Raw genomic sequence first — 121,896 nt, forward strand, 5'->3', positions numbered from 1 at the left:
CACCTCTGCTCCCTGGGCTTATACATGCCCTGCTCAGTTCTGTTAACACTGCTGAAGCATCGTTTGCTTCATGACACACCTGAACCACTTTGCTGCTTCTGGATTGACTGCAAGAACACAACATGGCATCCTAATAGCACCTGGCTTCAATTCCTGCTGCTGCTTGTCCATGTCTGGAGATACCTGCACCTCATCCCCCAGAAACCTGTCACTATGAAGTTCCAAGAGTTAAAGCCTTCTGGCAGCTCCCGACACTCACCCTCATCACTGTCACTGTCAGCTTTGGGTGTGTGTGGTTCCTATTCACGTGACGTGTTTCCCATCTGGAGACTGAGCAAAATAAAAAACAGGCTCCCACTCCCTTGCAGAGGAAGGGCAGATAGGTAAAGAAAGGAAGGAGCTGAGGGAAGTGAGATAAGGCCAGTGCAGCTAGAGCAAAATACACAATCCTGTGAGTGGTAGAACAAGTTAAAACTGAGCTCACTGAGGATTTACATGTTGAGGAAAGTATTCCTGTGTGAATGTTCTCGTTTCTAATCAGAGCTGAAGTAACCAACCTGTCCTCCTCTTTCTGAAATATCTAAAAGTACTTCTTCACTTGGCTCCCTATTATCATAAGATACAGGGAGAATTAATATTCTTAGGAACTCCTCTTTCCCATGCGGCTGAAATTAGCCAATTCCTACAAAACATTACCAGGAAAACGCAGAAATACATTTGCAACACCATTATGTACACCATTTTGCATGGAAATTGGGTTAAATAAATGGATCTTTGCTTTTGGATATTTTTCTGTAAGAAATCTGGCCCGTGATATTTGGGAGCTCTCCTCTTGCCCAAAGACAAGGTTGTGCAAAGGAACATGTAAGTTTTTCAAAGGCTTAACATAACAGCTTTGGAGGGTTTGGTGTGGGGAGGGTCCTACAGAGTCAGTGCTCATGGAGGGACCACACCACCCATCCAAGCTCCTTTTGCACCTCACAGATCTGTGCCACTACTCACACCTACTCTCTTTGTATTGCCCATGGAGAACACACTCTTACTCTATCCTGTAGTTATGAAACCTGAACACTGACCTTCCTCCCACATAACTGTAGTTAGTAAAACTCATCTGGTATTTACCTGTGTAATTATGCTCCCATGTAACTTATAAATGGCACATCTCACTGGGATAGTGATGCAGAAATGGAAGAACTGACATGCTTCCTTCACAGAAACACAGAATTGATTAGGGTTGAAAAAGACCTCTGAGATCATCTAGTCCAACCTGTGACCAAACACCACCATGTCAGCCAGATCAGGGCACTGAGTGCCATGTCCCATCTTTCTTTAAGCTTCAGGGACATTGTCTCCACCACCTCCCTGGGCAGCTTGTTCCAATGTTTAATCATTCTTTCTGAGAAGAAATTCCTCCCAATGTCCAACTTAAACCTCCTGTAGCACAGACTGGGGCTTTGTCCTCTTGTCCTGTCACTAGTTGCCTAGAACAGACCAACCTTGACCTGGCTCCACCCTACTTTCAGGAAGTTGCAGAGAGCAAGAAGGTCACTCTAGAATCCTCTCTTTGCCAGGCTAAACACCCCCAGCTCCCTCAGCTGCTCCCCACAGGACTGTGCTCCAGACCCTTCCCCAGCTCTGTTGCCCTTTTCCGGACACGCTCCAGCATCTCAGTGTCCCTGAAGTGAGGGGCCCAGAACTGGACACAGAACTTGAGATGTGGCCTCACCAGTGCCAAGCACAGGGGGCAATCACTGCCCTGATCCTGCTGGCCACCATTTCTCTGATACTTTTGAGCAATGGTAGTGGAGCACTGGTAGAGATTCTTTCTGTGTGGAACACTTCTCATAGTAAAAAGCCCTACAGCATGCTGGAGCATACTTAATTTCATGAATCTTGGGGACCAGAATTATGTTTGGGGTATTTTGAGAAATTCTTTCTTTTAAAAACTGATAGAAAACTTATTCCAAGAATAAAGACCAGTAAGATTTTATTATAGGAATAAACTTCTTAGTCATATCCAGTAACAGGAAGCGGAGTTCTCATAGAAACTATCATTACACTATTGGTCAGAGAAAGCCGGTAAGGCTCTTGGGTCCACCCTAAAGTCCTTTCAGGGGTTAAGCAACAGTACTTTGGTTTCTGAGAAGTTGCATCTTTTGGGACTTCTCCTTTGTCTTTTTACTCACAAATTAGAGTTTCCAAAAAAACTCCAAGGAATATTTGGAGCAAAGTGGAAATCTGATTTATTATGTTTGAGTGAGGATGCCATTCCCTACTAGTAATGTGAATCATACTGTGTGTGCAGTAGTATGCAGAGCCTGGACTGTGATCTTGCTGGTATGTGCCAACCTCAGAGTTACTGGCAAGAAACAAAATTATTGGGAAAGGGAGAAAATGTGGGCAGCGAGTGGCGGGAAAAGGGAGTGAGAAAGATCTTTGAAAGTGTTTCCCTTCATTTTTCATGTGGGAAATATGCCATTTCCACATCCCATCTGCTTTTGCCAGGAATACGTAAACCGTGTTTGATTGCAACAAGTACAGAGTAGTTGTGTTTTTCTTTCAGTACATCAATAATAGGCATTTCTAAGCATTTCACTGTACAGAGCTGGCATTGCAGAAAATGGTTTCTAACGTCAGTCAAGCATGTCTACACTCATTCTCATGTCACAGGAAATCACAGTGGATATGTTTGCACTGCAGGCAACTGCTCTGGAACATGGAGGTACTTCAGCTCAAGTCAAGTCCAGTTGAGACGCAGTCCAGCACAACTGCAAAGAGCCCAGCAAGAAGTCATTAATAACACGGCTTCTCACTCTGAAGGGTGAATTGAGTTCAAAGTAGTGGAGTAAAACCACTGTGGTCTCTCACAAGGCATTGCAGAGGAATCAATATGGGTTCTTGGCAGATAAAAACCACAGGGCTTGAAACGTTGGCCACCCCCAAGATGGAGTCAGGGGAATTTCAGGGTTGGCTTTGCCTTATTTAACCTTAAATCATTAACAGTGCAGTGTTTAGACTCAGGTAATCATTTATGGCATGATTCACTTGCCTACATATAATTATAAATGCTATGTTAAAAATCTTAAGGCATCCTCCTGCAGCCACTTTTAGGGAGTGTGAATCATCTGTGCAGATACAGTGCATCCCTCCAGTCAGTGAAGGCAGAAAGACATCTCTGATGTGGGAGTAATCCCCTGGTCTGGGTTTCTGTCTGAGGCACAAGTCAGGGATGTGAACACAGACATCCAGTGCTACCTGAGATGCCCCAGAGTAAACCTGCATTCTCATAAACTCAGGTGCTCTAGGAAATCTCCAGTTTCCTAGAGAACTGAATTGTGTCCAGAGAGGAACGGGATGAGTTTCTGCCCAAAGGTGCCTATTCTCTCACCAACTGGAAAGGGAGACTAAACAAATGCTTTAGATGGTGTTGGCTGTTGGAAGTTGGATGAGATGAATCCCCATGCCTATGCAGAATTCAAGGGCAAAGTAGTGTCAGTGCCAGAAACTGTACACATTGTGTGGGCCACCATGGCAAACCACATCCTCAGCTCCATAGCTGCTTTTAACTTTTGAACCCTTAGTTTAGAACAAGATACTGACCAAAGAAGGTTCCTCACCCAGTGAGTTCAATATAAGGGACAGTGCTCTTGCCTTAAGTTACACACATGAACACGGGGACAACTCACCAAGATTAAAGAAAGGGAGAACTGAGTTGGAAAAGATCCAGACATTTCACTAACGAGGCTATTCCTTCACTAATTGCATTAAGTGCTGTCAGGATTCAGCTGTCAGGAGCACAATTGGAGCTGAGGAACAGTGTGGGACACAGAAGCTGCCAGCAAACGAAATTACAGCTGGACCCATCTGGGCTCTGAAACTCTTCCCCATCAAACCATGCCACCAGCTGACCTACGGGGGACAACTTCACACCCAAATGGGAAATAGTAATGAGTTCCTCTGCTACAGTTTTCAGGAGTATATGCATGATAATTACTCACTTTTTACAATCATTCTGTTTATTTTATCGCCACCATACTAACACCTACCAGTTTGCCTGATATCTACAATATGCTCCTTCCTCCTGAAATACAGATATTAGTGCAGACCTGAGTGAAATTTAAGGGTGAGATCCCAGGACTGTGCAACACAAAACTCCTTTTTTGTTGCCCTGTCCATAAATTTTGGAGAGATTTCATGGTGGAGGGACCAGTATCTGGCCTGACGGAAGAAAATGCCCATGACTCATATTTCCCATGTTACCAGCAGAGTCAAGAGAAAAGAAAATAAACGAGAGGCAAGGAAGCTTGGCAATAACAAAATGCATATTTCTCTATGAACACAGATTGGACTGACTGCATATTGGACATCAGGAAAACACTAATGGTAGTGTCAAAATGTAATGCTAATGGTAGTTTTGTTCAAGTGAAGCAGCAAGCTCCCATCCTGAGTGTTTCATGTCATCTCCATTCTGGAGGCTGTCTGCCAAATGTAAAACTCCAGCACTCTAAGGTAATTTTTTTATCACAGCAAATATATTTTGACCAGTGTCAAGCAGATGCAGTAGTTGCATTAATTCCTAGCCTGAGCATCTTTCTTGTATTTCAGTGTGCCACTCACCACCATAGCATTCCTCATTCAGAAATAGGGAAGACTCCTGACTTTGTCTCTCCACGCCTAGAGCACATTAAAGTTCCTTTGGGATAAAGATCCTGCTGAAAGCCACTATGTTTTCATTATTTCATTATATATTCATCATGCCTAGTTATCCACAGTGCTTTGATGTATGTCAGGAGCTGCATGGTATGTCCCTGTGATGATACTTGTCAGAAACATCCAGTTCACAGCTGTCATATGGTATATGCCATCTGCTTAGGCAGCTGGGCACTGAGCTGAACAAGAGCAAAGAAAAGGACAAAAAGAAGTCAGCAAGATTTGGAGGAGAGACTGAGCTTAAAAGAATTTTCCCTTCTATACATATGCATGATACAGGAATACAAAAATATTTTAGTCTCTCCACCAAAACTGCAGGTTATTCTTTCCTGCCTTAATGTGTGTTTGTATCCACATCTCTTCAGAACCTTGACATTTACTGTGAGAAGTTCATTTACTCTTTATAAGTAGATCCAATCAAGGGACTACTTCAATTTTCCTTTCAGTGATAGGACTAAAGCAGTGGCACAAAAAAACACCTTAGAAAAAAAATATTGGTTGAAAGCAAGTAAATTCTGCGAAGAGTTAAGCATAAAATGCAGATTTCCTATGGTTTAGGTTACAAAATGACCCTTGGAAGGAGCTCAGCAAGTGTCAGGTGTGTACAGAAGAGAAAGGTCAGAGCACTCAGGCTGCTTTCCATGACAGCCAGCAACAGCAGACTCCACTGGGATCAGCAGCAAGGCAGCAAGAGGCAGTGCAAGATCCACACAGAGTGTTGCATGTTGCTCATCCAAAGTGCTTCTCACTCATTGTGCAAACTTATGGGGAGGGAACTTGAGGAGGTTTTAAAATAAATTTATTTTTTTCTGTTTAGAAGCAGGATTGGGTTGGAAATGTTTTCTCCCTTCTGCTAGAAATCAATTTAAATGAAATCAACATAAAGAAAAAGTGCCCTGACAAAAACTTGAGAATTCATTACATTTAGTTTCATGTTAAAATTGCCTTAATTATTATTACTAATACCATTAGTGCAATTTGTTGAACTTCTGACAAAAATAGGTTTTTGTGACTTTTTTTTTAATGCTAGAAATATATGACATTGGAACTACATAAAATCTTCCTGAAAAATGAGGTTTTTGCCAAATCAGAATTTTCTGGGAAGACAAAGGGATAATTTTCTAACTAGCTTTACATGGAACTTTTAAAGAAATAGCAACTCTGTATAGAAAAGAGGCTTCCAGTTTAACCAGATCATAAACAACATCTGGCACAGAGAACTCTCAAAACGTAGTTCACCTTAGGGGAAAACTGTCCAGATGCAGAGATATGTTTGACTGTATAATGACATCTGTTGTGCAAACCAGAATTACAAACTTAGATCTGTATCTGTTAATGGGTAAGACAAAAATTAAGCTGAACTAAAAGATAAGGAACAATTTAAGATTACAGGTTTAATTAAACAGGAGATAAATGGTTTTCCTCCTGAACAGTTGATTGAAAATTGGGATCTTATCAGAACAAAAAAGAAATGTAAACACATCAACATAAAGGATTTAGGAAAAATGAGCACTTGCAGCCCAAAAGCCAGCTGTATCCTGGGCTGCATCAAATGCAGTGTGGCCAGCAGGAAGAGAGAGGAGATTCTGCCTCTCTCCTCTGCTCTGTGAGACCCCACCTGCAGTGCTGTGTCCAGCTCTGGGGTCCCAGCACAGGAAGGACATGGACCTGTTGGAGTGAGGATGGTCACAAATATGGTCAGGAGAGCAGCTCACCCACAAAGACAGGCTGAGACAGCTGGTGGTGTTCAGTCTGGAGAAGAGAAGGCTCCAGGGAGACCTTAGAGCACAAGAGTTCAAGTACCTAGAGGGGACTACAGGGGAGCCTTAAATTAAAGAGGCTAGATTTCTGTTAGATATTAGTATGAAATTCTTCACCGTGGGAGTGGTGAGGAGCTGGAAAAGATTGCCCAGAGAAGTTGTGGATGCCCCATCCCTGGAAGCATTCAAGGCCAGATCAGATGAAGCTTTGAGTAACCTGGCCCAGTAGAACGTGGGGGTTTGGAACCAGATGATTAAGGTCCTTTCCAGCCAAAACCATTCTATAATCCTATGATCCTATGATTCTATGAAACATTAAGTAACTCCAGTGAAAGGCATTACTGGTGTATTGCAGGTGGATCAGTATGGATGTACTCTGATAGAGCTCAATGGCACTGTGATATTTGCCTAAAGCTTTGTGGACTAGCTCATACAAATGAAGGCCATAAGCACTACACGAAATTTTTGCTAGAGGCTAAGACAAATACCTACATTTTTATGACTATAAGTTAAAAATCATAGCAATAAAAATCTTCTGCTAGACCAGTCTACGGAAAAAGGAAAACACTAAACCTGTGAGAATCCACACAGAGAGTGCAAACTTGAGATAGAAGACAACTAGGCTTATTTACCCTTGTCTTTTATAATGGAGCAGATGAGAGGATGCTTAATAGGAATGAATAGTCAAAAAGGAAAATTCCAGCAGACAGGGATGAAAAAAATCATTGAAGTTCAGTGTGCTGAAACTTTTGGAGCAGGTTAATCTTCAGCCGTGAAGTACTACATTGTGAAATTGCAAGTCCTGCAGCAAAGCTTTTCAAAATGATCCTATTCATCTCTGGCTAGTGTATTAGCATTCAAAATTGGCAGACACTTGTATTTTGAAAAGAGAAGAAGGACCCATGAAGTTACAGAAATATTAGCCATGTTTCCAGTGCAAGGTATTGGAACAAATTTCAAAAGAAAGACCACTTAACAAATTGGACATAAGCAGAAAATGTGATACAATACAACCTGAATTGACAGCAATAGATTTTGGCAGATGAACTTGGTATCATTCTGTGATATTTTGGACTATGTTCAAAGGAAGGAATGTGATAAATACAACCCAATCGACCTTCTGCTAAGGTTCACATACATTCCAAGGACAAATTATGAGTGCTTAAGGCAAAGACATGGGAAATTATTACATTTAGTTTTAGAGAAAGATTTGGCTCCAGAGTAGGTAACAACAATTAACTCTGAAGGAAGATGAAACCAGCAAAAGGCTGGTTGTCAGTGCAGTGTGATCAAAATCAGCCATCATGTTAATTGTTCACAATAACAGAGCACAAAAATAAATAATAATAATAATAATAATAATAATAATAATAATAATAATAATAATAATAATAATAGCAAATGACAGAAATCTGGGAGATGATGTTAACAGAGGAAGGTTAGAATGCCATATAGGCGACAGCTGATAATCTTGAGCAATGAAGCAATAAAAATCAGATTAAATTTAACATCCTGAGGTGCTAGGTCAGGCACATAGGCACTAATAAAAGGATTTGCTGTAAGCTGAAGGCTGAACTGTGCTAATGTGAGGAAAGGAGAAAGCCCAGACTGGAAATAATCATTCACAGTATGGCCATGAGTCATCATGATTCAGCCACACAAAGGTTGATACAATTGTGTGACATATCAGGAATGATGTTTCCAGTACAGAGACAGATGAGAACAGTAAATCAATAAGGATTATAGCTGGAGCATGACACAAACCCAGCCACTTACACTCTCTATGGTCAGCCACCATAAATATCAATGGGGTAAGAGCATCTAAACACACCTTGATAGCCAAAGCAGAAAGAGGCAAAAAGAGGACCTGGAAATTCAGGCCAGAAATGAGAAATGCTCAAAGATGGTAAGATACTGAAGACACTTGCAAAAATCTGTCTGCTGCTCTTGGCAAAAAAAGGCTGTAAGGCAACTGCCTGCAAGGGAAACTCCTAGAGGCTGAGTGACAGGTAACAAGGAGAGGCAGAGTAAGATGTGCTGATTTTTGCTTAAAAATGGATAGGATCTAGATTTTGAAGCTCTAATTCTCATCTCAGACACTCTTCTGTGAAATTCCTTAGGGAGGGAGTATTAGCCAGCCATTTGGTCTTCTTAACTCCACTAGAAGTGAGTGGTTCAAGAACCATAGCTCAAGGTGGCTTTATGACATGTGAGGGCGTTTTAAATGTTTAACTCTTACTCCAGGAAAGCCAAGGATCTCCCTTCTTGCTTATGCTTTGAGCATTAAACACTTCTCTTGTATGACCTGGCTCAATCTAACCAACTCTTGCATCAGCCAGAGGCAGGGACAAATTGGGCTTTGGAGCTTACTGAGCAGTTTTGTCTGGTTTGAGGAAGGTTTTTGCTCACAAATTTTCCCACAGATGCCATGCCCCTCCTCCCAGCTTCTCAGCAGAGAGTTTGACACGAAGCTGCCACTAAATTGCCAATAATTAATTTTATGTTGTGTTCCCTGCACTCATTTTTTTACTGATTTTGCCTTGCAAGGAGTTCATTTTGGGGCTCTTGAGTGACAATTCTTGTCACAAGGAGCAGATTTCTGATTAATTCTTTCTGCTCTAGATTAATTTGCGTGACAATCATTTGTGACAAAGATTAATCTTTCAAACGATTACTCTGACAATTTTCCCCACAGAGACAAACCATCACACTGGTGCTGCTTTACTCTGACCTTGTTTTGTGACTTTGGGAAAGTTATTGTTCTCTTAAGGTTCATTTTACCTATCTAGAAATCTATAAAAGTCATCTGCAGAGTTTACTACATATCTCAGGACATGGGAACTTAATAAACTGTGAAATGATCAAAGGGAAAAAGATTATTGGAAAACAGTCTGGAATCTTCAGTAAAAAAAAGGTAATAGCTGTAACTTTACAAATATTAATATGAAAAACAAAACAAAACATAAAAGAAAAAAAATTGCCTGTATTTTTCTGGAAGATTTTTACTGGTGTGCTTCTAAGAACTTAATTAGCAATTTAAAAAATTTCATGAAATCCATATTTAAAATGTCATTAAAAGAGTTGGTGAAGTGATCAAAGCTCTGCTCTAGCAAATAAACAATATTAATTATGCTAAGCAAAGTTAATCTGGTTTTCTTTTGGCAGAACTGCAATGTTGACTATTCAAATAATATTTGGAAAAAATATTTAGTTTCAAAAAAATTTTTAATTTAACTTTTTTAACATCTCATAAACACTGGTCCTCATTGTAATTTTTGAATCCTGCAGAATCTCTTCTTTACATTAAAAAATACCCATTATGTAGGGAGACAGGGTTATTCTTAGAAAAACACAGAGAGGGCGTGAGCAGCAAGAAGGAGAAGGCAATGTTTTCTGTTAACAGGCTCTGGCTCTCTCCTCCGTTGTTCATATTTGAATAAAAACATGCTGTGCAGTTACTTTTCCTGTTCAAATGTTGGTGTCTAGAGGGTATCCAATAGCCTGCAACAGGTGTTGGCTCCAGAATACACTTCACAGAGCAGCAAAGTGTATGGGATTCTTCTCTAAAATTACATCCACAGAGTCAAGGACCCTCCAGTGAGGACTGTCTCTTGCAGGCGAGGAACTTCCCACAGATTTTCTGCATTTGAGTTTCCAAAGAATTTTCTGTTTTATAAGAGGTAGATTTCATTAAACTGCAGGATAGAGGCAGCAAGACCTAAGCTCAGATCAAAACTGAGAAGGTCCTGAAGGAATCTTGCCCAACTCTGAGCACATTATGTTTGCCACTCTCACCGAAAAGTCATATCCAAGGTGAGGGCAGGAGGGGGTGATGCCCTGCCCTGGCCTTCAGGAGGTGTTGTGCACCCCGAGTGTGCAGGGCAAAGCCACATTTCTGGGGGAATAAACTCCCATACAAGAGCCTCATGGTCAAGGTTGTCTTTAACCCAAGGGAGGACCTAGATCCAGACTTCCCGCAAGACACACGCTCCAGGCAGGGCTGATGACACCTCCAGTGCAGACCACTGCTGGAAGGCTACAGCTGCAGGTGGCTGCAAGTCCAGTCACAAATAGCTCAGGGCTCCTAGTCCTGGATAAGGAGAAAAGGGTCCTAAATCAAACCAGTATCCATCCCACTGGCAGAGAGGCACCTGAATGCAGATGCTGCCTCTCTGTGAATCTCAGCAGCTTCAGAATTTATCTGGAACCTTTAATGGAGATAAGAGTATTTTCTGGGAACCTGGAGTTAGGAATAAGTGCTCCATCCCTACAGGCATTTGTTAGCACTGCTTTCCTGCAGGCTTTTACTGGAATGAGGTTATTACTCCCAGTAGTACAGTGTCACAAAACTGGACAGGTACATCAGTGGACCCTATTCTGAACAGCTCCAAAATGTGTGCTCAGTTTTGTGTTAGTTGGTTGCACAGTCTCTTCCTGGGTTAAATAGCCTCTTGCAGTTAATAGGACTGTGATGAAGTCAGAAAAATCATGCCGGGTTACAAACCATGCAAATGGTATAATAATAACAGAAAATATTGTGATTTGTGTGATAGATCTAACACACACACAAAAAAATTCCCATGTTTTCAACAAATCAGAGGCTACAATCTGAAGGAAGCTATTTCTGTATCTCAGTTGAAAGTTAATGAGCTTGATGCAAAGTGTGAGAGAAGAAACATGGTGGGAAATTAAAATCTTTGAAGAATCATTAAGAGCAGACATCTGGGTTTTCCAAAGTTCATTTACATTAAAACTAATTTTCTGGTGTAAAACCTTGGCAACCACTTTAAGCAGTGAAACAATTGATGTTGCTGATGTAACCAAGGCACCCTAATGAAAACTTTTCCTGTGAAATATTGTCTTAGCCCTTAATTCAGTTTAAAAAAACAAGCACTATATCTGAAGCATTTGAAATTCTGTAAAGCATTGTAAACTGCAGTTAAACAGGAGATTGCAGATTAAATAATGGTTTGACAGGAAGCAGCTATGTGGGACATGATGGGAAGGAAGAAGGAATTTCCTTCAGGAGGAAATTTTGATGGTATGGGGTTACTGATGGAGCACAAGGACCAGACAACAATAGCAGTGATCAGAGCACTGTTTGCAGGTCCAGGGTGACTTTCAGGCTCTTTGTGAGGCAGTCACTGAAAGACAACTTCAAAGTAAGCTGGATTGAAGTGAGATAATTCCAGAAGACTACAGGGGATTATCTAAACTTCCACACTTTTAGCCAACAGTGCCACACCTCTTGAATCTTGTATATGATCAGAACTTCCATGCTTAAGACAACCAAAGCAGAACAGATGCTGGAAATTCTCCACTTAAAAGCTTTTCAGGAAAGGTGCCAAAGGTACAATTAAAACTTCAGTATGGTCATGTCCTCACCCAGGCAGTGTTTATATGAGCTGTAGTTCATGCAGGATGAGTGCTGAATTTAGACTTTGATTGCACTGCACTGCTTAACAAAGACTTGGTGCCCTCACCTGCAGAAGAGACTGGTCAGACATGCCATGGCTGACATCAGTGCTTGGGTCCATGGGTTCCTTCCCAGAAGGTGCTGATCCCAATTGCCAAGGAGTATTGGAGTTTGTATATGAAGCTGAACAACATACACTCTGTATTGCCACAGTGAGTGTGCAAAGCCCGGGGCAAGGAACACGCTTTGCCTTAGCTGTACTTCAAACACTGTTTCTAAATCTGGCATGTTTCGTTTTTCAAAACAAAGGCTATTTGCCTTTGTAAAGGAGAATACTTAAAATGTAAAGAGAAAGGTGAGACTGGCCAGACCTTTTAGCCTACTAATAAATCTTAAGAGATCTTCAGTGACCAGAAAAGAGAAATTTGACTTAGTTGTCATCTAGAAGATTGGCAGAGCAAAAGCCACGCCTCCGTCATGTCATGCAGTCTTTCTTGCAGCCTGTCTGCTTTCACTTTGCAGCAGTTAAAGTGTCCTCGAGTAGTTGTCAGTGATTGTACAGAGAAATAATTCCAGTCCCCTTACAGTCCCTCCACACCAGACTATCACTTAGAAAATCAATTACTTCAAGGAAAAAGATGTGGTTGTCATAAGACACAAAACAAAGACCATGCTGTGTCAGCCAGGCAGAATTTGCACAGCCCTGGTTTGCCTTGCCCATCTGCTGGATGTGCAGTTTCTTAGGCTGCCCTTTGATTCCTTGACATTCTGAGGCTTTGCAAAGATATATGCCAAATTCAGAAGGAATATAATATTTACTACCTTTTCATCAAAGTTTATGAGAGTAAGTCAAGATCAAAGGTAGTAAGGGAAATCAGGATAGTCCTTTGTGACCTTAAAAAACACCATCATTCCTTCTCACACTTCTCTTTCCTGCCTCCTCCATTGTCCACACTGATTCTCTGAGGACCTGAATGCTCTAAATGAAGCCAAGGCAATATTCTGGCAAATAGAAAGATTAAAATAAAAGAAGTCTGGTGGTTTTATTGTTGGTAGTGGTTTTTGGGCTATTTGCTATTTGACTCATTTTGCTGATCTCGTCTACAGCACAGTTCTCCTGCAATGCTGCTGTGAAGAGGTTGAGGTCTACCTACATAAAATAAATTTGTCAGCAGGCAAATATTCATGCAACTGTACCTTGAAGTTGTCTAAGCAATTAACATAATTAAGATAAACTCAGAGCAGTAGGTCCTTATCTGCAAAAAGTTAAACTTCTTTTTCCTTTTCAAATCCTAGAAAGGAAGCACACTGAAGAAAAGCTTCTAGGTTTTTTTCTCAGTTACATTATTAAGTCTAATAAAAAAATAAAAAATATGAAATAACTACAAAGCCATCTCAGGAATCCTAATGTTCAGAAAATCTTAAATCTCATTTTAGACCCTTGTACTTGTATTACTCTGTGGGCTTTGTAAGAAACCACTGTAACTGAATTCTGCAAGAGATCTTATGAAATGTGATTTTGCAGTACAAAAATCCCTAACCAAGTCACTTTTATGCATTCCTTCTCAATTTCCCATAGGTTTCATTTATACACTTTCCTCTGTACTCATGAGTACCAAGACACCTGTGCCCAAGCAGTTTTGGACCATTTGTATGCAACAGGGAGGACAAAGGGCATCAGCAGCTGAGGCCTCAACATGTATCTTGGATTTTTGAATTGTCTTTTGTATCTTCTAGGAGTGGATGCTATGTTGGATTGCTTTCCATGTGATTTTGACTCACCCTTTGTAAATGTTTGTCAAAATTCCTGAATTTCACAACTTTTATTTTCCTTGCTGATAAACTGTAGTCCTGTTTTTTATCCACTTGTCAGTTTTAGCTTTAGCTCAGTTTGTTCACATGAAGCAACAGATAATGAGCTCCATGGTGATTAACACGTCCCTAACCTTTTTAACTTTGCTCTACTGTTTTCTCTGGTGCTTTTGCACACACTTTTCCATTCTTATTCCATTCCTTTTCTTATTTTATTACAAATTTCTACAGTGTTGTTGGAGACACTCCTAGCTTGGGACATCAGAATGGACAATTAATTACAGGTCCCCAGGATGACCAAATTCATGTAGTGAGAACTGGGCAGAAGCCCACCGCTTTTTTGTTCAAGAACTACTAAAAATATATTTGACATGGTGAAATAAAAAGATGACTCTCACGCCTCACATAACACTTTTTTTTTTTTAACGTGCATACAACTATTCAGATCATTTGTCCTTGGTTAATGTTGTGAATGCTGTCGTAGACTCATGAAAATGCATCCACACCTTCTGCATGGGATTTTCTTGTTCAGGCACAGTGCAGTCCTGCTCAATTCTAGTGGAGGCAGATCACTGCTGAAGCACTTCTGCACTCTGTGATTCAGCCCTTTTCTGTATGATGGACAAGCAGGAGTCTCAAACAGCTCTTCTTAATCTCTGGCAAAAATGCTTTCTCCTAACAGCAGGCTCATAAGCAAACAACAAAATGTCATTGTCAAAATGATTATAGTGGGATGACAGAATGCATCTCCATAGTAACGAGTGGGGCTAATGCCACCCCTTGCACATCACAGGCAGTCACACAAAAGTTTCTTTTCCTTTCTGAAAGAAAAATTCATGAAGGATCTCAGTGGCTGCTCAGCCCTGGGAGATGGAGAGCCAGTAAATGCCTCTTATGGCTCCTTAGTGCCTGCCTGGAGTGGGTAGTCCAATATTGTCACAGCTATGAGCAGCACCTGATGCTCCTTTAAATTGCTTTAAAGGAAGTAGCAGGATATAACAGCTCCCTCCATGAGCCCTCTTCTGTTCATCCTCAACAGAGCAAACACAGTCACATCCTGCAACGTACACTTTGTATTTGCAGTCAGTTAATTTTAAATAATTCCGTGTTTCATTTTGGAAGTGAAATGTATTGAGTGGCCAGGTGAGGATGTGGACAAGGAGCTTTTCTTATCTCCCTAACTACATGCTTTATAACTATCAACATTTTGACATTTGCAGATGTACTATGCTTCAATAGCATTGAACACTGATAACTATTAGTTCCTTGAAATTCATGCAATGGGAAGAGGCTAAAGTTTCAATCCTTAGTTTAGCTGAGGTTACAGTTTTGGTCTTTTGGTGCAGTTTAAATCTGTTGTTCATCTCCAAGTTAGACTTTCAGCCAGTATAAACAGATTTGTGCCATTTTCTTCCCTCAGTACCTTGTCCTACTGCCTGTCATGATAGCTTTGTCTCAAGGCTCCTACAACTACAAATGCTCCTTGCAGTTCCCATGACAAAGCTGGGAAATACATGCATGCATTTAGGAGGAAACAAATCCCCAGCATGCACAATTCTCCACTCTGAACAGCACTATCAGCCTCCGGGTGGATATTCTGATCCTAACGCATACAAACAATTTCCATAAATGTCACTGCTAGGTACCTGACTCATCCCCCCAGGAACAACGCAGACTTTCCAAAGGAAAGCCAGGGTAATGCTGAAGAGTGGCACAGATTTCCTGCTAAGTACTTTTCTTTGTGCTTTTCTGTTAAAAGAAAGAAAGTTACTGCCTCAAGATTTGATTCTCCCTTACTTTGAGAAATACCTGCTGGGGCTAATTCATGTGCAGCCATGGCATTTTGTACCTTGAAAAGATGTGTGCTCAGGTCTCCTTAGGCTCCCAGCTTTTCTGGAGAGTGTGTGAGATAAAATGATTAATGGAACTCTGTCAGCTCTTAATACAACTCACAGTCACAGTTTATGACTTCTCCCCTGTAATACATTATTTCCTCCATTTCCATGCAGTTTTTCAGGCAGACAAGCCATGTGAAGAAGATTTACTCTTCTTTCAACATGAACTTTGCAGAGGTAAAAGCCAATCATCAGCTCTGCATTTGCAGAAATGTTTTCTGATACACATCAGACATGGCTATAAAAAATAATAGAAGATATCTGAAAAATAAAACTTACAAGCAGCACCATGTAGACATGGAATTTGGTGACTAGACTACTGACAAATGTCTCATATTCCTAATCAGTATTTAAAACAATGATGTTATAAGGAGATAGTAAAATATCTATATAGAGTTTTTTTTTTAATGTGGTCTAAATTGATAACAGGCAGGTTTATTTTCTAGGCAGTGATTTTCACCTTAATAATTGTCTGATTTTACTTTATGGCATTTTATGACTGATAGTTTTGTAACTGCTATTGTAAATGCTTTGGCATTACTTCTGGAAGTTAAACTATCTGATGTTCATTCCTTCACATCATTGAGTGCAGCTCATCATTTTCACTAGGAAAGCAGCGATCTTAAAGATGGACCCTTTTACATTACTTCTACCCCAATTTCCTGACAGTAAAATTATATATGCTTAGCTTGATTCTCCGCTTCTGTTTCTGCCAATTATTGAACCCACTGTCCAATTTCTACCTAATTTGACAGCAAGTTTGACATGTAGCTTTTCAGATCTTCATGGATGTTGATGTTTGGATATGTGAGAGTCACCACTTAGTGACTTAGGGTACAAGATGAAGAATTCACATGTGATCCCTTCTGCCTGGAGCCAACTCACCCACCAGTGCACGTTACCTCCAGCAGCACTACTGCAGTCATTGACTTTGCACTCTCCATACATCCAGGAACAGGCAAACTTGATGAAGTGTATGGGGTAAGTGAAATGGGGACTGGAGGAAATACAGGTGGCTCTGGGAGGGCTGAAACATGGAGGCAAGAGCAGAAAGGACACAAAAGTGGATGGAGGAGTAAGAATATAGAAGCATTGTAGGGGCTGGATGGAAGTTGGAAAGAGGAGAACAATGAGATCTATTGTTCTGGGTTTGATTGAGGATTAGGGGGACACAGGATATTCTTGAGGAAAGGCGCTTATAAAATGAAGCTGGAAACCTTATTGCATCCTTATTCATGTTGCTAATCTGATTCTTCCCTCAAGTCAGCCATTCCAGGAGGCAAAGTTTGAGAATATGTGGAACAGATCTTGAAATCTTCCTTTCACAAAAAACCCATTCTGTCTGAAGCATTGTATTTCCTTTTTAAACCTGTGATTCAACTGCACACTCAGGCTAGCTCCCACGGCTGGTCCAAGAATACTGACTCTCACATAATCTTGTATTGTAGTGCTTTGTTGGATTTTGTGCTTATGAGTCAATCAACCAGTTATTTATCATCTGTTATTGTTAACACCTATTAGTATACAAAGAAGAAAGAAAGGCAACATTTTCAAGAGAAGAGAGAGCATATTGTAAAAGTAAAATAGAAAATTGCATCCAGGCTAGCCTTTGTTTGTGAGGTTCTCCAAGGAAGCCTTTTATGCAAGCATGAAGTGTTCCCAGAGTAACACATCAGAAGCTTTTTAGATGTTCTTAGTGATGGAGTTACAGTGACATTTAAAAAACAGATGCGTAGCAGATATTCTTTATACTGTTGACTTAGGAACTAAAAGGCTTCCCAGAAAAGGTACTGAACCAGAAAGGCTCAGAAAATTACTGGGAAAAATGAGTAGAAATAGATAGGGATATGATAGAAATAGAATCTTCAAAATAGATTTTCATAATCTATTATGAAATAATAGTATTATTTCATAACAGATTATGAAAAACATAACAAGTAAATGTAGAAGACAGAAACAATAATTAAGACCAACTATAATCTGCCACACCAATTATTAGTGCCTATACTCCCATTTTAGTAATATAACCACAATTCCTGAATAAATTTGTTTTTCCTTAACAAACACTTTATGTGGAGCCACATAATTCTGTCATCTAATTATAACTTTAGTTTCTCCAGGATCTCCTATTTGGGAATCTGTTCATTGGTAGTAGTGGGAACCAAGATACAGCTTATTGAAACATACTGAAAGAGGAGAAGTAAAGGAAAGGAACAGAAGGATACCTTGCCTCAGTTGTATAAAAAAATGAAGTGATGGAATCTGCTAGCAGGCAACAACCTAGGCCTGGCTTCCCCTACCTAGACCATTAAATTATTCTCATCTGAAGTTGCTTCAAATAAATAAAATTTGAAGGACATACTCTCAAGAAATGCACCGTTGACTTCTCAGAGATCCCTGTGTGATGTTTATTGGCCAGTGCCCTTGGGGAGTTTTGGAGCAGGGCTGGAATGATACCAGCTCATTCCCGCCAGCCTGGGAAAAACGGCTCAAAAGTTGCCTTCCGAGAACTGTCTCCCCCAATTCTGAAAGAAAGATTTGAATATCTGTGAGATTAACCCAATTTTCTTGACAGGCTGACAAAACAGAGACAGCTTTCAGCCCTGTGTTGCTGCACTTGGGGCCAGACTAAATTCATTCCCACTTTTGGGTTTGGTTCAGACTTTGGCTATTTTCCATGTGCTTTCCCACTCTTTCTCCATCACCATTCCTAGGAGTTCTCTGTACTTCAGAGGCCACAGATCTGGCCCTGTCTGACCTTAGGGGGCCTATGGGCCTAATATCAGCTAAAAATTTAATTTTATGTACCTCATTGAGACTGGCAGTTCTTGTTGCTTATTTTTTTGTTTTTGTTTTTCTTTGTTTTGTTTTTGTTTGGGGGTTTGGGATTTTTTGTTGTTGTTTGTTTGCTTGGTTGGTATTGGTTTTTGTTTGGGTTTTGTTTGGTTTGAGGGTTTTTTGTTTTGTTTTGAGGTCTTTAGGTTTTGTTTGCTTGCTTGCTTGCTTGTTAAAACTTTTGTCTTTATTCTCAATTAAAAAGAGAAGAGATGGATTCACAAGCAGGTACTGAAACACAGAAGGGCGGGGGGGGAAAATACATTAATTGCAGATTGTTCTTGAGCACTCTGTAAATCCTATTTTGCATGTTAATGTGGGACTTCGGTGAAATAAAACTTCGTGCTGCTCCTCAGCATTGGGAAAGTTCACCCGTTTCTCTGTCATTTGTACAAACATCTCAAAGTATCTTGTGAGTAGTCAGAGATATCTTCTGGATGAAAGGAAAAGTAGTTTCATGGCATTAGGAAAATAATCTCTGCATTCTACAGCGTCTGTTTTGTACATAAGTGTACATGAAATGACCCTGTGCTGTGACAAACGTGGAACACAAACTTAAAGACGGTACTGCTGGATCTAATTCCCCTCCAGATTTTGCAAATGCGCAAAGCTGGTCCGTCCTCTGTTCAGCTTGAGGAACATGGACTGCTGAGCTACCTCTTCCACTTCTTTCTCACCTTGTCTGACTTTTCATCAAGAAAAAACTTTCCTTATTACACCAGGGATATTCTGTGTAACAACTTCCAAATATTCACCTTATATATATCCTGCAGTAAGTGCTTAGCAAGCTGTACTTAAACCCCATCAATGACATGCAATATTAAGTCTGTATTTTTTCAAAATTTCAGTGTGCATGTTTTCCCTCTTTACTTCTTCCTAATTTACCTCTCAGTATGATCCAAAAAGGCTCAAAAACAGCTGAGCTGCTTGGCTTCAGAATTTCCTATTTATCATGAGACTCTTTAAACCATGCAAAGAGAGGATTTATCACCAATCTACCTTATAAGTTTTTCAGTGCTCCGAAAATTATTTTTGAGGCATGGCTTACTCACTTAGACAGAAAGAAAAAAATGTGGATGTTCTTTTAAAGTAGAATTCACATTCAATGTGATAGATACACTTTGTACTGGCATTATGCCATTTTGACATGCAGGATGAAAGTACTTTGCTGCTTAGGCAGACCACTGAGAAGAGGCTGATTCCCAGCCAGGGACACAGGGAAGTTGGTCTCAAAGGCTGTGTGCCTACACTTAATGATGGATAGGAAATGAGATTCTCTAATACATCCATATTTGATTTGGGTTACTTTCCATATTTCTAGTCACCTCAGGCATGTTTGAAGAGTGTTCATTATAATGAAATGTTCCACTTGCACTGACAAGTATTACTTTACAATAGAATTACAAGGGTTTGGGGTGCCTGGGTGTCCTCCTTAACAAGTCTCCTCAGCTCATCTGAATTTCTGCAAACTGATCAACTGGTCTGAAGGTCATGTACATCAGTCTGTGACACAGCTTGTAGAGGGGCAGCAGCAGTAGCTGTCAAATATTGAGATTATAGAAGTTTGTGGAGCATTAGGGGATTTTTTTCTTCCCAAAGAGAGAAGGAAAAAAAGTCTCTTAATCTCCTGTTTCTAATGTAGGCTGGTGCTGGTACTCACTATTGAAATTAGTTAGAGACCCTCAGCAAATGCCCCATGTGAGTAAGTGACATAAAGCTTCCTCCTGGCCCCATAGCCTGCCCAAAGACACACTTGCAAAAAGTGACCTACAGAGCTGCTGGAAGAAAAAGACCAGATATCTCTAATAAAATGTCTGTTGAGTTAGTAAACACTACTGGTTAGGATAAAACTGTGAGCCCTTTTTTATTTTTCTCTTGAAGATTCATGAGGAGACCTTCCATATATAATTAATACTATTGCTTTTACTAAAAGTTATTGCAAATATTAAATATATTTGCACAGTAAAATAAATAATGGCAAGCCACCAATACACATAATCTATCAATCTTGATTGCTCATATATCTGAAGTGCTTCCTTTTCCTTATCCCGCCTTTGGTGCTAACATGTCTTTGTGCATGATTTCAGGTGACAGAGAATTACTATAATTCCAAAAATAATTTATTATCTCCCAAGTGCAAAGGTCATTTTAATTTGGAACAAATAAATGTCAAATTGTGGATGATGTACAGGATAATAATTCATGGGCAGTAAGCCAGAGGAGATAGCTGTAATTACATTCAAGTTCAGGATGACACAGAGAGCTGAAAGATGAAAATCTGAATGTTTGTAGGCGAGTTATCAGAGTTCATTTTGCTGAAGGATGTGCTGTTATCTGATCCCCTAATCCTGCCTGTGCCCTGAGCTGATCTCATAAAAGAAGAAAACCTAGAGGAAGGGGGGGGTCTTATAGAAGTTCCTCTTATCTGAGAGCCCAGCAAACATCAGGCTAGCTTTGTGCAAGGCACGTGCTGCTACTGGTGATTCACACCCAGTGGAGATGGAGCAGGTTCCAGCAGAAGAGAAGCTTCTCAGTGTCTGTGGAAGCAAAATCATTAAGGAGAGAAGCATGAAGTGCTCAAGAGGACCAGAGCTCTTCTCAGGACAAAACTTGTTGGATAGTGTGGGACCCATAAACATACCCTTATCTTCCCCTGCTCTGCTTGTTCTTTAATTTGCAGCTTTAATCAGTTCACTAAGTTCATTATGACATCCAACTGTACTTTTGATAGACAGGTATTCAAGGGTCAGTGGAGAGCAATGCTTCCATGCAGCTGAAGGTCTTTGATTAAGCCAAATAATTCTCTTGGATACATTGACTGTGTATGGATTCATTGACTGTGTGCTCAGTACATGAGTCTAAGCCCAGGCATTTTCAGTGCCACTTGGGATAGCCCCAGGTATCTGAGACACCTTGCTGGACTTGCCTCCCTGTGACAGATACAGCAGAAGACCTTCATACCTTTGAATTTACTTTTTAAAGCATGACTAATGTCATGAAGGAAGCTCTCAGTACCCAGGGCATAAAAAGCATCTGAAAAAATATTTTCTCTGATAATTTTCTCTGACGTACTATTCTCCTTTCCCCCTACTTCTGCACAAATATCTAATATTTGTCAGTGCCACAGACAATCTCCAGAATGAGACAGCTGATTTGCCTAATGCAAAAAGACAAATGCTGTGTCATATAGTCTGTTACTATAGCCCTGTCACTACAGCTGTAATAGATGCATGCATCCTATTATTAGAGCTATAGAAGGTGATGAACTGGAAAATGCAGGCTAAGATAGGGCTTACTCAGACATTTGGAGGCTTTTGGATCTGAGAAAAAATGAGCAGTTGTTTACTACATTACCTCACTATACAGAGAAATGCTGTTTGTGAGGCTTATCTGGACATCCAAGATTTCTCACTATTTAAGGATATTCTAAACTAGATTTTCATTCAGTCCCATTTATAACCACAACTTGAGTAACTTTTACTTGAGTAAATTTTAAGGAGTAATTAACCAAAAATAAACAGTAAAAATAAAATCATCTCTACACATGCAATAACAGGAGATAAGTCTTTAGGCACACAAGAAACTTTTCAGTAAACCTGATGACAAACTCACTTCCAAATTGTTGGCAATTGAGGAAAATTAAGAATTTATGGCTTAAGTGAAGCAAAATCCAACTTTCTGAGAGCTTGGTAAACACAGATTTTTTCCTTTTATTAGAAGTCTGTATATTATGTGTTTGAACTATTCCCAGGATGACAAAACTCTGCACATGAATAAGTAGAAAACTGTAAATTGCAAAGCAGATGTTCTGCTGACCTCCTCCCACTGGAATCTGCTAGCTGAGCTGCTTGGCTTATTCTCTTTTTCAGCCATCAATAAATCAGCACATCAAGTAGGTGGCAACAGAGGAAACTTTTAACTAAGTAGGCAGAAATTTATTTGCAAAATACCCAACAAAGCTGGGATAGTTAAATGGAAACACGTGTATTGTAGAAGGATTGCAACTTAATCCCTAGCAAATTTTTATAATGTTCATCATTATTTCCTTGGCATTCAGCACTTGATAATATGGCATTAGAAAAAAAGGATTTGGGATAAACAGGGAACAAGTATCTTAATGGTGAAGTTCATTAGGCTGGAGAATAATGTTCTAGAGAAATAGTAAAAGTTTTATTACTTAGTGATATAGAAATTGCATAAACAGAACACTGGAAAAACACAGATAATTGTGAGTTCCTTACCCTGGCACACCAAAAGAGAAGGAAATTTTTCACAGGTGTGAGTATGATAATCTAGTAAATTATTTTAATCCCTAAATCCTATGATACTCTTGTCCAGTAATGTAGTTGTCAACTAACCATGTGGCTAAAAGTTGTGTTGGAGATGTGCCCATCTGATGCCATGAATGTTCACTGTGTAACCCTAGAAAGTATCACAATCTATCCTGCTTCTCTTCACTAATACTAAATAAACCTTGTAGTATTGAAAATGTGGAGGGGTTTTTACTGCTTTGAGATTCATGCTGATTTGTGCCACACTATTGACTCAGATCATACTAGCAATAAATATTTTAAATGTGCCCTGAGGTAACTAATCTGCTTTTGCATTGTATGTTAGGTCACACAGCCCCTGAAGTGTTAAAACCAGAAAACCACCACAACGAGATTCAGTGCTGCATAAGAAGGAGATTTTGTAGTCTGAAGCAAAGCTGGCCAAGGCTTCTACTCCTGAAGGCAGTGCTGAGGATGTATCACCTTGCACACAGGCAATCCTAAGGGGGTATAATTAGCAGGTATCATATTTGCATACTCGTCAGATGTTGCCCTTCTGCTTTGCTCACTGAGCTTCAGCTGACTCGGCACATCTGCTTTTTTACCTCACTGTGAGCATTTTATCTAACAGGGTGTCAAAGCTTGTGCTGCTGAGGAAGACTCAGTGGGAATATTTTCAAGGTGCTGAGACTTAATAAAATGTTTTTGAGAGTACCATCAATTGGTTCTTAATTTAAGCAGTTTTTATTATGAGTAAACAGATTACAAATTGAAGTTTGCTCTTTCAGTGTTAGACATTCCAGATTGAGACTATGTGCTGGAGAACTGTAAAGGCTATCAGACTACCATATTCAAAAGAGTTTTCTTTCTCAGAGAAAGGATATCTTTATTTGTTTCAAGGGGGCAAACCATGCCTATGACTCATCTGTGTCTCCTTCTATCCAAGGAATTCAGGCACCTCGTTAAGTGGAGAGGAAGAATTCTTATGCTGAGCAGAAGGGGATTTCAGGGCTAGGAAATTTACTCTAAAAGTTGTTTTCTTGTCAATCTTTTATCTTCTTCAACAATTACAGCGTATGAAAATAGCTCAGGACAGCACAAGTGATGGATTTTAAAGCCTGATGTTGCTGTAGCTGTACAGAAGCCATCACTTTATGCAAATGTTCCCTTTCAGTCAATTGAACTGTATAGAGAGACAAGTACATGGAATGTTGGTAAAAATGTCAGAACTTGACCTAGAATTAATTCCTGTATTATTGGCCATGAGATAATATTAAAAGCTCCGGAATTCTCTTGCAATGAATTGCTAGATAACTGTCACAACACAATTAACATATTTCTTTTATTCATGCCAGTTTTTCAAATCTTAATGTTTATATTACTGACTTCAGGCTTGCAAAGCCTATGTCCTGAGGCATAGGGAAATGAACAAACTTTTAATAAAAAAGCAATAAATCCTCCTTGCTGGATGAACACTGTCTTTCTGCATTTCCCCGAGATGCAACAGCAAGTCTCTTTCTCCCCTTTTGTATTGAGCTCAGTATTTAACTAGCAGCTTACAGACCTTTCTATGGTGTGACATGAATTGTGGGTCACTGAGAAGTGGTCAAACCTCTGTCATGTCCTGTCTGCTTGTGCTCCTCTTTCCTTCCATCCTTCCTCTGTACCACCTCTCTGGTGTTTTGCTAAGGGGATGTGTTAACCTCACTGCTAACAGCACAAGAATGAACCTCATCATGGTTTATGGAGGAAATCATACAAGGATTAAGCACAGGGTTGGATTCAGTACTAGAAGATGTACTCCTGAGATTTAGAGTGATGAAGGTAGGAAGAGACCACCTGATACATCCAACATGATCTGTTTCCTGAGCCAGGAGATTTGATACTGCTACCTCCATACTAAGCTTGGATCCCTTGGGCCTGACTAAACACAGTCTTTGAGAAGGGCATCCAAAAAATGGCTGCAAAAAATGAAGCAACAGAGAATTTATCATCTTCTTTGTACTCAGTGGCTTATCACCTTCCCTGTTAGAAGTTTGTATCTAATTTCTGCTTTGAATTTGGCTTCACTTCCAGCCACTTGCTCTTGATGTGCCTTTCTCTGCTACATTAAAGAGCCATTCAGTAACTGGTATTTACTCCCCACGAAGGTTCTTACATGCTATAATCAAGCTGTCTTCTGATCTGTCTGATAAAGATAAACAGATTGAGCTCTCACTGTTCTCTCTTTTATTTCCCCTTCCAGACATCAAAACATATCTGTGGCTTATTTCTATATCCTTTGTAGTATTTCAACATCCCTTTTAAAATGTTGACATCAGGACTGTATACATTATTTCACATCAGTCCCAATAATGTCACACAGAAAGAAAAGTCAATTTCCTCCTCCTACTCACTATTCTGTTGTTTATACTGACAAGAATTGAATTAGCACTTTTTGCCCCTGTATCATACAGGAGCTCTTGCTACTCCATTTTCTCTTAGAAGCCAATGCTATTTTCAGTCAGTGCTTTCCAAGCTACAGAACACCTTTTTACAAGAAGGGTTTGCATTGCTTGCTTTGAAATGAATGATTTGTTTTGTCTAGGGTTTACCCAGCCATACCAGTAGATGAACCTCTTTCTGGTTTGAGCAGTTCTGTTATTCTTGCCAGTATTTAGTACTGCATCACTAGGGAGTTTGTATTAGATTGCTAAGAAGGTGAGACAATTAAACATCATGACATTTCTCACCAAATTCTACAGAAATTCCTAGAAGTAACCCTGTCTGATAAAGACCCCCAATGACAATTTTTTTGAGATCTTTAAGACAGACATGTATTAAGTCACTCATTATTTATTTTGTTGATACCCTAGAGAGCTCCTTTGTTCTTCACTACATTGTGTGATACTAAACTGAACAATTTTTGGAAGTCTGATTAATACCACACCTGTTCAATTGCCACTGCCAGCAGAACTTGTAATCTCATAAAAAATGAGAACAGGGTTGTCTGAAAACAGCTAGATTCCTAAGGTATATTGAGTGTCATTAATTGCTTACATTCACTGTGTACTTATCCTTAGGTCAGCTGGTATGCTACTGTGCCTGTAGCAGATGTACTTAAATGTCTGTGCAACTTTAGGGTCATCTCACTGCACATTTAAATATTGGCACAGGAGAAGCACTTTCAAGGCCTTGCACACCTCAACTGATATTGCAAGATTTAGTGGGAAATTACTCAGCTTACAAGTGGAAAATATATTTATCATCTCTTGATTGCAAGTAGTGCAGGACTGACATTTACAGGAGTATATGTAATCTATATCCATTAATGTCCCGATTTCAGATGGGATAGAGTCAATTTTCCTCCTAATTCCCGTGTTTTGGATTTAGCATGAGAACAATCTCGATAACACACTGATGTTTTAGTTGCCACTGTGTATTGCTTACACTAAGCCAAGGACTTTTTCCGTGTCTCATGCCCTGCCAGCCAGCAGGGGCACAAGGAGCTGTGAGGAAACACGGTCAGGACAGCTGACCTGAACTGGCCAAAGGGATATTCTGTACTAGAGAACATCATGCCCAGTATACAAACTGGGGGCAGTTGGTCCATAGGGGCTGATCACTGCTGTGGGATGGGCTCAGCATTGGTCAGTGGGTGGTGAAAAATTGTATTGTGCATCACTATTTTCTCTTGGGTTTTATTTTTTTCTCTTTTTCCTTTCCATTAGTGGTGGTGGTGGTGGTGTTATTAATAACATTAATATATTTCACTTTATTTCAATTAATAAACTGTTCTTATCTCAATGCACAGGTTTTACCTTTTTCTGATTCTCCTCCCCATCCTATTGGGCAGGGCGGGAGAGTGAGTGAGCAGTTGTGTGACACTTAATTGCTGGCTGGGGTTAAATCACAACAACAAAACAAGGCAATGGGACATTCTGCAGCAACATACACTCCATAATTTTAAGACCTCACTTTGCACTTTCTGAACAGAGCCCATAAAACCATTTTTAGTATCTTTGCATTTTCAGCAGCTTTATTAAAATTCCCATCTAGTACGTAATCTATACCAGTGCCAGGACTTCTTTTGTTCCAGAAATATCAGTTCCTTAATACTGTCCTCTAACTCAGAGATACCAAGACTTTCCCAGTACGTTTTGTGCAAGGAATCACAGCAAATTCTGGATATTTAACTTAGTTTACCATCTTGGGACAGAGGCTTTAACTAACCTGCAACATGCTGCCACACAGAGTTTTTAGCATACAACAGGAGCTTAGACAACTGATGTAGGTGTAGACATCTAACTTAAGGATTTTAGGACATGCCTAGCTAAATCAATGTGTCTTAATTTTGAACTAAATCCCACCCTTCTGATTCCTTCATGACAACCTAGAACTGAGCCTTTTTATTTTCTTCTTTATTTCCTTATATTTTAGAATGTTGTCATCTCGAACTGAGTTAATTGCCGAGAAGGGATAATTCTCTGAGGTAGAAGTGATCTCTGTAGTCCCTTAAAATTTTCAGTCTCATAGTGATGGTGTGGGGTTTTTTTTAACTGTTTTTCTGTTCATTCTCAACATGTTTTGAAGCATTTTAGTTCCTTACTTTTGTCCTCAAGAGTAAAGTAGTGTTAATTTTACCCTTTGTCATATTTACTCAGCCATGCAGTGGCACTGCAGATGTTGAGGCCAAGTCCTATACTTTAAAAATTGAGTTCTGCTTTCTACCACAGCATCAGATGTAGCTCAGAAAAAGACATTTGTCATTGAAAGAGAAGTTTGAGCTTTAGTCCATAAGGCCACCGATTTAGTAAAGCTTTCTTCAAGTCTGACAATTCTTCAATTGTCAAACCATAATTTTCAAATTATCTCGTATAACATGACCGAAGAAGAGTTAAATCTATGTCCATTTGATCTTCTTGATGCTGAAAACATCTTTTCAGTTTCTCATACCTAGCCTTACGTGTGAGAATCTACTAATAACCCATTAGACAATGCACTTTTTCACTCATTAGATCTGCTGAGCTACAAGAGTGGAGATACCTGTTTGAACCTTTTGTGTTTGGGTCCCCTCAGGTCACAGCACTGAGCTCTTGGAAGGTTGGGATGTGAGGTTGAAAATAAAACACGACAAAGAATAAGTTGGGAATATGTTAACATGTGTTGTGAGCAAGACCTGGTTTTTCAGTTAGTGTCACTGTTGAGGGTTGAAGGTTTTGTGATCAGCCAAAATCTGTTGCAATACTGGGATCCCATGCACTACAGCTGTGTGTAAAATGCAAGCTGCTACCACCCAGATGAAAAGTAGCCCCTGTTGTCATTCTGCATTTTCATAAAACAAGGTGTAACACGAAATTTTCATTTACCAGCAGACTGATTGGTCAAGTACATTGAATATGCCTTGTGCACAGGAAAAATATTTCAGCACAAGGCCCTGTAAGATGGCAGCTGTTTTGCGCTCTTTCACCCAAACTCCCTACCTGTGGAAAATACACTTTAGCAATATAACTTCTATTTTGGTCTTGAGCAAAAACTGGGTTCATTTATTATTCCCTGATCCTACATTCCTCAGAATCAATGGGACTATTGATTGGCAGAGTTTAATCCATAATTTTGTGTTTATATTTCAGTTGTGCAGTCCTGAAATTGTATTTTAATTCTATGCCATATCCATCAACTAATTCTGTAGTAAACTGCAGGTAAATCTCTATTGAGGCTATTTCCAATGAACCTCACTAACCCAAATATTTATCCAGCAAGTTTCTCTTGACTCTAATGTAGAAAAGTTTCTGTTTCTCTGTCCTAGGAGACAAAGTACAAGTCAGAAAATGCATTTGAGCAAACAAAATTATTTGATCATAATCATTAAACGATTAGTTAAATAGATATATTTGACCATGTGTTCTTCATTTCTGTTTTACTATCCCTATAGTCATAAAAGAAAATATGTCAATGTAGTCATCTAACCTTCCTTGTTACATTTGACAAAAATGGTGATTCTGAGGTTTCAGTTGGGTCCACACTTGAATTTTGCCAAAATGGCAAATTTACTGTATAATTAGAAGCGCTTTAAAATCCTCTTACCTTTATGATTGCAAAATAGGTTTTACATTCCCTATAGAAATGGATGCTAATTAGAAGAACTTTTAACCTCCCAATTACACAGAATCAAAGTTTACAGGCTTGCTGGAGGAAACATGTCCACGTGAGAACACTGATTAACAAAAACTCTCTGTCAAGCATTTTTAATCTTTTATTCATTATTTGAGGGACTCTGCTAAATCAGACCTGAGAATTTTCACTTTACTTTCCAGGGGAAAAAACCAGACTTATTCTCTGCATTTCTCACTGAGATTGAGAATAGTACTGATTTTTCCTCACTTGAGTCATAACATTCTTTGAGGATTAAAAAATTAATGAAATTCTGATTGCTAGTGTTATACATGCCTACAAGTGAGTCTCATCACAAGTATTTTTTACAGATTTAAGTTAAATAATGAATGATTCAAAGGTAACAATCATGACTTTTTAAACCCCAGCCACAGTGCTTGGGAGAAGGAAGGGACTCATCCTTGTGTTCTGCCCTTTCTTCATCTTTCCTGCTTTTCTTCTGGGCTGGAAAAACTGTTTGCTGTTGTTTCTCTTTAAGTCACCCCCTGCTCATTTTTTGTTACTTGCACTTGTCTCTTTCTACTCTTCATCCAGACCTGCTGCTGTAACGCATCTCAGACAACATGAAATTGTGAAAAATGGATTCACGCTGTTCCACACCTTTCAGCACAGTTTTTAAACAAGAGAAAATCAAAGAAAAAACTCTTTTTCAAGTGAAAAAAACCTGAGTAATCTAATTACATTTCTTTCTTATCTTTTTATTGTTCATGCGGGTTCTTTCTCCTCTCTTAACTCCCTCTCTTGAATTTCCCCTTTCTATCTATAATAACTTATATTTAAAACTTAGGAAGACAAATTGCCCAAACTTTTGGGCTTGTTATGGGAATGACTTTGCCAAAATAAACTATTTTTCAGCCTTTTCAGAATATAAATTATTCAAGCCACATTTCAAGGCCTGGCCAAAATCCAGCAGGATGTTTATAAGAAAGTAGTCAGACAGTTCCTCTAAGTAAACTCCAGTAAAGAGGAAAAGAGAAGTAAAAGAGACATTTGGAAAAAAAGATACCTCCAGCACCATCTCTATCACTCTGCCTGAGACAATTTTCTTATGCCATCCCCTTCCCAGAGACTTATGTACAAAAGACCTTCCCTTTCCAAACCCTTGAAGATGGAAAAACTGAAAAATCCACTCTTACTCCACTATGATGTATATTATGTATGCATACATAAGCTCTTTGTCATAGTCCATTGCTATGTTGTAATATCTTCAATCTATTCTTAGGTTTCCTTGTGCTACTGATGCATTTTATTATAAACTCTTCCTTTTTTAAGATTTACACAGTTCTGGCCTGTATCATGGTGAGTGACACATGGTTCCAGGCTCTAACCTGAGAGAGTTTATAGTCTCTGTAGGAAGAATTTATTCTCCAAGTCAAATATTTCAGTTGTAAATTCTGCCTCAGAATCCTTCAGGCACCACATCAACACACAACTGTGTTCTCACCACCACTGTCCTCTGATTTCTTTGTACTATAACCTTTTGAACAGAGTAGAGGATGTGACAAGACACAGCTTCTTATAAGCAAATAGCTGATCCTCTTGGATGGAATGAAACCTGTGTACTCTGCTGTCCTTTTTGGGGTTTTCTCCCGCAAAATTAAAACCTCTTTTAAATTGCACAAGGTTGGCATCAAGAAAAAAAAAATCTAGAAATTTGGCTTTCCTTGTGCTACCCTGAAGTGCTGAATGATTAGCTTTTCCTGTGGTGGTGAAAATAAAGTGTGGAAACGAGCTAAACTTTCTCAGGATAATCCCTGAGCTGTTGAAAGAATCAAAAGAGCCGTCCACAATCAAGAAAGAAAGCCATGAGCTCTGCAAGCTCTTTCCAAAGGTAAAAGGAAAGCACCCCAGTGCTCACCAGAGAAAGGATATTGCTGTGAGGATGCTCACAGTAACATTGACCAACCTCACTGCAGTCAATGAATGAACCACACAGAAACTTTCTGTTGTGGCTGGCAAAGACAGAAAGGGCTGAGGAATGAGTAACCAGGATCTGCCCTAGCAAAGAGCACTGACATTAGACAGGGTTCCTGTCTCATCTCCCAGCATCTGAGAAGATGAAGCACATTGTCTCTGAGCACCCTTAGCAGGAAGAGTCCCTCCGCTCACAAGCATTGGAAGCTTTCTGCAAACATGTGAGAGATGACACAGACAAAACTAAGGAAAGTGTGAAAGAAGGTGTTGTGTAAACAGCAATTGTATCCTGATCCTTTGAGAAGGCTTAGCAAAAGTCCAGTTCATTCCTTCCACCTCTTTCTTACTGATGTCTACGAGGCAATGGTCCATGGGTTGTTTTGTTTTTTCCCTTCACTCTTAGTTTTGATCAGTTGTAGCAACTACCCACATCCCTCTAAAGAGCTGTCTTGGACTCAAGAATCCTCTTTCCTGCTCCAGCATGAAAGGACCATCTTTAAAACACTTCTGTGATTCACAGCTTTTAATTCAAAATTTAGCTAGTTCTTGTCCAATGATCTGCATCCTCCTCAATACCTCTCAGATCACAGAGGAGGTCTGAAACCACGAATTTTTGCTACAGAATAAAGAACTTTCTCTCAGTCCTTCTGGGCATCTATCATGTGTCTGAAATATAATAGTGACTAGAGAGATTTTGAGTACAGAGCTTAAGCTGGAAAACCTCTTTACAGGAGTTCTCTTCCCTGTCAATCATGTGGGGAAGTGCCACAGTGCTTGTAAAGCAAATATTCAATTTGCATTGCCATCCACAGTGCTAGTAATTAACTCACTGGATAATTTGTTGTTAGCTGCAACTAATGGATTCAAGATGAAACACGTTCTTGTTCTATAATGAGATGGTCTTTAGTATACTTCCTTCTTGCACAGAATTGGAATAATTTTACTCAAATATCCATGTTTATAAATTCCTTAATGGGCAAAAATGAAATGTTGCATGCAGAGATATTCTCACCTTTCTCAAGATCTGACATGTTTCTACTGCAGCTCAGTTTGCAAGTTATACCTATTATTGAATGCTATGGATCCTCTTTTCCTATTCCAGTAGAAAATTCTGCAGGGCTTTGAAACACAGAAAGCACTGAAAGACAATTCAGTTGCCATGAACAACCCGGAATTCATCTCCTCTTATTAAACAGCACAAGTGGGTAGGAATATGAATTTTAGAGGTCAGTAATACTCGTGGTCAGGAAAGGGCAAGACCTTCTGAACTTACAAGGGGAGGTTCTTGATCCCACTTTTCACAGTAGGTCATTTACTGGAGCATTTATTTCCTCCTCTTTCCTATACACCCCTAATATAATTTTACAAATAGATGATACATAATTTGAACTGTATCAGCAACCTCCCTTCTGCCCAAGGTCAGAAGGAATCCAAGGGAGGGCTGAGTGGGTTCAACCAGAATTATTCCCAACAGTGTATGGATCCAATGATTCAGATGTGCTGAGAAAACACAAAGAACAATTACATTTGTGCCAGAGTCTCATATCCCATTGCAAGAGCCGGCCATGAGATGTTTTCTCTTTAAATGCCACTTGTGCCTTACAATTTAATTAACAGAGGAATTTGCTTGCACTTCAGTTGTTCTGTTCTTTACGTAAGTGACCTAGAGGGTTGCATAACCCAGCACTACACTGTGATTCACTGCAATGCTCTACCATATTTAGTCTTATTAGCAGCTATTTGAGAAACGCTGCTGCTCACTCTGGAGAGACATCATTTATAGTGCTATATAAAGGTCTCTATATTTTTCCCTCATGAAAAGGATTACTGCAGCATTCTTATCTGTAATGCAATCCAGAATAGGAAAGACTCATTGATTTTTGAGGAGGTGTTTTCAATATGGTGACCTGTTCCATACTTTCATTTGAAGTGTAATTATAGAACAAAAGACTAGGATGGGAAGTGCATGTCAGAGAGGAAAAAAATCAAATGCACATTTTTTTCTTGACATTTACTGAGAAAGAAACCTTCCCTGTTTTCTAAATGTTAATGAACAGAGCACACAAGAACCAGGGCATTTCTTCACAGAGTTAAATACCTACCATGCTTACACCAATTGCAGTGACAGTATTCTGACAAACAGGGTGAGGGCTGAATTTTTGCTCCTAATGTTAGCTCTTCTGCTGGAGAGGAGCAACCAGAAGACAGATCTTCACTGCACGAGCATTTTAACATCAAAGTCAAGGAATAAATCCCTTGTCACTTTGTCCTCCTGCACTATGGCTGTAATTTTCTGGATTTTGACAAAGCCAGTCCTAGTTTTGTTGGTGCAAGTGGAAGATGAAAAGAAAGCTTGGTGCTAGTGTTAGTCTGTTCACCATAAAACCCCTAATTTTTGCAGCTTTAACCTGTGCATTTTATAATTCCTTCTGTCTCCCAAAATTTGAGACAATTAATCAGATTTGACACTCAGCCAATTTTAACAGGAAATTATTTTCTTGGAAAAAAATAAACCTTTGATTCTGCTTAATCTTGATTTTTTATTTATAGGGAATGCCCATTTCCTGCCCCGTCAGGGCAAACCTCAACCAGGCCCTACAGACTTTATCAGAAACAACATAATTTTCAAGCTGTGAGACATTAGGAAAATTCTGAGAAGTGAAGAACAAATTTCCTATGAGCCGCCTTCTACCAAAAGTAATATTCAAGGGCATCTCCAGGAAGAAGCCAGAATCTTTGAATATTTGGAACTTTGTAACTTTTTCCTTTTTTCCATGGAGAAAATGAAAAAAGGAGGTGCCTATATTGAATATGTATCTATATTGGATTCTTTTAAAAGAAATATTTTTATTCTTTATGATCAAGTTATGCCTTTTCTTCTGCTATATATATGGTGTACATAAAATCTAAAAAGTCACCAGAATTGCTTGGTAGTTTTATGAAACTTTTAAAATGCAATATTTATACTTCACAATTATTAATTTTTTCGTATTATTTCTAGTGTCTGTTTTTCTGAGACTTGTGGAAGAAAGAGAAAGAAGCTAAAAGATACGGGATTATCTTTCAAATATGGGGTGGAGGATAAAAGACGTGGATCACTTCCTAACCATTTAAACTTTGGATTCACGTGCAGTAAAGACTTCAACAGTACTGTCAATATCATGGAGATCAAGGATACTACTCTGTGATATGATAGAGACACGTCAAATACTGCTGGATGACACACATACAAATATATCTTGCCTTTTTTAGCCCCTCCATCTTCAGGGGAAATATTCCTCTCAAAAACAGATATTCTCAAATCAGCAGGGCAACAGGGTTGTCACTGTCCTGATCACAGCTTTGCAGCCACCTCCACTGCAGCTATCACTCAGGAGATGTTGCCACGTGTTTCCACCCATCAGACAACTACCAGATCTCATCTTCAGAGTGTCAGGAGCTTCCTGCAGTCAGAAGATTGCAGTGTGATGGCAGGTCTAGATGAGTCAGCCCGGGGGCTATAGAGATGACAGGATGGAACAGTGCTCAATCACGACCTTTCAGATCAGAGTCCTCTCAAGCAACTTGCATTTGTTGTAACAGCTGCCATCTGTGAGCATGCTGATTCTGCTCAGAGTCCAACAACCCCCTGCATCACAGTTTCCTTGTGCTGCCTGTCTGAAGTGGAGACAGGAACACCAGGGAATCAAGCAAACAGGACTGGACATAAGGAAGTATTTTATTACTCAGAAGGTGTCACAGAGCTGGAAAAGATCCCTGAAACAGTTGTACAAGCTCCACCCTTGAAGGATTTTGGGATTTGTCTTGCTGAAGCCAGAAGTGCTAATTCTGAATTGATGCCAGTCATTTTTTGAGTGGAAGGCAGGACTATATGACCTCCTGAGGTCAATTCCATTTTTAAGCTTTTGTGAAATCACCTTAGGTGTCCTGTAGGTAGCCAACACCTCTTTTCACACTAATTTATAATGGAATTGAAACTACTCCAAGCACTGATCACATGTTGCCCATCCAAACCTCACGACAAATGCTGTCAGGTAAAGAACAGGGATCACAGTTCTGATGACTGCTGTGATTTCCGTGATGAACTCTTCTTTGCCCAGTGCTCTGACTACTTTACTTAGCCAGGATTTACAACTGCTTTCTTCTTACTGCAGATCTGCTGGTTTAGCTAAAACTCCCATTGAATTTCACTGTTAATTCAGTCTCCCATCCCACTGTCGCTTGGACCTGCATATCAGACTGAGCAATCTATAAAGACAATGGAAAAGAAAATGATGTGGGGTAGTCAAGTCAAGTAAAGGAAAGTAAATTTGTAAACATATGCATTTAAGCAGAGATGAAAGAGTAGTTAGTGAATTTTTGTCACACTGAAAAAGATGGAGCACTGCAGAAACCAGCTGTGACCCCACTGATTATGTATTTTTTGTGGACTGTTAATGAACTGAAAGTACATATAAATTTGCAGAAAACATGAAGGAGAAAAGTGTCCTTCAGAAAACTGGAGGAGAGGTTCAAAATTAAAATTAATCTGGGTAAACTGAAAAAAAAAAAAAAAAAAAAAAAAGCTCAAAAGCATGAAATCTGAAGGGTAGAATTCTGCAAAGAGACTAGCAAAGTGGTCCACTAAGGAGACACTGAATGAATGAGTCTAAAATGGGAAATGGTGTAGCAGAGAGGAGTACTACAGAGCATAATGGATAAGTAAGAAAATAAGAATCAACTATGTGAATCTGCAGAGTGGAAAAGACAGCTCTATATCTCTATTAACAGGGGAGTTAGACATAAGACACAGGAAGTAATTATTCTGCTCTATTTGTAACGGAGTATGCCACAGCTGGAATAGTGGGTTCAGTTGTGATCCTTGTACACTGAAGAAATGCAAAATTATTGGAGCCTACAAGAAGGATAAGAAACTTAGCAAATATGATTTAGGAAGAAAGAACTGGGTTTGTTGTAGGAATTTTTGATTATGCAAAGGATTGCTCTAGGGATGGTGATGATTCACTTTACTGTTTGCAATGTCTCCACCAAACAATACTGAAAAAGTTTAAGAACTGATTCCTCCCCAAAACAGACTGATGGACTTCATGATATCTTTGATGTCCTCCTCTACTTTTCCAGGACATGATGAGTTGGACACAACTACATTGTGTTCTAAGAAGTTATCTTGTTAATCCTCTCGAAAATCCCTCAGCCAGTTTTGTGGATAATTGTGTGAGAGCAGTGTGAATGAAGCAATTAAAACTGAGGACCAAAGGGCAAAGAAATACTGCCAGAAACTCCTGCTCAGATCAATTCTACAGGCTATATTTAAATCCTACTTCATCTGACACCTTGCACCAATATCCTGCGTCATCCCCAGGACACATATGTATTTCTGGGAATTGCTTAATTCAGGCTCCTCTCCTCACGCAAGCAGCACATCCTGCCACACACGCTCTGATATCCCCCCTACAGAATTCTTTTGCAGAACCTTAAGTGGCCTCAGAAAAGTGGCATGTTGTAGGCAAAAGGTTTTCACCTTTTTGAGAGAGACTTTATTGCTGTGTAGCCATGGGAACATGGCTTCCTTCAACTCCAAGTCTGTATAAATGTACACCTCATTGTTCTAGTTCATGAGCAATGAGTTATGGCTTGAGAGGTAGCACAGAGGGTGAGAAACCTCAGGAAAAAGCTCTTTACAGAAAAGATGTAAACTTAATACTTACACAAACCTCATTGCTGTGTTTTTTCAGCCACTCAGAGATTTTATTATCTTTTATATTTTCAGTACTTGTCTTAAAATTTCCCCACCTCATGGGGAAGAAAAGCATTATCTCTTTCTGCAGATTGGAATGTGGATTAGAAAACCAAGCAATGTCCATGACTGAGATAATGATAGCAAGTCCCTCCACCTGCAATGCTCTGCCAACATGTCTTACCCTTCCAGGGCCTATTGGTGATGCACATCACTTCCACTGCACTGTGTAATCCTGATCCCATGTTAAATTTATTTCATGATATATTCTGTATAGTCTGCAAAACCAAAAACTGATCTGTGAGAAAGCATCATTGTCTAATGGCTGTTCCAGTGAAAAACAGAGAATAGCATCATCTATTGGCTGCTCCAGGTGTTGGAATCCTACACTCCTTTATATCCATCCCTGTATATAATTCTGACTTGCTATTACACAAAATAGAGCCCCTTTCCTCTCAATATTGCCTCTGCATTCTATGAGATTTCCTGAATAAGTTGGGCCTTCACTGGGGAAATCAGACTGACTCCAAACATTGTGATGTGGATAATTTTTGAACTGTGACTTCGTGGTGTTGATTTTGAGGTTCTGCTCCTGGGAACAGTTTGGTGAGTGTTGCACTGGTAATAGGCATGCATATAGCTAACAATTAATGACTGTTGTTGCAGCTTACAAGCTACAGTTTCACAGTAGCCTGTAATATTTAAAAATATACTAGCTGTTACTATTAATTACCGTTACTATTGGTAGATACATACATATACATATACTTACTTGTCTGGCACAACCGTGGAATAACTTCATGTATACATTTGCCTTATTAGGAGTAAGTATACTTGCAATAATAATAATAATAATAATAATAATAAATGATAATTTGCATCCATCTGTGATAATGATATTTAGAAAATGAATCTTAAGTTTCCTTGTATGTTATGATATCATTACAGTGTCACAAACTCAAACCCAGTGTCACAGTAACCCTTTAAGTCACTACTGTTGCCAAAAAGCAGGTCTACAGAAATTGTTATCAAAACCAACAGGCTTATAATTTTGACATTTCTTACTTTATTTTCTAACATGCATCAGAAAACTACGAATGACAGCAATGGAAAAAGTAAAGCATCATAAGACTACAGCATACAGCCTGATTACTGTCCCTACCAGTGGCTGTAACTCTCCTGATGAGGGTGACCATATGATGCAGTGTAGACATTACAGAACTGGTTCCCAAGGTGGGATTTCAGGAGAAAAAAAATAGAAGAAATGTAAGCTGAGGGGTGGAAAGAATTTTTCTGAAAAGTCTAGCAGTTCTGTTTTGTAGTTTCCAAGCAAGCAGCAGAAGAGGAGAGGAAAATGAGGCAGACATGAGAGATGGGGAAAGCAGAAATTAAATAGCAACCATTCAAAAGCACATGAGCCGGGAGAAAAGGGACCTTCAGACTAAGGTACCAAAAAGGAAGGTAGGCTGTTGTGACCATAGGCAGGAAGATCATTACTGGTAGGGGGACTGGGAAAATGCTGTCCTTCAGCCCTCTTGTTCCCAACCTCATTCTAGCCTGGGAGCACAGCAAAAAAGTCTGAACCTCTAGGCCAGTGAGTCATTTCATTGCACTCAGCAATGCTGGTCATTTACTGGAAAGACCTGTCCTCCTGAATCTCCACATCTATCTGGAGTGGAGATTCACATCAGTATTACAGAACATGACACACAAAAAACTTGTACATCTCTAGAGCTGATGTCAAATAGCTGATTTCATCACTGTTAGACAGACACAGAAACTAGATGTTCCATCAATAGGGAGCAGCTTTTCTTCCTGGACACTTCAACTTCTTTCCCTTCTGTGGTGACATATTTGCACATGCTGGAGCTCATTATACTGCTTGGGGGTTTTGATCTAGTCTGGCAAATAGATAACTGCAATTCAGCATTTGTGTCCATTTGTTCAGAATCACAGTCTCACCAACAATGCAGAATAAGGGCTTGCAAAAATTAAGGAAGTTGGTAAAACAGGCTTTATTTTCCAAGTTCTTCTGTCTGCATGAGAGGAGTCTAAGTGCACCCAACTCCACTCATTCATGTTTTCTGGTTCCAACAGTGCTGTAGCCTTGTCTGCCACAGCATGTCCCAGGCTTTCCTTTTCTTCAGTGGCTAGTCCCAGTGTACCACCAAGGTGAACCAGAGAATTCACAACTCATGTCATGCAGAAGCCCACTCTTCTTACCATCAGAAAGGTAATGATAGACTTTTCAGTCACACAAATCTCCTTTCATTGATAAGAGCTCATTTTAATTCCCACTGATCTGATGCAAAACCTAAGCACTTCCTGCAGCCCAGGCTAGTCCAGACAGAATGATATTTCCCCATGCTTTAAATGAGTTCGCCTGGAAGAGCTCATAATAAGGAAAAATACACTGAGCTACATTCACTGAGAGCCTTCAGCTGCTCTTTCTCCAAATTATTTCATCAAAACTAATGAAAAGTTGATCCAATTTCCCCTAGCTTCACTCATTTCACTTCATCCCTGAATAGTACTAAATCATCAGCAGAAATTGTTTTAAGTATTAATGTTTCTGCAGGAAAAAACTGTTTTGCAGTGTTGTCACATTGTATTTGTGGGGGTAGGCATGAATGATGTGTACGTGCCTGCCACAGGACCACATTCCTGGCTCCTCTTCCAGGTCTATGAGGTCCTATCCCCTCATCCTCACTCACCCACTGCAGGAATTTATAATCACCACATACTCCAGAATGTTAATCCAAGAAAAAAAGCTTCAGAGCTCTTTCTGTCCTCGATCATGTCTTCCTATACACTCAGTGAGGGATGCTTGTTGGGGCCCAAAGCAAGACACAAAACCCCAAAGATTTGACCATAACAACATAATGCCATCTTGTCTTGCACTGTCAAAGTTTCCAGCTCTGCAGCCCTGGGGAAAAAATGGCTTAATAGGTCTCTTGGGCTTAGATTTGGGAGTAGGCAGCTATGTTTGGTATTGTCAATACAGCTGTGGTTGTCAGAGCAGTCACAAAATGGTTGTTTCTAAAAGGCAAGAACCAATGTTCCGAGATAAGCCTTCTGATATGAAATTGTCTGGTTAAATTTTTCTCTATGCACAGGGGAAGCTGATGGGGATCACAAGCAGATAATTGTTTTAAGGATAGCATATTGAAATGCTAGCAGCACATATATTTGCAAAAACCACAAGTGCATAACTTGATTCTGTGGACAAATTATGCAACTGTTTGCATTCTTGCTCAAATGGAGACTTCAATCATATACCTAAGCCCTGCTTTAAATTATTTGCATATGTATTTGCCTTTAGAGGCAGCCATACCACTGTGATAGGGAATATAAATGATGTTTTTAATTTTTATGGATTCCAGTTTCATTCAAATTGGACTTAGCTGCCTGCTCACATCTCAGCAGATATAAATTTTGCTGGCAGGAATAAACGCGGCTTAAAATTGTGTGATGTGAATTTGGCTTCTGCTTCTTTTTGCTCCTTGATTTTTAAAAAACAGCAACTCACAGGGTGATCATTAGACATACATCTACATTAGTTATTAGCTTCAGCTTTGAAGTTATCTACAAGGACTCTCAGGCACATAACAGACCTTTTACCCACATTACAGCTATCTACACAATATTCCTCATTAAAGTGGAGCTGTAATACAGCTTTATCAAGGATGCCTTTTCCCTCTTTCTGGACAGGAGAGGAATTGGGAGAGGCGTGGAAAGGTGAGTGATTGATGCTGGTAGTCTCCTTGTGCTAAATCCTACCATAGGGTGGTAAGTTCAGCAGACCTGGCAGAGGATGGCAGGGGAGACAAGGATGGCCTAGGCTCTGTCCCTCAGTGCATGGACTATGTGAGACTGGTCTGGATGGATGAGGAAAACCATGAATCCACCTGCAGGTCCCTGAGCCTGATCCTATTCTAGCCCTAGAAAGGTAGAGGGGGTATCCTTCCCTAGACAGAATAGGATTGCAGGTTGGGGGAGCAGCAACCTCCCCTGCAGATCTTATCTGACTTTGTGAGCTTGAAAGAGACAGAAGCTTTTGTCCATGTAAGGACTTTTCCTTTCTGCCCTTGCAAAGGTTGAGTGCCCAATAACAGGAGAAAATAAATTATGGCAGGAGAGTAAGGGGAAGATCCAGTCCTTCATGTGATTCCTGTTTTTCCTTCCCTGGAAACCTCAGGAAGCTCCTACAGCTGGGATGTGAGTCATATACTGCACTTCCATTTACACTGTCATGTCTTTTCTAAGGATGCTTTGTATCACTATTGTTCAGTAGTGGAGCCTTAATCTCTCCGTTAAACCCAAGCCCATATGTTTCTGGTTAATAAGCAAGATTTCTAAAAGCTGAAGAACTGACACTCATTAAGACAACTAGTCCCTAAAATAAGGTTGTGAAAACAGGTTTACCACTCAGCTCTGGGTGTATTAGCCCAAGGAACTATTAACATTTATTTACTATTGTTAAATCCCTCTGAGAAAACTAGGTTATCACTTCATACAGATTAATCAATTACTTGCTTCAACCTACACACATCAGATTTCATTACATTATCAAATACTTTACATCAGTAATTATTTAAAGGAGGAAAGTACCAAAGATAACAGAAGTGTATGTTGCTGTGTGCAATGAAATTTTATTCTGCATACCATGATATTATTGTAATGAAACTGAAAGATTAGTATTACATTGCCTTCCTTTTTATACAGACAGAATCTTAAATGTAAATCCACTTAAAATTTAGTCTGAAAGGTGATCACTGGGAAAGAAAAGCAGAATAAAAGAAAGCAAAACTTATACATGATTTTCTAAACGTTGTAAAATCTCTAAATGATATTTGTCTGAATCATGGTCAGTCAATATCACAGCAGATGGTGCCTGACAATTTCAATCCTGTTACAAACAGTATCACCAAAAACATTCAGTCTTCAGTTCTAGCACACAGGGATAGTTGTTCCCAGATGCTTAGTTATCATCTCACTTTTGTCACATAGATGATTTTTGAGACCACAGGGCAGAAATTAACAGCAGAAATTCATGGTCTTTCTGCACCATGAAACAAAGTAATTTTATTGTGTGTTTGCCCACAGTAAAGAACCATAATGATTCTGAAAGCAACACCATAAATAAAAGCGAGGTGGTAAAATAGTATCAAGGGGCTTTCATTTTAGCCAAAAGTAGATCAATTTACTTAGAAGTTTAATATTGATCAAAAGACGAGACATCAGATTTCACTGTTTTTTAGCAGGTCAGAAGAGTAGAGTGTTCAAATTATTAGCTAGATAAAATAGGTACACTTTGTAACACTGCAAACCACAGGAAAATAGATACTGATCTTCACATTAGCACTGAACACAGCTTTCCTGAGCCACTGTGCGAGCAAGCAGCTCACATCTCCAAGGAATGTTGTCTGCTCACATAGCTGGGGAAGACTCAGGCATATTCCCAGTTAGCTTATTGCTAACAAGAGGTCAAAGAAATCCTGCTAACATTGCACATCACTGAGGACCTTAAAACTGGAAATAGATAGTTAGCAGCTGATATAATAGAGATTCCTGAGCAGTGCCTGGAAGTTCTCTAGGAGAGAGGTTCAGCTTACAGGTCATCCTGTCAATCACTTTTACCCTAAAATAAAGGACCAACCAGACTAAATAACCATGTGAGCATAATGACACTGATTTAATAAACTGCAGTATCCCACAAAGAAGCTACTAAATATATCTACAGAAGTCTATGAGATGGGAGATATTATAGCACTCTCTTAATACCAAAAATCCTTTCATACACACTTGTTCAGAAAAGGACATTCAAAGGTAAATGGAGGCTCCCTAAGACAAGCCTCTTCATTGTTGGAAATCTAGTGTCATTAATATATTCTAAGCAAACAAAATGAGAAATTATTAAACCTTCAATTAAGCACTGTCAGATGTATTATAATTATGTGAAAGCAATACCATGCAAGATGAATTGTTAAACAGCTAAGAGAAACAGAGGATAAAGGAAAATTATTTAATACAGAGTATTTTGAAATTACGGATGTTTCAGTCAAGAGTAATATGCCATGTATGAGATGCTCAGATGCTTTCCTGTCACTGGTAAGTGCTGTTTTTACTTTCATATTCCATACCTGAGGTTACACAGTAATGCCAACAGACCACAGAGGACCCTTAGAATGACTACAGACCACTTTGCAGGAGGGTTGGTAGCCCCCATATGACAGTTTGACACATCCCATTCTAGCTAGACTCTTTTTGCTTTTTAAAGCTGCTCTAATTTTTCTCTGCAGTTTGCAGGAAACTGTCAAAATTCAGCAGAGAGAAAGCCCTCAGGCTAAAGAAATACTTTCTCCCAGCAAATTGCATTTGACTTTGTTTGAGTTATAAACTGTTAAAAACCACAAGATCCCCATTAAATCTTGAAAACCTCAAGAAAAATTATTTTTGTCAGTGACAAAATAAGTTTAAAAAGAGGGAGGGCAGAGGATTTATTGGTTTATTGCACTGCCAAGGAGCACCAGTGGGTTCTGGGAGACACCAGGCCACTTGAGCTTATGTCAGGTCTGGTTGCTCTGGTCATACCTCTGCTTGCAGTCTGCTCTGGCCAACAGCTGGCACAGCAGCTGGAGCGCTGCACCACTGTGCCAGCAAGGCCAAGTCCCACACAACAACCTGCTCCTGAGGAGGTAAACGCTAAGGTTACAGAGATTTCTTTCAAGTTTTTCTTAAAAAAAAAAAAAAAAAAAGTTAAATTTATAACCACCTGAATAATCTCAGTTTGCTAATTAATTCTCCACATCCATCATGATACAGTCTACTTTTATTCCTCTGTGCTATTTTTTCCCTTGTTGTGATCCAATTCATCCCACATAGTGTAATGATATTCCTTGCAGAGGGGAAAGAATAGTGATAGCACATGCAGCCATGATATTTTTCCTTCACTTACTGTGCCCTTGTAATACAATGCTGATCAGGTTTCCCCCCCACACTACAACATAAAAGAAATATTGGTGAATCGTTATGCATTTGATGAATTTTCTTTTATAATTTCTAACCATTTTTCCCTTACTTCTTGTTTTTGATGTGTCACAGAGTTGTTTTGTTTAAGTTAGCTTTGTCTATAAACTTCCTTACAGCCAGAAAAACTATCGTGTCATTTAATTAATGCCCCTAGCACCATAAAAATTATTATTACATTTTTCTCAATACTAATATATTTTAAAATATGTGGTGAGCTAACAAAACTTTTACTGTAAGATTACTTCCTCTTTGTGATTTTACCGATGGAAATTTTTGTCTGACAAAAATAGTTTTTTAAATTTTTTTTAAATTCACATTTCTGCCTTATAATTCCATGCCTTTGTTTCTATGTCTTTTTTAAGCACCTTCACCAGGTTCACTGCTTATAATATTCAAAACTTGGCAGGCAGTAAAGTTTTCAGTTAATCAGCATATACACAAGTTAAAGCTTTAATTTAATTTTAAAGCTTTTAATTTAGCTTCTCAAATATTTTCTCCCAAGTACCAGGCATTTTGACAGTGATGTTGCAGGGGCTCAGACACTGCTAAGTTCTAATGAACAATTAATCTGAGCTGCATAATTTAGCTTCAGAACATACAAAAATCAGAATTCAATTATAACTGAGCATGACTGCAACCTGCTACAAAAACAGTTTAAAAAGTAAAGGCAGGTAGAAAATTATTACAGATAATTTTAAGATAGCTAGTGAGCCTTTATTTTAAGATACTTTTTAACCCTTTCCTTTCTTGTATCAGTGAAAGAAGATGAGTCAATCATGAAACCTGGCCAGAACAACAGAGTCGTGGTTTCAGAATAGAATTCAGCATCAAAAAATGTAGCTTTTAAATTAAAATTTTGAAAAAGGTTGTGGAATCCCCCCCACTGGGGTTATTCAAGAACCATTTGTATGCAGTCCTGGATAACATCCTTTAGGATGATCAGGGAGGTTGGACCAGAGGACCCACTGCTGTCCCTTCCCACCTGACCCATTCTATGGACACAGCCACAGGACCTCCAAAAAGGAAATCTATGGTCTAATATGGCTCTGAAATGCACAGTTGAAATTAAGAAATCACAGACAAGGCTTCATGTTTGAACCTTTAGAGAACCTTTAGCCCATTGTATGCACTTATATGCAAAACATCCCTTCACTTACAGCTCAGGCAGATCACACACACTAGTGAGAAACTCCTGAAAAAAGTAATGAAGAGCAACAGCTGCCCTACATGGATTTCAGATATTTTACTGCAAAGGTTTAGTACACAGTGTATTCACAGTTGAGCTTTAAACCTGAGAATAAGCCATTTTACTTGTAGAAGTGAAAGGTCCTTGGCAGATGTCTTACCAGAAACTGGGGATTTCTACACAGTTTCTTCAGCTTATGAGGACAGAAGGACGCCAGCCCCATCGAGCTCAGTACCCTGAGTGTCAGCCTGTCCTTGGTTGATGAGGAGGCCAGAGCCAGGAGAAGTGATGGGCTCCCTTCACATTCAACCTCCAGGAAAGGCATTTTAGAGACTACTGAGGTGGAAGATGACATGAAGAAAAATTTGAAATTTGCCTCACAATTTTTCTGTCAAATCAAGAAACCCATCAAAAAGTTAGGAAGAGCTGAGGAATTATTACTCCACAAGGATGTTGTACAACTGGAGTGGAACTGTCTGTTCCTGAAGATGGCTCTCATTCCTCCAAACCACACAGGTGTCTGAGGGGTAGGCCTGTGGGAGAATCTCAAATCTCAATTTAAATCTATTGAGGACACTTAAAACCAAAAGATGTAACACTGCCTTATAAATAGTTTACAAAATTATTCCACCTTCCATAGTAATGCAAAAAGCAAAGAACTGCAGCTGACTTTATATCACACATGCAACTTTTCACATCTGAAGAAGTCTTTATGCATAATGTTCATCAAAAGCAGAATTAATTTAACCACTGTCTATATTGCAAAAGGAGTTTATAATCCCAACATACTCTGTGGACTGGAGTGACTGATTATATCAAAGCAGGAATCTGTACATTGATTGCACATTGATTTAGAAGTAGTTGATGACACTGCTTTGTCATGTGGCTGTTCACACAGTAGAGATCGTGATAACAGCATTTTATCAATTAAGCAAGATATAGTCCTTAAGCTGAATCAGATGAACAAGGATTCCTAGAATTAGTACAGCAGTGACTTTGCATGGTTCAGTAGAGAAAGCAATAGGTCCCATAAGACTTAATGTGCTTTACAGAGACACATTTTCTTAATTGCTTGTAGGCATGTAAATGATCATAATAAGTTCTTTACATGAGAAAAAGAAAACTTTTGAAACATTAGGCAAAGAAAAGAAAACAGCCATCACAGATCTTTATCATATATTGCATACAATTTTTTTTAAGCAGGTCACTCTAATTTGACAACAAAATGAATAATATTATTGCAAGTTTTCCATAAAATATTTTATCTTCATAAGACAACTATCCCTCACAAAATATTAATTTGCTGTTCAATTGAGAAAGATTTTAAAGCCACTGTAGAAAATGGCAAACCTTTTTCTATGGCCACTGATGATGCAAACCATGGATATACAAAAATGTTGATGATAAACTGTTTGTTACTGCATGATCAATATGTGAATATTCCATGATGTTCAAGGCACTGTTAGAACTGCAAGAAATGCTTGCAAATGTGAAGTGTGTACTGCAGTCAACTAACTTGAATTTGGTCATACATCATCTGTGACAACATTATGACTCTACTGCTAATGATGACTTTGGGATACACCTTTCTGCCCACAGACAAATGGAGAAGGATAGCAGATGGCTTCTTGCCAATTGCCTTCATCTATACAAAATGGCAAAGCATTCAAAAGATAAATCAACAGATAAAACTGTGGGCTGTATAGCAATGATTTTGACTTTTTTTTCCTGGAATTCCAAGTTTCAAAACTACTGAAGATCCTAAATTTGGTCAGTCTGAAGTAGTGAGGTAGGGTAGCCTGCACTGTGGATCTTTCCATGTCTTGTGATTGACAAAATATTAAAATGTTTTTCTTTTGAGAGGAGTTCCTACATAATGGTGGGGACTTCCACCTTGAAACTTTTAAGTTATTTTAAAATAATATATTTTGGGAGGAAGCAGACATATTTTTAGTGGCTTTTATTTTTCTCAAAAACTGAATACTTCTTACAACCCTTTCAAAATTAGAATACTCTATATATGGTGAAATTTATGAACTCATAGAAAAGTAAAATACAATAGAAAAAAAATCAGGTTTGTTGGTCAAGAATGCCATTCCTATTTAAAAGCATGACATGACAAAGCAGGCAAAATAGGAAGTGAAACATTATTTAGAGACATAAAATCCATATAAATTTCTCTTTGAACTGAGGAACAACAGTACAGCATCTTAATCTACTCACTTTCTTAAAAAAATACAATTACTTTTTAAGGAAGACATAAAGATTCCTGAAAGGTTGAAACCTGACAAAAAGCTAGATCATAGAAATACATATGTGTAAAAAAAAATTGTGTACTGAACAATTCAGTAAGAGATTTATACATATTTCAGGAATTTTACATTAGAAAATCAGTAATATTCAACCTTAAAATCTTGTTTCAGTTTATTAAACCATAAAGGTTAAGAGCCATTTTATTATGTCCAGCTTAAGCTATACCTAGACTAGTTCTTCCAGTTTTGAGGCGATTGTTTCAGTGAGCTGGTTTCTTTCTAGTTCTTAGATATCCATTCCATAAAGCTCTCTGTTCTACTCTGTTCTTCATTTTTACTGTCAGTAAATCTTTCACTAAGATATTTTCTCAATCAGAAACATTGTCTGTAGAGTCAACAACTTTTTAAAGAAATCCCACTTATTTACTTCTCTATGTAATGTATCCATGTTAGCTTTTCATTGCACAGGGAGAAAACGAGGAACTTTTGTGTTGACAGATTCTATGCAATGTACTTGGACAGTTAATGGAATGTGAAACATGTGAGCATAAAAGCAAACAAAATAAACACACTTAACGTGTGTTTATTTTGCTAGCATGTGGTTTGAGAAAATGCACATTCATTTCAAATAGCTGTGCAAAAATTCATGCGGTTTTGTGCAACAAGTTTTAATCCTTGTTTACAGGGATGGACTTTACATTTGCCAGTAACACTTACTGGCACAATTACTGGTACAGTTACTGTTGACACTGTAATGGACACACTACAGCAAGCAGAGGATAAAGGAGTGACCTTTCTTGTAGAAAATAGGATAAAACCACCAAATAGGATAATTTTCATTTTCACCACTTTCCCTGCTTATTTTTCCTTTCATACATGTTAGCACACTTCTTGTATATAAATATAAAGACAAATATATATGTTTCTTTGAAATAAAAATAAATAAATGAAAGAATCTGAACTTGGAGTTCAAATTTTCATTCCTCCAAAGGTGTTTGCAAACTCCACTCAAGATGGTGGGCTCCAGTCCTGACTGCTCGGGACAGCCCAGTGCTGTGTGACTGGTGCAAGTCAGGTTGGTGTGGGGAGGCTTTTCTGCCTACCTCTCTGCAGATGCCACAGGACTAGCAAAAGTGGCAAGAACAGGTACTCCCTGCAGTCATCCTTTATAAGAGACTTAACTTGATGGCAGACCCATGGCAACAGATTTTCCATCATGCCTTTTGTACAGCAAAACGGCTCTGGTATTAAACTTCTTCTTACAGCTGGGTTTAACTTTGTGAGAACTCTGACAGGTAGCACAATTATCCTATTTGACAGAGCAAGATCCTCAAGGAGAACTTGAGTACATGCACAGAGGGAAGTGATTAAAACTCTTATTTCAAAGCTCTCTACATAAGGAGTGAGGGATTCTCTATTTGTAGTTGTATGTTGGGTTTTTCCCTCCCCACAGAAAAAGAAAATGTGAAATACATTCCCAAAGCCTGACAGTAACTACATTTTGGTTTACAGAGAGGTAGCAGATCTGTGACTTCACTTCAAGCTAAGGCCAAGTTCTGTCTATTGTTTTCCTGTGCAGCTGTGATTTGGAAAAACAATACCTCACAGTACTTGCAATGCAGGTTGTTGTTCCCCATGCATGTTCACTGAGATTAATTTGAACAGAATTAGTGGTTTCATCTAAAGGCTCTAGCTAGTTGTACACCAAATTTATCCCATTATAATTTAGGAAGTGCTGCTCAGCTGAAGAACAATTGATAGGTAAGACGAAGGGCAACAAACAGGGGAGTGATGGTGTAGGTTAAGACCTTGAAGCAGGCATGAGAAGCCAAGTTAGCATCCAATAACAGAAAAAAACCCTACTCTTGGCCTCAAATTCAAAAGAAAAATGAAGAGTACTTGCAACAGTGTGATTAACCATTCTCTAACCAAGAAACAAGAAGAGAAAAAAAGGAATATAAAAGTGGGCAAAGGAAAAGCAGCTGCTGAGGTAAGCACTCCCAGACTCAAAGGAAAAACTGGAAAAATGAAAAAAGTGGTCAGAACAAAGAACCTGTGACATCAGGACCAGAAAGCTGAATGCACACACAGCCTTTGGCTTGGTACTCACAGACCCCTTGGCATTCCATGTACCCCAAGTACCCATTGCTCCCTGGACAAGAGAGAAGTCAGGTGATATTAGAAAGGAGTACTTATCACTGCTTAGTTTTGTGCAATTTTGTTTGCTCCCACTAAGTTTCTCCATTAGATTTGTACTATCTCTACCTTCACTACCAACTGTTTGATTACTTACTGCCTGGGTTTATCCCTTCAACCACAGCTGTGGCAGTGAAGCACAGATAAAAAGGGTGAGGGATCAGAAGAGGAAAAACTTAGGTGAGGGCAAAGTTTCTTTCTGAAAGGAAAAGTTGCAGGTGAGAAACTAGTAATTGTAGGACAGAGTTCAGTCAGTGGAGTGTAGTTTTAAGTGCAAATTAAAGCTCAGAGGAAAGTGTAACTCTGAAAGTGGGGTTGATGCCAATTAGATAGAAATGCAGACTGAAACTCTCTGCAGAAGAAACAACAGTTCCACAGCTCTTTCACTAAAGTCTGTTTCCTTCACTAGAAGATGCCTTTCCCATTAAAAAAGACACACTGCCTTGTTCTCATCTCAAAATAACTCAAAATTTTCTTCCTTTGGTTATGATAGTTCAGTTCCTTATCATAGCAGGAAACCAAGTCAAACTGAGTTGCTGTTGTAATTTTCTGGAGTCAATTTGAGGTTCACACAAGCTCATTGGGGAGAAATATATAGAGCTCCATGGAGTATTAGCATGGACTCTGTGTATAATATCCCTTCTTCTCCACACCTAACCTAAAATAGTGCCAGAAACAAGCCAAGAACACTACCAGTACTTACTACTATTGAACTTACGACTTCGATTTCTCGAGTAATTTACAGATGACTGAAATGCTGTTAGCAGCTCCAAAATCCAGCCTCCAAAATTATCGCTGCCATTTTTGACCATATGTGTCCTAAATATAACTTGTTTTCTTCTATGAAAACTATGATTAGGAGACTCAGTGAGCCCTATATTTTTAAAATTACTCCACAATTATTTCCCTCAGTTCACTACTTTGCAGCTCTTACTGTTTCCTGTGGCACGAATCTCCATTCCCTGTCAAAGGACTTTGTTATAGCTCTGCCTTTTAAGACCCTGACTGGAGATTGCACCAGGATATACAGCCAGGTAGAACTAGGGAGCAGCTTGTAAACAGACCACTTGTTTGTGTGTTTACCACTCTGTCACTGTCTCTGTTAACAAAGGAAGGACATTACAGAAAAAAATAAAATATTGGGATGTTATAGTAGGTTAGAAAGTGACTATGAGTCAAGAACATGCTGCAAGAAACTTCAATCCAATTGTGTGATGTACAGAGACTTCATAAGTGGCAAAGGATGAATTTTTTCTGTCCTACACAGCACTGTTGAGAACCTGTCTGGAGTACAAATTTGTAAAAAAACAATGATCACGGAAGAAAGTAACTCTGTTTCTGAGAGCTTTAGAAAACAGAATGATGAGAAATTATTTTCAAGAATTTTGTTGCTTCTATCTAGAAGAGAGAGACTTAAAGAAAAAGAAAAACAGAGGTCAAATGTTTTCCATATCTTCCAAAACAAATAGTTTTCATAAAGGACTGAAATGAAAAGTTACATTTTGCACTAGGCATGGAATGGAAGGTTCTTTGCCACAGAAGATAAATAAACAAATATAAGAGGAAAAACACCTTCCAAAGGTAGTGATTTGGTGAAACACGGATACTAGGAAAATATGGCAATTTCAAAGCAGTGCCAAGAACATGCACTTAACCAGAGAAGGGAGGTGGCTAAAAGGACTTCTTCAAGACCCTTACGGGATTGATATTTTCTAGTTTGTGCACAACATAAATTCTACACAGACAGCATTCAGAGTATCCCAACAAGCTGCCCTCACAGCCAATTGAAAAGTGTTACTGTCATCACCAGAAGCTCCGAGAGAGATTTCATTCATCAAATATCTGTTGGTATTAGCTGCCAAGTAGACAGCTGTCCTAGTAGTGAAGTCCTCCCTTTCATGGTTCTTCTTTTGCCAGTAATGTTTTGTGCTAGTCTAGTACATACTGTATATAATCACTTTTTTCTCCTCATTTCTGCTTATAGAAATTTGTTGTCTTCATAGAATTCAAGCACCTTTTATTTTATATGGTATATAATACAAATATATTATCTCTATAAACCATATGTTAAGCTGACCTTTACAATGGAACAGCTGCCTTGGATTTGGTGGGATGGTTCAGAGAGCTCTGAAGAGCACTTCCTCTAAAATCACTGGAGCAGGTTTGTATTCTTCTGACAGAGCCCCCAGTGAAATGTGCAGCAAGCACATACCTACTCATGATGCGATATGAACCAGGTGTTAAGAGGAAAACAGGTTGGACATTTGAATGAGGAGGTGTTGTTTCAGTGGCTGATACTGAAAAGAAATTATTTTTAAGCAGGAAGTGTTGATTGCTGCTTCAGTCCCAGGCTAGATTTTAACAAAATTGTGTCATATGCACAGTATTTTCCTGCCTTAGCCTTCTGACTGAAAAGAAGATTAAATGAAAAAATAGCGTGTAATGTACTCCTAATGATTTATCCTGTAAAATTGTGGTACCAAACTCAGCTGAGATCTATAGTCATCATCTTAAACCCCTTATCACCTACAGTGTTCACACAAAAATGATATTCCCTTCAATCTCATAAATTCTAATTAGCTTTAACTCTGATGCCTTACAGTTTCTGATCAAGGAGATCATAGTATCTCACTATGCTGCAGGATCCCTCAAGAAGGAAAGTAGAGTATTGAAATGGTAGTCTGATATAACGTTAAGAACCTACAAGTACTATGTTCAGATCTGGTATCCTTAATTAAAAAAATTACAGTTGTCCCATTTGGAAGGTCCTAAGAAATAATAGGACAGATAAAACATCCACAAAATGAAAGCAGCCCTTTAAAAATGTAGTTTTGATGACTACCCTTAAGAAAAATTCATATCACAAATGTATTTTGTACTAGTGTAGTTCACCGTGGAGAAATTCAGGAGCTGGTATCTGAATTACACCCTTACAGTTTTAACAGGAAAAGTGAAGGGTTTACTGCATTGCTAGTATGACATGCTGCCTGCAATCTGGGGAATCCACTTTTCCTTGAGTTACTGTTTGGTCTTCCTTTATCTAAAACTTCCTTTAAAGATAAAAAAGCCAGTTGCTTCTCACATTTTACAGTTTGTGACATTAAAAGACAATGATTGGGTATACCCTTTCTTCTCTTCTGTTCTATGTTTGTCCTTTTTATCCCCAGCCTTTTGGCATGGGGATAAAAAGGGCTTTGCATTTCCTGCTGGCAAGGCCTTGTGCTTTTTTTCACCTATGCAGACTCACTCTGTTCCTCAGACAGGTTTTTTGAGTGCTACTTTGGAAATTCAATTTGAATTTCCCTGGGCTAAACTCAGTTTCACTTTGATTATATATTCCCAAATATCTTTTGCAGCATTACAGCACTCTGACTATTTTCTTTAGTCAAAGAGAGACCTGCCCTGTGTCAACAACAATAACATCTATTTCCACTACTGTAACTTAAAGCTAGACTGTTGCACTAAGGCAAACCATCCAGACTGATTTAGTGTTCTTGCAGACATGGAGGGTGCTAGATACACAAATAATGATGTGCAACATGTAAAGCTGGTTTTAAAAGCATCCTTCCTATAGGAAGTGTTGACCAAAAATTTAGGAACCAATATATTTTGCCTTATATAAAGCGAAATATGGATTCTTTGCCATCACCTTTCTCACTTGTTTGTCTTCACTTCCTCTCTTTTCCTTTCTGCTGGAAAAAAAGTGGAAAAAGAGTGAACAGGAAGCAGTGGAGTGAATGGGGCAATTCTTCAAATTTTCCTCCTTCTAAAGAGTCTCATTCTCTGCTTTCTTGCTCTCCCTTCCTCTGTCTATCACAAGCACAGTTTTAAAATTGAAAGGAAGAAAGCACAAGAATCTTTTCTTTTTAATCTTCCCTCTCCCTTACCACTAAGAAGAGGAATAAACCAATGAGATGCACAAAAGAATGAAGGGATCTTCCATATTTTCAAGACAATCTACTCCAAAATCTTCCCAAATTAAATCAGCTTATTCAATTCTGATCATGGATATCTGTAAGGTGACAAGATACAGTAGTTTTCTTTTAATTAAAGTGAGCAACTTGAGACGTTCTGTTTTTATGCCTGAAGTTTGACTTTGATATTCATTAAAGATCTTCCCCTTCCAAAGGTGACAGAGAAACAGCAGCTGTGGACAGTTTAGTTACAGCTGAATCTGCAGTAATGCCTTCCACAGGAATCCCCCTGTATTAAATATTCATGGAGTTTTTACCCTCTGCCTGTCCCTCTTCTCAAATTTAATTTGCCTTCACCTCAGCCCTTTGCAGCACAACACATCTTCCCAAGGAATTCACCTCTGTATTTCAGAGGGATATTTGGCTTCCCTGCATGCACAGAAATTGCATCTCCTCTGCTGAATCAGATAATGCACAGACTTGTGTGTGTCAACTGGATTTGTTCTGCATTCAGTGGTTGCTCTGTGAAAGCTTCCTAAGCTATGGAAGAGCAAGGACCAACAAAGAGTCCATCTTCAGGAGAGCAGGGCAGAAATTCCACCCCATTGCTCTCGGGATGAGTGGCTAACACAGTCACATGCTTGTGGCCACATCACAAAGCAAAGAATATTCTGGCAATGGGGCTCCACATAGCTCCTGCCAGCCTTTTCCCTAAGAAATCTGCATCTATGCCAGACAGCCACAATACCAGACAATGGAGACGTGCAGCTCAAAACCACTGAGCACTAGCTCTGGATATTTATGGTCCCCACTGATGCAGCACCTCCGGTGTTGGGCAGTGCTGGTGTCAGGCACAACACACAGCAGGGTGGGTGAGAGAAGGGAGTTTGTGTGTCAGGCTGAAGGCAAAAACACAGCTTGGGGTCACATCTGTACTTTCCCCCAAGACATGCCACAGAATTGCATCTGCTATCTCCCTGCCAGAACACAGGCATATGTTCTGTTAGCTCGTGTCAGCAATCTGTGTGGTGATGGCCACATTTCTCCTTACACAAGCAGAGGACTTTACCACTAAGTAAGAGACTATAGTACTAAAGCAAATGTAATGAATTGGTTAAACCCCTCTGAAGAATTAGATCTGAGTTTCTACTTGTCCTCCTTTTTGGAGAAAAAAATTGAAAACTAATGCTATTTCTTTAGCTGCAACAGAAAACAGAACTGAGAAAATTATTCTGGAAATTGAGAGGTTTTCCTTTCTTATAATATTATAGCAAACTTTCTCAAACTGAAAATGTTACAGTGAAAATGCAATGTACTTCTGCTTGCTCTGCTATAAGGAACAGTAATTCCTCCCAGGAGAGGAAAACAGCCCTCCAAGAACTTTTGCTGTCCTAGATACAAAGTTCCAGCTATCACCTGGCAGCAGTGATATGTTCAGGAATATATTCAGGAATCTTTGCTAGAAGGGAGAGAAAAGAGCAAACACTTACAACTCCCATGAGATGCTCTTGACACATGTTGCAAGGAATTAATAAGAAATCACTTGATCTCACAGCTTCTATGTTCCAGTTGAGTAGTCTGTGGTTTCCAAGAACTAGTGGGGCTGCATGTCTGGAGGGTCAGTTTTTAATTTATATTTATTTTCAAGTTCATAAGGCTCAAGAATTTTTTCAGCAACCTGCCTTAGACCTCTACCAAGGGGAATATCTTCTGCTCAATAAATATGACCTGGTCCCAGCCACCAGGACACAAGACTAGGGCCTAAGGCTGAGCAGGTCAGACAGAGACAGCCACACACAAACCCTAACACTAGCGCAGCATTTCTTGGGAGTGGAGCAGCACCAGGCAAGTCTGAGGTGTCCTGGGCCTGGTGACAGTCAGAGAAATGGCTGCAATTACCACCAGCTCTTCCAACCTGCCTCTAGCACAGCTTTGAGTGCCACCTGGACCTGTGATCTGACCATTTAGTGAGTGAATTCATTTCTTTATGAGTCAAAATTGAGCAGCTGCTGACAGAAGCAGGTACAGAAGCAGGTATGGGTATCTTCCAGCTGAGCTCTGAAGTGAAAACTTCAATCACAGAAACAGAGATTTCATAGAATCTTCCTAAGTGTCCTGGTATTGATCAGTGTCTGCATACTGCACCTCTGGTAGTTTCCTTTCATATACATGAATTCTTAACTTAGGTATCTCATGGAATGCAAGATTGGGGTCTTATCATTTTATGGTCTCTTATGACAGAAGACTACTTTAGTTCCACAGGCAAAGGAAGGAATCCTTTACAAAGAAAGGGTAGAAAGTCCCCCAAGCCACTAATTCAAAAATCTGGCACTGATAAATACTTTTCATATATATATTTATGGAGTATGTGCAAACGTACTATACACAGGATGTAATAAGAAGTAGGGTACTAATTTGGTATGCAATTAGGAAATATCAAATTAAGTTTTCAAAACTTCATCAAGCTCAATGTTTGAAGAGACTTGACTTATTCATTGATTAAATTCTAGTCCAGCCTGTTTGTTAGACTTCAGTTATCTGTTTTCTTTAAGCAAAATATACTCAGTGATTAGACAAAGAAGTGTTTCTTTTCTTTTCACTGCAATTTCCCAGCTTTACCAAAACTATCTGCTCTCAGATACTTCTCTCAGTCATATTCTACATACCTACACAGGTTATTGTGTAAAACTTATTCAACAAGGAAGTGTTCCCTCTATAAAAATATAAAATAAAATATGTAAACCCCAAGCCATGTCAACTCAGCCTCCCTTTTACCCTTTTCTTTCACCTATAAAGCACCAGTGCCTTGATTATGACCTTTGCTCTGACTCTGTGTATGATTCAGAGTATCCATAACAGCCCAGCTAGTGTGTAAACAACTTCTAAAAGTTAATGTAGCAAAAACTATGGAAGGATTATATGCTGCACAGTAAGTGTGCTCTTAACTTTAAGGGACATTGCAATTGCTCAGCATTATGCAAAGTGTGAATCTGCATAAAGTAGGTAAGAATTATTTTTATTTTCACCAACACTTGCAGCTCTAAATTATGTTGAGTGCAGCTAATTATAGGATAGTTCTTTGCATAGGGAACAACATATTGTTGCAGAGGAGTGCCCATATTTATTATCATCCCTTGACAGAGGTTTAAAAAGCCTGCTTATAAAATGTTTGCTAGTTTTCCGTTAAAAAAATTATCTTTGTTTCTTATCAGTCTATTCCATTTCTCTCTGGCAAAAAATTATATTTATTTTCCCCAAGTTGTGTTTGTTTTACCCATCACAATAATCAGTAAGCTATTTACCTGTCTTTATCCTGATCTATGAGATTTTCCACACAATTTTCTCTCCCAGTCCTTGTCAGGAGGGGGACAAATTGCACAGTTAGACTTGGGGAACTTGACATGTAGCCAAAGGAATGTCTGCTGGAAAGACTCTGTCTCCTCTCAGAAGTAAAGGTGATTATCACCATGCACCTGCTCAGGAGCAATTAATCCCTGCAGGTGATGACCAAGGTGAACATGCAAGTACTTGCAAGTATAGATGAGCCCATCAAGGAACTACATGGAAATAGCCAAGTTTATCATTTATTCTGAGCTGAGCACTCAATTCCCAGCTTACCTCAAAGGCAGAAACTCTGTTTCAGTTCACCCTTTATTCAATAAAAGTTATTTTGCTTTTCTGTCAAGTGCGGCAAATTATTTAAGCCTCAACTTTAGTGGAAGGGCAATTTAATTAATTCACAGAGTTATTCTTTTAATTGGATTTGGGTGAATCAACTTTTCTGAAACTCAGAGAAAAGGGGGTTATTGGCTTGACTTTACAGATGCTATTCGTACTTTTCAGCTAGCACCAGAAGCAAGGTTATTTCTCTCTGAGGATGTCAGTCTGAGACAGTTGCATCCACTGCATTTTTATTATCTTACTAATATAAAAATTCAAGAAAATTGAATGTTAAAATCAATCTCTCCTTCTGGTTGCATTTTTAAATTATGGAATTATTAATTAGACTGACACCAAATTGATCATCAGGCTATATTCTTAACTGTCAAGAAAAAAAGTCAATTAAAGGGGAAAATATTCACATTTTGGTGATGAAATATTCCTGCTAACTTCATCTTGCAACTGTGGTGATTGATCCACCCGAGCTGAGCCTGGTAGATGACACCAGAGTGACGTCTGCAGAACTTTTATCAGTTGCCTTTGCTGTATATTAAGTAAAGCAAATTCAGTAAAACAGTGAAGAACAACCAGACCAGTCTACACTAAAGTAACAGTAGGTTCCTCCTGTATTCTGGCAGGATTCAGTAGTTCAGACCATATTACAAAACTAGGACTGAAGCAAATAAAAAACTCTCAATAATGACCTTCTAACATAAATCTTGATATTCAAGACATGCAAGAGATGCACTTTATCAACAAGATACGCCAAGGGAAGGATTTTTCTTTATCTCTTTTTGTAGCAGTGAATTCTTGAGTCGCTGGGAAGCATAGATCTATTACAGTCTCATTTCCAAATATTAGGAGCTTCTGGATGGTGCTGTAATGTAAAATATGCTCCTGCTTTCACTCCCCTTTCCTTCCCAGTGCACAGACAGGAGTGGGCAGTGTGTTTGTGTTTATGTACCATGTAAAAACCTCATCTGAGTCTGGGACTGAGCACATGGTCCCTGATGGCCCCAGGGATGGTGTGAAACAAGAATAGGACACAGCTCTTTCCTCCAGAAAGATGATAAGAGTCTTATAAGAAAAGTCTGATAAGACAAGAAACACTGTAAAAAGAAACAGAATGCAAAGGAGTGAAATAATGTCACCCTGCCAACCCACTGCCAGAGCTGGAACTCTGCTTCTCTTAAAACCATGCAAGATGTTTTTGCACCTGCTTCTACAGGATCAGCAGTGAACAGTGTCAGGGGAAAGTCCCTCACAAGGGGAACATTCAGTGCTACCAAAGAGACTGTGTATCTGAACTTCTTAAAAAACATAAAAAACCCAACCCCATGATACCACACAGTTCTTGTAACAGCAATGTAAAGACAAAAGTGGAATTCTGGTAGGGCAATGAATTCGCATGCTATGGCTGCAGTTGTAAACGCCAAGGTAGATGTTGACATTTAATTTTCTCACATTTATATTCCTAAGAGGAATTATACATTCAGTTTACACAAATTTATTGCCTTAATTTTTTGCAGGTCTTGGTATAATATTTTAAAGGTCAAAAAAAGGTTTTTAATACATATTGTGAGGTCCTGATTCCCTGTGAATTACAAATATAAAGCCTTCCTTCAGAAACAAAGTGCAGTCTAGATGTGAATGTGCACAAATGAAATGGCTTCAGAGATGGGAAGAAGAGGTAAGTGCTGCTTTAAGACGTGCACAAAAGCACATTTATGGAGGTAAATGCTGTCTTCTCTGGGGGTAGAAATATGGGTGCACAGTTGTATCTGAAATCTTCAGGTGTGAACTTCTCATTGCCTTTCCTAAGCAAAGTCCTCATAAGGAAAGGGAGGTTTTGGTTCTCTTCCTAGGGAAGTCTGATAAGACATCCACTTCCAAACACTGGGACACAATTGCCATTTTCCATTCATACTTTGTAGTAATGAGAAAATTAGAGGGTTTATTAAACAAAACTTTTTTGCAGAAAGCTTTGCTCTCTTTCAAATGCTTTCAGATTCTGAGGGAAAAACCCTTTCTTTTTCTAAGTCAACTAAATATTCCTTTTTTCCCCAATTAAATGTCAGTATATTTGAAAGAATATTTCTTTTCCAAAATGTTCTAGTAGATATTTTATGCCAATGACTAATTATGTGACTGATCATTTAGAGGTTAATATATGATCCTGTCCAGTGCAGGTTAGCTCTGCTGAAGTTCAACAAGCCACGGCCAGGCAGCAAATTTTCCAAGATACGGTGAAGTCTGTAGCACTGCACCACACTGTCCTCTCTCTGTTGATGCCAGCCTCTTAGCCTGCAGTGATTAATGTACTGAGTCTTACACATCTCCTTCCCCATTCACATCAGGGCTGCATGCACCACTGGCCATGTGAGCATGAGCAGGAGTGCATTCCTTCTTCTAAATTCCTTTGCACATTTCCCACTTGCGAAAGGCCTGAGCAGCTTATGAGCTGCCCACTGTGGCTAGAGAGGAAATTGCTTCAATCAAACAATTTCCCACTCTGCAATGATGATATGTACTGTGACTTCCCTGCAGGACTCCTGCTGCTAATTTAGTTGAATATGAGCGTGGAACATCACAAAATCATTTGGCAATGGCAGTGTTAGGATTCCAACCAGAGCTGTTGCCATGACATGAAGGGGAGTTTAATCTTCTAAACCAGGGAATGATGTTTTAGCTGGAAATGCTATTGACTGTGAAGAATTTAATCTGAAAATAAGACTATGGAGCTTTCCAAACTACAGTGTGTGCATTACCAAATCAGTGTATGACATTACACTGACCGTACTGTAGTTTTTACAAATCTTACCTTAATACCATAATCAGTACCTTTATTTTGAATTCAGGTTTTCATCTGATTTTGATGGAAGAAGAAATGTCAGAAATTGGTATTCTCTGTGCTTCCTCAGATCAATATTACTCTGAAAAAAAATCCCTGTGACTGTGTAAGTAGAAAATACAGCAGCATTTAAGGTTTTGTTTTCACCTTCTAGACACATTAGAGTTGGATGCTAGAAATTAGAAAAAACCTCTCCAGACACTGAATCTTATCCAATGCAAAACACTTGTCATCTGCCTGTTTTCTAAAATCCTCATTCACAAAGTTCTCTGAGGTAGATTTCTCCAGAAAGGGAAGGAGGTAAGATGATGAAAGAAAATTGTCTCTTCGCTTCAACCCGTTTTCAGTCTACCCTTTTCCTTGCTTAGACTTTGCTATTTTCATTTATTCTGCAGAGTTCTACAAATACTTCATGTTTCTGTTGTCCCTTTTTGTATACCTTTACTAACAATCCCATAAATTGAATCTTTTCTGTTAAGCCCCTACACTTGTTGGGGTTTGTTTGAGACCTAGTATGTTCTGTTTCTATTGTACAATAATACTAAATAGTGTATGTCTGCAGAGGCAGACCCCATCTTTGATCCACAGAGCTTTACCAGGTAGGAATGAAAACCAAACCGGACACTCCAACCAAATCTGGGTGAAAAAACTCTACCACCCCTCAAATCTATATATAATTCCAAACTGCTTTCATTTTCACTGAGGCAGCTTTAGGGGACCAGCCTTTTACACAGATGAAATTTAAAGTTCTGTCTAGAACTTTAATTCCCAACTACTCTATGCTGGATTCACCCAGGGAAAAAAAAAATCTCACTGTACATTTGCATCAAATATTCAGCAATGATAAAGTAGTCAGCACCTCTCCACCCACAATAGGTCCTCCTCAGATTGCATCCACTCAACCTGTCCTCTTCCAGGACATGTTAATGCTTTAGCACTGCTATCTCTCAGTGCCTTGCATCCTCCACGTTTCTTCAACAGCAGCACTGCCATCTCTATGTGGTTTCCAGGGTGGTCCACTGCTCGGCCAATAACACTGTGAGGAGAGGATGGGGTGATATCTCTATTTCCAACAACACTGTAGCCAAAGCAGGTCACAGCTGACAGCCTTGCCTTTTCCTAATCTCGCTTCTGTCTGCTCTTCTGCCATCCTTCAGATCAGAGTAGCTAGAGCAAAGAGACCGGGAAGTGTAAATCCTTAGCAGACTATCGAAAGTGATAACCTTCACTTAAAGCAAGTGTTCACTTTTACTATGAGAGCTCTGTAGCTTGACCAGTTGCTGCTGCAGACAGAAGATTTATTCATCTGAAGTAAGAAAAGACTTGCTTTTCAAACCAAAAGAGGATTTTTAAAATTTTATTTAAGACAAAGCTTAAACTATTAAACTGTTCCAGTGTGGGTGTAAAATATAGCACCAGATCCAGTATTTCGTAAATAAATCTGAGAAGAAGAGGCATGGGACTCCTTGCAATTTCAGATCAGTTTTTGAAAGCAATTTCTCAAGGCACTTCTGTGGCAGAGAGTACATGTGCTCAGAAAAGCAGCAGAGAGTGAACAAAGGAGTCAAAGCTAGGGTAGCCAAATGTACAGATTTCTGCAATGAAAACACATTCAGTAACCTGTAAAACATACTGATAGGGTTGAAATCAGCAGGTGCAACAAATATAGATAACAACATTCCACAGGCCGGCACCCCATGGGCATAATCTGCCCTGTAAGTCTGCCCAAGCACAGGTTCCTTTTTTTTTTCTTCTTCTTCTCCAGGAGTCAAGAACAATTCAACATTTCTTGAGGTTCTGGGACATAAACAAGCTGTCAGAATTACACTTAGGGGCAGTTCCGACTTTGTTTTATTCATTTATTTTTATGTGTAGAGCAGGGTAATCACCTACAAATATTTTCCTGCCTGGAGCAGGAAGGGGGATGGTTGCTGGTTCAGCAGCTTGAATTGCTTCACACAAAGGAACTGCCCTTGCTCCTGTGCTCAAGCAGTCATGCAGTTAACATTTATGCAAATGCCTGTCCCTATACCATGGAACCTCCAGCTGGATCCTGTGCAAAATAAGATTGCTTGCAGTGTCCAAAACCCTGCCCAGGCACACGCAGCTGGAACAGGAGATGGTGACACCACCATGACTAATGAATGCAGGCTATCAAATAATCAAGGAACTTCCGACTTCAAATGCCTTTGGGAAACCCTACCACTGTGCTATTCACATTTTGTCCTGGATGCTTATGGGTGTGGCAGTGCCAAAGACTTAAAATGGGAAGCATCAAGGTTGCTTAACCCTTAAACAACTTGTTTGCTGGACACTGCTTCCAGCAGGAAAATCTGGATTGCACATTTAAAGAAAAAAACCCCCAGAAATGTAGCTAAATCTTATGAGTAATAGAGCAGCTTAAGAAATGTGTAAAAACTGCTCAGAAACAAAAGACAAAACAAAATAATAATTATTTTTGCACTCTAGTCTGTTCCTAGTAGGTTGTTTGCAAACCCCAGCAGGTTTCTTGATGCTTCTCTGGCTGTTGCCTCCTGGGATTCCTGAGACCATTCAGCACCACCGAGCTAAAACCAAAACCAGCTGGCATATAAGGCTTCCTTATGCTAACTGCAACAGTGAGTATTTTTCAGAATATATGTCATCCTGGAGGAACAGGCAGGATCCATGAAGATGACGTGGTTTGCACAACTTTATCCAAATATTGTAGATCCAACTGTATTCCATACACACTCCTGGGATTCTCCTCCAGAGGCTTGTTTCTGTTACATCACAATGCTCCCCTTCCAGTGCTATAAACTGAAAGAGGAATCCTTCAATAGGGATTCCTCTCAGAGTTTGGAGTCCCCTAGCTCCCCCGAGGGAAGTTTTTTTGAACTCATTAAAGCTCATACCTCTGGCAATCTTTTTTGTAACAGTGCTGTGTCAAGTTATGCCAAGCACAGGATGGTGGAAGACCTTTCCATCTTAATGTCTGTTCACTCTGCTCCATCTTACCATGCCACATCTTACCATCCACATCAAGCCATAGTCTCAGTACAGAAGAATTTCCCAGATTATTAACTGTCTTTCAAGTTACAAATCCAGTTTTCCCATGCTCTCTGCTGCACTAAGATCGCTTTTCTCACCCTTCACACCCAGCAGGTGATCAAGTCAGTTGACAGTGGTACAGAATCATTTTTTCTCCTACTGTTCATTAGCTGCCACTGGTGTATCACTTCTGCCTACCTACAGCCTACTTGGCCTTCCCAGTTCAGCCTTCCAGTGTAATCATGGCTATATCTTCTTCAGCTTCCCTGCTCAAAAGCACCTATTTCCCACTGATGCTCAGTCCTCCAAAACATTTCTCTTGCTTTATCCCCTTCACATGTCACAACCTCCTCGCATACCTTACTTTTCCCAAACATTTTAAACACAGATAGGGTTAATGATGAAATGAAATAGCTGAGAAACAGGAAGGGCAAAAGCTTCTCATTCACTTATTTTTTTTTCTCTCCTGTTTTTAAGGGAAAAAATCCGAACACAATTTAAAGGACTTAATATTACTGAAATTACACTGGAGGGGACAATCTGTTCCAGCTCAGAAGGTGGTGGGAAGAGAGTCCAAGCAAAAGCAAATTGTCTATCTCCTATTGTAAAATGGAAGAACAATAGTATTAATTGTCTTCCATTCTGTATGCAAGGGTTTGGCAAACCTGTCCTCGCTGCTGTATTACCATCAAAGCTGAAATGTTAAGACACATGCCCAGTGAGAAACTGTAAAAGCAGAGCAGCAAAAAGGATGCGGGGGCTGCAGGAGGGAAGACTTGAAAGGCTGGTTATGAATACAACTGGGCTTAAACACATCTGCAAAAGAAAAGGGACAGTGATTTTCTTATCCACATTTGAAGGGTCTGCACACCAAGGGGAGTTACCTTCTCTAGGAGAAGGATGCAATTAGGAACAGTGGATGAAATCATGAGGTGAATTTAAACTGCCCATTGTGAAGGGGAAAAAACAAAACCTCTTTACAAAGGAAGATATTTTAGGAAGTTGGATTGCTTGGAGTGTGGAGTACTGATCCAACAGAAGCACGTTGCTTGCCTCAGTCCCACACTCCCAGGGGTGCACAGTAGCTGACCTAATGGGGTTTTTACATCTGTTCACTCCATGTTCTGGATTAAATGATCACAAACTCAGTATTTGCGTGTATTTATTGAAACAGTTTATGACTGTACTCCCAAGACAGAGCTGGGGCTATTCATCCCGGAGAGGAGATTTTATAGCACCTTCCAGTACCCAAAGGGGGCTACAGGAGAACTATAGAGGGAATTTTTACAAGGATATGTAGCAATAGGACAAAAGGAAAAGGCTTGAAACTGAAAGAGGGTGATTTTAGATTAGATATGAGGAAGAAATTATTTCTTGTGAATGTGATGAGGCACTGGAAGAGGAGATTGTAGATATCCAGGAAATTGTGGATGCCCCATCCCAGGCACTATTAAAGGCCAGGATGGATGAGGCTTTGAGCAACCTAGATTAATGGAAACCTGACAATCCTGCCCATGGTTGTCAGTACCTTTAAGGCCTCTTCCAACCTAAACCATTCTATGGGTCTATGGCTGACTGTCTGCTCCATGTCCCATAGTCTGGCATCACTTCACTTTCCTCTGTTGCTAGCACAAGTGCTGCTTCAATTATTAATGAAGGAGTGGCTTTTTTTAACCTTTTCTTATCTCAATATATTAAATCTTCTTGGAGTTGTGCTACTGTGTAATTAAATTTAATGCATTTGAGTTGGAGGCACAAATAAGGAGGATGCTGCAGTAGCAGTGTAATGATGGGATTTTTCTCCAGCTGATGACACACACCGGCACGTTTCCAGTATTCAAATTGTTCTAATGGTTCATTCCTGTTCTTTAGCAGGGTGCATGTGTGAGACACAGGATGCAAGCACTGAGCTGCTTGTTTTGTAAAAGTCAGTAGCCACACAGTGTATGTGAACCCAGAAACTGGGTAGGGGGACATCCAGAAAGCAGACTTCAGGTGGCAATTTGCTTTTTAGTTTGGACAGCACAGAGCTTTACAGATCTCCCTTGTCAGCACACACAGACGTTATGGGAACTTGGAACAACATATCTAAACATCTAAAGAGCAGCAGGAGGATGGGAAAATTAGGAGTCCTGTCTTAGACAGCTGCAGGCAGGAGGTTCACCATTCTTCAGATTCATGTTTGCATTTTTCTGCAGCTCAGGAAATTTCCATTCTGAAGAGTTAGGTGGATAGCACTGACTTACTTATTTTGGAGAACTACCTACAAGTCCCAGTAAGTAATGTACCCCCATGCCAGGAAGCACTGAAGAGTGCAGCCCATAAAATAGGATCTGGATCACATCTTTTTAGATTCACTGAGATAGTTCATGCATTTTGACACAGGAACATCTGCCTCATATTTTACAGATTACATCTTGTGGGAGCTCAGTTCTCCATTAATTTCACATTAATAAGAATATTAATGAACAATCAGTGAATTCTCTATGAGGAAAAAGAAGTTCTTGCTCTTACAGAGTCTTCCTTTATTTGTCTTGGATCATGCAATTTTCTTTGTTAACATATCACCAGCGCAGGATCAGTCAAGCCGGATGTACCATTTCAGCAGCCTGATATTTAAGCACGTATTTACAGGAAAAAGGTATTCCCTGAGCAGCTCTTGACTCAGGACTCAGGCCCAGGATGGCAGGGCCCACGGGTTTCAGCCATTATACAGAGCCACAATACAAGGCTTAGCTCCTGTCAAGCATTTGGGTGGATGCCCGATTTATTTTCAGAGGCAAATTTTTGGCTTGAATCTTGCATTTTAATGCTATGCATTAAATTAAACACTACACAGAGAACATCAAGGAAGCAATTCAACTGTCTTGTGATGTACTGATTTCACCTACCATGTGCCAGGTATGTCTCATTGCCTTGAAATTTTCCAACACCACAGAACATTGTGATTTCTGTTCCCCTCATGGTGGGCTTCTTGGGCACAAATGGCATAAATGTCCTCCTTACAGGAAAAGTGTCTCTTCAAAGTCAACATGCTTTAGGCACTTCTGTCATTTTCACTCCCAAAATGCCCTTCACACAACTTCTGACTTGAATAAACAGTATGTTGCTAAGAAGTGAGTTGTGCTCATAATAACTCAATGAGGCAACCAGGAAAGGAGATACATTTTTCCCACTGCCTTTTCTCCCTTGGATTGTGCAATCCCAAAACGCCCTATAAATAAAACCAGACACATATAAACATACAGGCTCCAACCTCTGCCAAGAAGCTCATGATAAGACTTCTAGTGGCACCCACACCCAGTCTCTTCAACCCAAAGATCAAAAATCCCTGTTCTCAATTTGCTCCTCGTTATAATCAGTGCAACTAATTATGACTTCTTGCTCACACATAGTTTCTACTGAAAGCACACATGTCCATTCCAAGCCTTCCTTTACAAAGACAGGTTCTTCACTGTTCTTTCTCAGACAGTCATGGGATTTCCATTGTTCCAGGTATTAAAAGTCAGTCTCAGTCAGGAGAGTATACTGGCACAGTGCCTCGGGAAATGGCAGTAAGAAGGTCACTAAGGCCCAGATTCTGGACTGGCAAAGACAAGCTGTTTTCCTCCTGGAAACACGTTAGAGTGAAAACAGGACATTTTCCATTTACATTGATTTACCAGGGGTTTGAAGGACACTATGCTCCCTTGCCAAGCTCTCCTTTTCTTAGTACAAGCAGAGACACAGGTCTAAGTTACTTGGAGCAGCTTTTCTTCTACAGCATGCCTGACAAACACAGGGAAATAAAACAGTCTAAGAAATACTGAAGAATAAATGGGCATTAAAATTAGTACTTGATAGTGTATGAAAGCCAAGAACACATTAAAATTTTAAAGAGAACCATGGACCATGAAGACTCTTCTGGAGTTTTGCTTTTTGCAAGTTTTATTTTTGCACTTGAAGTAACAAACTTCAAACCATGGATGTGGGAAAGGATCATTCATGGGCTTAGAAGGGAGTTTTTGTCAAAGACTCATCTGACTCTGCTTGCCTGATACCTGACTCATGACTCCACACATCATTGTGATAGATCCTCCTTCCCTCCCCTTTCTTTCCTTCATCCATCAAACAACAAGCCCTTCTCTAGCTTTCTATAGACCCTTCACTTTCTGTTCTGCAGGTCCTGCCATTTTGCAGCTGTCCTTGCTCCTGGTATCTCTTCCCTTTATCAAACTGAATGTCACATATGCTTCTGAAGTGCCTTCCTTTTTGCCCATGACTCTGTCACCATGTGAGAGCTATGGCACAGGTCCCAGTTAGTCACTGCCCTCATGTTCCAGGAATTGGAATTGCTGTCTGGGCTTTCCAGGCTGCCTCCCACCCTTCCTGTGGGCAGCCCAAGGGTGCTCTTGCATCCTCCCTGCCCTTGCAGCCATGGAATTGGCAACCTTGATGAAATCTCTCCTTGGTGGTATCTCACAAGGGATAGCTGCCAGGGCTGCACGATGTGCTAGCAGCCATCCTCATGAGGAATATGCATGCTTTGGGAAGTATTCTGACCCACATTAGTCCTAGTGCTGTGCCCAGACACACATATCTTTCTTGCACTGGGTTGTGCCAGCACATTTCTTAGGACTTTCTCACAGATCACCAGGGCAGAGCAGCAGCTAACTGGGATTTATTGGTGTGCATTAGCTCAGCGACCCTGCATGTACCACAGAAAGCTGCAGTGCCCTATAATGTATTAGTAGACACTATAAAAATCTGTGGCTGGAATAGAGTGGATAACTTCCACCATTCGGCATTTTCATGCTCCTAATGCTAATGACTGTTCCTTCATTCCTTTCATCAGCAGCTCTCAAAGAAGCATCATTAAGACAGCATATTCCCATACAAGAAAGACATCAGGCTCAGTTCATTTAAAAGACATATTTCAATAAAGTCAATATAAAATTCAGATCAGAGGTGTCCTTAGGGATTCTTGTACCTGCCCTGCATGGCTCTAACACTTAGCTATAGCCCATGTTTGCACAATATGGGTGTGTAAGTTCTGGAGATGCCCAGTGAGTGTGGATTTTCCTAAAAGACTCTTAACCTAGGTCAGCCTTTTATTTGCACTCCACAATACAGTGGTGTTCTGACATACGTTAGAATGATATAAATAAAATTACATAAAGCAATCAGTTCTTCACTTGTAGTCCAATTTACAGTACTTGCTTCTTGGGCAGAAATTGATAGTAAACTTGATATTTGGATCCTCAGTGGACTCAAAAATGAGTCAGAAGAAAATTACATCTAAAATGTTTACAGAGATATCAAACTTCACTGGAAAAGTATTTTATATTGTAGTAGTATTTCACTTGTTTCTTTAAGTGATACAGTGCTTTAAGTAAATACTTTTGATTGCCTTAATCGTTCTAAAGAAAAATATTTGGATTCCAGTAATATTTAGGGACCAGAATACAGATAGAGCAGTGTCTATTAAACTAGGTAAATAATAACAGCTCCTTTTACAAATCAAGCTGTTGGGCTTTGTGATCTCTCTAGGACGTTAGCAGCAAAATTCTGCAGGCTCTGAAGAGAGTATCTGTTCACATATTGTATCTAAAAAATAAGGTGGGAATTAGCTCCATCGCTAAGTGAAAAGGACACTACATTTCCCCCAGAAGACCTTAAATTATAGTAAAACAATTCTGTTTTACTATAAACAGAAACAGAGTATTTAAAATACTGGAAATTACAGCAAAATATCAGCACAGTTGTTTGAGTCAACTAGTTCAGACAGCACAGTGTCTAGATGTAAAAGACGATGGAGGTAACATAATTCTTATGTTGCATTTTGTGGATCTGTCTTGGCTTCCACTGTTTTAAGAACCTGACCCTACTACGAAGATACAATCAGTAGCTGGACATGTGAATCACCACCTTATATGAAATGAGTAGAGGGTGAGATCCAGCTCAGCAGCCCACTGAAAGACTGGCCCTAAATTCACTGCCAGAGCATCAGTGGAAGCAGTCACCTTCCCATGCAGGGAGCTGTTTCTCTATGCACCTACAATTAAGGTGCACATCTATCTTCACCAGGCAAACTGGATCCCAGCATGCAATGCCAACCAACACTCCAGGCAAGCCATAGTCACAACATCTGACTGATATTTAAGGGTTCTGTCAGCCAGTGTGTCTCTGTTACTTGTTTGCACCTCCTTGCCAGTCCACATTGCCCAAACAACTTTGATTTAATGCTGGACTATTATGCACAAAGAAAATAATTTTCCTTATTTCACATAAAATTAGACCTACTGGGGAATATCTTTTACAGAAATCTTGCTGGCATACATTAAAGCTTTTCTAATCAGTTAAATATAACTAAACAATACCTGATAGCAAAAATCATAAGTCTGCCAATGAGGAATAATTGCATATTTCTAGAAATATAGTACATATTCAATAATGACATTCATGCTAATTCATGCACTGCATAATGTTTTCCACTTTGATGGTTATAAATTACACACTGTATCTTAATAACTTGGAAAAATGTCCTATCCCAGGAATAACAGAGGTTATATATTTTTATATATGCAAAACTTCAGGGCTGCAGCTGTTTGATTCTGCCAAATGTATGGAAAGTAAAAATATTTTAATCATCACTCTTGTGGTGCTCACCTATTATACAGCTCTGTGGTACTGTCTGCCATACCCTGGTGAACCCACAAGCCTCTAGAAAGTACAAATATATTTGAGCTAATCCTTGCCATCACCCAATGCTGCAAATCCAGAAGAGATGATCCACATCTTTGGATTCAAAATTGAGTCTTCTTTCTCTTAAATGCTTCTCCATCCATCAATGTCCACGCTTAAATGTAGGAAATTCCTTATGGATTCATTTCACTCTTGAGTTTCTGTTTACATGCTACTAGAGAAATAAGAGTAAAAAAGTAACCCAGAGAAATATGGCCAAATCATAGACTGGAACACACAAAAAAATTGAAATTGCTTTTGTCTTCCTTTTGCTTTCCCTTTCCTTTGTACTGACCATCAAAGTGATGGAAGTTTTTTGAAGAGGGGAGAGAAAGAAAGGATGAAGTGCCCCCACCATCTTCTGCAATGTCTATCACCTGATAAAAGGTTTTTAAGCTGTAAGGTTCCCCAGAGATGATGCTGTCTTGGCAGACAGCTCCCACAAAGCCACCTCTGCAATATGGTGTGTTGGTTTTGATTACACCATTAAAAAGATGCTATTCCACTGGGTAACAGCTGAGGGGAGACAGGCTTGGATGATGACCAGTGTTAATTGTGGGCAGCAAGTGCATCTTTAAGCAGTAACCTGAAGCAAATCAAGTGGAAAAGGCTCACTACTGCTTGGAAGTTTAAACTGAGGAAAAAGATAGTGGTAGAGATTCAGGTATTAATGCATGGAATATGGAGCTTTATATAATGGAATTTGCAGTGATGTGTGTCAGGATGCAATAAAAGTTTACCTACAGAAAAACTGGCCAAATTGTAACTCAGCTATAATAAACAATAATAAAATAATAAAATAATAAAATAATATAACATAATATTGTCTCAGAGCAAGCCAAACTATCAGCTAGCAGAGCTGAAATGAAAATATTCAAAGCAACACAAGTTTTAGTAAATCAAAAGTCTACAGATGCCTCTTGTGGTATAAAAGGTAATTTTCAGGTATATAAATAGTTAATACTTACAGCTGAGAGCAAGACATGGAGAACAACCTTTCCTTTCAGGTGTCACTAAAATAAAGCATAGATTTTTAGAGAGGTTTCTGTAAGTAAAGCTGCAGGGTTCATCCTTAAAGCATCAGAGGCTTTTCATTGCTGCAGCACAAAAGCTTAGGGACACTCCCCAACAATTCAGCCTCTGGTGGGAAATAAAGTTTCCACAAAATCAACTTTCTATTCAAGTAAAAAATCAAATCGATTATGCCCAAAGCATTCAGGTTTCCTTTGGGAAAATCAAAACAAAATATTTTTTTCAGGCTTGACCCTAAACAAATGTTTCAGTTTATTTTTTAGCTGAACAAGAATATTTTATTTCAACTCAGTTCAACTTGAAACTGCCTCTGGGTGTGCTGTCATGGTGGATATAAATTGCCCAGGAGAATCTGGGAATAAGACAATTTGCATCCAGCCCGTTAGCTGGCTCATAAGAAAATATTATTAATTCAACAATATTAAAGCATCATGTTTAGAACAACAAGACTGAAGCAATATATTTGGATACTTCCAAACCAAAGTCCTTCATAACTTTGCCTCCCTCTAAAAAATTTTGATATGGGGAAAGAAATGTTTAAACAGGTAAAATTGCACATGAGAAAAATAAAAAATTCTGACTCTAATTTTCAGTCAACTAATCATTCTATCAGTTTTATGCCAGAGTAATTCCATTGAGCTTCACTGGAATGACACAGCCTAAAGGGTTGAAGGTACAGTATTACCAATCTGACCTCGAGCATGGATTTAGGCAGATAAAAGGTGTGTCCTAAGGTGCTCTGGGTTCTCTCTCATCTATAACTTCCCCTTGGCACTGTAACTATGCACAGGAACTTGTAGATCCTGAAATAATAGCATCGTTAGAAAGGATAACACCCTACAAATCCTCAGGAATATGGTACATCTTTCCAAAACTCATGGATGAATGAAACAATCAGGTTTTAAAAAGAGAGCTATGAATTCTGTTTCACCTCGGATTGAACAGAGATTGAAACTAGCATTAATGTGTGGGATAGACATGAAAATTTAGAGATCTTCAGTTATATATATATATATATATATATATATATATATATATGTATGTATATTTTCTTATTACTTAGAAATTATAGCTAAACTGAGTTTTTCTAGCTTTCCCTTCAGCCTCAACTTTTAATATTCAGTTTTCATTCAAAAGCAACCCAGAGCAAATAAATACAGACATCTAGTTTCACATCAAAGACCCCTGCAACACCATGCCAGTTACTCACCTCATGTTTGCAGTCATCAGGACACAGGGCTCTGGTGCTGCAGCACCCAGCTTGCTCAGAATCATCACCTGTGAACAGCAAGGTTGAGGGATGCTGTTCCAGCATAGTTTTCAGAAGGCTCATGTCAAGCTGTTCTCACCTCACTGCAATGGCATGGATCTAGAAGGCTGACAAGTCCAGAATGAGTTCAACTGCATCAAAAAGAGAGGACGGTTTTTAGTTATTGGTTCTGGTTTGTAATAGCTAGCCTCTGATTCACATCCAACAGCCCCTGATGAATGCAAACACAGACACCAATCTGTAGTAGTCTCAACCACAACACAAATTATTCACATTCCACTTGCCTCACTTTTAGATATTAGAGTGATTGATTAACATCTGCAGTTACTATTACATTTGCTGATTACAAAATCTATTCAGAACACCAGAGAGCAATGACAAACTCAGAAACTGAGGATTTTTACACCTTAAACAATCCTGAGAACACCAAATTTGAATTATGTAAACTAGGTTTTTAACTTCTCCTCTTTCACATGAAAATTGTTGAAAAGCAGCATTTCTAGGAAGCATTTATGTGCACCAAGCATAAAAACCCTGTCCAAGAGAACAGAATAATGTCCTATAAAAAAATTCCAAGCAGAGCTAGGGAACAGGGGAGGGGCTGTCACGAATTTGTTACATTGGTGCCTTCCAGAAATTAAAAAGCAATATGCAGTCTGTTCCCATGCCAGCTGTTTTCCTAGAGACTGCTTTCTGTCTACCACAGACCACATAATTGCCATTTTAAGCTAAGATTTCACTTAATTTACACAGGCTGGGACAGACCGCAGCTGTCTGCTCTTAGCGCAGACGCGCTGCCTGGGACTGCAGGTCGCAGTGAGCAAGGCTCTGCTGCTATCCACTTGCAAACTCGTTAGTTTAAAATGGAAAATCATGGCACCTACAGTTTTCCAGAGCTTTCCACCTTTAGGAAAAGCAATGGTCAAGTCTGGTTTGGACATGACTGATCACCTAGGAGTTGTTCCAAACTGAATTCTCAATGTAGAGCTCATGCTTGGTTTTGCAGACAGATGAGAGTCCTGGTACTTTCTTTTTGTTGGGCTCTGCAAATGAAGGTTGGACACATCTTTTGCTTGATACCTGCCATAATACTATATGGAAGGAAAAAAAATCAGGCTCTTGGGAAGAGGTGAGATGAGTGACTTTTGCAGTCAAAATAAAATAAAAATCTTGACATAAATAATACAATAAACTCGTGATCAGTTGCACATGCAATGCACTTTGCTAGAACACATAAGATCACAGATTTTTTTTCTGATACATCAACCTACACAAAACTGGTTTCTGATTTATCCATGCATCATCTGCAAACCTTAAAAAGAATTTGATATGGTTGTGCCTCAGTTTCGCATATGCCAAATTACTTCCTGTGAGGACAGCTAAGTTTTCAGAAGTCACTCAGACCTTGTGGTAGATACTCATGTGTTTACAGTTACACTAAAGTAAACAGTGCAGTCCTTAAATGAAGAACTTATGACTGTAGCTGCAAAGGTCTAAGGCAAGGCAACATTCAGCTGACTTTTACTTCACTTTTATGTTCTTGATGTCCAGAGTAGAGCTGCAGTTTTAAATGAGTCATTGTACACCCCCAACCATAGGGTTTGTCAAGGTCCAACTCAGGTCAAGTTTGGAAGAAATTAACTTCTTTAGCTGGTATGCAAATATGGCTATAAGTCAATTATCTTACTTCATAAATAGTGAACAGCCAGGGCTCATTGATCTCTCCTGAAGGGTAGTGGACTGTTTGCCAAGGTCTTTGCTTTGAGTAGTAGCTCTCAAGGTTACTCCTCAGAGTTGAGAGATTCCTTGACTCAGGAGATTCTCAGTAAGTGATTAATAGCATGCTAAACTCCAAAATCTTAGCTAAGTGACACAAAGGATTGATTGTGCACATATAATCCTTGAGACATAAAACATTGCCTAAGTCTGGGACTAAGTTTGGAGTTAGGCACACATAAACTCCCTTCTGAGAAGGAGCTTAGAACACAAGGAGGTTTTTTCTGAACCTCATGACTCAACAAGAGTCTCTCTTCCTGCCTGTTTTGTCTGACTCTGTCCTCAATGCCATAAATAATCAACTGCACCTTGTCATCAGATCTTACTAAACCCTTCTCACATTTACCATGAAGCTTGGCAAAATCACTGGGTTATATCAATAAACATATTGCTACTTCTTTCTTAGGAGTGACATCCATGACACACCCACGACTGCTATGCTATAGCAGACAGAGCCCAGAGCCAGCCTCCTACTAAAACAGTAGGGCACTTGGGCTCCTCACAAAGGTTGTATGTAGCCCTAGCCAAGGGGTCCTGTGCCCTGTTCTGCACAGTAGCTGCATTCAGCAGAACTGGAGCCCACCCTCTGCATCAGATATGCACTCTCATGTTCATGGGGATGGATGCCAAACCTTCTGGAGCATGGGTACCAAATTTACTTGGTGAACACAGTACCCATTCGGTTATTGTATGAAAGGAGAGAGGAAAGTTCTTTTTCTGGCTTCTGGGTGAGACTGCCAGGGCTGAAACACTTGCTAAACTCAGCATGATCACCTTTTTTTACCAGTTTGTGTTGTCTGATAGTCTTCTGGCCTCACCTATGGGACTGGGAAACTTTAGTACTGCAACGACATTTCCAAGTCCCACATGGGCACCAGTGGAAGCTACTGCCTTGTCTGCCCAGTCTTGCTGGGTTCATCTGTGAGTACAACTGTCTCCAAAGTTTACTGTGAAAGGCTTTCTCTAGCTGTGCCCCACTGATCTAAACGGGCTTCAGTGTGTGCTCTGAGGCTCACTTTGGTATGGTGTGGGTCCATGAAGAGATTAGCACATGTCAGCTGAGCTGTAGTAACCCTCCATATGTTTGAAGCTCCCTAGGATCTGCAGCAGGGTAAACAGTGCTGCACACAGAGCAGCCTGCAGCTCCCAAGGACCTGCCAGGACCCACGGGTGCCCTGTGACACTGGCACTTCTCTGAGCTCTCACTCTAAACTGCCTGAGCCTGCCTCTTTAAAGCCACTGCTCTCAGCATGAGAGAAGTCTGTAATATATTTCAGGATGTGCAGGTGAGCAGCAGACCCACTCAGCCAAAATTTTAATAACTGTAGGTCTCAAAAAGTCTGGGAGCTGTTTTTTTATGTGACAAATTGAAGAGTTGGCTATTTCTTCCTGTGTGTCCTGGCAGCAGAGGTACATGACAGAAGCAGTGTCAGGCTGTTTTGTTTTCCCTTTGCTCTATACACACTTCGCTTTACAGAACTGCTTCATTTGGGACACCTGCTTGGGACAGGCTGCTGGAGTTAGCTGCTACATCCATCTCCTGACAAATGAGTATGACATCAGAGTGACTTCAATTTTTTATAAATATCTATTGTCAATTTGAGTCACACGTCAGCACAGACCTGGAGTCAAAACTGAAGGGGACTGAATATTATGCCTGCCTTTTAAGGCTGGTGGAATTTCCTCTCTTTATGGAAAAAACTTCTCACTTACATATTTCACTAGTATCTACCATCGCAAGCCTTAGATTTTGTCTCTCTCAAGCCTGCATCCTGTAAATCCCTGTAATTGCATGCAGCTGTTTGTGAGCCATCCGCTGCAAATTGAAAGCGTGCATTGAAAAAGCCCCCAAGCAGAGAACTCTGAAATAAGCACTGAAAAAGCTGCTGGTTTACGAAAAGGACCCTCTCTGCTCTGCCCTCCCCTGCCCTCCTCTGCTGTCGCTACCTTGTGGTTTATGACATCCAGAGAGTGGGAGGTCTGACAATCCGAAGAAGGCAGCAAGGAAGAAATTCCATTCCTGTTGCAATCAGTAATTCCTCCGTGGAGGCTGCTTTCTCGTGAGTGTGTGCACGCACTTTCTTTTGTGTCACTTCAAGAAGGGCTCTGATATTATTATTACTTTAAATATAGCTTGCCCTGGGGCGGGGAAACGCACAAGGAAAGAGCCGGCAAGCAGCCTATCTCTCAGAAGAAAAGAGCAAGCCTCACAGCACAGGAACTGGCTTCACTCAAGTGTGCAGTTTAGAAGTCAAAAAACTATTTGAAATACCACCATTGTGGAGGAGGCTGAAGAAAAAAAAGACACGGAACTGGCTAAACACAACGAAGAATACAGTAAACCAGAGTGCAAAGTGCATCTATTTGCAGTTTGAAAGTGGGCTCTGAAGTGCAATGTAAGTCTTCCTTAAATTGTATTCTTTTATAACAGTATCTAGTTGTTTAATTTCCATTCTGAAGCCATGCTGGGCCGAAAGGTACAATTAGCTACAAAAATCAGCATGGGGCAGAATGTGTAGTCTCTGATATAAGGCAGAAAATGATTCTGAAATACAGCAGAAGACAGAGACTATCAGCCGTATTATGGAAGATGCACTATAAATAAGAGCATATTTAATTATTTCAAGAGAAAGATGCTGGATGGAATCACTAATCAACTTCTTTAATAGATAAGCAAGAGCTTTGCTGTTTAATACGGCAAGCTATTTTAAACTGCTGTGTTTAAAATGGTGTGATTACAGTTACCAATAGCAATAAGATGTAGCTCCAGAGGAGAGTCCTAGTGGTTGCAAAAGTTTTATATCTTTTATTTCTCCAACATTTTTGCTCTCTCAAGCCTCAAGTCCACATTCTGTGTCCTACATCCTGGTTTTACTTTTCAGCTGGATTTTCAATATATGCCAACACTGGACTTCCTATGGAACTGAAAACAAAACATTTCAGCTTTCAGAGTAATTCTGATATGTTTTTCTACATCATACTAAAATACAAAATAGTGGCAAAAATACAGTCGACAAAAGATTGTACTCCCTCAACTTCTGGCATGGAGAGCTGAGGAATATAATGCCCAATGGTGACAAAGGGTGATAATTTCCTGTTTTTCACAATTTGTCTCTGTGGTTTTGGACTTAGCAATGGATATTCTTTGTGATGGAGAGAGCTCTGTGAACCCAACTGCAAACTCCTTCATACAAATAAATCATGAGAGAAGATTCTACAGAAATGTTTATGGAGCTGGAGAAATTAATATATCACATCTCTGCAACTTGACTGTGAACTCTGACAACCTAACCAATCTTTCATGTGAAAGTAACATGAGCCCACCGTGCTGCCTTTCACAGAAAAACTGGCCAGCTTTGCTGACGGTGATAGTGATTGTTTTAACCATTGCTGGAAATATCCTTGTCATCATGGCTGTTTCACTGGAGAAAAAACTACAGAATGCCACTAACTATTTTCTAATGTCACTTGCAATAGCTGATATGCTGCTGGGTTTCCTTGTCATGCCTGTATCCATGTTAACCATACTGTATGGTGAGTATTAGCTGTGTAACCTACTGCATGTATTGACAAGCCTTAAACATTGCATGCAATAACATCTTGTTGTTATTATGATTTCATTCTCTTACCACAGAAAATTATTGTTACTCCATATAAGTTGAAATATATGTCACTGGTTAATGGATGGAACAGGTGAAGTACTTGAATATTTTTCTACTTTATATTTCCAGCTACAGAAACACAGTCCATAGCATTAGTTTATTACTCAGGTGTCAGATGAGTTGTCTCAAAGTGTAGATGAAGATGCTTTCAGATTTTTTCCCCGGCTTATAATTTTCATATTCCAAATGAAAATGTAGGGTCCTGCCAGGGTCCTTTGCTCTGCAAATATGCACTGAAACACTAATGACTACTTTTAGATTCAAAGTAGGAAGCCACCTCAACTATTTTTAACGAAGTAATAGAGATGTAAATAATTTTATTATCACTAATAACGTGCTTAGACATATGCTTACTAGCATATGCTGGAATAAATATTGTAGGAGTTAAGAAATGGATGGGCATAAATTCTGCCTGTTTAGTAACACTTACAAATGCAAAACTATCATTTCTTAAGAGAAGTTGTTTAAGTTAATAATGACTCACAGTTCATGCCCTTGCAGGTGATTTATGGCAGATCTTTCTTCTCATTTTCACCAAAATCATTTGCAGCACAGTTCACGCAGGAACAAGCAGCACCCTATGTGTCCAGCAACACCAATTTTGTCAGGCTGTTACTGTCCCTAAACTTGAGAAATGAGTCTTCCAGTGCTACAGCTGAATTGCTACAGTTCAGAAAGAAGCTAGACATTGTCAGGAAGAAAGTGAGATTGTTTGGAAGGATTTCTATTAACTTCACTACTTTGGGACTTAAGGTCCAAACATGAGCCTGTGATTTAAGGGAGATTTAATCCAGAAAGTTGGAAGTCTATTTTCCATTTTCAGTATCTCTACACAGATCGCCCCCAGTAGCATTTGCAGACTGCATTTGGCATCAGTGATGGTGCAACGCTGTGATTTACTGTGTTAGTGTGCGATTAGCTTTGGCGGGAGAAACAGCGTGAAACAGAAATTGTCCGATGGGTGAGATTTGAGTCGTGCGTGATTCCCTGAGACAAGCAACAGGGACTCCTGCTGGCCAGGCTCCGCTGCCGAGGGAAGAGACGCCCGAAATCGTTGTCTCGGGAGGGATCTGGGGGCTGGGGCGCTGGATGCCTTTCCCACACGGCGGGAATCCGGACCCTCGTCCCGGGAAAAGCTGCGCCGCCCTCCTTGGCCACGGCCGGGGCACGGGAGCCGCAGGGCACCTGAAGGCAAAGGGAGGGGCTGTGTGGCTTTGCTTCCTCTCTCCCTGCCTCTTCCCTTGCAAGACCAGGAATGGAAGCAGCATAACTTGGGGTGAAAAATCATCTGGTGGCACACACTGGTACCAGGAGGACCATCTTGGTGAGGTGCACCATCAAGCTCCAGGACGACCAGTGATGGCACGGAGGGGAATCCTCCCTTCCACAGGAGCATTTTCTTGCCCACAACTGCTCATCTTCAGCCACATCATCTACGCTGACAGTCTTGAGCTCAAACTGGAGGCCTTTGTGCACACCTGCTGTGCCAGGACTCCTCCAAGGCTGGGGAACAAGAGTGCTCCACCACCCCTTCTGCAGCCCCTTGAAGGGCTATGGTGATTGCGTGGCTCAAAGGAGAGATGATTGTTTTGAGAGCTTTATAGCAACTGTGGGAAATTCTGGTTTGGGTGCCCAGCCATGCCAGCCAGCCTGTGCCAGTCTGCACCCTTTGGGCTGGGCAGGGTTCTCCATCCACAAAGCAGTCCCAGACTCTGCTGGAAAAGGCAGCACCCAGTAAGTCCTGCCAAGGTGGACGTGTCTACAGTGGAGAGAACATCTTCCAGGAAGTTATCTACACCCTTCCTAAGGGTGCACCTTATTGCATCCAGAGTTTTCTCTTCTCATATACTTTCTCCTTTCTTGAATCTGTAGTTTCTAAGGAAGTTTACCTGGCAGATGCTGTTTTATCCCTGCCCCATCCTGGTTTATTGCAAAGGTGAAAGTCTAGAAGGATATGACAAATGTGTTCCCAAGGGTCACTGAAGCAAGGGAACACATGTATGTTGTCAAGTGTAAAAATACTTAAAACAGTTTTCCCTGTGCAAACTGCCCTGGCCTGACAGAGAGATGCTACTGGGACGTCACACCCCTGAAAGCCAGCCATCACATAACACACTCCAGGGACCGGATTTCCCAACTGAAGACCTGAAAACATGATAAAATACATCCATAAATACTTTATGGCTTGTTAAGGTCAGTGTGTATTACAGCAACCCAAGAACACCAAGAGAAAGGTCTCCTCAGTACTCACTGAGACTAAATGTAATTGGGCACAGACCTACCTCCTCCACCTCTCTTTCCATTCCTGCTGTTGCAAATCTTGTGCTATATCTCCAAATGAGACAGGCACTCCTCAAAATACAAACATATTCTCACAATATGAGTTTTGGCATTGCCCCATGCCACATTATCATGGGCAGCTTGAGTAATACGCTCTAAACTAAATCACTACAAGATAAGGACCCTAATAACTGCAAAACTAGCTCCAAGGAGAGCTATTAGTGGTTCCCTGCAGGAATAGAAGGCTTTTGAATGGGGGTCCTGCAGGGCTCTCCTTAGCCTGGGTCTGTTCAGTATTGCTTTGAACTACATGTATAGTGTGTGAAGTGGGAGCACACACAGCTTTCCAAAAGCACCAAGCTGGGAGAGGTTACAAGCACTCAGAGGGACAGGATGAGAATCATCAACAAGAATCTGGACCCCTGAAGAGAAAATCTGAAACCAACAAATACCATCCAGTGAGGATAAGTGCAAAGGTAAAGAAGCAAACCAACTTCTGCTGTTGAAATTTGTCCAGGCTTCAAGAATGCTGAACAAGATCTGGCTGTCAAAATGTATCATTAGCTAAACGTGCTCCACTAGCATGATATTTTAATACAAAAGGCACTTACCATTCCAGGTTGTGTAAGTAAAGACATTACCTTTAATATCTGCGAAGAAATCTTGTATTTCACTTAGCAGTCAGGAGGCCTTTGCAAGAGTACTGAGTCCTGTTTTAGTCACTGAAAGATAAATAAGATGCAGATAAATCAAACACATTCCAGGGCAGAAAATGAAGAAGGAAAAAGTTTTCAAAGCATGATCTGTAAGAAAAAGACAAACTACTAGGCTTTTCTTAGACTGGAAGACAAAAAAATAAACAGAATAAAAGTAGGCAAGCCATGACAGTCATCTCCCAACGGCCTTGAGAAAGGAAAGTAATCAATTAATCTTCATAGGTAATGGAAAGAACAAGGAAAAAGTAAGGGCTTAATTTGGAGCAAAGAAGCTGTAGGTTGGATATTGGTAAACACTAATGCATCTGCTTTGGATTGCATTCCCTGGAGGAGCCTATCAATATTCATTGACAGAGGGAATATCCTTATCTAGGTATGTGGTAGAGGCCTAAAGACAGGTGAGATAAATATCACTGGTATTCAACAAAATAATTTTTCTTCTTTAGCTTCCATTAAATCCTAAGTTTTACTTTCAGACGGCAGCTTTACATATCAGCAGGTGTTTATAATGCAGGAATTATGTGGATAAAAAGTCCTAAAGCAAAACTGAGAACTTGCAGATTTACAATGACAAAATTGCTTCTCTTTTCATAGATTTGCTGCCAAAAATGTTTAATCATAGCACCAAGCACTAGCTTTACGCAAATAGAATTAAAAACAAAAAACATATGCTGCCTGTAGCCTGGGAAAGAAGCAGAGTTAACCCCAAAAAGCAACAGTTAGAAGGCTGCAAACAAATAAAAATATTTTCTTAAAACAGTGTCAGGCAGCTTCTAAATGTATCACTTACTACGACTTAGTACTTACTACTATCCTCCTAGAAGGATATATGCACTAGGACGTGTGTCACAACAAAAGATACATGCCACATCTCTAGCTGACGCCAAGTTTCTCTTGTGCAGGATACGAATGGCCTCTACCCAGAAAGCTGTGTGCCATTTGGATCTACCTGGACGTGCTGTTCTCCACCGCATCCATCATGCACCTCTGTGCCATCTCACTGGATCGCTACATCGCCATCCGCAACCCCATCCACCACAGCCGCTTCAACTCAAGAACCAAGGCTTTTGCCAAAATAATTGCTGTTTGGACCATATCAGTTGGTAAGTGAGGCAATATTTCAGCACGTAATTGCAGATTTCCAGCTTTTGAGAGGATTTGACATGTATACTGCAGTATAAAACTTTATTCTCTGCCTGCAGTATTTTGCTTTCCACAGTCTAAGTGCTGTAATGTAGTAATTATGCAATGGAAATCAATGACAATGGGAAATGGAGGAGAACTGAGCGGCACTGGAAGAATATACATCAGTGATAGGATGACTGCATTCAAGTTCATTCCAAAGATATGTTGATTTCCCATATTGGTGACCCATCATTACCTAAACATATGAAAATAAAAAAAAAAATCAACTGAAAAAGTATTTCCCTGTTTTATGTAAGTCAGTTGTTGCCAATTTCTTATTTGGGTAATTTGCTTAGAGATTTTTCTCATGGGCAGATCTTCTCTGCCTGTCTCGGTGTGTATGGTGCGGAATTGATGCATCCTATTTAGGAGAAAACAGATACTGTGTACAGTAAGAATGAGAGGAGTCTCTCCAGAGGACAGTTCATAGTTACAGTCTAAAATAGGTGTTGTGAATGACCCAGTACACAAATCTCTTTTTGCACTGGCAAAACCCATAACCTTGAAACTAGGCAGGGGAGCACTGATCTTTCATTCCCATGGTGGCAGCATGTCCAGAGCAGTCTTATGGCATGGGAGTTGGAAGAGTTTAGTGCCCGATGCCATCAGGGATTTCCTCACACACCTGGGGTGGAGGCTCTCAAATGCTTTGAAAACATAATTCTCTTTCAGTGCTTGTGGTTTTGTAGACCCTTGAGCATTGGCAGCTCACTTATTCAGAGGTAGGAAAAATTCACTCTTTTGCCCTAGAAGAGATATGAGTTGTCAGCAATCAAAGGTAATTAGCTCTTTCCCTGACTAATACAAATTATTGCAAGTGGTAACAGTGATCCCTTACCACTCTTCCCAGAGGAGGGAAAGGAGATGATGTCTAACATGCTGCCAGCCTGGCACTCTAAATTGTCTCCTGACTTCCCTCTTGATCCTGGCCCACAGTGTGAGATAAAGCAGTCTAGGATTGTTAGGATTTAAAATAGCTGTATCTTCCGCTGCACAGCAAGAAATCGTGGGAGTCTTCACTCAACAGGAGGACAGTTCTGCATTCTCCATGACCCGATGAGGCTCAACAGCATCTGGCTCTGCAGTGCATTCAGCTGATCAAATGTAGATGTCTAGCACAGGCCAGGTGAACTCCACCCTAAAAATACCTAGCTCTCAACTATAAAGGAAGCTTATAGCAACTCAGATGTAGATGTCTTCATTTAGATTAGATGAATCATATCTTGTCTCTTCTACAGTCACACTTTTTTTAATCCAGTAGAAAACGTATTACCTACTCTGTCCAGTTTTTCCACTTTTGGAACTACTAAGTGCAAGTATTTTCAGTGCCTTTCTCTATATAGCCTAAAGAGTTCAAGCATTCCTTAAAATTGTGCATACTGTATTTTTTCTGCACTTGTGTGTGGGGCCTTGTGCTTAGTGTGCGTGAAATTACCGTCCTTTTTAAACACAAATTTACAGAATTATCAGAATGACCATTCTAGGGGCAAAACAATGGTCCACGTTGCTCAGCATCTTTTCTCAGACAAGGGCTTACTGACAGAGTACCTGAATTATCTCACTATTAAAAGGAATCGAGAAAGGAAGTGTTATTTTAGCCCTATTAGTTAGAACATGGTTTATGTCCTGTAGCAGGAAGTTTATTTCTTTGATAGCTTGATATTTTGTTTCAAAAGTAATGGCTTTTCTTTGCAGTAATAACTAGTAACATATCAATTGTAAAAACACCTTTTCTGCTCTCTGGAGAAACTATCTTCTAACAGTGATGAGATGAGTCAGAGATGTTACTTGTTATTATTATGGCAAGTGATAGCAATATGTCCTATTTATATAACTCTGAAAAATACAACTCCTTATTTTATTTGAAACCACCCAAGTGTGGCGGGAGTGAAGAGGACAGAGCACCTGGATAAGGACATGTATAAGGGCACAGTGGATGTTAGGAAAATAGGAAGGGTTTTAGGGTAGCTCCATCTCATTCATACATTTCATGTCACCAAAACAGTGAGAAGGTTAAATAGGTACAAAGTAATATTGGCAAGCACACTTAGATGGGCAGGAATGAAGTGGTGCTCGGCTGATTTCTGGTCTCATGGAAGCAAAGGGCATGGAGAGACCAGCCAAAGGAAGACTGGTTGTTTTCCAGCCTGGCAACAAGCTATGGCAAATGGATGTGCTCCAGAGGACAGATAAGAAAGCAAACACATAGGAAGAAGCTATAAGAAACTGATGAGCCAGTCACTGCCAGGCTGGACTAAGTTTGCACTGTGCCACATTGCTATTTGAATAGAATAAAAAAAAAAGCCAGTATTATAAGGAGTCTTGACAGGTCCTAGATCACCCATGCAACCTGCTGTCTGTCAGTCATCAACCCTTATCCTCCTGATCTGCCACCATCCAGCTAAGAATATGTAGAAAATGGGTTTCTGAAGGTGCTTTCTAAATCACTTACTAAGAGGAAATGCTTTCTGAACAAAGAGGTGCTCCATGTATCATTTACCAGCCTCCAGGCTCTCAGTGCTACTTAGAGTGACAGGGCTATAAATGATTTAACTCTTTGCATTTTCACACAGCTATGTCTGAGAACTCTCACTGGGATGACTGAGGTGAGACACTGGCATAGATTGCCCAGAAAAGCTGTGGATGCCCCATCCCTGGAAGTGCTCAGTGCCAGGTTGGATGGGGCTCTGAGCAACCTGGTCTAGTGGAAGGTGTCCCTACCTGTGGCAGGGGAGCTGGAGTGAGATTATCTTGAAAGTCCTTTCCTACCCAAACCATTCTATGATATCTGGCACAAGCAGAGCTGGTGTTGGGCACAGCACACCCTCCACAGTGCCTGGTGTGGCTACCATCTCACTTACAGATACAAATCCAAGGTTTTGCTCTCCAGCCTCACTTACATAGATACCCTTTGACTTCCCCATGTCCCTACAGTTTGCAGCTGAGCTGGTGACCTGTGAACTTTCGTGAAGTATGAGATGGAGAGTTAGCAGAGGAAGAGGGGGGAAACAGCCAACAGTTGGGTGTTGACAGCACATTTAATCAGTTCTACTGACCATGCAAACAGCTCAGCTGAACTGAACAGCACTGATGGACATATAGGGCTCTCAGATGCTGCCTTCTTCAACCATCAATATGGAAACAAACCATTTAATCCTACCACTTATCTTTCAACCTTCTGTCTTTCAAACTCACTCTTTCTAGAAGGGGATCTTTCTTCTGTTGCCATCAGAATTTAATTTCACTAACAGCCTTTGACAAAAAATATTGTCATGGATTCCTGGAAATCCAGGAACATTATATCAGCTGGATTACCCTTATCCACTCCGCACTGACTCCTGCAAATACTTCTATCTGATTTGCGGGGCCTGAAAAAGCTCTTCCAGTGCTTCCCAACCCACCTAGATTATAACTTCCAGTGTATCCAACTAATTACACTTTTGTTGACTAAATTTGCATTTTTCCTTTTATTCACTAAATACGCAAATACATTCAATCAATTTTAACCAAAGGCAACCAGTGATCTTCCTTCCATTGGCTTCAGTGACATATGAAGCATTTATAAAACAGCAGAAAAAAAAGCACAGATAGTTTAATTTACTTGACTTCTGAAATCTTGATTTTCTCAGTTTAAAAAAAGTAAATTGTGCTAACATTTGTTTTTGCATTCAGTGGAAGAAGAGCATTTAGTCAGAAGCCTTTGTTTCACTAGACCATGTAATGCCACAGGCAATTGGTTTAAAAGAGATTCTAATTACTGTAACAGATTCTAATTGTGTCTTTAATTCTTAAATCATCCAGTATGCACAGTGGCTAGATAATTAGATTATTTGTAGCTGTTGAAGGCAAAAGCTCATTAAACCCTCAAAATTATTCCGTTTGTTTTAAAGCACAGAGGTCATTATTGAGAACAGGTGTAAAAAGCCAAAGGATTTCCCCCTGCTGGAAAAGAAGTAGAATTTTGAATAGAACTGGAATCTATAGAATTGTAAATAGAGCCTATACTTAAAAATACATGCCAAATACCTTTGAGTTCTAAATGGGCCTACCAAATGCATTGCTCTGCAAGAGGCCAACAGTGCGTCATTCCCTCATTGAAAGGGTAACATAAAAGAATCACAGGCATGAATGTTAAGTCCTTATATATAACATTTCTCAGTTCTTATTTCTCTCTATTCCTCTGTTAATGGTCTAAGTAATGTGAAGTCTGATGAAGCTCAAGCACTCTAAGCTGAGATTTCTCTTACCATTTCTCACTCAGCCTACACATCTGATCACTGCCTTCAGGCAGTCTCTGCACTCCCCAGTCACTAAAAGCTTAGATTTATTCAGTACTTTTTATGCAGAAAAATCCCCCCAACATGGATCTGGATGAAGCTGGTAAAATACTTCCCACCACATAACTCTAAAATTTTGCCATTCCTTTTGAGGCTTCGAAAACGAGAAATACTGTAGCATGCGAAGCAACGTTCTCCAAAGTGCAGGGTGAAGTTAGCTCCAGGTACAAATCAAGCCCAGTGCAACTGAGCCCCCAGCTAATTTGGCAGTGTGACATTTTATGCTGACACAGAGGCTTACACCTCCTTCACAGGCAGCCTGCAATTTCTCTGCATGACTTCTTACTGCCTTACAGCATATGAAGGGCCAGGCAAGCAGCAGGGATTGGGAGAGTTCAACCACTGGTGCCTCTGAATTGTGTTTTGCTGACAGCTTTGGGGTCCTTAGGCTCAGTCTTCTTTCTGTCAAGGATAGCTTTCATTTGAAAACTCTTTTACAGTTTTCAGAAGGCACAAACAGCTAATAAACTGCAGGCTGATCCCTGTCCTGAATCCTCTACACATTCATTTCTTCCAGGTGATGTAATATGCCATTTCAATCAAGTCTAATTTACTTCCTATGCTTTGGCATAGGAAGAGATCATTTGTTAAAACATGGAATATACTGCCAAAATATACAAAATTGCAAATAATTACACACGGAACTGTACTCTGGCAATATAGATTCAAAGCTCAGCACCTAAATTTGGAAGTGCAGGAGCTAAACTTAAAATATCTACTACACTACCCACTGACCCATTTAGTCATTCACTCTGCTTCCATTTCTTCTTGAAGACTTTGACTTTTGACTTAGCACTCTTAGAAGGTTTTAATAATCATTTCCCTAGAGAACATTTCTTTTATTTTTATTATACTCATTAAACCTTCTCTCAGAGAGTGAACATACTGTTTGCTCACTCCAGCTGCAGGATCTCAGAGACAAACATTGTAGGTTTTGTGTTTGAGCAACCCTAGGAGCTTCACCAATTGTGGATGCAGGATGCCATAAAAATAAAACGAAGTTGTAAAAAATTGTCGCACAACATATAGAGAAATTTGCATCAATTACAATGAAGGATGTTGGCATGAAATTTCATTAATAATTAGATCTTCAGAAACATCTCAGAAATAGAATCTTCACTGAATTTTTTTCATGGAGACACAATGTATGACGCTTCATTGCCATACTAATCACTCCTACAGCAGTGACAACTAATGAGAACAAGCTTTTCATGTACAGGTTATCTAGGGGAAGGTTATGTTGGTTCCATGGAAAAGGAATATGCAGTGTGTAATGCACATTTCTGAGTTGACTAGCACATGTTTTCTGGTCATGAGGCATTACTTAAGATGGCTCTGAGAAAGACATAAATATCCTATTTACTTTGATGTAAATTTTCCCCATATTTCCCCTTTAACATAACCCTTTAATTGATTTGTTCTTCCCAGAAGAGTGAACACATCCATCAGACCATCAGCTTACCACATGTATTTCCCTCCTATAACTGTGAAGGTTTAAAAACCTTGCATTTTGAAATTGTATATGTTTGTTCATCTGACAAGGAGGTGTTACTAACATTATACTTTATGGGAAAAAGTGCTTAAAAGAATGTTAATGATGGAGCTACTTTCAAAATTCTCCAGATTTGGGAACACAGACATAAAGAAATGAGACACAGACATGTGTCCATAGGGATGCATTTGCAAACCAAAGACACTGAGCAACCCAGCATTCATCTGGATGGGAGAGAATACATTATACCTGCAAATATGTGTTATCAAAGAAAGAATCATTATTATGTATATATTTACCATGTTCTTAGGGTAGTTACATCAGGATGAGATGAAGGGTTTTGCCTATGAAAAAGGCACGCACTTATTTTGTGAGCACTCTTTTTGCAAGAAGCAATCTCCTTTTCAGCTGAAAAAAGAAATGAGAGGTGTCATGACATTATTGTGTGGTATTTCTTTTGAGTTTGGTTTTATTTTTAAAGGCAAGTTATAAACAGTAGAGCTGTATTTTTAATAGAAAAGAACCTGTTTAGTCAAGGTGCTGATGAAAAAATTAGTTGTCTTATTTTAAAAAAAACACTTGTCTTTGTTTGGAAGACGATAAAGGACCATGTTCTTCTTCCTCTTGAAGCTACCAGCAAAGTAGCATAAAGTTCATTTGGACCAGGCCTGTCCTATTATGAAGGTTTTTTGAATGAATAAGTAACTGTTGGTGGGTGCCAATATGACTTATAATCAGCCAGTCTCTCTTTGTAGGGTACATCAGAGTAAATTGAATATTTTAAGAAAAAAGGCAGCATCTCTAGTCGGAGGAGCTGGATTTCTTCATAGAAAATGCCACATGCAACACAAATGAGAACAAAAGAAGTGTACGAGGAATTATGCTGGGATTCATAAATTCTGTTGTCTGTACACTGTGACTACATTTAATCACCTTCTAAATTAAAAATGGTGCTGCTTAAGTAGCATTGTATTGCATAAAAGAAAATGTAAATAAAAGAGAAAATTTCATTCATTTTAAAATTATACAGAACAATATCACAAGTTCCTTTATTTATTATATTTGACTTAAGTCAGATGCTGTGTTTTATGATGTTATGAAAGGTTCATCTATCACCGAATTCTTTAAAATTAAAGCCTTATGTTTATCCTTACCAGCAGGAACATTGCAAACTATTGAATACCCAGGCTGCAATTAACTTTCCCCACACATTACCTGGCCTGTGCCATTGGCATCTCTTCTAAGCAGAAGCCCAGCTAATAAAAGTCAAGGGTTTTGTCAGAACTGCAAGAACAGATTCCTAATTACCTGAGAATAATTTAGAAACACCTGTCAGGTGATTTTGCCTATGATGTCCTCCAGGGTCATTGATGGAAAATAGCTTGTTGAGCTCCTGTGATGTCCTGAAAGCAGGCTGTAGCATTGTCATAAAAGCTTTCTTTTCTGCCTGATCAAAATCGGGATCTGTGTATTTCACAGTATTCAATCCTGCCTATATGTTGGATAGAAATCACACCCATTGGGAAGACTTATTCCCTTTAGGCAGAACATAGCCCTTGTTACGACTTTTTGTATTTGATCTGAGTTCTGAAATGTCAGATTGACCACTATTGCCAGGATCATAGACTGAGCTGAACTGTGAGTATCCTGAGAGAAAAACTGTGATTTTAGGTCCCAGGCACACTGAGTGAGCAGTGTAAATTTCCTCTGACAAGCACAGAAGTACTCAGAAGTTTTAGATTGAAAGTTCCCCAGTTAAATCCAACCCTGCCTTGCATACTAGTGCAGAACATGAGGAGGTCACTCCTGCATTTCTTTTGCAAGGACAGTCCATATATTTATTTTTCATTTTCAAGGTGCTTCGTGACATTTAACAGAAAGATAAACCTAGGGATCCCGTTGTAGCAGCCACATAGACACCAGCAGATGGGAAATATGGGTAAATGTGACCAGGGCATTGACTGGTCTAACAGAGCCAGTCAGGGTGAAGGGCATTAGCTGCAAGGTGAACAGTAGAAGCACAGGATCCTGACTCATCATCTTCAGACCTGTGCAGGTCTCTAAGCTGCTTCTCATTCTGTTTTTGCTTCCAAATTATCCATGGCATCAGAACATCTATCCCAATAACTGTCCAGCCACTGCTGCAGTCTCCTTGTATAACTAGTAAGAAGCTGATAATTTGCTTATTGAGCAGCTTCTGCAAGCAACCACAAAAGGAAGCATGGCAAAACAACTGGGACATGGTCTGAGGTCTAGAAAATCCAAAAGAAATACAGCTTTTGTTATCTCTGCCCTTCAGATGCAGTGTGAAATTATTGCAAATAAAAAGAAAAAATTAACATTTATCTGATAGCTACATTCAGTCTCCTTTTAAACTACATAATGAGGCCAAGTAGCACTGCTGAAGGAGTCCCAGAGATACTAACAGAAATCTCTGTTCAGTTCAGTGGAAGATTAGGGCAGAGTTAAGTAAATTATCAGCATTCAACAAATCACACCACGTAATAATTAAAAGACAGAGATATAAAAACTGGGATATTAGGGGACCTTATCATTTAGACTGCTCTAGGAGGCATCACATTATTTGCTTATGGTAGTGGAATATCTAAGATCTTTCCATAATTTCTAGCTTATTGCTGCTATAAGTATTTTTTAAGCATTACTGTGCATGTAGCAAGTATAGCACATAATAAATTAGCCCTGAGGATCCTTTAGGAGCTTCGTAGCTAAAAAGACAAACTGATAACATGCGATTTAGGAAGATCCTGTTAAAAATGTATGGTATTTCCTTCTTCTCAAAGCACTATTATACCCAAATCTGCTCTCCTAGGGGCCTGAACAGTGAACACTGCAAGGCCATGTGACATGGAATACAGAAAGGTTGTATGCTAAACAGAGGAGGCATCACAGGTGGCTGGAATTGATCCTACACAAGGCTCTTTTCCTTTGCAAATTAACATATTTTCCTAGGCCAGTGCCAACCATAAATTTGTAACTTCTTTTGAGTAGAAATTAAACCATTGTTACCAGGAGCTTAAAAACACCAGTGCATTATAAACAACATTAATTGAGTACACAGAAAGGAAAAGGGTATTTGACCTGCTCTGCTGCATTTTGCTGAGCCACAGAAGCAGCAGCCTTAAATAGAAGGAGGAGAGTCTTGTCCCTCTGTGCAGAGATAGGCTGGAGACCTGTGGAACCCCTTGCAAATTTTCAGATCAAATACTAAGCTCTTTATTGTAAGGCCAGTCACTTTTCATCACTTCTAATCACCACGGATGAAAGGGTTATACAGTTATCATTAGCCTATGTCCCCTGGAGGAGCATATCAAACCCAGCTCCTTTCCAGCTCCCAAATGGCAGCAGAATTGTATCTGCTGTCCACCTTGGACTTGGGTTCCACCCAGCCAGCCTCCCCCAGGCAAGTTGCTTCCTCACCTTTCTTTATTTCTAGCTGTTTGATAAGTGTAGACTTCTATATGCCTTTTTATGACTGGGTAACCAACTTAGACACTGAGAGATAGCAACTTCTCTCAATTGGAGATCTCTGTGAGAAGCCAAAAAGCACCTTTGAAGAAGCCTCTGTCCAAATAAAAAATAATGTCACTAGTTGAAAAGCAAAGACTACTGGGGAATAGGCTCCACTGGAAACTGCTATGCAAAAGTATAGCATAGCAAAATAGAGTATTTGCATCTTCCTCAAATATTCAGAAGGCCTGAAAATACAACTAGAAAATTAGAGGAACCAGAGTGTAAACATGTCCTGCAGCATAACTAACAAAGAGAACTTGAGGAGTGCATAGGCAGGAAAAGCACTTAAAGCCAAAAGCAAAGAAACTGTTTCCTGCTCTTGGATTCTTGGTGCCTTTAGGAAATAGGGCTGTGTGCACATTTTGAGGATTATATCAAAGCAGAAGGCAACTCCATCAGTGGCTTCCTCTCTCATAACTCAGCTCGCTCTGAAGGCCAGGGTTTCTAAACAACTGGGTCAAAAAGGGGCACCTGTCCTTGATTTCCTGCACTGTCCTCCCTGTAATTCTCCTCTAATCCTGTTAATAGTTATTTTTATTATCACAGTTCTACAAATTAATTTGGAGACACATATCTCTGTTCTTGTTAAGAAATAGGCTTTGGGACCATGGACATAAATGAGAAACATATTAGGAAACACAGACTTCTCTGATTCTGTTTTTCTAAAGTGAAATAGATAATTTATGGTATAAATTATCATTCACCATATTCTTCTCACATAACAATAATTGAATGTATCTCCTGCTAGGCTAAATAATATGTTTCCTTAGAGATTTTCTGAGCTATCAAGAACAAAGCCATTTCAAAATTAATAGAATAATCCAACTGTTACCTGGCACCCCCTCTATGTGGTGTTAAATTTGTTTTCCTTTCTCTTGTATTAAATAGAACATGTGTGATCAAATAAAGTGTTCCAAGGGAAAGATACAGAAAACCAGCTCCATGCATGCCCTTGAATAAAAAACTAAATTTGGTCTATCAGCAGTTATAAGGAAAACGCCTGGACCCGCTCTGATTCCATTCCTGTGAGTGCAGCCTCTTGGGATGCAGAAAGGAGACGATGCTTCTCCAGCACTGTGACTCACTTAGCTCTTGAGGAAATCCATCTGAAAACAAATATTATGTGGGGATTTGTGAGAGAAAGCTCCTGATCCGCTTCTGCCTCTGCCGGCACATGTACCTACCACCAGGGAAGAATTCTGTGCTGGTCTCACATGTGAGGAGAAATTCTAGCCCAAGACTTTGGGGACACTCACACTGACTAGGGAAGGTGGAAGCTTTTTAACATTCATGCTAACTAGATGCAGCCTCAGATGATGATTCCCAATCCATACAGAGGTTTTCAACATTCTCTTTTCCCTGGTGGAAATTTCTGCTTCTGCACTGCCACCCATCAGCAACCTTCATGCATTGGAAATATGGCTGGCACTACTCTGGCAGCAACAAAATTATCACAGCAAAGGGCTTGTCATGACTGGAAAGGAGTCAGTGGGAGAATAACATTTTCAGGTGCATGCAGAGAGCAGCTAAGTGTTTGCAGGTCTGGAGAAAGAATGATGTAATGGCAAAAAAATGAAAGGTAGTGATGTAACAACCATAATGGTGAGTGTCAAAAGCCAAGCAGAGACATGAAGCCAAACTGAGCAGCTGCTCTGCAGATGTCAAAGTGGAAGTAACTGTCACTAAACTCCAGCTCCTCATATAAGATCCAGACACATTGTCATTCTTGAAACTCAGAGGACATGGTCCATGGTCCCCCTGCTACAAATGGCTCACTGTGGCTTGTGTTCCTTGAGCAAACAAACATCCATACCATGGGCACCTTGATAGCCCAAAGGAATAAATAACCTTTTGTGTGATTAATTAAGTAAAAAAATTTGAAAATAATGTGATAGCAGTGTGCAACAAGGAGATTTTTGTACAACATGATACTGAGAGTATGCATTGCATGCCTTGGGATGTAGCAGGTGAGTTATACATGGACATCTCTTTGCTGTTTGGATGTGTAGATGTACCAAGAGAGGATATTTTCTGAGTACAAATAGGCACCAGATACCAGCATGGGCTTTTCTAAAGAAATTAGACAATATGGCCACATTAGCTGCTTGAAGGAGACACTGGCCTTCTCAAGCAGCAATCCTTTCAGAGGTCCCCAGAGTCACAGCACATCTTTGTGCAGTAGCCTGTGAGCTGGCCCATGACCTGGTATGTCTAAATCAATGTGACTGCTAAAACCTGAGACGGGAAGAGTTTTTTGTTTTTCATGAGAAGGTGAACAAAGGTGCCAAAGTTTCTGAGAAACTGTAATGACATTTCTAAAAGGTAGTTCCTAACCCTTGGACATTTATTAAGGCACAGAAAGCTCATTTGTGTTAAACAAAATTGAAATGGATATATGCGAGGTGAAAGCACATGAACGACAGTTTCTGCTTAAAGGAGACTTCACTGAAAGAACCTTGACCTTATCAATTTACTTCCCCTTCCTTGTCTTCACCCCAAGTAACTCAAGTGTGCCACCCACACACACATTGTAAATTATGGCTTTTATTTATTGATAGTCTCAGCAGCTCAAGGCAGCTGCACACCCAGTTTACCTGTCCAGTTAAAGTGGTTTTATAGCTGTTGTATACTTCTGAAGCCAGCAATGTGTACCACTATATCAACCTCTGTCAATTTCACCAGGCTTTTTGAGAAAACAAAAAGGATGCCATTGCTTTACTTCTTAACCTTTGGTGTTTTCAAGAGCCTTTTGTCATTCTGAAACTGTGCCAAAATTCTTGAGGTTTAATGCAGAATTTATTACTCATCTTTATTGTTTGGGATCTGTTGTGCGGTTTATTAAAATCCACAGTTTGAAACAGGCATGTGTGTATAAATCAAACCATATTAATAAACCACCTTGGACCAGAGGAACATAATATTTAGGGCTTGTTCACAAGGGAAAATGTTCTAAATGGGAATGTCAACTGGAAATTGAGTGGCTAATGTACCTTCAGTGCTTAAATGGATTAAGTGCTCCTATTCTGTGCTGAATTCTTCCTTGTGCCTCAGTTTAGTTCTTTTGAAAGCCAAGGGAGATAAACCATAAAAAAGCTCTCAGGGTATACCAAGATTTTTTCCAGACTGACCTTGAGCTAGTGGGAGCATGGAATGGGCAGGGTGTGGAATAGCTGTTCTGTTACAGCCCTTCCAGATTGTTTCCTCCAGATCTACTGTTGGTACATGCTTCACTTCCCAAACACCTGTTTGTCCCTACCTGGCAGCTCTGCATGATCCTTTCTCGTGAAGCTGATTTTCTTCTTATGACTTTGGAATGCATAGGCACCATCTGTGTCTTCTTAAACATCCAGTCACCAAGAGCAGGGAGCTGGAAAGCAAGGACAGGTAAATTAGAGAGAATATACATATGAATCATCCAGGTGAAAAAAATCATTCATATTCAATGTTTAAAGAATTAATTCGGTCAGTTGCAATAATGCTAGTGCAACTTTAGACCAGGACTTTTTTTTATGGGTTACAGGACAAACTTGATCTTGACCAAACGTGACATGTGGGTGATATTCTTGGCCATATGTGATGATTCCTAAAAATCCCATCAAAATAGTGGATGTGAGTTGCACATGGAAGCTCATTTACTGACAGTTTAAATATGACTGCCTTTGAATTTGGTCCCTGTGTTCTCATGGAATTTGCCGTATTTATGCTGCAGAAGCTAGCTGTCGAGGGGGGACAATCCTTGTTCCTTTCAGGAAAGAAACAGCACGTTTAGTCCCTGTAGAGATACAAAAAGAGAAAATTGGGCTGGACATTAACTTTTTCCATGCAGAAATGCCACAATAGCATTTGGGGGATGCCCTGCATCAACTGAACTGGAGTTATGCAAAAAGCAATTTATAGCTGTCAGTGTTCTTTGCCACCAAAGTGTGGTATCTCTGCTGTTTTCAAACTGTATACAGCCCACTTCCCTGTGGCTGCAGGGGAAAGATGCCTTGAATGGCCACTCAGAAGAACTTACGTGACTAGCAGTGCCTGCTACAGCTCTGTTGGTATAGCACTTTTGTGCTTATTAAAGGAATGACAAAGAAATGCAGGAACTTCTGTTACACGCTTAAGCCCATTTCCATTTTTTAAAGTCAGAAATCTGGATTTAGACGCCAGTCTCCAGAAGCTGCTAAGAACAAAACAAAGCATTTGGGGAATTGCTCCTCTTGTTTCAGGTGAGAAGTTGTAACAGACCTTGGCCGTTTACTTGAAAAAGGGTGCAAATTATGCTAAAATTTTCCTCTTTCTAGTGCTGCTGCCTCTGCTCCCATGCCTCCTCATGCAGCTGAACCATAAGGTAGTAATGAAAAGCATCTTTTTACTCTGTCAATACCATTGTTTATTTTATCTCTGCAGCTCACACTAGGTCTTTGAATTAAATGAAAAAACAGCCTCGCTGTTATCAGCACAGGGCAGAAGCAGACGGGAAACTTGTGGTATTGCTCTGACTAATGCTGTGTCTTCGTGCAGCTGGAGTATGATGCTGGGGGGTGCTGGATGCCTTCTGCACCCCTTCAACTCATCCAAAAAAAGAAAACTGACTTCAAAGCATTCCTCATTTCCCTGGAGTTTTCAGCACTCCAGATTACTCAGCCATGGCTGGACAGTCTGACTTCTGATGGTGATCTCTTCCTCCGTGTTTTTAGTGAGATGGACTCAGACCTTTTTAGCCAGTAGCTAAAAACATTGGAGGTTTCTGTCAGCTCAGCTCAGGAGCTGCCACACACTGCATGGGTTTGCATCTCACTCGCTGGCTTCTCCTAGCCCAAGTTCAAGCATTTAGAGCTTGTGCAGGAGAAACAGAAAGGGTAATACCACAGGCTCTCCACCAGCTTCTGCCCTGGGCAGATAAGAGCAACACTTTTCTAAAGTGGCCTGAGGCAATGCCATGACTCAGTTCAAAGTTGCAAAGACAAAATAAGCTACAGTGTTCCTAGAAAAAAAAGATCTTTGTAGAAGCCCCAGAAGAACAAAAATAATTAAGCACTCGAACAGAATAATAATCTAATATTATTGTTTGGTATTGAGCCTGTACTCCACAGCCTTCCTCTAGGACTGGAGCTGTTATGCTGGGCACCAGATATGTGTGAAATGAAGAGACAGGCTATGCTTTTAAAGGAGTCCCAGTTTAAGCAGTAGAGTGGGAAGAAGGGAAAGAAAGAGGGATAGAGGAAGGTACCATTGAAATGTAGATGTTTTAGGACACGTCTGTGAACCAGTAGGGACACTCCTGGGCATCCACTGAATAAAGTATCCTCATATCATAAGAAATTCTTCTCTAGTCAATGTTTTTATGTCCCATAAGCCAAACAGAGCAACTGGAATTTCTGTTCCAAAATGCAAAGGGGACTGAAGTTTCCCAGGAGCTCACAGGAGTCAGACTCCTCACCGCTTTTATCCAAACAGGGCTGCATTATCAACCCCAACTTCACTCCACTTCTGCTATCTTAGCAGCATGTCATCTCTTTCATTGTCTGAACACTGCCTCTCTCGGAGAGACAGTATCCATTTGTAGGACAAGTGACACATGCTGAAAAAAACCCAAAACCAACAACCAAAGAAACAGCAGCTGTTTGATTTTATCCAGACTAGCAGCATTTGCAGAAATTCCTGAGGAAATGGCTGAGTAGGCTTGAAATAGATAGCAGCTCAAGGAGAATGGACTTTGTCACCTTGTCTTGCCATTCATGACAAGCCAAGGATGCATGCTCCAGGGGAAGACAAATTTTGAATGGCTATGCACAGAGAAGGCAACCTCTAGCAGCTGAAAATACAGTGAAAGGACTTCTGCAGTCCTGCAGGATAAACTACATCTCAGGCTGCCTCATATCAGTGTCTCTCAGTGCTTAATTTGTTCCCATTTTCCATCAGGTCATTGCCACATGGGAAGTTGGGTTTTGTTTATAGTCAACACATTTAGCTTGTGTTGACTATATGGAGATTACATCAAGAAAAGAGAAAGACACAATGAAAGACTACTCTTAGATCTATGACAAAAAATTATCTTTCCTTCTAAAATCAGTATTTCCCAGCCTATTTAGAACCCAGAACACTTTTAATCCTCCAATGAAAAACAGTCCACGATCACTCTTATGCCACTCCAAAAAAGAAATCTTGGTCATAGTTCATAAAATCCTTTGCCAAGGTGTCAGGGACCAAGGAGCAAATGTAGAGATCATTACAAGGGGCCCAAGATCCAAAAATATGCTTTTCTGGCTTCTGGGTGTTCATAGGACAGTTGGAAGGAAACAAATGTGTTCTACCTGTGGCTGATGTAGTGTGTACAGCTATGATCACCTTAGTCATAGGCAGAACACAGATGGATGTTTGTTTTTTTCTTGGAGGCTGGAAGTGTTTTTCATTATTGTTTTTAATCTCTTCTTTCTCTCATCCACCTTCAGGTATCTCCATGCCTATACCTGTCTTTGGACTACAAGATGACTCCAAAGTATTTAAGAAAGATATTTTTAAGAAAGACATCTGCTTACTCGCAGATGAAAATTTTGTTCTAGTAGGCTCTTTTGTGGCATTCTTCATCCCTCTAACCATCATGGTAGTCACTTATTTTTTAACTATCAAGTCACTGCAGAAGGAAGCTATGCTATGTGTGAATGACATTGGCCCTAAGACCAAGTTTGCTTCATTCAGCTTCCTCCCTCAGAGTTCCCTGTCCTCAGAGAAACTCTTCCAGCGCTCCTTGAACAGAGACACGGGGACTTCAGGAAGGAGAACCATGCAATCCATCAGCAATGAGCAGAAGGCTTCCAAGGTCCTTGGCATTGTCTTCTTTCTGTTTGTTGTGATGTGGTGCCCGTTTTTCATCACCAATGTGATGGCTGTTATTTGCAAGGAGTCATGCAAAGAAGAGGTCATTGGAGGACTTCTTAACATATTTGTTTGGATTGGCTACCTTTCTTCAGCTGTCAACCCACTCGTATATACGTTGTTCAACAAAACCTACCGCTCAGCTTTCTCTCGCTACATCCAGTGTCGCTACAAGGAGGAGAAGAAACCTTTCCAGCTGATCTTAGTGAACACTATCCCAGCACTTGCATATGACTCCAGACAGCTCCAGCTAGCACAAATGAAGAGTTTGAAAAAAGAGGCGAAAATGATGGCTAAGGATTACTCAACAGTCACGATAGGAACACATCATTTAGATGGTACCTCCAAGGGAAGTATCGGCCCAGGGAATGAAAAGGTTAGTGGTGTGTGATGGTCAGCAGCTGCCATGACAACCACTTTCTGTGCACTGAAAATTTCACTCGCTGTGAGAAGCTCTGATAGCTTAGGAAAATCAGCTGTGTTCAAGAGACCTTCCAACAACATCATATACTCCTCACATTATCCTGTGAATGAAAAGCAGGGTTGAAAGGGTATCAAATGTGCAATTTTTCTCCATACTTTGGCTGTTTAAAGCACAGGCTTTATTAAACTTATTTTTTTAATATTCTAAAGGATATATTTCTTAAAGAAAAAAATGCAATTTCTTGTATTATAATATGGGCTGTGAAGAAACCTACGCATTTCTCTTCTCTTTGCAAATGAAAGCTAAGCTGTCCTTTGATGTTCTTGCAGAGTAGGCTCCAGCTAGTTTGTCTTGCTACAACTGAGTTTTGTTATCATTAACTGAATGAGCACTTTATGGAATTTTAAATAAAATGATGGTCCATTTGCTAATATATATTTAAAATAAATCCTAAAGTATTAAACAAAATCTATTCAAATCGCTATAGATTAATTATATGGACATTTTGTTAACTGTTTTAATGCTATTTTTTTCTTTCTCAGTAACCATCCCGAAATGCCCCTGGGCTTTTCTGCCATTTGTTCTGTATTTCAAATAAGCAATCTTTAAAGGTGAATTATACTTGAATAATCCTCTGTTTCCACCACCACTTGTAATCTTTATTTCAGGACTTGTAGTTTATTTTCATTCAAAAATTTCACATGTTCATCTTAAAAATTGAAAGTAATGTTTTCAAAATTATTAGTCTTAATTCCCTGCTCCTCCCACTAGTGAAGACAGGGAGGTGAAGTGAGAGAACAGCGGAAAACCAGGCACAACATTGCTAAATAATTTCAGCACCACTTCCAGATTCATGACTCTCTGTTCAATTCCAAAAAAGTCTGATTTAAATTATGTCAGAGGAAGCTTTGCATGAGTAAAGCCTTCAGTAAAAGATTGAAGCAGATCCTCTCTCATAATTTCTCTTTGGTTAAAAAAGGCCATTATGAAGAATGTTCTGGTTTTCATTTTGGGCTTGTAAAGCCAGAATTATTGGAAAACAATAGTTACTAAAAATTGTTTTCCGTTGTTTCACTGTATTGCTGTTAAGGCAGATTGCTCAGGAATGGTCAGAAGACTGCACTACTAGGACTCAGCCTTAATGAAATATGTATGGGCAAATGGGGCTCACTTGAAAAATAACAGGACCTGTAAGCAAGACTGCATTTCATCTGCATAGATCCAAGGATAGATTACATTGCATAAAGAACATAAAACACTGCTTGCCAGACATGCCTAGTCATGAAACTCTTTTCTTTCAGGCATCATAGCCAATATCACTGAGGCCAGTGGGTCTTTGCTGAAGAGGAGAAATATAAATGCTGCATTCATATGCAAAGCTTAAATCCAATAATTTGTTTCATTCCATGAATTTTGCAGCCATAATCTCATCAGAACCAGGATGTATTCCAGTTTCTCTAGAGAAAAACACTGCCCATCCAGAAGCAAAACTCCAATGCCTTCACCCGTCCTTCTATTGAAGTTGTTCAGTTTTAACAGAACAATTGAATTTCCACTAAGTCAAAGAAGGAGAGAGACAGAGAGAAACTGAACCTTATTCCAGTCTACCAAGTGGGAGCCTTCAGAAGAAGAAGGCCTTTAGCTTAAGATACTGATACAAGGACTTAAAAGTTGGCTTGGTATTTGACTGATTTCTAAGAAACTGATTTTTTGTCATAAATACTGTATAACTTAATCTGCTAGTTTCATGAGCCCTTTCCTCTGACATGGAATAGGTAGGAGACACTGTGCACTGGTCACACAGAAGCTCTGCATGCACATGATGACACTGACACCCCACAGACCTCAGCCTTCATGTCTGGGACAAAGTGTCATGCTGTAGCCCCACTCACAGTGATGATGCCATGCATGTCGTCTATCACCTCGCAGACATTCATGGTTTTCCCCCCAAAACTGGTCATTTAGGATGAACTGATAAATCAAGTGGGATAAATGCTGTGCTCACCTGGTGCTTTATATGGTCTCTCTGTCTCTGGGTACATTTGATCACCACAGTCAAACTGAACAGCTTCAGCAGAAGCAAAAATGAACTCGCTGCTCCTACCTCCCTATGCACACATCCCGCTCCTACACAGCATTGTGTGAGGGGTGTCACACCGGCAAAGAATGGATTCCAAGGGGATTATGCTAAATGCAGCTGAGCATGAGGACTACCATAGTAGTAGGTGGAAGCAGTGACTTTCCACTGTTTCCTGTGAAGTTTGATATTGACCCTGAATCTGGTACTTTGAACTAAGGACAATGCTCATCTTGTATCCCACAGGCCAGATGTCTCCACTACACAACTGGGGTGATGGTTTTGAGGATTTGCTCTTGAAAACAGGTATCTCAGGGAATAAGCAGACAGTAATAAAAGCAAAGGTGTTTTGTGAGAAGAGATCTGAGGCTCTAGATCTGCCACCAAACCAGATTGCCTTCATGTGATGAATATTGACAGGGGACTGAAGGTCTCTAAACCTACATGTGAGGGGAAAAGAAACAGAGGCTTCCACCAGTGGAGAGAATTGCCACATTTTTTGCCATTTTTGCCTGACAAGTTTCTCTGCAAGTTTCTCTGGCCTTGCAAAAGAAAGAAGTAGGTGGGACAGACAGCTTGGGCCTTATTGCCCATTTGTGCCAGGGAGCAGAGCCCACTTGCATCCTGTGTGATGTATATGGCTCCCTGCACATCTCCAGAGCTCAGTTCCTCCCAAATCTCCTGAGGGTCCAGTTGCTGCTCTGCACAGTCTTCTTCACCAGCTCGCAGCTGATAAACTGTTACTGAACATTTCACATCCAGTGCTTATGCTCTCCACTTACAGTCTGCATTTTGCCCACGTGGCAGAGCAGATCAGCCCTCTGTTTCTCTTTCATTTCACCTTCTGTTCCTCGTTCACAATGTTAAATTGCTCAGGTTGCAAATACTGACAGGGAATGTTTCACTACAATCACAGAGGGTTTCAATTACTTGCTTGAAGTTTTATTACAAGATGACTCTGAACAGTATTTTTTTTTCCCAGCTTACTAAAATAAAACCTATGTTTTGGACATAAGAGACTTGACAGCATTTCATTAATTGACAGCTGGAGATAAAATAACACTTAGTTTTTGCTTAGAAACAGGGAAAACTGATGCCTGACATTTTGATTCTGGAGCACTCAAATGGTTTTATTGAGTGATCAGCAGCTTTTGTCTATGAAGCCTCTCAAGGCCAGGAATGCACAGCAGATAAAGACCAATATTTCCAGCTCTTTATGGACATTTTTGATAACTTAGAAAGGCCTGATTCTGCCATCCTGCATCAAAATATTAATAGATTTTTGTGCAGTTTGCCTTAGTGAGGATGAGAGAGTCAGGAAATGAATTTGTTCTAGCTACCATGCCAAATCTGCTAGAGGTTGTTCATCAGTAGACAGCAATTAATGGTCTCATTATACTGCAGACAGGTGACAAAGTTCAGCTGTTTTAAACTGGGATTTACAGCACTTGGCCCACGCCTGGAATGAACACCATAGTTTAATATGACCGGCTTCAGAGCAACATTTCTATCTTCCAAAAACCGTGTTTTCATTATGTATCAGACTGGAATGGAATTTTTTGTAATTATTCAGGTTGAAAAAAAAAAAAAGAGAAGACATTTATACAGACTGGTTCAGAGGTTAGGGCCTTCCCCTACTTCACAGGAAGTGCATGCTGAGTCAGTCTGTCATATCTGCATCCAAAAAAACCACTTCATCTGAAAAAACTTTTCAGCATCAATTTTTTCAAGTAGATTGAGATTTTATTACTGTTAAGACTGCATCTGAAAAATGTCCAAAGACATGAATCTCACCACGTATCTCCTAAGCTGGTGTGCATCCTTTTTACACTTCAGGGTAAAAATTCCTATGTATCTATCCCATCCAGCCAATCATGCACTGTACTTATGTAATTATTGCCAGATGGTGAGATGCATTCTATTTTGAATACCTACATGTTTGCTTATGTAAATACATAGAGAAAAAAATTGCTGTATTTTGTAATGTTAATGTAAAATGGTGTTTCAATGCTTTACTGTTTTGTCTGATTGCACTGCTAGTAAAGCAGATTAAAATATTCAAATGCCATCAGTTGTTTTATAAACTGGAGGTTTGTCTTATACAGCTAATTTGGTTTGGTTTTATTTATCCCATAAATATTCAGTACAATGTCTGCTGAAGGCTAAAGTAATTTTACATATTTTTCTGGACAAAAAGAAAGAGCATGTTGCAGAATTTAACTATCTCATGAAATGAGCCATTGTAATCATTCTCTTTTTCTAAGGACAGCCATCCTTCTATTGAAGAGGTACTCCTTGGGTAAGTACATACAGCTTAATAATTTTCGGTCTCAGAAACAGTGTATTTGTAGTAGTAGAAAGACAAATTAATTTCACTAAGAAGTAGAACTACAAGATTAAAAACAACAAGCTGTATTGGTTTGCATGGTACAGGAATGGGTTCTGTGAGAAGCTTCCAGAAGTTTTGCCCATATCTGACAGATCCAATGCCAACCAAATCTAGGATGGACAAACTTCTGGCCAAGGCCAAGCCCAGCAGCTGTCACTATGGTGCCAGTGGGGTAACAGATTTAAGAAGTGGGGAAAGCTGCTCCATTGCAGCCAGAGAGAAGAGTGAGACTATGTGAAAGGAACAGCTCGGCAGACACCGAGGTCAGAGGAGAAGGAGGGGCAGGAGGGAGCAGAGATTCTCCTGGTGCAGACCATGGGGAGGCAGCTGTGCCCCTGCAGCCCAGGGAGGTCCATAGGGGAGCACGTATCCCCCTGCAGCCCGTGGAGAGCTCCACGCTGGAGCAGGTGAATGCCAGAGGAAGCTGTGACCCCGTGGGAAGCCCGTGCTGGAGCAGGGTCCTGGCAGCATCTGTGGGAAGCCAGTGGAGAGAGGAGCCCCTCGGGAGCAGGTTTGCTGGCAGGACTTGTGACCCAAAACGGAGCCGTTCATGAAGAACTGCAGCCCGAGGGAAGAATGCACGTTGGAGAAGTTCATGACTGTCTCCAGAGAGACAGACCTCAAGCTGGAGCAGGGGAAGAGTGTGAGGAGTCCTCTCCCTGAGGAGAAAGGAACAGCAGAAACCACATGTAACGAGTAACCACAGCTCCCATTTCCCATCCCTCTGTGCCACTGTGGTGGAAGAGGTAAAGAACATCAGGAGTGAAGTTAAGCCCAGGAAAAAGGGACAGGGCTGGAGGGGTGAAGTTGTTTTAAGATTTAGCTTTTGTATCTCATTAGACTACTATTGGCAATAAAACAAACGAATTTTCCTAAGCCAGGTCTGTTTTGCCCCTGACAGTAATTGGTGAGTGATCTCTTCCTCCCCTTATCTCGACCCACGAACTTCTCCTTGTATTTCCTCTGTCCTGCCTTGACTGAGGAGAGGAATGGGAGTTTGGTGGGCACTTGGTGTCCAGCCCGGGTCAGCCCCATCGCCAGAGCAGCACGTACAGCGTGGCACCGCTGCAGACAGAAGTAACCCCGGGTCACAGAACCACAGTGCCATCTATTGTCGGTATTTTCTTTCACAAAGAGCATTGAAATAACAACCTCAAATAGATTTTAATAGTTTTCATTTCCCCTGTCTTAAAACCAAAATAAATTTATTCCTCCAATTGATCTTATAGCATACAAGCTCTTGTTTGCAATGGCAACCCATATCAAAGAAGTACAGCTCTTAATAAGTAATCCCTTCAAAACCTTGCTCTGATCTTAAGATTTCGTTGAGCTTTTTAATGTGTAGAAAAAAGCATACAAAGCCATGTTTTTCAGAAGCTATCAGACATAGGGAATCAGATTGTTTTAGCTGCAAATATGCAACATATCACAGGGTGAAATGTACCACAAGATCCTTGAATTGGAAATCCACTCAGTTTTACCTCAGTACTTCTAGACATCTGTATGTAGGCTCCAGCATATCATAATTTGTTATGTTCTTTGGAAAACTCCCTTCCAGATTTACCTGTTTCTACATAATTTGAATTGACAGCTTCAATTTTGATTGAAGTCTCTGCTGCTGAATAATTTGAAATGACAAAGATGTTTGGGTGATCCATGTCCCTTTGCAGAAAAAGCAAAAAGCGTGCAAGTTGAAAAACTTATTTTTTCATGGAGTCTTTTAGACTGGGAACTGCTGGTGACTCCTAGTTAAATATCCAGGCCTAAGTCAGTTGAGCCAGCTCCTAGAGGCAATAGAGAAAGAGAGGCAGCCTAAAATTAGTATTTTAAGCAAGTGGAAAGAATAACACTTTGGAATTGCCTACTGAAGAAAACTCCATTCTTCAAATGCCACAAGTATAAAACATCTCCATTCCCAACTAACAGCAGATGTAATGTGGCTACATAACTTTGACTTTCAAAACTAAATACTTGGGGCTTATGGGGCTAAGGCAAAGCCTGGAGATTGGTGTAGGGAATATTTTTCCCCCTGTAAGAGAACTATTAACAGTCACATTGGGGATCCTTGAGGAAAAACAGCTTCTATCCTGAATGGGTCTTTTAAGGAACAACCACCTGGGAGAAGGTTAAAAGATTGAACTGTGCCATCTTCTGATCTGCCCAAGAAGCCAGTGGCTGATGAAAGAGGAGCACACTGTGACATATTAAGTGAGGTTTCACCTTACAGATCTACACCTAAGGATACAAATGGGGAAAGAAGCACATCAAACAGATAACTGCAGTCACTGTCAGACTACATTCACTTTTATTTATTCTCAACTTTTTTCAGGAAGAGACAACTGCTTCTGGGGACTTATTTACTGATGGGCAGCTGAGGTACAGTGAGATAAAATCAGCAAAAGAAGCCACTCAGTAAGCTAGGAACAGAACCTAGAACTTAAATGACATGGAGGAAGGTCCCCTTCCTATAAACTTCTACTTTCCAATGCTGGTGAAAACAAATTTCAAAAGCACATCTGGAATCCTGCAGTTCTTATTGACCCATGAAAAAAAATTCTAGCAATGCACAGTTATTGCAATTGAGATTTATGTGTTTCAAATGAGTCAGGTTTACTTACTTTAGGTTTGTAGAACAAGCAAAAATATGGATCAAAAGTAGTTTATAAAGACACTTCTTGAGATGAAATACAGCAGTTGTGAGACCCTGAATGACCCAAAGAAAGAGAGATTATCCTAAAATTCCTCTTTGAAACTTCCCATGAGAAAAAAATGACAGCCATTTGGAAGGCAGCACAAAGCACCTGAAAATTCATCCAGGCAAGATACCTACTTCAGTATTTTTTTTAAAAGAGATGGAACTATTCAGGGTCAAACTAGGGCAGAAGATCTCAGGATTCAGAAGCAGACTAGTCCAAAAGTTACTCCACCAAAATATTTGGAGTTGCTGCCTAAAAGTGCATAAAATAAAGGATGAAGTTTCCACAGGAGCATAATAATCATGGCTGCACTCTGGAAGTCAGCATTTCTGTTCTCCACAGAAATTTCCACGTGTAGAAATTATTTTTCCCCCCCTCCCGTCTTATAGACAGTGAAACCTTCAAGTGAGAACGTTCACTTCAATAGTTTTTTCTACAGTGCTTTGCACTGGTCACTGTCAATAGCAGTAAGTTCTTCCCTATTTTTACAATGAGTTGCATTATCAATAGTGATCTATATTACCAATAGTCCGTTCCTCACTGCAACTTAAATTCTTTTTTCCAGAACTCCTGAACATGTTTCTGAACTGAAGTCTCTTCTTTTCCCAAAGATCTACAATCCTTCTCTTTTTATCTTTGTTACTGCAGGGAGTAATACAAACTGGCTTTCTCTTACCTACATATCTCAGACTGTACTCCATCTGATCACCCAGGTCATTAATAAAGACACTAAACAGTCCTGTCCCTCGTATCGATCCCTGAGCAGTGTCACTCTGACACCTGGACTCTGGACTGCTGATCAATATTCCCTGAGCCCAGCAATGAAGCCAATTTCCCACCCATTTTATTATCCACTAATCGAGCTCGTATTTCTCCAATCTTGTTAAAGGAGACAAGGAGACTATTAGAAGTTATTTCAAAGCCCTTGTTAATGTATACAACTTCCACTGCTCCTGCTTTATCCATTGAAGCAGAATTCTCTTCAGAAGGTAATCAGACTGGTCAGGTGTGCTGTGCTCTCAGTAAATCCATGTTGGCTATTCCTACCCACCTTCTTGTTCTTTGAATACTGGGAGTGGCTCCCAGGAGGATCTGTCCTATTATTTTCCTGGGAGTGGTGGTAGGGCTGACCTTACCTTAGTTTTCTTGATCTTTTAGACACTAATTTAGACACTTTTAGACACTAATTATAACTAAATAATCCCTATATTAGTGACTGAAAACTTGTTCCCTTCAAGGTTTATTCTTATTTTAAACTTTCAGAAGACTTATCTTTTCTTAAAATTCAGATCAATCAAGCTTTTGCCAATTGTCTTTGGGCAATATATGCATCTACTTTTACTTTTTCATCTTAAATTATATTTGGAATTTTCTTACCCTTTCATTGCCTGTACTTCCTCTAGGAATCATATATATTATTGAAAAAAGATTATTTCTGCTGGGGATCATGCCAGTTGTTCCAAAATCCATGTAGGCACGTTACCATATTCATCTTTGACAGAAGTAAATTACTGCCTTTTCCTCAGCTTTTCTAAAAGCCATGGTCTTGAAAGTAATCTTTTATTGTAATTTTGTGGGACTCTCTGTCTTACCTCATTATAGATAACAGATTTAAATAATCCTCACAGGAAGAATTTATGATACACATTAACTCCTGCTACTTCAACCCTAATTTTGATAAATTATTTCAAGTCTGTGGCCTGAACTGCTCTCCAAGACCAAGAAAGAAAGTCTACTGTATATGTATTAGCCCAAGGCTCATACGGGGATCAAAGCATGCCAGATGGTATTGCTGATCTTAACTTATTCCATTAGACCTAAAGGAAAGCCTGTCTCCCGTGGAAGGACAATCACAAGCCTAAACAAATGGCATTTATGCCTCCACATTTCCTTGCAGCTCCCATTAATAAGACAAGCCCTGATGTTCTACTATATTATTTATTGGCTTAAATTGAATTTAAATTTGTCCTTTGGCATTTACTAAATCAGATTTCACTATTACATTCCTGTCAGCCAATATCTTTCCTTAGGTGCAATTATACATCAAAGTTTACTTGAATATCTGAATTCAAAATACCAGCCTCAAGGGCTCAGTAAATAAATGTGAAATTTAGAACTGTATGTGGAAAAATTTCTCAAACAAACAGACTCTTCATAGGTTCAAAATTAATCTGTACTAGAAAGAAATACAAAACAAAAGACATAATACAAATATGTGCAATTAATTTACTGTGAAAAAACAAAACTTATTCATTTTTAATTGTAACACATTAAGAGGAAAATACTTTCTGTCAGAATTATCAGGAGCATATTCCTCATTGGATTTAATGTCAGTTGTAATGTGCTTAATTTTCCATTTTTCTGAAGTGATAAGAAAATATTACTAATATTTCTTGCATTACTGTAATAAAAGAAGGATGATTGGGGTTTTTTTCCTTTGGAAAAGTTTTAAGTGCTTTAACTGCTCCAGGGACTGCTCCAGAATTTTTTTAAAAACATTACTTCTTCTATTTTCTTATCACAAATTACTTGTCTCTGCAACCACAAATCTTCTGTGTATATATTTTCCACAGCCTCTCTGCAAAGAGGATTTATTAACATGCTCAGCCTCATAGCAGCTCAGAGCTATTGAGGCCACTCCTGGCCCCCAGTGCAGTGCTGCAGGAGCACCAATCCAAGATAAAGCCAAGTGAAAAAGGAATCAGGGGAGCTATGTAACTGGACTTACAGTGTAAGCAAGACCAAAGGGCAATGCTGTGTCCCCAAAAGACCTAGAGACTCAAATGACACATTAATGAGCAGAAAGGAAACAATGAAATCAAGAACAAAGCAGAAAAAAGCCCTCAATGTACCCAGATAAAGAAAGTGAGGGTGTGTAAGAAAGAAAAGAAACTCAGATCTAACTTCCATCTAGGAATAAAAGGTAAGATAGATGGATGTAGAAGGAAGGAGAAATAATAAAGAAAATCAATAACAATACAGTTGTGCAAAAAATTCTCCCTTTCCCTGTGCAAACTTTCTCCCTTGAAAAGCTAAAGCTAAAGACTTGAAACAGGTTGTGTCAATACAGCCAGCATGAAATATACTGAGGGATGATACTGTTGCAAGCATAAATGTTTATTGAAAATGACTGATAGCATGGCATAAGACAGTCTAAGATAATTTAGATAAATATCACATTTGAATTCTAAAAGACTGCTATAAAGAACACCAGAGAGGTTCTTTACAGAAAAGAACAGCATACAAATAATCTCTTGGCAAAATCAACAGTGAAGTGTGAATTCAGAGCTCTGAATAACCAAAGTGATTACGAGATCGCATACAAAAAGTTGAGAAAAAAATCACTGAAAAGCTGGCAGGAGGAAGCTAGCAACCACCACTCTTAATTCAGGCTACCACAGAAACATTAGAAAAGTGTGTACCCAGAAGCATGGCTGAGGGAAGGACTGTACTTACTACAAAGAAAATGGGAAAGGAAAAATTCGGTGCCATAAACTTAAGACATCCAGGTTGTTTGGCTACAATGTGGAAGTTTTGTGCTGGAAGCTTTACAGAAATGTCCTTGAGTGTTGAACCTAATGGTATGTTTCCCCATGCACAGAAAAGATGGTGAAAAGGCAAAAGCCTTTCTAACAGAATGCAAAGACTTTCTTACCAATACCAAGAGAAATTCCAGGTAGATGATGTGAAATCATATCTCACCACTGGAAGAGATCAGTGGTAAGACAGTAGAAAGCATTGTCTGTGTAGGGGGAACATAGAGAAAGTATGTTGGAGCAGTATGTGCTGTACTGGAATATAATAAAGCAATAAATAAGCAAGAGTGCATAAGCCAAAAGATTTTCCAAAGTGAATATATGTTATTCTTTTAATATCCTCATTTCTACTGCTTGCCCTGCTGTACCATATGAGAAGCCTTTTAATGATGAAAGAAAGGAAGCCTGTTTCACATCTGGTATTTTTTACAGAATCTGAAATGATAGGTAGAATGGAAACAACATGAATTCACAGGTGAGAACTGCAGAGGCTGTCTTAAAGGATACAGTAATTGAATTAGGGTTAAACAAATGGCATAACCAAAGATACTAGAAAGATCTACACCACAGCACAGACTGCACTAGCTTGGCTCCCTCTGTCTTACACTGTTCTTAACATTATCCTGGTGTGCCAGCTCTGTGCCATGAAAACAGCCCTCTGGAGGACTGAGACACATAATTTACATATGCATTTAGCTATGCATTTATGTTCAGTCATTTTTGATTGAAAAGACATAAAAATAATGTATACATCCTGACACCTTGATGGAGATGTGGGGAGGCACAGGAAACTCATCAGCAGGCGCTCAGGTGAATCCTTCTGAATATATGACCCTGAAATGGGAGCAAATAGGGCAGAGGTTATCTAATGGACTTGGATAGGAAGAGCACAAACACATCAAAATCTTATCAGTATCACTGCCTGAGTTAGGCAGATTTCATGCTGACAGCAGATAAATAGATAAAAACAATTTCAGATACCAGGGAAAAATGAGACATGCGTAACAACAGCTGTATATATATATATATATATATATATATATATATGTATATACTGGCTACAGTTCAGTTCAAATCACTAACTGGGCATTATCTTGCTAGTGAGAGACATTTAGGGAGCTACAAAATGCACACACAGAGATGGAAGGAACAACCTGAAGAGTACTTGAGGAGTGAAGAAACATAACTGAATTTGATTGATGGCAACTTAATCACAGCTTGAAAAAGTGAAGTTGAGATGAGGAGGTTTAAACAGCTCAGAGACAAACGATTTGTACCAACTACATCCAAGTACAGAAGCAGGATAGGAAAGCTGCTCTGGAAGACAGGATGCAAGGCCCAAGTCTGGGGTCCAGCAGCTGTGGTCCAAATGGATCTGCTGGGGAAGAGTAGAAAGTAATGGGGGAACGAAATTGTCAGTACTGTACATTGCTAGAATTAGGGATCAAAAATATAAAAGGAATTGGAAAAGTCAAGACTGTAAAATGTTATAGGCAAAAATTGTATGGTACAAGACTACAAAGTAGGAGGAGCTTTGCTGAGGACATTTTTTGACAACTGATAGGCATGTTGAACTATAAATTAATAAATAAAGAAATAAATAATAAAAACCCAGCACAAAGTGGGATAATTTGGATTATGAATAAGATGGAAGCGCTGCCAAATAACAAGTAACAAAGTTACTTTGGGATCTTGCAGGTGAGGTGTAAAATACCCACACCATAATTTGGATTTATTATAAAATCAGCAGTTTGTCTGGAGGCACCTGCTATGAAGAACTCTGAAATTCTGAGGGGAAGTAAAACATTTGGAGTGCAGCGATGCAGTGGTCCCAGCTCAGGCCACTGCAACAGCGTTTTTCCCCCTTGAAGTGGTCAAGGGACCACAGTGACGCGAACAGAAACACTGCTTCTTTATAATAATTTATAACAATTATAATAAATAATGAAATAGTTCGTTATTATGGATTCTCTGGTGGGTTTCTTGAGTCAGTGGGTTGCGAGTCGATGGTCACAATCTTCCCATCAGAATTATCTTCTACGCAATTCGAGCTGATTTCAGCATAGTTAATGAGCTTTTTTTGTTATTTCCTTCCCTGTCCTAGGAGTTCTGCCAAGTGTCTTTGTAGCCCGTGGATTCTGCGTTCTTTGTGCCCACTATGAGCAGCACATCCCTGTCCCCAAGCTTTGCTGACCTCCCCCTGGGTCTGAGACCACTGAAACATGCCAAGCCCTAGAACTTAAGGCAATTCTACCGACAAGCAATTTGTCTTTCTAGCACCTGGGCATCAATTAAGAGCTTGTTCGCTGCTATTTCACAGATTAAATCTCCTTCCTTGATTAGGCTTCAAAATATATAAAGACCAAAACCACAGAGCGACCTTTTTAAGGACACGTTGACACCTGACGCGCCGCAGGCCCGGCTGTCCCGGGCAGAGGCCGGGCCCGGCAGCGCCATGGCGGGCGGGGGCGGTGTGGGCCAGCCCCGGGGCAGGGCAGGAGCCGCCTCCGCGCCGGGGCCGCCCCTTCCCGCCGCTCCGCCGCGGTAAGGCAGCGGGAACGGGCCGGGCTGGGCCGGGAGCGCGGGGGGGCGGCGGCGGCAGCGGCCTGGCTGCGAGGGCGGGAATGGAGGCACGGCAGAGCGCGGTGGCTGTGCGGGCAGGACTGGCTGTGCGGGCAGGGGCGTCCCGAGCCGGGCCCGGGCCTTGCTGCTGCCCCGCGCGGCGCTGCCGGGCCATGGCGGTAACGCGGGGCTGGGCGGGCGGGCGGCCCTCGGGCCCGGCCCCGCAGGAGACAGCCGTGAGCCCCCGAGGGCTCTCCACGGTGCCTGGTTCTGCTGGCCCCGTGCCCCGCGGGAGCGCGCAGGTGTGAGGGACGGAACGTTTGCGTTTTGACATTTGTTACCTGGGTTCCCGTCAGGATTTTCTTGTGTGCCGGTGACAGGACCCCAGGGAATGGCCTGAAGCTGTGTCAGGGGAGGTTTGGGTTGGCTATCAGGAAAAGGTTCTTCAGCCGGAGGGTTTGGCACTGGAACAGCTCCCCAGGGAAGTGGTCACAGCACCAGCCTGGCAGAGCTCAAGAAGCATTTGGACAATGCTCTCAGACCCATGGTGTGGCTCTTGGGGATGTCCTGTGCAGGGTCAAGAGTTGGACTCCATAATCCCTTCTGACTCAGCATATTCTGTGATTCTGTGACCCTGCCGTCTGTTCACCTTTCAGCTGCCTGCTTGGCCTTACTGCCCCTGTGCAAGCTGACAGCACCCACTTTTGTGTCAGCCTTCCCGAGTTTCCTTAGCACACTTGCACTACTAGCTGTTCTGAAACTGCCATGACTCTCCTTTGCTTGTATTTTTCGTACTGTTTGCCCTGGAAATAATCCTCCTGCTCCTCTTGTTTCTGCTGTCCCACAGACTGTTAGAACATGGTAATTAACTCCCATCAAATATAAGAATAAGGCTCACTACTGTGTGGTAGTTAGTGGCTGGATACTGTCACACACAAGAGAAGGAAAGGGGACAGGTTTTTCTTCTTCATGGTAATTGTGGAGGAAACAGACTGGCACAGGGAGCTCCAGGTTAAACCACAGCACGTGGGAATGCTTGTTTGGTAGCCAAAGAGCAAGCCACAGTTAGTGCTGAGGTAAAGGTCATTGGAGATGTGGGTCTATAGGAAAGCAGGTAGGCTTTCCCCATTCTGCTCACAAGAGTTCAGCCTCCCCTGTCCCTTTTTTGTGGGGAAATAGTTAATGAAAGATCAGAAAGCATGTGCAGGAAATTCTTCTGAGAAACAATAACATTAAGCAAAGATATTGCAAGTTGTATTCAACTCTTCTGTTCTCAAAAAGCCTAAGACCAGGATTGTTTTATTTTCAAATTTAACTTTCTCCTTTTTTTTTTTTCTTTTTTTTTCTTTATTTTTTTTCCCCAGTTAAAATCATGGCACTGAAACAGGTTTCCAGCAACAAATGCTTTGAAGGTTTCCAGAAGGTGTTTGAACATGACAGGTAAACACCACTAAAGCAACCAAGATGTTTAGCTTGGGGCAGTGAATCCATCCTGTCAGTCTGCAGGAAAACAGCATGCTCTCACTAATATCCATATTTCAGTCAGGAATCATGTCTACTGCTGCTTTGGCTGTGCTCTTGGATTTCTGTGTTAATGTTTAACATAATCTAGTATACTTAGTGCTGCAGAGCTGAGGTGGGAGCTAGTATTTTTACCTTTGAAAATGAAGCTTCATTACTTTGGGTTGTCCTGTTTGCAGCACAGAGAACCACTGTGTGTGCAAAGTTCACTACTGGATGTCTTACTTCTGTGCACTCTGGAAAAGTGCTGTGAGCAGTGACTCAGTGAATTGATTCTTGTTTGATGAAGGTATACAAAAAAACACTGTATTCAGAACAAGGTTGAAAAAGCTGTTGCCAAATCTAGTTTAAGGCTGAGTTTAAAAATGTTTTTTCCCTTCCTTTAACTTAGTTGTTACAATTCATTGACCAGATCTCCCTTTCAATGAAATGCACTGATCCACTGATTCCTTTTTTTGATGTTAGTGACCTTGTTGATTAAGTAGTGGTGATAACAAGAAGTATTTTATTAATACAGTGCAGAGCTAAAATGCAAAATGAAATTTGGAATCTACTTGCCTCCAAAAGCAGAAACTGGGAAGTGTCCTGTGCTGTACTGGCTCTCAGGTGAGCAACATGAGTCTTAGTAACTTTAAAAATACAGTCTTAAATATTTTTAAACTGCTGATCTACATTTACTGATAACTTAATGTAGGAATACTGTAGTGGCAGCTCTTGGATTCTACAGAAACTCATCTTTTGGAAGGCATACTTAGTTTGAGTGTACTGTGATAAATCAGGATGCAGCTTGGGGGCATCCTACCAGATTGTGTTCTAAAATGCTCAAAGTGTTGTACCTTTTTGTTCTAAAATGTTCATACCTTTTGTTCCAAAGCCTGTGGTTCTCCTTTAAGGCCGTCCTGTTGGGACACCTCCTGCTTTCCTTTGTCTTTAAAAACTGCTTCAGTTAACAGAGTAGGGATGTAAAAAGAGCCCATGGAAGCCAGCACATTTGTCCTGTGGACTCTGCCTTATTCCAGGTACAGCTTTGCAGGAAGCAACTGGTGAACTTGAAAAGAGAGGTGCTGTCAGCTGCCTTAGCACAAGCATGTCTAGTGTGAAATAAACCTGTGGGATCAGAAAGGGCCAGGGGCTGAAGAGACTTGTGCAACAGGAGTGAAGCTGTCTCATCAAAAATTAATTAATTAAATCCTTTTTTTCTTTTATTCAAAATAAAAAACAGAAACTCTGTTCTGTAATTTGAGGAGTTGGTTTATTGAGACTTGTGTTTAGAAAGTTGGAGACTGGACTGTTAGTGTGGAGACTTGTGTTACTTGTATATATTCATTTCACCACATTGCTGGTGGGTCTGATTTGTGTCAGGACAGTGGACTGGGTAAAACTGTTTATACTTGAAGTTAGGAACATCAAAATTGTCTGAAGATCTCTAAGCCATGCAGCACATTTATTTTATTGATTGTAAACTGTATTGTCTTGGGCAGTATATCAGTCAAATTAGGTTACTGGCAACTTGTTCTCAGAGAAAAGTAGAATCATTAACTCCTCGCAAATTGCATAGTGAAGAAAAATTGAAATATTGGTGTGAAAGGTAATTTATTTGTAATTGGACTTTATTTTGACCTGCTGCTGTACAAAAGGTGTGTATTGCTGTGGGTTTTTGAGCCAAGGTGCTTATGAGCCTTTATCCTGTCTAAAGTATGTAGAATTTGTCAGACCACACGTGTGATTCTGTAATGCAAACAGCTGAGGTGACAGTACAAAGAAAAAAGCAGTTGCAGGATTAGGTGTCAGAAGTTAACAGTGAAGTTAGCAAATGCCTGTCCTGGTGGATTTAAATGCACAGTACTTGAAGGCACCATGCACTGCATGAGTAGGTGCTCCAGAGGCTACAGGGTGCTGTTAGTGTGTCTAGATGGATGTTTCTGTGGATTGTTAAGTATTGTTGAGCCTAATGAAAACATCTTCCATGTTTATGGAGATAGGAATCCTTGCTTTTCAAAACCTTTTCTGTCTAAGAGTTTTGAAACCAGTATGCAATGGGTAACCAGTGATATTTTTCTTTCCCTAGGGTTGACCTGCACAGAACAGAATTTTATAACAAAAGCTGCATTTCAACAAGCAGCAGCTGAGCATGGCCTTATTGTAGTGGCACCAGACACGAGCCCACGTAAGTTCAACAAGAGCCATGGCAACAGTCCTTGCACTGAAGTGCACTCTGTCCTCAGAGAGTGGGGTGCTGCAGTGTGCTGGAAAGTGTGTTGCCCACCTCAGTCAGAATTTCACCTCATTTCTGCATCTTGCATTGCTCACTAGGTTACACTGGGTGCACTCTTAATAACAGGGTAGTGAGGGTTTGACATTGGAAACTCTTACTGTTGTGGCACTAAAACTAGAACAAAAGGCTTCTAGAGTTCAGCACAGACAGGGTAAGGGAAGAAAAGCGGAACAAGAAATGTGTGTTATTGGAATTCTTGCTGACATTTTTTTGTGCCTTGCTGAGACCCTATAAAATCTGCAGAACTGTGTTGCCACACAAAGATGCAATGCTTGCTCTTAATTGTATTCTGTCTTCTAAAGCAAATTAAATACATGCCTTCAGAGGATTACAATACTTGAAAAGCAATCTAGAAACTCTTCTCCCCTGCAGCTACAACAGACTACTGATGAATGGATTTTTTTAAATGATGTTCTGTTACTTGTATGAGGCTGAGCGTATAGTATGGGAAATCTGAAAATGGTGGATCTGCAGTTATTGGAAATACTGGGATTTACTGTTTTATGTTTCATATTTGTTGGATTCTGTTACAGTCTCATGAGTGCTGTAAACAAAAGTGCCAGCCTTCTAGTATTTCCCAAGCTTTAGTGGGTTACATTTGGCTACAGGTAATATGGGAAAGAGATGTTCTTTCCATAAAGTATTTCTTACATCTATGTTTTGAAGTTGTGTCAAAGAATGTAAATGCTTCTAATGAAAAAGAGAAGAACAAAACTTGTGAATGAATGAACTTCACACTTCGTTGTTGCTATTTGCTGCAGGCTAGAGATGGTCAAGTAACCTTTGCATTATTCATATTGGGTGGTTGTACTGTTTTTCATAGTATCTGTGTAAATTGTCGCTATTAATGCCTTTGCATAGGTCGTTGCTTTGTCCATTTTCTTTTAAGTCCTTTGTGGCAGCTTCTCTCTTGCCTTTTAGCCTAGTAACTGGTAAGGAATCCTCTACTATTTAAATGAGTTTTGGTATGAGCTTCATATTATAATCCTAAATTTTAGCTCGGAGACCCCAGATGTTCTTAAGTCTGTTTGAGCTGTCTGGGGAAAAAAGTTAAAAGCAATTAAAATACAATCATGAGCTGAGAGGTATTGAAAATGCTTGCATATGTATTTTAATTGCATAGTGCATGAGAATTACCTTCCAGGAGCCAGGAGATATATCTGGATGGGGAAAAAGACTGTATGAAATCATTAAATACTTGTCATTACAGACCCTCTGTCAGGCCTTGATAGACTTTACTTTTCCTGCTTTGAAGGGGTTTGTTTTTCCAGACAGGTATACTGAGTAATATTATGCAGATTCCTTTTCAAATTTCTTTTTTTCAAGGCTTCCTGAAGGATTTTTTTATCATAATGAGCATTATGCCTTCATTGCCTGGCAGGACTTTGTGAGTTTTTGTCCATCTCCAAGGTACTGAAGATAGGCTTTTAACATCTAACATGTTGTTTAAGCACCACAGTACCACAGTCCCTGTGGTTGCTGGACTGTTAAGTTACAGAATCACTCTGTTCAGGGGCATGTCACTGGAGCAAAGTCAGCTTTGATCCTTGTACAAATCTGATTTCATTGTGTGGCAGGGTGGCAGCCATCTCAGCACAAATTGTAAGGGACTGTTGAGTTATGCGTGGGTTTGCAGTGCAATCTGCCAGTGGTAAAAGCCCATGTAATTTTGGATTGCAGAAACTAGGAAATAATGGTCTCTCTTTCTCCAAAACATTCCTATCACATATACCTTGAAATATTACATTCTGTTCTGCAAACCAGGCTGCTAAATCACATTCTAATCAAAGGGAGGACTGGATGGGATGTACTGACTCACAAGAACACATCTGCAAATGTAGCTTGAAAGTGTAGCCTGGAAAAGAGGATACAATCCTGCAGTTATCCAAAGAAGAAATTACTTAAGTTTCATGGAAGTTAGAGGTGGGAGTAATGAAATGAATTGCAGAAGAGGTAGAGGTATGGACTTGTGAAGTTATAGGAAGTTGTAGTGAATTATTCTTCTGGAGAATCTTAAAAAGGGAGGTGTAGCAAGCATTATTTAAAGCACATAAATTGGCTTAGACACACCATTTGGTGATACCTGGTTCTGTCATTCTGGGGAAAAGGAAGTTTTCTTCTGTTTCTCACACAGTTTCTTGTACTTGATAGGATGAGGTCTAATGACTGAAATATGCTGGTAGCACTAACAAGTGCCAACTTTTGATTAAATTTCTGGGTAAATTGGACAAAGCTTTACAGAACTAATTTAGGAGACATGTATATACTATATTTATTTATGAAGTGATATTGACACAATTTAGAAATTGGATGTATCTGTAGGTATTATATAAGTGTCATTTTGAAAGTGTTGAAATAATACTTGAAAACATTGTACTAATGAATTAAAGTCTGAATTGTCTTATAGTTGAAGGAATAGAGATATGATTGAGAAACTTGTGTCCTGAGTCTCATTTGTATGGCAGCTTCTCCAAGTCTGAATATGTAGTAAAGGAAACATTTTTTCATGCTAGGTGGCTGCAATATTGAAGGAGAAGATGAAAGCTGGGATTTTGGCACTGGTGCTGGTTTTTATGTGGATGCCACTGAAGATCCTTGGAAAACAAACTACAGGATGTATTCCTACATAAAGGATGAGGTAACTTTGCTGCTGGGTTCTCCTGGTGTTGCTGGCTAAGATGAAGGGGTGTGGCTCCGTCACAGGAAATTCCGACTTCTTGTGTTACAAAGTTATGGGAGATTTCTATAGAGATACTTTGAGTTACTTATTATCAGTTCTGTGTTTCCTTTTGATTTCACATTCCCTTTCAAGTTGCTTTCAAGCCATGATCACAAATGTGAGGCTAGCACCAGAGATGTGCCTTTGGTTTCAGTGGAATTAAAAGCTGGTTAGATGTGTGCTTTTTTCTTAAACATACTTGAGTTGCTTTAACATTTTTATTACTCTTTTGTTTCCTTTACAGCTGCCTAAACTAATAAATGCCAATTTTCCAACTGACCCTGAGCGGATGTCTATTTTTGGGCATTCCATGGGAGGTCATGGAGCTCTTATTCTTGCTCTGAAGAATCCTGGGAAGTTCAAAGTAAGATAAAGTATAGCCTATATAAGGTATACTAATGCCTATATAGATTTCTGTAGATGTGATGGAAGAGAACATAATACTGAGTTCTTTGAGGGTATTAAATGTATAAATAATTTCATTTGCTGCAGCTTATTGTTACATAGTTTTTTGTTTTTTTGGTTTTTTTTGGTTGCTGTTGTCTTTTGAACAGTCTGTGTCAGCATTTGCTCCGATCTGCAACCCAATTCAGTGTCAGTGGGGGAAGAAAGCCCTTGGTGGATACCTGGGACCAGATGCAAGCAAATGGGAGGTATGTGTTGCAGCCACAGTTCTTTAATAACAGATGAATGAGTGATCTGTAAATACATCACAGCAGGAGCCTGGCAAAATCTGTGGAGGGCCCATGAGCTGCTACTATTGTTTTACTACATCCCTAAGCACAGAAAAGCATTGTTTGTTTCTGGCAAGAGTGACTTGCTGTTTCCTTATGGTGCTTATGAAAATGTAATGAGATACAGGTCCCTCATCAAATCAACTACATTCCTCTCAGTTTTTTTAAGATTTAAAAGTCTGGGCTGAGGACAATTATTTTTGTAGGAGCCTGAAGAGACAGACTGCTGCAAACTGTTCAGACTGATCAGCCTCATGACATCTTGCAGGGGCAGTCTGTGAGAAGCCCCTTTGATACTTGGAAATTGGTGTCCTGCAGAACAGGATTAAAATAATATTAAAATAGATAAAGTTAGGTTTTAGCTCCAGAGCCTTAATTTTGAGCTATCAGTTGTTGCATATGAATGGCTAAGATAAAAAAATGTTTGTCTGCATGATAGCTGCGTTACTTGGACAGCCCTTCAGTATTTTTAATCTCAACTTAAAGGTTGCACTGTATTTCTAAAATTAAGTTAGAAGGGATCGTTGTGACCATGTACTCAGGTTTTCCTGTAAATAAGCACAAGCTGCAGTTCAGTCCCTTGTAAATTGTATTAAAGTATGCCTTAGGAAAACTTCCAGGTCTGATTAAAACTTTACAGGATTGGAGAGTGTTCTGCTTTTCTAATTGTTAATGGAGTGGTTTGTGTACTTAGAAACCACCAGTTAAACTTGCTTAGACTTAATGTAATGGATTTATTGTGAAACAAAACAAAACAGCCACCCAAAAACCTGTTTTCTGTCCCCTTGTTCTGGAGTGCTTCTGCAAACCTAGTCCAATAGATCAACAGCAATCATCAGGAACAGACTTAGATCTGCCTTTGGCACAGATACACAACCTCTGATCTCTCTATTTTGGCTTAAAATTGCCATGTAAATACGTTCAGGATAATTTGATACCATGGCCACAGTGCTGTGCTAAGCCCAAGCTCCCATTTCCATCCCATTTCCATTTGTGGATCTGGTGGCATCCTGGAAGGATGGCTCTGATGCATTGGTGTAGGATTTCAGATTTTGCTATCCATTGGTGATTGGTTTTCTCCACAGCCTTAAAAACTTTGCTGCCTTTTTAAAGGAGTTATTTATTTTGAGCATGCAATAAGCACATGTTCCCCATCATAGTTAAATTTTGATACATGTATGTTTAGAGGTTTTATTTTTGTTTCTCAGTTGAACCAAATTTTCTTGGTCAAATGATCATGGCAACCTTCAGGTTAAATTCCTTCCCAGGAGCACAGTTGTGTTACACTGGTGTTTTGACACTTAGCTGCCAGAATAATTACACCAAGACACCAAGTTTCTTCAGCAGGTTATAGTTTCTGCACAAGGGTGTGAATTTGTATTGACAATACTGCTCTTCTTCCATTCTCTAGAAATTCTGCCCTGGGCTGGATGTGCTGTTTGGCCAAATTGCCAACTTGGTAATTACTGAGCATACATTTGCCCTTTTTAAAGCAATGGGTATAACTTTTCAGTTGCCTGGAATTTCCCTGGCTTTTTGTTCTTCCAGAGTGCAACTTGGTGTCCTGATCAACGCTGCTCAGGACTTTTCCTGCGGTTGACAAACTAAAAACAGTTGAACATACGTAACTGAATATCATTTCTCTTTTATTTCTGCAGGCATATGATGCTACACAGCTTGTGAAGTCCTACTCGGGGCCTCGCCTTGACATCTTGATTGACCAAGGCAAGGATGACCAGTTCCTGTCTGCGGGCCAGTTACTGCCTGATAACTTCATTGCTGCCTGCACCGAGGCCAAAATCCCAGTCATCTTCAGACTGCAGCAGGCAAGTTGCTTCTGCAGTCCTTGGTTGTTGGGTTCTTGTTTGTCGTTTTTGGTTCAGTACAGCAGGCAGTGAAGAGAGTTTCTGCAAGGGGGCAGGCAGGCTCTCACTGTGGATCTGTCCCTGGTCACTTGAGGAGGAGGGTGAGAAGTGACAGTTTTCTGTCGCATGGGCCATGGGGGTGTGCATCACCCTCCCGATTCAGCCGTGCTTCACCACTAGGTGCCGTCGTGCTTCCAGCTTGGACAGGCTGATCCCTGCACGGGGACTCGGGCTGCCGGTGCTCGGCTGAAGACACAGCATTAATCATTTTTAATGATTGTACAGCCAAAGTGACACACTGCCTTCTGCTGCATCCCTTATCTGTGCTGTGGGTTTTGTGTTTACCATAAAACTTCTTGATTTAGTTTGCATGTGTTAGTGTAAATTGAGAAGGGGTGGAACTACTTGACATCCTAGATTCATGTAAAGACCCAGGTGGAAGGATGACTCTTACCTGTAGTGCAGTGGCCCAGAACAACACTGTCCTGAGAGCACTGGAGTCTTTGTAAGCCACTGGCAACTTCCACCCAGACCCAGTGAGGAGCCCAGTTGTGGAGAGTGAAGGATTCTCCTCTCTGATTTATCATAAACATTTCACCTAAAGATAAGAGTGCTGATGACGGGGTGTGGGTGACATTTCAGCACAGTGATGGAGCAGTAATTCAGACTTGGGCTGTGTTCTCCTTATCCCCCCGCTGTGTTTTACCAGAACAGTGCCAGTGGGGGCAACTGTTCTCTCACATTGCATCTCACTCTGCAGCTGGCCCTTGCTGGTACCCAGCTCTAGCTTACAGGCCCAGACCTGGGCAGGTTAAGGGACTTTCTGTTTGTTTGGCTTCCTAGTGCTCATCTACACTTAGCCTGTTACGTATCCCTTGCCATTTTTATATATATTCCAAGTACTTCTTAAAATGGATAAAACCAGGACAGTCATTACATTTCCTTTAAGAGAGCTTAGTGTGACTGCTTTATCATGAGCTGCATGTTCTCTGCTGATTGCTTTATTGTTATTCTTTTCTAGGGTTACGATCACAGCTATTTTTTCATTGCTTCATTTATTAATGACCACATCAAACACCATGCAAAATACCTCAATGCTTGAACCATTTGGATGGGAGTGCTGCCTGGCCAATATGAATCTAGAGATAGTGGTGAACTAAACAAAAATCATTTGCTGAAATAATGTTTGTAAAACTGAGCTCTTCTGATTGTACTTCTAAGAAAAATAAAAGTCCCACTTAATTTGATGTGTGTGCTTTAGAGTAAGTATTGGGAATGTTCTTGCATACTTGGAAAACTCTTGATGCCATGAAGTTATATCTGCTGCATTTTGGGTTAAAATGTAAGCCAGCAGATGAGTGACTTTCAGACCATGAGTATGGGTGTGGACGTGGCACCTGTAGAGAGCTCCTAGTGCAACTGTGCAAAGACTGTGATTAACAGCAGTGTGCCCATTCAGCCAATTAATTACTGGGGGTTTACTTCATCCTTTAATGGTGAAGGAAGTTGTTAGTGGCACAGCTAATCAAGCTACTTAATTAATCTGAAGTGGTAGGTGTGTTTTCCTTGGCCAGTGTAAATACCTTCCAAGGACCAAGCCTGG

At 40.0% G+C, this 121,896-nt stretch overlaps 2 protein-coding genes and 2 long non-coding RNA genes across 7 annotated transcripts; 2 read left to right on the plus strand and 2 right to left on the minus strand.

Moving 5' to 3' along the window:
- Positions 1–60,943: 60,943 nt before the first annotated feature.
- LOC106848712 (uncharacterized) lies at positions 60,944–75,508 on the minus strand. The gene is made up of 4 exons (XR_015801476.1): positions 75,373–75,508; positions 71,590–71,780; positions 70,316–70,360; positions 60,944–69,522 (listed from the first exon to the last, which is right to left on the minus strand). It is a non-coding gene; the product is annotated as an uncharacterized LOC106848712 (long non-coding RNA).
- On the plus strand, positions 75,458–98,352 carry HTR2A (5-hydroxytryptamine receptor 2A). Of its 2 annotated transcripts, none has more exons than XM_088159680.1 (4): positions 75,458–75,821; positions 76,262–76,959; positions 80,986–81,186; positions 97,072–98,352. In XM_088159680.1, the coding sequence occupies exons 2-4, from the start codon at positions 76,560–76,562 to the stop codon at positions 97,884–97,886; spliced, it is 1,416 nt and encodes a 471-aa protein (XP_088015806.1). In that variant the 5' UTR covers positions 75,458–75,821; positions 76,262–76,559; the 3' UTR covers positions 97,887–98,352. The 2 variants fall into 2 exon arrangements, with proteins under 2 accessions (XP_088015806.1, XP_014724295.1); XM_014868809.2 differs by having other exon boundaries at positions 76,308–76,959.
- A 4,036-nt stretch (positions 98,353–102,388) lies between these two features.
- LOC148224804 (uncharacterized) lies at positions 102,389–111,830 on the minus strand. The gene is made up of 5 exons (XR_015801475.1): positions 111,521–111,830; positions 109,772–109,992; positions 109,379–109,451; positions 103,950–104,169; positions 102,389–103,044 (listed from the first exon to the last, which is right to left on the minus strand). It is a non-coding gene; the product is annotated as an uncharacterized LOC148224804 (long non-coding RNA).
- Positions 111,092–121,540, plus strand: ESD (esterase D). 3 transcript variants are annotated; one of them, XM_088159681.1, is made up of 9 exons: positions 111,092–111,161; positions 112,544–112,619; positions 113,218–113,306; positions 114,769–114,867; positions 117,489–117,613; positions 117,939–118,058; positions 118,249–118,347; positions 120,087–120,254; positions 121,315–121,540. In XM_088159681.1, the coding sequence occupies exons 2-9, from the start codon at positions 112,552–112,554 to the stop codon at positions 121,393–121,395; spliced, it is 849 nt and encodes a 282-aa protein (XP_088015807.1). In that variant the 5' UTR covers positions 111,092–111,161; positions 112,544–112,551; the 3' UTR covers positions 121,396–121,540. The 3 variants fall into 3 exon arrangements, with proteins under 3 accessions (XP_088015807.1, XP_088015809.1, XP_088015808.1); XM_088159682.1 differs by lacking the exon at positions 111,092–111,161 and adding an exon at positions 111,166–111,247; XM_088159683.1 differs by lacking the exon at positions 113,218–113,306 and having other exon boundaries at positions 111,146–111,161.
- The last annotated feature ends 356 nt before the right edge of the window (positions 121,541–121,896 follow it).

Source organism: Sturnus vulgaris, chromosome 2 (assembly GCF_052056855.1).
Source record: "Sturnus vulgaris isolate bStuVul1 chromosome 2, bStuVul1.hap1, whole genome shotgun sequence".
Taxonomy (NCBI): Eukaryota; Metazoa; Chordata; class Aves; order Passeriformes; family Sturnidae; genus Sturnus; species Sturnus vulgaris.

Excerpts from the sequence above, each read along its gene's own strand:
- HTR2A (XM_088159680.1), top strand. The coding sequence starts at position 76,560 with ATGGATATTCTTTGTGATGGAGAGAGCTCTGTGAACCCAACTGCAAAC. Across the intron at positions 76,960-80,985 it reads CATGTTAACCATACTGTATG|GATACGAATGGCCTCTACCC; the intron begins GTGAGTATTAGC and ends TCTCTTGTGCAG. Across the intron at positions 81,187-97,071 it reads TGTTTGGACCATATCAGTTG|GTATCTCCATGCCTATACCT; the intron begins GTAAGTGAGGCA and ends ATCCACCTTCAG.
- ESD (XM_088159681.1), top strand. The coding sequence starts at position 112,552 with ATGGCACTGAAACAGGTTTCCAGCAACAAATGCTTTGAAGGTTTCCAG. Across the intron at positions 112,620-113,217 it reads AAGGTGTTTGAACATGACAG|TGCAGAGCTAAAATGCAAAA; the intron begins GTAAACACCACT and ends TTATTAATACAG. Across the intron at positions 118,348-120,086 it reads CAGATGCAAGCAAATGGGAG|GCATATGATGCTACACAGCT; the intron begins GTATGTGTTGCA and ends TTATTTCTGCAG.